At 54.3% G+C, this 136,803-nt stretch overlaps 4 protein-coding genes across 15 annotated transcripts in view; 3 read left to right on the top strand and 1 right to left on the bottom strand.

Moving 5' to 3' along the window:
* The window catches only part of ADGRB2 (adhesion G protein-coupled receptor B2), a 37,281-nt gene extending 7,724 nt beyond the window's left edge, over positions 1–29,557 (top strand). Inside the window, exons 4-33 of one of the 4 annotated variants that reach the window (XM_030913667.1) lie at positions 1–596; positions 11,892–11,975; positions 12,266–12,430; positions 13,617–13,781; positions 14,374–14,538; positions 14,622–14,789; positions 14,864–14,965; positions 15,111–15,217; positions 16,066–16,260; positions 16,429–16,497; positions 16,573–16,681; positions 16,973–17,300; positions 17,670–17,775; positions 17,977–18,020; positions 18,281–18,407; positions 18,887–18,990; positions 19,110–19,212; positions 19,899–20,049; positions 20,232–20,301; positions 20,729–20,795; positions 20,957–21,042; positions 21,341–21,439; positions 23,482–23,653; positions 24,013–24,108; positions 24,469–24,508; positions 25,205–25,824; positions 28,035–28,070; positions 28,391–28,486; positions 28,587–28,643; positions 29,069–29,557. The exon at positions 1–596 is cut by the window's left edge and continues 221 nt beyond it. In XM_030913667.1, the coding sequence (XP_030769527.1) occupies positions 1–596; positions 11,892–11,975; positions 12,266–12,430; positions 13,617–13,781; positions 14,374–14,538; positions 14,622–14,789; positions 14,864–14,965; positions 15,111–15,217; positions 16,066–16,260; positions 16,429–16,497; positions 16,573–16,681; positions 16,973–17,300; positions 17,670–17,775; positions 17,977–18,020; positions 18,281–18,407; positions 18,887–18,990; positions 19,110–19,212; positions 19,899–20,049; positions 20,232–20,301; positions 20,729–20,795; positions 20,957–21,042; positions 21,341–21,439; positions 23,482–23,653; positions 24,013–24,108; positions 24,469–24,508; positions 25,205–25,824; positions 28,035–28,070; positions 28,391–28,486; positions 28,587–28,643; positions 29,069–29,254 (4,513 nt within the window). In that variant the 3' untranslated portion in view covers positions 29,255–29,557. Of the gene's footprint in view, positions 597–11,891; positions 11,976–12,265; positions 12,431–13,616; positions 13,782–14,373; positions 14,539–14,621; positions 14,790–14,863; positions 14,966–15,110; positions 15,218–16,065; positions 16,261–16,428; positions 16,498–16,572; positions 16,682–16,972; positions 17,301–17,669; positions 17,776–17,976; positions 18,021–18,280; positions 18,408–18,886; positions 18,991–19,109; positions 19,213–19,898; positions 20,050–20,231; positions 20,302–20,728; positions 20,796–20,956; positions 21,043–21,340; positions 21,440–23,481; positions 23,654–24,012; positions 24,109–24,468; positions 24,509–25,204; positions 25,825–28,034; positions 28,071–28,387; positions 28,487–28,586; positions 28,644–29,068 lie in introns of all 4 variants that reach the window. The other 3 variants (XM_030913666.1, XM_030913670.1, XM_030913669.1) reach the window with 3 other exon arrangements.
* Positions 29,558–52,060: 22,503 nt separating this feature from the next.
* COL16A1 (collagen type XVI alpha 1 chain) lies at positions 52,061–103,584 on the top strand. Of its 6 annotated transcripts, none has more exons than XM_030913409.1 (72): positions 52,093–52,287; positions 53,907–54,013; positions 56,005–56,079; positions 56,190–56,307; positions 57,525–57,648; positions 57,958–58,224; positions 58,827–58,907; positions 59,039–59,164; positions 59,987–60,046; positions 60,339–60,365; positions 60,905–60,940; positions 61,980–62,006; positions 62,990–63,052; positions 63,335–63,376; positions 63,503–63,547; positions 63,649–63,684; positions 64,069–64,131; positions 64,593–64,637; positions 64,723–64,818; positions 65,011–65,049; positions 65,670–65,714; positions 65,849–65,875; positions 66,390–66,500; positions 66,882–66,917; positions 67,160–67,195; positions 67,274–67,384; positions 67,743–67,778; positions 69,915–69,950; positions 70,059–70,103; positions 70,423–70,554; positions 71,337–71,372; positions 71,561–71,668; positions 71,974–72,096; positions 72,202–72,255; positions 72,458–72,499; positions 72,837–72,872; positions 72,959–73,012; positions 73,204–73,272; positions 75,132–75,176; positions 75,268–75,294; positions 76,050–76,109; positions 76,301–76,348; positions 76,467–76,520; positions 80,814–80,867; positions 81,086–81,118; positions 83,283–83,399; positions 83,485–83,526; positions 83,620–83,706; positions 84,436–84,480; positions 85,447–85,491; positions 87,229–87,282; positions 87,842–87,895; positions 88,432–88,485; positions 89,984–90,028; positions 90,130–90,183; positions 90,447–90,482; positions 90,831–90,893; positions 93,329–93,400; positions 93,610–93,663; positions 94,294–94,338; positions 94,539–94,583; positions 94,879–94,932; positions 95,356–95,409; positions 97,032–97,082; positions 97,419–97,508; positions 98,974–99,009; positions 99,630–99,674; positions 100,612–100,800; positions 101,248–101,314; positions 102,062–102,238; positions 102,418–102,495; positions 103,235–103,584. In XM_030913409.1, the coding sequence occupies exons 2-72, from the start codon at positions 53,941–53,943 to the stop codon at positions 103,435–103,437; spliced, it is 4,857 nt and encodes a 1,618-aa protein (XP_030769269.1). In that variant the 5' UTR covers positions 52,093–52,287; positions 53,907–53,940; the 3' UTR covers positions 103,438–103,584. The 6 variants fall into 6 exon arrangements, with proteins under 6 accessions (XP_030769273.1, XP_030769269.1, XP_030769275.1 ...); XM_030913411.1 differs by having other exon boundaries at positions 52,128–52,287; positions 59,987–60,040; XM_030913413.1 differs by lacking the exon at positions 53,907–54,013 and having other exon boundaries at positions 52,061–52,287.
* A 7,507-nt stretch (positions 103,585–111,091) lies between these two features.
* PEF1 (penta-EF-hand domain containing 1) lies at positions 111,092–126,469 on the top strand. Of its 3 annotated transcripts, XR_004051990.1 has the most exons (6): positions 111,092–111,218; positions 120,838–121,135; positions 123,023–123,178; positions 123,692–123,835; positions 125,489–125,782; positions 126,109–126,469. XR_004051990.1 is itself a non-coding variant. In XM_010353778.2 (5 exons), the coding sequence occupies exons 1-5, from the start codon at positions 111,195–111,197 to the stop codon at positions 125,716–125,718; spliced, it is 852 nt and encodes a 283-aa protein (XP_010352080.1). In that variant the 5' UTR covers positions 111,092–111,194; the 3' UTR covers positions 125,719–126,469. The 3 variants fall into 3 exon arrangements, 2 of the variants coding, with proteins under 2 accessions (XP_010352080.1, XP_030768596.1); XM_010353778.2 differs by having other exon boundaries at positions 125,489–126,469; XM_030912736.1 differs by lacking the exon at positions 111,092–111,218 and adding an exon at positions 111,510–111,862 and having other exon boundaries at positions 125,489–126,469.
* Positions 126,470–129,144: 2,675 nt separating this feature from the next.
* HCRTR1 (hypocretin receptor 1) overlaps positions 129,145–136,803 on the bottom strand; it is a 9,428-nt gene continuing 1,769 nt past the window's right edge. For both annotated transcript variants that reach the window (XM_030912734.1, XM_030912735.1), the window contains 6 exons: positions 136,580–136,758; positions 135,211–135,454; positions 134,705–134,820; positions 132,571–132,797; positions 131,218–131,339; positions 129,145–129,546 (listed from right to left, as the gene is read on the bottom strand). In XM_030912734.1, the coding sequence (XP_030768594.1) occupies positions 129,356–129,546; positions 131,218–131,339; positions 132,571–132,797; positions 134,705–134,820; positions 135,211–135,454; positions 136,580–136,758 (1,079 nt within the window). In that variant the 3' untranslated portion in view covers positions 129,145–129,355. The remainder of the gene's footprint in view (positions 129,547–131,217; positions 131,340–132,570; positions 132,798–134,704; positions 134,821–135,210; positions 135,455–136,579; positions 136,759–136,803) is intronic.

The following is a 136,803-nucleotide window of genomic DNA, read 5'->3' as shown; positions in this document are numbered from 1 at the left end:
GCGCTTCAACCGCCAGGAGCAGGTGTGCGCACACTTTGCCCCCCGCCTGCTGCCCCTGGACCACTACCTGGTCAACTTTACCTGCCTGCGGCCTAGCCCCGAGGAAGCAGTGGCCCAGGCGGAGTCAGAGGTGGGGCGGCCAGAGGAGGAGGAGGCGGAGGCGGCAGCCGGGTTGGAGCTGTGCAGCGGCTCGGGCCCTTTTACGTTCCTGCACTTCGACAAGAACTTTGTGCAGCTGTGCCTGTCGGCTGAGCCCTCCGAGGCCCCGCGCCTGCTGGCGCCTGCTGCCCTAGCCTTCCGCTTTGTCGAGGTCTTGCTCATCAACAACAACAACTCCAGCCAGTTCACCTGTGGTGTGCTCTGCCGCTGGAGTGAGGAGTGTGGCCACGCTGCCGGCAGGGCCTGCGGCTTTGCTCAGCCAGGCTGCAGCTGCCCTGGAGAGGCGGGGGCCGGCTCCGCCACCACCACATCTCCAGGCCCTCCTGCTGCCCACACCCTGTCCAATGCCCTGGTGCCCGGGGGCCCAGCCCCACCTGCTGAGGCCGATTTGCACTCGGGGAGCAGCAATGATCTATTCACAACCGAGATGAGATATGGTGAGTCTGAGCAGGGCGTGGGTGGGACGGGGTCTGCAGGGGCTGACAGTGTCCTTGGTGTCCATCCTGGCAGATCCTCAGCCATGTATGTAGCTGTTCACTGATGTCACCCCTCTGCTGAGCCTTGACCAAATGTTGCAGTCACCAAAATGCATGGCAGTGAGACCTCACTCTTGAAGAGTTTGCAGACTGGCTAGAAGAATGGGGGCACAGATCAGATAATGCAGGGTGATATATAAACCCAGGGAGGGACCTCCTAACTGGGCAGGCAGGAGAGGCTCCCTGAAGGAAGTAATGCAGGAACAGAGACCTGAAGGACAAACAGAAGTGAGATGAGGGCATTCTAAGCAGAGGAAGAAGCGTGCACAAAGGCCCAAGGCTGGGAGTGATCGTGGCAGGCCCTGGTGCTGCAAGTTGACAAGTTTGCCTGGAGGCTGGAGTAGGCAGGGAACAAGGATGCATTCCTGTCCACACAGGTCAGTGAGTTTTGGCAGTTGCCCCAGGGTCAGGGCAGAGAGAGGCAAGGAAGAGTGTGCCTAGGTGAAGAGGCCTGAGCTTCCAGGCTGCCTTGGAGGGTTGGGCTGGCTCAGCTCCCGGTATCCCCTGTCTCCCCGCTCAGGGCCCATGTCTTCTGGGACTGAGGCCGCCAGCTGCTAGAGCTTCCTGCTGACTGGGCAAAAGCTCTGCAAGCCCTTGAGTCCTGCCTGCTCCCACTCCCACCCCAAGTCCCTCAGCCATGGCTGCCTTCTGCAGACCCTGCTTCCTGCAGCTTCAAGGCTCCTAAGGATCCTCGGCTGGATCCTGTGTGCCCGCTGAACAGTGCTGGGCCGGGGACTGACCAGGAGACCTGAAGGGAACAGGGACCGATGACATGGGGATGGGAAGGAGGCAGGTCTGGGGTCTGTTCTGTAGCTCTGGTACCGACAGGGAAGCCTCTCCTCTTTCTGGGCCTCAGTTTCCCCATTTGGTATAACAGGTGCTGGCCTATCCTCATGAGGATCAAGGATGCAGGGATAGAGGATGGAAAGGGCATCTGGATTTCACTGGGAGAGTGTTTACAAGGAGACGGAGTATTGTGTGAGGGCTGCTAGGAGTACTGGAGGAGTGCAGCCTGTCCCCAGCCCTGCTTTGCTGGCTAGAGCCCTGGAGTTGGCCTCTACCTTTGACTGTTACCTTCAGTTGATCCCTTTATTTATGGTGGGCAATGATTTCTTTGTAGAATGGGGAGGTATCCCTGAATTAATTAGAGGGGGTAGTTATCTTGAAAGTAGCCTGACCCAGTGCTTTGGATGGGGGCCTTCTTGGCCTCTCCAATGAGACATCTGGCATCGTGCCCATCCACGGCAAGTGCCCAGTGGCCTTGCTGTGGCCCCTCTCCCAGGCTAGCTTGGCCTCTAACGGCGGTCAATGAAGCTGTCCGAGTGACAGCCAGACCGCGGGCAGGTTACAGGCCCTGGAGGCTGGCCTGGGATTTAGTGCCTGTAGGAAGAAATTGAATTTCGCTTCTTTGTTGAACATCGGCGGAGAACACCAGGCGTATATCAGGAGGTTTATGGCTCTTCCTGCATGGCCACCAATGCCTGTCACTCTGTGGGGGTCTCCCCCATCGTGCTCAGCTGCAGGCGGGTTCTTTTGTCTGGCTTTCCCTGCGGTCCATCGGCCCAGTGATCTGCAGTGGACGGAGCAAGGCTCTGCCCTCATGGGCGGGCACCATCTGGGCAGGCTGCCATGTGGAGCACAGAGCCAGGAGCAGCCAGCTGGGCTTGGTTGAAGCCGGAAGCAGGAGTTGGTTGGTAGCTGGGGTGTCTTTGGGGATCAGAGAGGGCCGGCGATGGGAAAGGCACCATCATCAGAACCTCTGCAGAGGCCTCTGGGGCTAGAGATGGGTGGAGATTGGATGCCTGATTATTCCTGGGCATGAGGCCAGGTGTCTCTTTGAGCAGGGAGCCCTGAGCTAGGGCTCCCAGCTGTTCCCAAGCCTGACCTCTGCTCTTGCCCCTTGTCCTACTTGGCATGTTTCCTTGGGGTTGCTTTTCAGGGAGGGCCCCTGTAGGGAGCTGGCATGGGATGGTGTGGCATCAGCTGTCATAAGGGGGCTCACATGGCACACTGGTGCCCAGAGCTGGGCTGGCACAGCCCCTTCCCCTCCCTTGGCAGGCAGGAAGTTCTTCTATTCTGCCATCTCCTCCCTCCTGCCCAACCTTTCTGGTGCGAGACACAGCAGGCACATGACTGTTTATTCCACGTGTCAGGGCATGTCTGAGAGTCCGTGGCACCGTCTGTGCCTTGTGGCAGCACCACCTTTGCCAAGTCTTTGGTCGCCTCCATTCCTTCCCTTGTCTCCTCTCCACTGGGCTGCAGGAGAATGGACTGGCACCTGCAGCTGCCAGACTGAGAGCAAGATTCGTGGGGATGGTAGTGAACAGGTAGGGTGAGACCCTTGTCCTGGCCCCTCTCCCGGGCACCAGGGCAGGGAAGCTGTGTTCATCTACTCTGGGACACCGCTGAGGAGGATCCACAGCAAGGCCTTAGCAGGGTGGGCTTGGGCTGGTACCGGAAGAGCACTGGGCTGGGGGCTGGTGGGCAGTGACTGGGCGGAGTGCCTGGGACGCTTCAGAGCTGAGTGAGTTTGACAAGAGGGTACAGGCGCCTGTTAATTTCACGCAAACTGCCTTTGATAGATTTCTTGTTATTTTTGGTGAGTTGAGCCATAAATTTGTGCCATCTTGCTGCCGCAATCTGTTAAGTGGGGGGAAAGGAAGAAAAGAAAGGCAGTCAGGAAGGAGCTTGGTGGAGGACTGACACGGAGGCTGGCTGAGGCCAGGGCTGGAAGGTGGGCTGCAGAGGTAGTGCCAGCTGCAGGGCTCAGCTCCTGAGGGCTGGTGCCAGCCTGCAGTTCCTGCCCACTGACCCGCTAATCCTGAGGAGGCATTGGGCAGTGGAAATGGCTGTGCCCAGTGACACTTGGGAGAAAGAACCCCGCCTCATGCACGCCTCTCTCCTTGGCCACAATCCCTACCTCCCCTGTGGGCATTGGCCTGCCCCTGGCTGCTTGCTGCAGGCTCACCCTCCCCATCACCAGGCTCCATCCTTGGGGTGTGGCCACCAGGTGAACCTGGGGTCTCCTGGGAGGCAGGAGTGGGCTCAAACCCTCACCCTGCCACTGCTGCTCTGTGACTTGGTCAAGGTGCTGCCCATCTTGGGGCCTCAGAACCCCCAGTTATCTGTGTGTCACTCCCTGATCCAGCCCCCAGAAAATCCCCAGTGTTACCCAAACTCCTCAGCCTGGTGTTCAAGGCCCACCAGGGACCTAGCTACCACCTGCTTTTCAGCCTTCTTTCGAATTTTCCCCGACGCTTTCAACCGAGACTTCTCCCCTGGAATGGTCTTTGCCCTTGGTTATCCAGAACTCCTGCCTCCTTCTAAGCACTGCTCAAGCCCTGTCCCCTCTAGGAAGCTGATTCGCCCAGCCCTGTCCTGAGATTGGCATTTCCTTCCCAGCGCTCAGACTCTGCTGCTCTCTTTTGGCCATCCTGGTCTGGCAGCAGGAAGTGGGGACCTTCCCTGCCTGTTGGAGGCTCAGGCAGTGAGGAGGCAGAGTAGGGGCGGGGAGACCCAGCACACATGGTGGTGGTGTTTCCTGGAAGGTCCTTCCAGCCCAGATCTGTGCTGGGGGAGCTCTGTGTTCTCTATCATAGGGTGGGGAGTGGGGCCCAGATGTCCCCAGATATCTCAGCAGAGACTGAGTTCCAGCCAATGCCTCACACACATCTTCCTGTCTTTATCAGAGTGGAGTTTGTGCCAGGCCTAGGGCTGGCTCTGAATGAGATAGGAGGTGAGCTGGGCACACTCTCTGCCCACTGGTGGGGGAGAGAGAGCACTAACTAGGACAGTGGTGGTCAAGGCCACAGACTGAAGTTGCCCAGTCCGGGTTCAGTTCCGGACCATACCACTGACTAGCTGAGTGACTGTTGATAAGTTCCTTCACCCCTGTGTCATCACCTGTAAAGCAAGGGTAGTGACAGGTATTCCACAGAGCTGTGGGGTGGGTTCAGTGAGAGGATGAGAGTCAGTGCTCAGTGCCTGGCCCATGGTAGATGCCTAACAAAGTAGTAGCTGGGTCATCATAATTTAGTGTAATAGGTATGATGGTGACCCTGCCAGATGTCAAAGGAAGAGGAAGAGGAAGAGATTAAACCACAGAGGGGAGGACGGTAGTGTAAAGGTGATTTGGAGTTGGGTTTTAAGGAATGAATAGGAATTCACTAGCCTGTGAAATTTCTCTTTCAATCGTATCATTTTAAAAATTTAATATATTAAAAATAAGTTTCATATCTTAAATGGAAAGAGTATCATTTATCTGAAATAGAAGATAGCCAAAGAAACAACCACAGTGAAAACAAAGTGCCATTATTAACTTCTAGCTAGATGCTTTTCCTACCTCTCCGTTTGTTAGACAGAGGAATTAGCACACATTGGGGATGTGTTAAAGTCTGGGACTGCACAGGCTTTATTTCTCATGCAGTTGGAAGGATTAAAGTGACCGTGTAATTTATCATCTAAACTATGGCACATCTGAGCTTATGAAGGGGAAGAGGTGGGTACCATTAATTACATCAGGACAACAGGCACAAACCAGACTATCCCATACAAACTGATGAAGAGACCTGGGAGAGCCTGATATCCTCAGTCTAGGATCCAGTGTTATTTAATGGCACATTTGTGAGCCACCCCAAGTCATCTTCCACCCCATGCTTTGGGGAAGCTCTCAGGAGGAAGGGCTTTTGAGGTAGAGGAAACAGCCTGTGCAAGGGCGTGGAGGTGTGAACCACGCTGGGGGTAGGAGCTATAAAGAGACTGGATCTGCTGGATGGTAGCCCTAATGGAGGGAGACGGGGCCAGGACTTTGACTGCCATCCCAGGACACTGGGGCCTTATCCTCTTGGCCAAGGGCTTTATGGCAGCAAGAAACTGGGCGTCGTGGGGGAAGCAGGCTGAGTCAGACAGGATCCCTGCTCTCGAGGAGCTTCTGGCCACATGGGGGAGGTGGCAGGGACGCAGCTATCTCTGGTGGGAGGCTGAGTAGATAGGTCAGCAGCCTGGGGAGGAAGAATTATTGGAAGGGGGAGTCTGGCATTCTGGCTAGGTACATGATCTCATAGGGGTGCCCAGTTTCATTGGACTGCAGGGGTGGAGCCTGTGCCTTTCAAAAGCCACCTCTTTCCCCCACTGCGCCCTGTGATTCTGATACACTGTGGGGTGCAAGAAGCACTGCTGGGGATGGGGTGCCATGGAGGGACATGACAGAGCATATGTCAGGGGGATCAGTCAGCTCCTGCTTAGGGCTCTGGGGCCAGCCTCAGGGAGGAAGCAGGGAGCCCTGGGAAGGGACGATTGCTTTGTAAATCACAGCGCTCTCTCCCCGTGGAAGTGATGATTATTGTGGTTATTTTTAACACATTCATACCATAGTAGGCTGAGGGCACAGGACTGTGTGGAGTTGGGGGGGCGGGGTCTGTGAAGCACAGCATAGCAGTTATCTGCAGTCTTGTGCAAGTGGCAAAGAGCCTGTGCTCACCCCGCCTGCTGGCACTAGGGGTGAGGCAAGAGGGTCCTCTGTATGGTTGGGGTGGAGGAACTCCCAGCAATATCTGGCCCATGTTCGCTGAATGCCTGTCTTCCCGGAAGCTAGGCCCTCTGGGCAAGAGAGTGGCATGGGAGACTGAGACCCCTCCTCAGGGACCACAGAAGGGATGAGCCCAGGATCCTCACAGCTATAGAAGAAGGTGACCTGGGGACTAGGCCATAGAAAAGGGGACCAGCATATCCAAACCCCTGTATTGTCAGTCTAGGAAGGCTTCCTGGAGGAGGTGGCAACTGAATGTAGATGATTTTGGCAGATTGCAATAGGGGGAAGGGTATTTCAAGGGCAAGGAATAGTGTTAGCAGATGTGTGGAGGGAGGAAAACATTTGTACATTCTAGGGATAATGAAAAGGGGTGACATCTCCTTTTCTTTTTCTTTTTTTTTTTGTTCTTTTTCTTTCTTTCTTTCTTTTTCTGAGACAGTGCCTCCTCTGTCTTCCAGACTGGAGTGCAGTGACACAATCATGGCTTATTGCAGCCTCAAACTCATGGCCTCAAACAATCCTCCCACCTCAGCTTCCCAAGTAGCTGGGACTACAGGCACATGCCACCAAGCCCAGCTAATTTTTTTGTATTTCTTTGTAAAGATGAGGTTTCACCATGTTTTCAAGGGTGATTTTGAATTCCTGGGTTCAAACAATCCACTCTCCTTGGCCTCCCAAAGCGCTGAGACTGCAGGGGTGAGCCACCGCATTCAGCTGACATCTCCTTTTCATTGAGAGTGGATTGTGCTCCAGGCAGTCCATATCTCTGGTTTCACTGAATTCTCACAATGAACCTATGTGGTAGAAAGTGTCCTCCTTACCTTCAGTTGAAGAATCTGAAGTTCAGAGAGGTGAGGTGCCTTGCCCAAGGGTACACAGCAAGACAGTGGCAGAGCTGTCAGTCAAACCCACATGTGTCTGGCTCCAGAATCTGTGCCCTTCCCACAGGTCCATATGGGTTTGCAGTGTGTTTGGCTGCCCAGTGGGGTGAGGGAAACAGGATTGGACAGGTCAGCAGGGGCCGGGGCATGCCAGGCTCAGAGTTTCACATTGGCTGTAGCAGTGGAGGAGCCACTGAAGATTTCGTCAGCTGGGAGTGGTGTGGTTGAGGCTGGGATCCCCAAGGCTCACTTTGGAGGTTACACAGAGGAGAATCAGGCTCACGTCAGGGGAAAGGGGAGCAGGTGTGCAAAGGAGCAATTAGACAGTAGCACGAAAACAGGATAAGAGGGGCGAGGACTAGGGGCTTAGATGGAGGTGGGGAGTGACTTGGGGTCCCATGCAAATTAGGGAAGGTATCTCCAAGGAGGTCCAAGTTGAGTGGCATTTTGTTAGAGCCAGTGCAGTACAGTGGAAAAAGCACGGCCTCCGGAGTCAGGCAGGCCTGGGTTTGAATCCCGCCTCAGCCTCTCTCCAATGTGAGACCTTGGAGCCTTCTTTCTCTTTAGTAAAATGGGGGAAACTAGCGCTGATGAGGATGAAATGAGGTGATGCCGAGTGCATAGTGACTGGCATGTAGGAGTTGTGTAGTAAATGTTGCCTTGTTCAGAACAGAACAGGTATGAGGTCATCAGGTGGTCGAGTGAGGAAGTGTGTCCCAGGCAGCACATCTGTGCCCACGACTGGCAATCCGATGGGAAAGCTGATAGATTGCAGGACTGCAGGCCTTGGGGCGCCTGGCCCATAAGCCGCTGAGCTCACTGGGTGGAACACTCAGGAGTTCTCGGGGTACTCACGTCCCTTCTGGGGGCCCCTCCTGTCCTCTTGGACCCTGCTTGGCTCAGCTTCCTCGTGGCTTGCCCTGTTCTGACCTCAGGGCTGGCTGGGGCCTGCACACAGTGTGTGCTGCCTAAGTGTGTGTTTCAGTAAATGATACCTCTGCTCTCACCTGTCTTCTTCCCCCTCCAGGGAGAACCAGCCTTTCCCTGTGTGGGAATAAATTGCTGGCCTCTCCTCTCCTCTGAGTGGGATGGGTGGGATTGGAGGGGCAGGCAGGCAGTGTAGGGCCTGGTTATGTGGCCCTGAGCTTATACCTTCCCCTCTCTGGCCCAGCTCAGGAGGCCAGAAAAGGGATCCAAAAGCTGAACCTCGGACATGTTCTGATTTTCAAATAGGGTGGATTCTGGAAACCACTGACCCCCACCTGCTCCCTGCTCGCCCTGCCCCTCCTGTTACATTGTGGGGCTGGCCAGCAGATGGTCCGTGAGCGGTTAGAAGAGGAGCAGGGACCACGGGAAGCGGTGTGAGTCCCCGACAAGCAGGTCAGGCCGGTCTCTCACGTGTCCACATTTGGTGGGCACTGGATGCCAGACTGGTAGATACCCCAGATGTGATGATGGGCAGGAAGCCCACACAGGAGCTGGATGGGAGGACTCTCAGCTGGATTTGCACCTCCAAAGTGTTTGTGAATAAATAGAGGCCAGAAGCCCTGTCTTTGAGCCTGTCTTAGTGGTCCCTGTGATGCAGGCTGGCATATCAAATCTGAATGCTGTTGCTGTGGGAAGGAGCTCATACTTTGCATGGGGAGTCAGGATCACAAATGACCATTCCCCGTGAGCCCCATTGTGGGGAAACTGGGAACAATGTATTCATTGGTGCTTATTTCTTGGTATTTCGCTGGGCTGAGTTTTGTGCTGGCATTCCCTAGGGGTCGAGGAGAGGACTCAGCCTTCCCTCTACGGGCTTATGGTAGAGATTGGGGAGTATTTCTGAGAGTCAGAAGATGGACCCATCTGTGATGAAAGGGCACATAGCAGAGCGGATGGCCAACTCTGCCTCGGGAGTTGACAATATGGAAGTCTCCATAGATGAGAGGTCATTTGAGGTGGGTTTTGAAGGTCAAGTAGGAGTTTTCTAGGCAAAGAGGGTGGGGGAACAAGCAGGTAGAAGTTTGAGAGGAGACGGTGGGGGAACAAGCAGGTAGAAGTTTAAGAGGAGATGGTGGGCCTCTTGGACATGCTGAATTTGATGGTCAGGAGAACTGCTCAGGAGGCAGGAGGATATCCAGGAGTGGAGAGGCAGGGCTGGGGGATGATGATTTGGGAGCATTGGTTCAGAGGGGGTTAATTAAGCCTGCGGGGAGTGCATGCAGTGAAAACAGGACAAAGCATGGACTCCTGATATGGGAAACAGCAGGAAAATAGACCACTCAAGGAGATGGGGACAGGGTAGCTAGAGAGGTGGGAAACCAGAAGAGTGCTTCAAGGCAGGACGAGTCAACAGGACCAAATGCTGCTGAGGGGTGAAGCAAGACCAGGTCTGCAAAGTGTCCACAGGATTTAGCAACACGAAGGGCGCTGATGACTTTATCAAGAGCACGTTCAGCAGAGAGATGTGGGCAGAAGCCAGACTGCAGTGGATTAACAGGGGAGGTGACATTTGAGCCAGGAAGTGGTGTGTCAGGTGAAAAACCAGAGTGCCAGCTGCGGACCAGTCACTGATGGTGGAGGGAAGCAGAGGGTCAGAGGAGGGCCTGTCCAAGCAAGGAGGGAGGAGGCCTGGATCCGTTCCTGGGCTGCCGCAAGGGGAGAACGCTGACGGGTGCTGACGAGAGGGGATAATGGGTGGAGCCCTCCTGAAGGCAGGAGGAGGGGGATGCAGGCCCAGGCCACAGAGCTGGCCTTTGTGGGGAGAAGGGCTGCAGGGAAGTTGGTAGTTGGAGAGGCTGGGCAAGAAGTTGGGGGCTCCTGATGTCGAGGTCATCGCTGAGAGAGTGGGCAGAGATGGACTTGAGGAGAGAGGACAAGGTGCAGTATGGCCACAGTGGGGAATGAGGAGGGAATGGAGCCAAGAAGGGCCACTGAGAAGCCCCGGGTGCCCAGCGGATGTGGAGCCCCTGAAGCTGTCACGGTGCCAGTTGGCACAGCCATAGATTTCTTCAGCAGCCTGGGGGTGGGCGTGGAGAGGGTAGCTTGTCACAAGGCTCCAGGGCTGGGGACGGCTGAGCGGGCATGACGGAAGGGCTGGGGGAGGGGATCGAGGAGCTGGCACGCCTGGCCCTGCCACCTCCTCTGTGGTCCCAAGAGAGGCAGAGGCCAAGTGGAACTGCAGATGCTATTCAGAGGGAGTAGGCTCAGGTAGCACATGAGGGGCTGGAAGGGGTGGAGGCTGTGAAGAGAAGGGAGATGATAAAAATAAACGAGAGCAACTGTCTTCTGAGTACTTGCCGTGTGCCAAGCAGGGTGCTGAGGGTTTCAGGGCCCTCCTGGCAGGGGGTCCTCACTTGAGTCCTGGGGGCGGAGTATAATGAATGTTGTTCTCCAGAGGATAAAGCAGGGTCAGAGAGGTGAAGAGACCTGCCTGAGGCCATGCAGCTGGTCAGTGTCAACACCCCATTTGGGATCCAGGGTTAACTCACTCCAAAGCTCTTCTGGGAGTCCAGGTTTCAGAGATGGAGAAATTTCAGGGACAGTGTGGATCAGGCCCTGGGGCTGGTGACTGATGTGGAGGGAAAGGCCCCAGAGTGGATGAGACCAGAGGCTGAGCTGGATGGCAGTTCCGAGCCCCCAGGCAGCAGGTTTGCTCAGGCTGGCAGCTCCTCATGCTTGGTGAGAAAGAGCTTCCTCTCAGCTGCAGTGCCTGGGCTGGGCAGCAGGGGGCAGGAAGAGGCAGCCCTGGTGGCTCTCTTCACACTCAGAGCGCCTGTCACGTGCTGCCGGCTTTTAGAATTAGGAAGGAGCCTGGAGGTGGGGGAGAGGAGCACCTAATAGTCTGGGGACAGCATGGGGTGAGCCCATCCTCAAAGGCTCTTCTAGTCCCACCTGCTCATGCAGAGGCTGCTGGGCCTTTCCCTTCTGTGCCCATGTCTGCCCCTCCCTGACACCCCATTGTGAGAGAGGGCCCTGATGAGCTCATGTCTGTGCAGGAGGGCCAGGCTTTGGAGAATGGAAGCTACCAGGGCTAGTAGTGCTTCCAAGGCCTAGACCAGACACATAAATCAGGGCAGCTGAGAGCCTGGTGAGGCCAGGGTGAAGGTAGCCTAGCCTCCTCAAGCACCTGCTGCTCTCCTGGCCTCAGGGCCAGCAGGAGAAAGGTCTGTTAAATGTGGGCACCTGCCCTAGGCCCCTTGGGTCTCATGGGGTGGCATTCTGACCTGTGCCTCCAGGTCATAGTCCAGTGCTGCTTGAGGAGCATGAACTATATCTCAGAGATAGGCTCGGGGCCAGGGTTGCAGCAGCTCAGCTTGGATGTTTCTTCAGTCCCTAGAAGTCGGTCCAGTGGAGAAGCAAATGCAGCTGTGTGCTCTTGGACAAGGCACTTCCCCTTTCTAGCCCTCAGTTTCCTCATCTGTAAACAGAGATGATGGTTCTTCTTTCCAGTGAGAGGACTAAAGGAGAGGGGTATGGGCTGCACTTGGCACAGAAGCGTTCCCAGAGCTCTTTCATGTGGACGCCGTGCCCCTTAAATCTCCCCCACATCTGGCTGAGGCAAGAGGTGGAAAAGATGACTGTGAGGCCAGGGGCTAGTCCTGTGTAGCCTTCTGAACCTAAGTTTCCTTGTCTGAAGCAGTAGTGGTGGGGCAGAGGGCAGGATGTGATCCTGAGAGAGCATCATGCAGTTGGTTCCAGGCCCTCAGGCGGAGGGCAAGCAAGGCTGCCTTCACTGTGCCACTGTGGCAGGACCTAGCTGGCCTTTGCTGAGCCCCTGGCACCACCTCCGTGTTCCAGGTGAGGAGCCGGAAGAGGAACCGAAAGTGAAAACCCAGTGGCCGAGGTCTGCAGATGAGCCTGGGCTATACATGGCGCAGACAGGTAACTCGGGCCCGCCTCCCTTCCTCTGTGGCGGGGGCCCGACTGTGTGCGTCTGGTGGCATGTGTGCTTGGTGTGTGCCTGTCTGTCTCTGTCCTGGAGTTCAGTCGCATCTGTGCCACATGAAGCTTGTGGGAAGGGCTGGGTGGCCTCCTGAAGAGCCTGTTACTTGGGGTCAGCGTAGAAGGATCCCTCTGATGCCTGCCCCCACCTTACTGCCGCTCCCCCTATCCCTATGAGACTGAGTGCTTGGGAGGTGCCCCCTGCCGCCGACGCTGTCCCTCTCTCGTAGGCGACCCGGCGGCTGAGGAGTGGTCCCCGTGGAGCGTGTGTTCCCTGACGTGTGGGCAGGGTCTGCAGGTGCGGACCCGCTCCTGCGTGTCCTCCCCCTATGGGACCCTGTGCAGCGGGCCCCTGCGGGAGACCCGGCCCTGCAACAATTCAGCCACCTGCCCAGGTAGGCCCATCCTCCTCCCCACCCCATCTGCCTGCAGGGTTAGGTCCTGCCTGGGACTCGGGCAGATTAATTTCCAAAATGGTTGGTTGCCTCCTCCTTTCATTCAACAAATGTGGCTGCTCCCCACACCATGCCCAACTGTGCACCATGCCAGCCTGGCGCAGGGCACTGGGGACACAGATGGATCAGACCAGGGCCCATGCTACTGGGTCCGGTTCTGGGCACATCATTCCCCTAATGCCTGCATCCTGGTAACCAAGGCTCGTGTTTTTACCGACTCCGCTCTTGGCCATATCAGTAGCTTGTGCACTTTCCCACCTCCCTGCATTTGCTGATTCTTGTCCTATCTTTCCTCCCCCACCTTGGCTATTCAAATTCAGCCTGTCCTTCAAGATCTAAGACAAATGCCACTTCCCTGACCTTCCCCTCCTTCCTTTGGGCTCCCCCTCTCCAGGGAGCCTCCCCCAAGCCTCCCTCAGTTGAGTGTGTAGTTGTTAAGGAAATGCATGTGCTTGCTTGAGACAGTAAGGGCAGGGCAGCCTCAGCCAGTCCTGTTCCTTGCTCCCTGAGGGGGTGAAGTGGGGCCTAGGCCATGCCAGTGGTATTGTGGATTTAGAGCAGGGCCTACCTGGTAAGGGCTCTTGGTACCTGGGGGTGTGGCAGGAGTTTGCAAAAGCCTGGGGCAAAGCTGTGTTCCAGAGTGTGAGCTCGGTGTGTCGGTGTCTGTGTAGAGGTTCATGTTTATTTGTGTGTCTATGCGCTTGGGGCTGGGAAGGGCACTTCTCTTGCCCCCGGACTGCTGTGTTGTATTCAGGCTCTGGGTCTAGGGGTGGGGTGGGGAGGGGTGGAATGGCGTGGATCCTGGGTCCTTTCCTGAATTTTCCTGTGCCCTCAGGAGAGGAGGACCCCTGGTTCTCCTCCTCTGTTGGTCCTGGCCTCCTTGCCCAGGTGTCCACAGGGGCTGTCCTATGTGAATTAGGACCAGAAGCCTGGGTTTTGCACATCCCTTCGAAGGGTCGCGCCTTGGTGGGGCCCTGGGAGATCCCCCGTCATCAGAACCTGGGGCAGAGCCAATGAGGAGCAGCCGCAGAGCTGCGGAGCTCCTGATTGGTGGGCGGATGGGCAGGCTGTGGTGGTGGGCGGGGCCATGGTGCCGCCCAGCCACCGGCCACGTGCTTCCTTGCAGTGCACGGCGTGTGGGAGGAGTGGGGGTCCTGGAGCCTGTGCTCCCGCAGCTGCGGGCGGGGGTCCCGGAGCCGGATGCGGACCTGCGTGCCCCCCCAGCACGGCGGCAAGGCCTGCGAGGGTCCCGAGCTGCAGACTAAGCTCTGCAGTATGGCTGCCTGCCCGGGTCAGTAGCGCCCGTGGGCTTCCATGAGGGCGCTGCCCAGCCCGGTGGGGGGTTGGGAGACCTGGGGAGGCAATCAGGTCCAGTGACCTGCCCCTGGGAGCCCCATAAACTTTGACCAAGCATGGGGAGACTGGAGAAGTATGCCTGCCTGTGTGCGAGGTGACCCCCTAGCCCTGACTTGAGTTAGTACCCTGTGACTCCATCAAAAGGGGACCACTCTTTCTCCAAGTCCTGGGCTGCCCTTGCATTTTGGTGCATGACTGTGAGAGGACACAAAGTTCGGCTGAAGTGCTGGCAAAGATCAGAAGACACCCCTGCAGCCCCTTCCCTTAGCCAGAAGTGAGTTGTGCCTGGTGCTAAGAGGAGAGGTGCCCTGTATTTCTGGAACTGGTGGCAGACAGGCAGCATGAGGCCCAGGCACTACCTGCTCACTCCAGCCTCCCTCATAATCCCCTCCCCTCCCCACTCCAGTGGGTCTGGCCTGGCTCAAATCTGAATGCCTAGCAGGCTCTGGGTCTCCCTCTGGTGCTCCACACCACCAGCCCTCACATATCCTGCTCAACAGCCACCCTGCTTGTGTCTCCCCATGCAGTGGAAGGCCAGTGGCTAGAATGGGGTCCCTGGGGCCCATGCTCCACGTCCTGTGCCAATGGGACCCAGCAGCGCAGCCGGAAATGCAGTGTGGCGGGCCCAGCCTGGGCCACATGCACGGGTGCCCTCACTGACACCCGGGAGTGCAGCAACCTCGAGTGCCCGGGTGAGTGCTTGGCACAGGGGTGGCAGGTGGCAGCTCTGGCCATGGGGGCACCTGGGCCCACTCATGCCTCCCCTCTCCCACAGCCACTGATAGCAAGTGGGGGCCATGGAATGCATGGAGCCTGTGCTCTAAGACGTGTGACACAGGCTGGCAGCGCCGCTTCCGCATGTGCCAGGCCACGGGCACGCAGGGCTACCCCTGCGAGGGCACCGGAGAGGAGGTGAAGCCTTGTAGTGAGAAGAGGTGTCCAGGTACTGCCCTAATGACCCTGGGGGCTGGGGGCCCCATGTACGGGCCCAGCTGAGCCTTACTCTTGTACCCACAGCCTTCCACGAGATGTGCAGGGATGAGTACGTGATGCTGATGACGTGGAAGAAGGCAGCTGCTGGTGAGATCATCTACAACAAGTGCCCCCCGAACGCCTCAGGTAAGGGGCAGGTGGCTTTCCCCGCCACCACCACCCCTGCCATTCTCATTGCCCCCCTTCTGCACCCCCAGCCTCTCTGAGGTGTGGAGGAGTGTGGGTGAGAGTTCAGTCCCCATGCCCAGACCTCTGTCCTATTGCCCTGCAGGGTCTGCCAGCCGCCGCTGTCTCCTCAGTGCCCAAGGCGTGGCGTACTGGGGGCTGCCCAGCTTTGCTCGCTGCATCTCCCATGAGTACCGCTACCTGTATCTGTCAGTGAGTGCGCCCTGCTGGGCTGGGGCACCGCAGAATCTGTCTCAGACTCTGCTAAGGGGTGGAGGGAGCGTGATTCTCACTCATTCCCACATGCCTTGGCATATGCTGTGCCCACTTCTGCCTGGCTGTGCCTCTCCTTGTCTGGCAAACTCCTACTCATACCTCAAGGCCTGACTCTCAAGTGTCTTCTTTTATCCCTGGTGCCTACCTCTGCACTCCTGCAGAATGAGCTCCTCAGTCATTAGGTGCTCATCCAAGTATCTGTGTGTGCTGCTAGACTGGGGCCTCCTGGAAGGCAGGGGAAACGTTGAATTTAGTTTTGTGTCCCCAGTGCCCAGCCCAGGGCCAGTCATGGGGTAAGAGCAGTGTCAGCAAATATGTGTACACGTTTGACTGTAACTGGGTATTAATTGTGTGAATGCATTTAGAGCTTGTGTTGAGAGAGAGTGAGAGAGAGAAAGAGAGAAAGAGAGACTGTGTGTGTGTGTGTGTGCGTGTGTGTGCGCGCGCGCACGCGCCCGCACACTCATTACACATGACCCCTTTGGGATGGGGAGGTACCCTGTTCCCATACTGTGCTTGTATCTTTCATATGTACATCTGAACACCTTTTTTTCTCTAGGTGTTTCTATTTCAGTCTTTTTTAAAGTACCCTTTGGGATTCTCGCTGTCTTTATGAGTCTCTTTCTCGGATTCTGTCTCCCCTGGGCGCCCCTTTGAGCCTCTTTGACCCTTTCCCCGTTTCTCTCCCTGTGGATGCAAGCAGTGGGTGGACTGGTGTGGGATGGGCCAGGGTCTGGTTCCAGCTCCTGACACTTCAGTGACTGTGGCCCCCTCATCACCTACAGCTTAGGGAGCACCTGGCCAAGGGGCAGCGCATGCTGGCGGGCGAGGGCATGTCACAGGTGGTGCGCAGCCTGCAGGAGCTACTGGCCCGGCGCACCTACTATAGTGGGGACCTGCTCTTCTCTGTGGACATTCTGAGGAATGTCACTGACACCTTTAAGAGGGCCACCTACGTGCCCTCAGCTGATGATGTGCAGGTACCGCCTAGGAGGAAGGAGGGTGGAGGGTGGAGAAGGCCCAGACTGAAGGGGGAGGCCAGGTACCTAGGCAGAGTCTGCTGCAGAGGCGGCAAGTTTGGCTGTAGTGGGGGAAGCCCCCTGTTCCCTGGGGCTAGGACCCCCTGCCACTCATTGCTCTCTCCCCAGCGCTTCTTCCAGGTGGTGAGCTTCATGGTGGATGCGGAAAACAAGGAGAAGTGGGACGATGCTCAGCAGGTGCGGGGCACAGCTGCCAGCTTCTCCTCCTGTGACCCACCCTGCCTTGGACCCTTACACACTCTCTGTCCCCAGGTGTCCCCTGGCTCTGTGCACCTGCTCCGTGTCGTGGAGGACTTCATTCACCTGGTGGGCGATGCTCTCAAGGCCTTCCAGAGCTCTCTGATTGTCACGGACAATCTAGGTAGAAGGAGGCAGGCAGGGGAGGGGGTCCTGAATGTGCCAGAACTCAGGAGGTTCCGTCTTTCCTCTACCTAACCCCGTATTTGTGTCTTTCTCTCCACTTTCCACCCTCTCCTTCTCTGTGTGGTCTGTTTCTCTGTATACGTCTCTCTGTCTCTGTGTTTGTACCAACTTCCGTGTCCTCATCTACCTTTCCTGGTACGTATTTCCCTTACATCTATCTCTTCCCCTGGTCTGCCACCCTTTGCCTCTGCCCCTCTGTCTGTCTCTGCCCACCCTTCTCCCACTGCAGTGATCAGCATTCAGCGAGAGCCCGTCTCAGCTGTGTCCAGCGACATCACGTTCCCCATGCGGGGCCGCCGGGGCATGAAGGACTGGGTGCGGCACTCAGAGGACCGCCTCTTCCTGCCCAAGGAGGTGCTCAGCCTCTCCTCCCCAGGGAAGCCAGCCACATCTGGGGCAGCAGGCAGCCCTGGCAGGGGGAGGGGCCCAGGAACGGTGCCCCCTGGCCCGGGCCACTCCCACCAGCGCCTCCTCCCAGCAGACCCCGATGAGTCCTCCTACTTTGTGATTGGTGCTGTGCTCTACCGCACCCTTGGCCTCATCTTGCCGCCCCCCAGGTGAGTCCTGGGGATGGGTGGATGGGGCTGCTGAGGGTCCAGGAAGGCCCAGGTAAGGGAAGGAGGACTGAGCCAGTGCTGGCTGCAGAGATCCACGGCAGCCTCCTCCACCTTCAGGAACCCCTTGCCTGGCTCTGGATACATGCTTCTCAAATATATCCATGCTGCTCCCAGAGGCTGGGCTGCCACCCATGGGGTGATGGACAGAGCTGTAGACCTCACCCGAGGTCCTGGACCCCACTGAGCTAGGCCTTCCCCTAGGTCTTGGCTCCCTGGAAACCTCTGCTCCCCCCATCCAAAGCAGCTTCAGGTTTTCTGACGGGGGCTGGCACCCGCTGGCAGGAGCTGACTTCAGTACCTGTCCCCCAGGCCCCCACTGGCCGTCACATCGCGGGTGATGACAGTGACTGTGCGCCCCCCTACCCAGCCTCCAGCTGAGCCCCTCATCACTGTGGAGCTCTCCTACATCATCAATGTGAGTGGAGATCCATGCAGAAACCCTGGGTGCACCCCAACCTGGGTGGCCAGAGGACTGTCTGGTGGGAAGCACTCTGTCCCTGATGGTGGGCTGAACGTTGGACCTGTGTGGGAGGTGCTGTGGCCCCCATGGCATGGGCAGTGGTGGGGTGTGGTGAACTTCCCTCTTCAGACTGCACTCATGTCTTCTGCTCCCTAGGGCACCACGGATCCCCATTGCGCCAGCTGGGACTACTCCAGAGCGTGAGTTGGGTGGCTCCTCTGGGTGAGGAAGGGAGCAGCCCTAGGGCCCCTTGTCAGAAAGGGGTCTCCTGCCTGAAAGGCAAGAGGGATTTTTGGTGCCATCCTAGCCTAAGGTGTCAAGAACATATCCTGGGACTCCCTGCTGTTGCCTCGTGGATGTGGCCTTACTGTGGATTTAGCCTGTCCTTGGGCAGTGGCCAGGACTGGGGGCGGGGCCATGTAGCTGGCCTGGGGCTCACTGAATCTCTCCCCTACCCAAGAGATGCCAGCTCAGGAGACTGGGACACTGAAAATTGCCAGACCCTGGAGACCCAGGCAGCTCTCACCCGCTGCCAGTGCCAGCACCTGTCCACCTTTGCTGTGCTGGCCCAGCCGCCCAAGGACCTGGTGAGTGGAACAGAGGTGCCTGGGCTGGACAAGGGAAGAGGCCCTGGGCTTTCAGCAGCCATCAGTGATGGTGTTGGCAGGCACCTGGGTGATCCTGAATGTGCATCTGCAGGTGCACTTGTGGGATTGCACTTGGATGTCTGTACCCCTGGGATTGTGCTGACAGCAATATTTGCCTGGGGGTATGCAGCAGAGGCCAGTTGTGTGTGTGTGTGTGTGTGTGTGCACGTGTGTGTCCGGTTGTGTGTGGAAGAGTGCAGGTGACTGAGCGTAAGTATGTGTCCACGTGGATACCTGGGTCTGTTCTGTGCATGCATGAGTACAACATCTAGAAGGTGTTGCCCTTCTGCCTATGGGTATGCCAGTCTGTGGTAGATGAAGGAACGGGGCACCCCTGCAGCTCCCCTCTCCCAGCAACCCATCTGACCGTCTACCCATCTGACCGTCTGCCCATCTGACCGTCTGCCCATCTTCTCCAGACCCTGGAGCTGGCGGGCTCCCCCTCGGTCCCCCTGGTGATCGGCTGTGCGGTGTCGTGCATGGCACTGCTCACCCTGCTCGCCATCTATGCCGCCTTTTGGAGGTAGGTTTGACACCTGGCTCTGGTGGCTGGCGAGGGGGGAGGGGCGCGGGAGGTGGCCAGCCACACCAGGTCGGGTAGGGCGGCCAGCGCCTCTGTCTCTGCCTGCTGTGCCCTGGCAGGTTCATAAAATCTGAGCGCTCCATCATCTTGCTGAACTTCTGCCTCTCCATCTTGGCATCCAACATCCTGATCCTCGTGGGCCAGTCCCGGGTGCTGAGCAAGGCAGGTGCAGGCTTCCAGGGCTACCAGGGTGTGAGCGGGGTGGAGGGGTGAGGGTGGAGAGCTCAGTGTGTGTGTTTGCTTGTATGTCCATCAGTGGTGGTGTGTGCGTGCCCCATGCTGAGATTAGAGTGTGTATGAAATAGTGTGTGAGACCGTATGTGAAGACGTTGGAGACGGGGTGTGTACTCAAGTGAGGAACGTCTGTGAACATCAGCAAACGTGTGTATGAGCTGAGCGCTGGGTGTGTTTTGGGCAGGTGGCATTGGGCCTCCTTGTGTCTGTGAGCATGTGGGAGCCTGAGTGAGGCCTCCTTTGCCACCTACCTGTGGATGACCTGTGCAGACCGTTCCCTATGCCCCCTTGGCCTTCTCTGCACAGCACCAGGCATGGGGCCTGCCTGGCTGTGATGTGGCAGGTGCTTATGTCTGTCCCCCTCCCTGCCAGCCCCGTCTGTGCGTGGGCGGCCTGCCCACCCGCCTCCCTAGATGCCGAGTGCTGTGTGTGTCACCAGGCCCGTGTCGTGCTGTGTGTGGGTGCAGGAAGGCGGGGGAGCCAGGCAGGGCTCTGTGGGGGGCGGGGCTCAGGTGGGCGGCTGTGGCAGCGCCCAGCAGCGGGCGTGGGAAGCCCGGCGCCTCCTGCCCTGGCGGCTGCTCAGGGCCACTCCCTCCCATTCCCTCTCCCTGCAGGGCGTGTGCACCATGACGGCTGCCTTCCTGCACTTCTTCTTTCTCTCCTCCTTTTGCTGGGTGCTTACCGAGGCCTGGCAGTCCTACCTGGCTGTCATTGGGCGGATGCGCACCCGCCTCGTTCGCAAGCGCTTCCTCTGCCTGGGCTGGGGTGAGCAGGGCCAGTGCTGGACTCTGCTGCTGGGCCTTGGTGGGCAGGGGCAGCAGGAGAGGTTCAGCTTTGGCCCTGGCCCAGCTCTCTGGGCACAGGGGTCAGCTGGGCTGGGAGTCTGGGAGAACAAGGGGTCCCTGAAGACCAGCAGCCATCTCACTCTGGCGCCCCCACTCCCCCAGGTCTGCCTGCCCTGGTGGTGGCCGTGTCTGTTGGCTTTACCCGAACCAAAGGATACGGTACATCCAGCTAGTACGTGGGCCTCCCGTGGTGGGTGGTAGGGGTTAGTGGATCTGTTAGGGAACTGGACTGGGCGGCCAGCTGAAATCCTGGCCCATGCCTGTTGTGGGTCTTTGGGCAAGTTCCTCCCCATTTCTGAGCCTCAGTTTCCCTGACTGAGGGAATGTGCTGGGACTGGGTAATCCCTAAGGGACTGTTTAGCTCAGGAGTCTGCCTTGTGTCATCCCCATGGGAGCACTGGGGGATGAGCCTAATGTTCTGGACCTTTGTTGGAGGGGAAACCAAGGCTCAGCAGGAGCCAGTGGATCACTCTCACTGTCTGGGGCTCAGACTGCACTGGTGATGCGGGCGTGGCAGCCTGGGAGGACTGAGGGATGGTGTTTGAGGGTGGGGAGGGAGGCTGCCGGGTGTCTGACACCCTTCTTCTCCCCCACCCCAGCTGCTGGCTCTCCCTGGAGGGCGGCCTGCTCTACGCCTTTGTGGGCCCTGCAGCCGTCATTGTCCTGGTACGTGCCCGTTCAGCATCCTGGAAGGGGCGTGGCCCCAGAGGGTCATCCTGTTTCTCCCTCTACCTCCTCCCTGCACTCCAGCTCCCACGTGGGAATTTCCCTGCCAGGAGGGCACCTGGTGATCCTGTCTCCCCCACTCCACTCCACTGGGCCCCCAGGTGAACATGCTCATCGGAATCATCGTCTTCAACAAGCTCATGGCACGTGATGGCATCTCCGACAAATCCAAGAAGCAGAGGGCCGGGTAAGGGGAGGGCCTCTGAGACTTGGCCTTTCTGGAAATGGTGCAGGGAGGGAGGGACATGGGTGCTCTTGGAGACTCAGGGCTCAATGATGCGACCGGGGCTCCCCAACCTTGGTGCATCAAGGTTGCAGGCAAGGTGGGCACCCGGAGTGCTCAGCCGCAGCCCCTCACCCACCCTAACCCAGCTCTCTCTCTCTCGTCTGCCCTCCCCTCCCACCCCACTCGGGGCTCACTCTGCCCCATCTCCCGGCTTCCCATGTGTTTCCCCTCCTTCTCCCATGTCTGTGCCGCCCCCGAGGTCGGAGCGGTGCCCCTGGGCCAGCCTGCTCCTCCCCTGCTCAGCGTGTGGAGCGGTCCCCAGCCCCCTGCTCAGCTCAGCCTCGGCCAGGAACGCCATGTTAGTCGTGCCCCCTGGGGGGCGGTGGGGGTGGGTGGGGCAAAGGAATTGGGGGGGGCAGTGCCCATGGTGGGGGGAGGAGGAGGGATATCAGCCCAGTGCCCTGGAAAGCTTGCCCTTTCCTGCCAGCCGCCACACACTCTCAAGGGCTCGGCAAGAGGTGGCCAAGGCGATGAGGAGTGGATGTCTGTGCTTCCCACAGGTGCCCGGGTCCTTCGCCCACCCTTGGATCCCGCCCCTGCCCTCACTCCCAGCTAATGTTCTATCCTGCACAGCCCCACACTCCCAACCTACAGAGACTCAGACAATCTTAAGCCTTAGAATTTTTGAGCTATAGAACCTTAGAATTAGAATGATAGAATCTTAGAATAAGACAATCAGAAGCTAAGAATGTTAGAATGAGTGAATCATTGAGTCTTATCATCTGTCATAGAATCTGAGACTTAGGATTTCAGAGGCATTGAATCTCACCCTCAATTGGAGACAGAGAATCATGGAGGTAGAGAATTATTTCACTGAGACCCCCGCCCTAGCATCTGAGAATCTTAAAATCCCAGCTATGCGAGGGTAAAACGAATCCACAAAGACCGTAGGCCCAGCCTCCCACCCAGGGCCTGAAATCCATCCGAGCCTCCCTGCTTAGTGAGGTCCAGCTTTATCTTGCACACCTGCAGGGTCAGGGAGCTCAGAGCCTCTGGAGGCGGCTGGCACCGTCACTGCGAAGCTCCCTCTGTCTTGGGCTGCCGTCTGCCTCCCTCACCCTGTCTGCACTAGCTGTTTCAATGCTTGGGCTTTGGAGTCGGTCAAGCTGTGTTTGTATCCCAACTGTGCTTCTCCCTGCCCAGCTGGGCACACTCCAGTTTCCTCATCTATAAATTGGGATAATAATCCCATGCCTGTTAATTGGAGTTATTTTGATCACGATTTGAAGTAATATATGTAAAGTGTTCAGTGTAGGGCCTGGTAGAGAATTGGTAGTTAATCAGCGTAGCTCTTATTACTGTGATTAGACCCTCTCTTGGTCTTGGTTCCACCTCCAGGGGCTTCAGAGCCCATTGTGCCCGCCCCCTGCCAGGCTGAACAGCCCTGAACTGCTCTTCCTAGGGCAGGTCTTGGCCCCCTGCCCATCTCTCTGCCTTGGCCTCCTCCGGCTGTCTCTGTGGAATGGTGCCACCCTCTGCCTTGCCCAGAGCTGTGCCTGACTCTCCCACTGGGGGTGTTTGCAAAGGAGAGTGGGCTGAGTGTGGCACCTGGCCCGGGAGGGTATGGTGGCCCCGCTGTCCCTCGTGTGCTGTAGCAGGTTGGGGAGGGGTGGGAATGGCTCGGATGCCAGGCCCCATCTGCTTTTTTCTGCCCTCCCCTGGCAGGGAGGCCCCAACCCCAGCTTTCAGCCCCAGCTCTGATCCTTCTGCCCAAGGCTCTGAGCAGTCCCTGGGAGCCTGGCACCTTCTCTGTGTGTTGGGGGAGTTCTGCTTCACTGGTCCTGGCCCCCGGTCTTCTCCCTGAGGATTCGTGCTCTGGATGTCCCCGGCGTGCTCTGCCTCTTTAATCTTTCTGTCTGGGTGTCTCTGTCGCATACGTTCTCTCACTGGTTATTGTCTCTTTGTCCCTCTTCCAGTCCTCCTCCCTAGCCTACCCAGTTAGGCTCTGGGGATGCCATCCAGGCCCTTTGCATTTTAAAAAAGCTTCTCGGGTGATTCTGTGCAAGTTGGGGCTGAAACAGCATCTGCCTCTGTCTACCTCCTCTTCTCTCTCCCCATCCCTTTCTACTGTCTGTGGCTCAGTCCCACTGTGTCTGTGTGTCCCTCCCCACCTTCCTGGTCCCTGCTCTGACCCTGTAGTTCGCTGCTTTCAGTCTCTGTTCTGTTTCTCTGGCTCCGGCTCCTCAGCCCCTCTCTGCCTGGGGACATTACTGAGGCCCTGGGGTTTGGGGCCCTCCCAGTCTTGGGCAGCTGAAGGGCTCCAGATGAGTGGAGGCCTAGGCTCAAGCCATCCTGTCCCGTGGAGTATCACTCTGATCGGCTCTGCCACTGTCCCCTCAGGGCCTCACTCTGGAGCTCCTGCGTGGTGCTGCCCCTGCTGGCGCTCACCTGGATGTCTGCCGTCCTGGCTATGACAGACCGCCGTTCCGTCCTCTTCCAGGCCCTCTTTGCTGTCTTCAACTCTGCGCAGGGCTTTGTCATCACTGCTGTGCACTGCTTCCTGCGCCGAGAGGTGGGGCTGGGCCTCTTCCACCCCTGTGTACCCACCACACCTGCCAGGCCCCTGGCTTCTCCCCACTGTGCAGACCGGGAGGGTCAAGGCCCTGACCAGGGTGCTTCAGGCCCCATCTGGGCAGCCCTTAGTGTGGAAGCTGATAGCCCAGGGTACCCACAACTGTCCCCTATGCTTATCCTTGGCCTCCTGGGTCTCCTCCTCCCCTTGCACCCCACCCAGGTGTCGTCACCTTCCCCAAGGCTGGATGTGTTGCCTGCCTTCCACACTTGCCTGGGCATCTGGGGTGGGAAGCACAGCCAGCTGTGGTCGGGGGCCCTGCAGTGGCCTCAGGCCCAGCAGGCGCCCTCTGTCCCCAGGTCCAGGATGTGGTGAAGTGCCAGATGGGGGTGTGCCGGGCTGATGAGAGCGAAGACTCCCCTGACTCATGTAAGAATGGGCAGCTGCAGATCCTGGTGAGTTAGGGGCCTGGGCAGGGCCTGGGCAGATTCTGGGCACCCCCCACCCCAGTCTTCCTGCCCTAGACCATTTACCTTCCCCATCCATGGCAGAGTTGGGATAGGGATTGGGTTTGATTCAGGCTCATCCACTAACACGTGGGTGGCATTGGGAAATCCTTCCCCCATTCAGTTTTCCCAGCCATCAGGTGGGGCTGGGGTAGACCATGCCTGGGCTCTGCTGGGCTGTGGGCTGGGCCATGGGCAACCCTCAGGCAGGCAGACTGGGCAAAGCTGGCTGGGGAGAGCCTGAGCCTCCTCCCACCCTGTTACATTAATCCTCCCTCTGCCCACCTGCCCCTCCCTTTCCGCCTATAGTCAGACTTTGAAAAGGATGTGGATCTGGCTTGTCAAACAGGTGAGTGTGCCGTGACAGAGCTGAGAATGGCCCTGGGGTTGGAGAAGAAGGGGAGGCCCCGAGCCCCATCATGGGAGGCCCTGATGGAGTTCTGGCTACTGGAGTCCAGCTTCAAAGTTAGACAACCCTGAGTTGGATGCAAGGCTGTGAATGTCCCTTTCTGTATGACCCTGGGCAAACAACCTGCCTCTCTAAGCCTCAGTTAACACACCTGTAAAGGAGAGAATACTGTCCTCCCAGGGCAGGTTGGAGGCTCAGGGGCATGCATGAATCACGGAACATCGAGTCCTTAGCAGGACCCCGGTACAGAGTGTTACGTTATTAAACGATTTCCAGATTCTTACCAGAATCTCTTTCCATTTCTGTCTCCTGGGGAACTGCTGCACAGGGAGGTGGGAAGACAAAGCCCTTTGACAGCCCTGGGGCTATGGGGTCAAAGTTGGGACCTGCACCAGGACATTGGGAGCTGGGCCTTGCCTTTGTGTCTTGCCCTGTCTCACTGTGGGGACTTTGGGGCCATTGTCTTCTTAACCCCTCTTGTATGTGAGACATTACCAACCACCCAGCCATCTCTCCAGGACCCAGTTTCCTTTCCTGTCCAAGCGCAGAGGCTTGGTACCTCCCCAGCCTGGGCAAGGACATCTGGAGGTTCCTTCTCCTCAGGACTCACCCCCTCCCTCCCACTCCTGCCCCCAGTTCTATTCAAGGAGGTCAACACTTGCAACCCGTCCACCATCACGGGCACACTATCCCGCCTGTCCCTGGATGAGGATGAGGAGCCCAAGTCCTGCCTCGTGGGCCCTGAGGGGAGCCTCAGCTTCTCACCACTGCCTGGGAATATCCTGGTGCCCATGGCAGCCTCACCAGGGCTGGGGGAGCCGCCGCCCCCGCAGGAGGCCAACCCTGTGTACATGTGTGGGGAGGGCGGCCTGCGGCAGCTGGACCTCACATGGCTGCGGCCCACTGAGCCGGGCTCTGAGGGGGACTACATGGTGCTGCCTCGGCGGACTTTGAGCCTGCAGCCTGGCGGTGGGGGTGGAGGCGGTGAGGATGCCCCCAGGGCTCGGCCAGAGGGGACCCCCCGGCGGGCTGCCAAGACAGTGGCCCACACTGAAGGCTACCCTAGCTTCCTGTCCGTGGACCACTCGGGCCTGGGGCTGGGCCCTGCCTATGGGTCTCTCCAGAATCCCTATGGAATGACCTTCCAACCGCCACCACCGACACCCAGCGCCCGCCAAGTGCCCGAGCCAGGGGAGCGCAGCCGGACCATGCCTCGCACCGTGCCTGGCTCTACCATGAAGATGGGCTCCCTGGAGGTGAGGGGCTGTAGGGAATGGGGTGTGTGTCTGAGACTCTGTGTCAGAGACTGTGTGTTAATCACAAGCTGCAGCCAGGAAAGGACAGCCTCAACCTCCCCAGAGCAGCCTCTTGTAAAAGTCACTGGGGGTGGGTCCACTGAGCATTTCTCCCTCTGTTTCTGCTCATGGCAGCTCTGTGGGGCCTGTGAATCCCTCAGACACGCTGGGACTTCATGCACTGGAAGTGCGCTTCTCGACTCGCTCATACTTGCTTTAGAGCCTACTTTAGGGTGACTGATTGGGATGAGTCCTCATTTCAGGAGACTGTGGCTCAGGCAACGTGCTATGCTGTTGGGGAAGCCACGCCATAGGGTGTGAGCCTGGGCTTCTGCGTCACGCAGGTCTGAGTTCCAGTCTGGACTCTGTGATTGGCAGTGAGATCAGTGAGCCTTAGTTTTCTTGTGTGCAAAGTGGGGATAATGTAGCAGTCTCTTCGTAGAGTAGTTTTGAGGATTGAGTGATGCAAAGCATTTATCTTCATGTGGAGCAAGTAGAAAGTGCTAGATAATTGGGGATTGCTGCTGTTAGCACCCCTGAAATCAGCTGTAGGCGCCGCCCACAGGCCTGTGATAACTGACCATCTCTTCCTGGGAAAAGCAAACCCCTCTGGGTCCCTGCCTGTGTGTGTTCTGTGAATGCTCCACCTTCCCGCTGGCCTCCTCAGGTCTGCTCCCTGCAGAGGATCCCTGGGAACAAACAGACAGTAGTGGCCTGCTGTGGAACTCTAGAACATTCTACAACTTTATTGGAGTCATGAAGTGGGTGTGGTTAAGGAAAGAGGCAGGAGTCATGGCTTAGCCACAACTGACTGTTCCTGCTCGGCCTCAGAAACCCACTCCCCATCCTCCACACAATGAAAATTAAGTTAGTAGCTAGGGGGCTCGCAAGTTTAGTTTTTCTCCCCAAATGTTTCTGGAACATTTGGTGCCTGCTCCTGCCACAGATGGCAAAAACAGGAAGGCGTAACAAAGACAAAACGCAACACCAGCGTCGGAGAAGGGCGCGCTTGGCGTCATGGCGGGTTTTGTTCTGTGGACACCTGCCTGCTGGCCACTGATGAGGGCGGACGTCAGGCTCCTTGTGTGGGAGGCAGCAGTAAATGCAGCAGCACTTTGAGGGGTCAAGGATGACATCCAGAATTCTGGCGTGGGCAGCTGTGATGCGCGGAGGAGCAGGTTTGGGCAGGGAATTACAAGTGTATTCCATTGGTGTGAACTGCACGTGCAGTGCATGTGGGGCATCAGACAGGGAGAGGTGCCCTGTTGCCCCCAGAAAGAGAGATGTGGCCAGGATGAGGAGGATACACGTGTGTGTGGTAAAGGCAAGATAAGGTGCCAGGGCAGAGCGTGAGTGCCTAGTATTAGAGAAGCCAGGGTGGGCAGCGGGGAGAAAGCAGGTAGGGAGAGGAGAGGAAAACCAGGAGAGTGGGTGCCATGGGCCCATGGTGGTCAGCATGCCCACAGGCCTGGGAGATCCAGATGGTGGTCCTAGTACCACCTTCGAAGGCCTGGGAGCAATTCCCTTCGCCTCCCTGGGTCTCAGTTTCCCTATCTGTAACCTGGGAAAGTTGGCCTTGGCTTCATGGGTCTTCCTGTGCCAACATTTTAAGACTCTCAGGACTCTTTCTTGAGTAGCACTGGGTGCGGTACAGCTTACTGGGGTCTTGAAAGTGGTCTGGGGCAAGGAGAGCCAGGAGAGGCATGAGGGAGCAGAGAGGCCAGGGAGGCAGTGCCTGGTTTGGCGGGAAAAGGGGCAGTGTGAGGTCAAAGGAGGGTTTCTGAAAGCCTGAATCCCTGTGTTTGCAGGACAAGTGGAAGATTCCAAGGGGAGGGGTAGCTATGGCTGGCAGAGAGAATGGGGCAAGATGGGGAAGGATACAGGGTGGGCTCTAGGGCACAGAGAATGAGCATCGGCTCTGATTCCATGTGGGCATCGCGGCCTGCCATGTTGGAAGTTCGCACCATGCCATTTGACCCGTGTATGTGTGTCTGTGTATGTTCAGTGAGGCCTGAAAAGCTGCCCCATGAGGGTCCCCAACTTCTGGGCCTGGGCTGGGGGAAAGTTGCAGCGGGCAGACCCCTGGGGTGCCAGGCCTCCTGTCTCTAAAGCCCCTGCACGTGGTAAAAAGCTTTCTTCTCCTCCACTGCCTCCTTGTTGCCCCTTCCCAGCGAAAGAAATTACGGTATTCAGACCTGGACTTCGAGGTAAGGGCCGTGTGTGTGCTGGGTGGTGGGACATCTGGCTGCGGTGTCTGTCCCTGGAGGGCCCACTCCTAAAAGTAGTCCAAGCTCTGTTGCAGAGCCTGACCCCAGGAGCCCAAGCCTGTGGGTTCTGTGGGATCTTCCCATGATTCCCTCCCTGCCCAAGCCCATAGCACCGATGTGAAAAGAGAACCAAGGCTTGTCCCAGAGGGGCTGGCAGCAGGGAGGGATGTGGGGGACCCGGGGTGCTGAGTGCCCTGGGTAGGGGGGATCATGGTTCTGCCTCAGGGAGCAACCCTCTGATGCCCTGTGGCCCCTAGAAGGTGATGCACACCCGGAAACGGCATTCAGAACTCTACCACGAGCTCAACCAGAAGTTCCACACTTTTGACCGCTACCGCAGCCAGTCCACGGCTAAGGTGAGGGCTCCTCCCGTGGCTGCCCCTGCCCCGAAGCTCAGGGCCTGACCTGGTGCAGCAGCCCCTGGGGTTGGAGCCTGACCGGTGGCCCCCGTTGCAGAGGGAGAAGCGGTGGAGTGTGTCCTCGGGTGGGGCGGCCGAGCGGAGCGTGTGCACCGTGAGTCCTCCCTGGGCTGGGTGGGGTGAGGTGGGCCTGAGGGACCCGTGCCCTCCCTGCCCTCCTGCCCCTCTCAGGCAACCCCAGCCTGTCTCACCAAGGGCCTCCCCCATGGCATGGGCAACAGTCTGGGGCCGTCTGGGGGTGGGGAAGGTGCCGCAGATGGCGAACAAGGGTGGAGGTCCTCCAGGATTGGGAGGGAGAGCGGTCAGCAGGAGACATGTCCCGGGGGCCACTGAGAACAGGCAGGGGTCAGGAGCCCCACCCTGGAACCAGGCAGGTCTGTATTTGAACTCTGCTTTGACACCTGATTGCTCCATAATTTTGGGCATTACCGGCCCTCTCTGGGCCTCCTGAATTTGTTCTTCTGTACAATGGGTGAGGATATTGGACCATCTCCACGGCCCCTCCCGCTCCCTCCACAGGATAAGCCCAGCCCCGGGGAGCGCCCCAGCTTGTCCCAACATCGGCGCCATCAGAGCTGGAGCACCTTCAAATCTATGACACTGGGCTCGCTGCCACCCAAGCCCCGAGAACGGCTGACTCTGCACCGGACAGCAGCCTGGGAGCCCACAGAACCACCGGATGGTGACTTCCAGACAGAGGTGTGAGTGCCACGCTGGACTGCCCACTGCATATAAATATATATATCTCTCTATTTTCACACTCCACTTTGGAACTACCCAGGAGCCAGCGCCCTCTCCCCTCTCCCGAGGGCTGGGCAGGGAGGCGCCGTGGACTCAGCCAGGCTTGGGGAGCCAGACACGGCTTGGCCTGAGGGCCCAGGGCCCTTCCTTGTTTCTCAGAGGCCCCTCAGCCACTGGAACCCCATCTTCAGCCCAGCCTGTCCGTCCCTGTCCCGGGCTGGGGAGGGGGGAGGGGAACTTTGTTGGGAATAAACTTCACTCTGTGGATTTTGCTGCTGAGCTGTTTGCTTCCCTCAGGTAAAGGCCCAGCTCTGGGACCCTGACTTTGTTCCTGTCTCCTGGGTTGAACTCACTTGATCTGATCAGATTATGTGATGGGGTTGGGCCAGCCCTGCCTGGGAGGGGGCGGGCTAGGCTCTGACCCCATCTTTGTCCCTGACTCTCTGGGTGACTCATCCTTTCCCCGATCTGAGTTGGGGAAAGCAGATTGGGAGTGTGGGAGGGGACCTCTTATGGCTGGCCTTCCCTGGTGGCTGTGATGGTCATGGCTGCCATTCACTGGGGCACAGAGGCCAGACTGCCTGGGCTAGAGCCAAGACAGAGCTTAGTGACCTCGGTTCCACATCTGTGAAGTGGGGATGGTGACAATGCCCACCTCACAGGGTTGTTACGGCGATGAAACAAATTCCTGTGTATAACGTGCTCAGCAAATACCTGGGACAGGATAAGCTCTTGAGGGATTAGCTGTTAGCACACGGCACCAGTCTCATGCAGTGCTCTAAGCTAGGAGCTTCACACACGTCCCCTGGCCCCTCACAACAACCCTGTTGTTGGCCCATTTTGTGGATAGGAAAATGAGGCCAGAGATGGGAAGTGCCCTGCTCAAGGCCACAGTCAGAGGCAGAGCTGGGACTTCAAACCCATGCTTGGTGGAGGTGTGGCTTCAGCTCAGCTTCCTGGAACTTGACCATGGCTGCAGGGGGGCCGCAGGCGCTGGGTTGTGGTGGAGCTGCAGGTGTTGGGCCAGGCCAGGGCTAGGGTGGGGTGGGGTGCGGGAGCCAGGCTGGCTTGGTGCCGGGGGCAGGAGGCTTGTGCCGAGTTGCATTCGTTACATGCCTGAGTGAGCAGATCCTTGCTCAGTTCTCAGGCCCCCAGAAAGAGGATGACATGGGGAAACATCTTCTCGAGTCAGGCAGCAGCTGGAGCAGAGGCACAGTTAACAGGGTCAAAGGTCCTTGCTCGCCTGGTCATTTAGCAACGTGGGCGCCTCTGGGCCCCTTCCCACGGACTCAGAGACACAGACACAGGTCCCTGGAGAGCTGAGGGAGGGCTAGGTGCTGCGGCAGCCTGGGTGGGAGTGACAGAAGTGACTGGCTGCTGGGGTAGGGGGTATTCCAGATAATGGCCTGCCCAGGGGGGCTGGAGGAGGGGTGGAGGCCTCTTCAGAGTTTTGCAGGCCTTGATGGCACAGGCTTGCTCTCGGTTTCATTCCAATCCTGCCTGCTGTGAGACCCGGTCAGAGGAGCTGTGCAGGCAGAGTCCACTCAGGACTGTGCTCCTAGACCCTCGGAGCTCCTGCGAGTCACTCCTCTGCCTCCCTCCCTTCGGGCAGCCCCAGCACTTAAGTGTACACAGAGCTCACTCAAGCACTACCTCATTTGATTCTTCAAGGTAGGTATTGTGACTGCCCCATTTTGGAGATGAGTAAATCGAGGCTCAGAGAGGGGACATGACTTTCCCAAGCTCCACAGCTTGTGACTGGGACTTGTGGCTGGGAGTGGCAGAATCTGATACCAGCCAGCTTAGGCACCTGGGGGCTTTGTTCACGCAGGAGCATGCTGTGGCAAGGACAGCAGTGGGCAAGTGCGGCTGGCCTTGGTGATAGGACCTGGGATCAGGAGTGCCACCGCATGTTTCATCCTCTCCTGGCATTCTCTCGAATGTGTGTCAGCTTCATTCCTTAAAGCCTCTTCCCCCAGGGCCCGCCAGACTTCCTCCTCCCAGCTCCATCACTCAGCATTGCCCCTAGAGGGGAAGGAACTTACTCTCTTGAATCCCAATTAGAAAACCCTCAAGGAAGGAAGAGCTCTGGCTGGCCCTAGGCAGGAGGCTGGGGCACTGTGATTGGCAGTCTCATCAGGAACCATGGGGGAGAGGGAGACGGGGGAGAAAGGGGAGTCCTGTTCGTAGAAGGGGGTTTGCACAAACAAAGCCCCCATCCCGGACCGTGTACCAGCAGACCCTGCTCCACATCCTGGGCCATTCCTTCCTCTGACCATCACCTAAAGGCCCTCTTACTGCCTTGTCCTGTGCTCTCACCTCCCTCCTTCCTGGTCTTGGGCTCCGCTGGTCACCACCTCTGGGGCCCTCTGGGGCTGAGGTGCGATGTGCACGTCCCTGCCCTCCTGTCCATTCTTGCTTTGCATCTAGTTGAAGAGGAAGTTTAGTATTTGCCTTGTTGATTCTGCTCAAACACAAACTACAGCTGCCAGCAGAGGCCCCTGCTGGTTTTGGGACCAGCCACTTAGCATTCCTGGGTTGGGGGCTTTGTCCCTTCCTAGCCCTCAGTCCCTGCTCCCCCAGGCACTGACTTGCTGTGTGACCTTAGGCCACTGGATCCTGTCTGACTTGGGTTTCCCTATCTGCAAAATGAGTTGGTCTGATATCCCTTCCATTTGAGCTAATATCTAACAACCTGTCATTTCTTTTCTGGACTCAAATTTCTCACATCATTGCCCTCATTTTCTCTGCCTCCAGTCTCCAGCCCTTCATCCACATGGCCCAGGTGATCTTTCCAAAATGCATATCTGGCCAGGCCACTGCTCAGACGCCTTCTGTGGATCCTGGAATTAGCCTAGAGTTCAAGGCCCTTGGCAATGTGGCCCTTGCCTCCCTCCTCTGGCCCATCTCTCTGACCTCCACGCCTATGCATGTACCATTCCTTCTGCCTGAAACTCCCCCCTCCTCACAGAGGGAAAACTCTCCTTCAGCCTTCCAGACCCAGCCCAAGTAGCCCGCTGTGTGATGCTGTCCCTGAACTGCCTGGCCCAGCAATCAGCACCCTCTGGGCCCCCACAGGCCTTGGCAGCACTGTCACTGCTGCACTGATCACACAGAACTGCTGTCATCTGTGTTGACCTTACTGCAGTTTATGCACTCAGAGGCCCACATGAAGCAGGCATCAGTGGATCTTTAGTGGGTGAAGGGTGGAATACACAAATCTTCCTGAGCATTGATTTCCTCATCTGCAAAATTGGGATAATGACAATCCCTACCCAGTCTTCCTCACTGGATATCCGGAGCATGACTTAAGATGATTCATGGGAAGCATTTTGTAGGTGTTAATCTACTCCTCCCACAGTTATTCCTTTCTCAACCCCAAGTGGGAAGCCAGCCCTGGATGCTGTCCAGGGTGCTGAAAGGGACGTGTCTTCTCCCAAAGGATGAGGAGACAATTGTGACTGAGAGGCTCACACAAGCTCAGCTGCAGCCTTTCCTTGCTTTCCTGACTGGCAGGGTCAAGGGTGAGCAGACCATCCCTACCTTCATGAGAACAGACCCTGCGAGATGTCCAATAAAAATACAATGTAAACGACATATGTAATTTAGAATTTTCTAGTAACCATTTAAAAGTTTAGAAAGGTGAAATTCATTTTAATATATTTCATTCTGTATATTAAAACAATGATCATTTCAACAAATAATCAATATAAAAAATGACTGAGATATAATATTTAACATTCTTTTTTATACAAAGTCTTGGAAATCTCATGTGTTTTATACATACAGTGTACCTCAAGTCAGTCTCACCACCTTCTGACTGCTTAGTACTCCCATGAGGCTACCATGTTGGACAGCACAGCTCTAGGCAGAACAAAGGCAGTGGCCTTGAGCAAGTGAACTCAGTGCCCTCTGTGAAAAGGAGGTACTTCCCCACAGCCTGCCTTATAGGGCCATGGAGAGGGCTTGAGGAGGCGAAGGAGGGAAAGTTGCCAGCACAGTGCCTGCACAAGGGAGGTCCAAAGCCAGGGTTCCTGGACTCCACATATCCTGGGGATACCGGTGGGCAGGGAGGAGGTGTTGGGGAAGTAGGGGAAGGTCCTGAGGAGACCTGTGGACTGGTATCAGGCCTCCCTCAGCAGCTCTGGGGGAAGGGTGCACCCTCACCCTCGCCCTTACCTTTACCCCTGCAGCCGCAGACTCTGGGAGAAGGGAAGCAAGTTGAGGCTAGACTGGAACAGGCACATTAAAACTCAATTGGGCTTAAATCACTTCCATTAGGTGCCAATTAAAAGGAAATTAGGTGGCCTGAGGGAGGACCTGGGTGTGGGATGCTGCTGACTTCTGCTTCTCAGGACTCATTTCCCTTCAGGCTTCCTCATGCCCACCCTGGAACCTCATGGGGTCACCCAGTTGGGGCTTTTCTAATCCAGTCCCCAGTACCCACCATATTCCTCCCTCCACTCCTCCAAGGCCACCTACTCCAGGAAGACTTCCACACTCTCAGGCCCTGAAAATACATGCTAAGTGTCCAAGGCAGAGGAGACTCCATTGAGGGTTTTGGCCCTTAAGGAGAGTGGGAAGCTAAGGAAGAGTGTTGAGCAGGGGACTGGCATGATCAGATTTCTATATCAACACGATTTCTCTTGAGTAGATGGAAAATGGATTGGTGGGGGCAGGGACACTGAAGAGTGAGGGTGGATAGAGAGAGACCAGCAAGGAGATGACCTGCATTAAGGAGACTTTAGAGGATGTTGTGGAGGAGGAATGGAATTTCTATATATGTAGTGGGTAGAATTGTCAGCACTCAGCACCTGGTGTGGATTGGGTATCAGAGGATGACACCTGGGCTTCTGTCTTACACACCTGGATGGATAACCGGGTCATTGGCATAGGGGTACAGGAAGAGGACAAGCTTTGGGGGAGACAGTCATGAATTTGTCCTTGGGCATTGTCTTAGTCCATTTTGTGCTGCTATAACAATACCTGAGACTGGGTCATTTATAAAGAACAGAGATTTATTTCTTGCAGTTCTGGAGGCTGGGAAGTCCAAGGTTGTGGAGCCATCATCTGGCAAGGTCTTTTTTTGCTGCATCATCTTATGGCAGAAGGCGGAAGGGTGAGAGAGAGAGCAAGAGATTGAATTCAAGGACCTGAGCTCTTTTATAATCAGTGTTAATCCATTCATGAGGGCAGTGCCCTCGTGACCTAAACACACCCCTCCATTGACCCTATCTCCCAGCACTGTTGCATTGGGGATTAAGTTTCCAACACATGGTTTTTGGGGGACACATTCAAACCACAGCAGGCATGTTAACTTTGAGATGGTCAAGGGGAGATGTCAAGTAGAAAGTAGGTAGTTGAACACACAGGGCTGGAACTCAGAATGAGGGGCTGGGCTGGAGTCATTACTATGGGAGGAACCAGCATTGAGGTGGGTTGTAGAGTGGGGTGGGAGGTGAATAAATCAAGGGACTAGAGACAGTTCTCAAAGTGGAGTTTGAAAAGAGGGAGACTCCCTTTGTTCAGGACAGGTGAAAAAAGGATTAAAGAGGGAGAGAAAGCTCAGGGCCTATTGTAGTCTCTAAAGGTAAGTTAGCGGGAGAGGATGATGGGAGATTTCCATGAATAGAGAGGCTGTCCCTACCTCCTCCCCAAGATCCTACATAATGATCAGAAATAACCAGCCCTACCACCTTGGGAGACCGGGTCCTGAGACCCAGTAATGGGTATCATCACAGAGATTGATTCTGCTCATTTGTTGCACTTCAGGTTAGCCACAGTTCCTGGAGATGGGAATGGGGTGGGGGGACACTCAACAAAGCCTGGACTCCAAGACCTTCTGGAAGGATGGGACTCTGGACTCCATGGGGAAGGTGGAGATGCAGGCATTGTGCTCCAGGCTCCCTGAAGCCCTCACCCCTACTCCTCCTGAGCAGGCAGAAGCAAAGGTGAGCCCCTCCTCTCCAGGCCTCAGCTTCCCTATGGACCTGCTCCAGGCTGTTATGTCCCCATCCCCTGTGGTGGCATGACAAAGCCTCAACCATCAATCCAAGTGTCCCTAGAGTCAACCAAGAAAGTCAATATTTAATTTGGGCACCATGTTAATGCCATCGATCGCCAGCTCCCCCCTCCTTCCTCAGGCTCATTTGTCACTTCCCACTCACTGGGGGTGGGGTGGGGTGCAACCTAGTAGAGGCAGAGCTCAGCCTGGACTTGGCCTAGGAAAACTGGCCTGGATGTGGAGGTGCTCCCCTGAACCACCCAGCTTCCAATCCCCCAAGAATCACTGAGCTGCTTTGTCTGAGTTTCCTAAGTGCCATCCCTGGGGAGGTCAGTGAAGTGGGGAGGGGAGGTCAACTTTTCTCCCAGGCCCCCACATTGAGTCTAATTCCCTTCTGAGGCCATACATAGAGCAGGTGTAGTTGGGGGTTGACTGAGTGAAGGAGGGCTAGCACCTATGACATATGCCACTGGGAAAGAAGTGAAAGCAAATCTTGAGACACGGCTTCTGGATCCTTCTTAGGTGCCCGGTTCTGTAAGTGTGATGCTGTGGAAGCCGCATGGGAGCCCTGAGATGAGGTCATCTCTAGGACCCAGAGAGGAGGCTGAGGGAGCATTGACCTTAGAGGTTTAGAGCTCAGCTGGGTAGCAAAAGAGGGGCTGGGGGAAGGGTGGTCCCCATTCAAATACTTGGCTGGGTCCAACTTCCAGTTTGTTCTCATCAGTTCTGTGGATCCAGATAGGGGCCCCTCAGCATTCTTCCCCAGCCCGGTTCACCCAGGGAGAGAATGCCTCCAGTCTGCTTCCGGGTCCAGGCTTTGGTCCCAACTACAACTCCATCTCCAACTTGCTGAGTGACCTTGGACAAGTAAAGTAACCTCTCTGAGCCTTAGGTACCTTCGCTGAGAGATCTCTTGGACTTTGGTCACTTTGTACTGTTTTTAGAGGGTCAGGGATGGGCAGGAGCAAGGCTTGATGGTCCAAGGAGGGAATTTCCCAGAGTTCTCACAATGAGCAGCTCCCAAACCTGCTGACAGTGCTACTGCCTTCTTCCTACCTGTAGGGCTGCTTGCTGTCAATTAGGCCTGGGCCACAATGGCACCCTTGGTTCTCCTCATTATCCAGAGTGCACAAGCCAAGACCATGTCACTGAGGGGATGGTTGGGCAAGCCCTGCCATCTAGCACTGGGTGACCAATGGGCAGACTGAGTTCAGTTTGGAATGCCAGCAAGACAGTAACAACATATGCACACACACATAAGCAGAAAGAAATTCTGAGGCCAGGCGCGGTAGCTCACACCTGTAATCCCAGCACGTTGGGAGGCCGAGGTGGGTGGATCACCTGAGGTCAGGAGTTTGAGACCAGCCTGGCCAACATGGTGAAACCCTGTCTCTACTAAAAATACAAAAATTAGCTGGGTGTGGTGGTGGTGGGTGCCTGTAATCCCAGCTACTTGGAAGGCTGAGGCAGGAGAATTGCTTGAACCTGGGAGGCAGAGGTTACAGTGAGCCGAGATTGTGGCATTGCACTCTAGCCTGGGCAACAAGAGTGAAACTCCGTCTTGGAAAAAAAAAAACAAAAAAAACAAAACAAAAAAAAAAAAAAAAAGGAAAAAAAAGAAGTTTTGCTTTCATGAACTAATCCAGAATTTTGCAATTGAAAATCCAAAAGGAAGTGGTTTTCATTCCAGCATGTGCGTAAAGAAGTATGCTTCATGGATTAATATTATTTCTGTTATGAATGATGTATGGGAGTGCCAGACTCTTCCCAATGGATGGCATGTAAATGTCTTAATCTGGCCCTGTTGACCTACTCTGAGCCACTGAGTCAAGCCTGGAGCCAGGAGAACTTGATTTGGTCATTTATTTATCAGTAAACGGTGTCTGATGTCAACCCCATGCTGGGCCTTGGGGTGGGCACCAACAATGTAAAGATGAGGAAGGCATAGTCTCTAAGAAGACTCCTAAGATGGGGAAGCTGGGGGAAGGGATGGATATTGTTTCCAGGGACCTCCCATTGCTCTTTGACTAAAACAAAGTCTCTCACTGTGGCCCAGGAGGCTCGGCACACTCTGGTTGGGGCCCATTACCCTGTCCGAATGTCCTGCCACTTGCTGTCACTGACTGAGCAGTTCCATGGTCTCTTCTCTGCTCCTCAAATACATTTCATGGCTTCTCCCTTCCCAGGGCCTTTGTGTTTGCTGTGCCCTCAATTTGAAAGTCTCTTCCCTGGCTGTCTGCTTTGCTGGCTCTCATCTTTTGATAACTCCTCCAATGCCACCTCCTCAGAAACGCCTTCCTTGACTACCCCTTTCTCCCACCAAGTCATGTTTTAAAAATCACATCACCTAATCCTTTCCACAGTATCATTTCTCCTGATCTGAGTTTATATCACTTGTTTCCTATTTATTGTCTGTCTCCCCCACCGGACTGTGAACCCCTGAGGGCAGAACAGGGTCATACCTTCATACTGTTACTGGGACAGGATAGGAACTGCATAGATATTGCTGAATGAATGAATGAGGAGACATTGGGAGGGGGCTGTCCAGGAAGCAATTAGAGCCGAAGGTCTAGTTCTCAGTACCCTGCCACAGGCAGACTGTCTGTGTCTGTGCCTGTGGTGGGGTGGGGAGGGCTTTGCCTGTGCAGGCCTGGGAAGGGGAGAGCCCCATAGGACACCAGCCTCAGGGCATGCATATTGCAGAAGGCTCATTCCTTGAATATTAACTCACTGCCAGACTGGCATCCCTGACTGCTGCTGAATTTTTCACTGTCAGAGCCAGTGGTTCATGGGGGATGAGGATTGGGAGGACAGCACATCCATGTTCAGAGGGTCAGAGGGTCACATGCACTTTTGTGTGGCAGTGTCACGTGCAGCTGTTTAGCTAAGGGCTTGCTCCCAGGTGGCCATGCATGGATGCTATGGGCAGCTCTGTGTCTGAGCATGTTCTGCCCTTAGCTGGTCTGCCGTGCACACAGGTGAGTTGTGTTTTACATGCTCTCATTTCCAAGTTCAATTGAGGGAAGAAAGGGCCCTTAGGGAACATTCTGTTCCACTCCTGCCATTGTGCAGAAAGGAAATCTGAGGCTCAGAAGGGAGAGGTTGCTCAAGGTCACACCATGAGTCCTTGGAGGATCAAGGCTAAAGCCCAGTGAATAGTGAGCATTTATTGAGAGCCTGTCGTGTACCTGACACCATGCTGGGCACGGGGGACTCACTCTACTAGAGAAGCCCACAGTCCAGGAAACCAGGCTTGGGGAAGAGAGAGACAGACATGCGCCTGAGCATTAGGCTGCAGAGCAGGAGGGGTTTCCTCTGCCTTCAGAAGAGGGTATCAGGGAAGACAAGGAAACACTTGCACTGAGCTCTGAAGACTAATTGAAAGCTCAGCAGGCAGAGAAAGGGGAAAGGGCACTCCAGGCGGAGGGTGCCTCATAAGCAAAGGCACGAGGCATGAAACAACTTGGCAAGTTTGGGGAATTGCAAATAGTGCAGTTCAGCTGGAGAGGATGGGCTGCGGATACGGGGCGGTGAGATCACAGTGGCTTTGTGGGCCATCATCAGGGTTTGGATTTTATTCTGAGGGCCAGAGAGGAACCACTGAAGCAGACTTGGGTTTTAGAAGGATTTCTGTAGGTACAGAGGAAAAGTGAATTCAACCGATATATTTTGAGCTCTCAATATATGCCAGGTACCACGCTGGGTGCTGAGGATACAATTCTGAATGAGGCACATACAGTCTCAGCTCTGCAGTGTATTAAGAGACACACAGGTGTAGTAGGGAGGAAGCTTGGCACACAAATAAGAAATACCCCATTTCTGTATTCACTTTAAACCAACTCCAGTCTGACTCACTCTAAACGTTTTCCTATGAGTTGGCAAAAAATTTAATCTCAACCATCACTGAGGCTCCCTACCACCTCTCCCACTGACGTGTGCAAGGAGCTGCTGGCCCCCCGAACATGGGCACAGAGGAGGTGCCTCCTATATTCAGTCTACACTGATTACACAGAGATGTCCATTGTCCTAGTAGTCCATATGGTCTCTTGAGGCTTAATGACTAAGGTGTTCCCCCGCTACTTTGAGGCACTGAGGCTGGTTCCCCTGAGGCTGGTTCCCCAGTGTTTGCACTCCAGCCACCCCAGGTGCGTTACCACACATCCCCACAGCTCCTGTCACCTGTCAAGGGAGCTACCACCTGTCAGGGGAGCTAGACACAGGTCCCTACCACCCAAAGGACCCCCAGCTTCTGCACCCTCTGCAGCTAGCTTTCGTCCCTCATTTCTCTGTCCTCTTCTCCCCATCCCTTGGGAACACCTGGCGCACCTGCTTCCAGAAGTTTAGCTCTTTCCAAACTCAGGATGAGCCATCAGACTTCAAGCAGCTTTTTGCATTCAGGCCTGCACAGTTCCCCGAGGCTAGAAAAATCAAAGGACTTCGCTACCAGCTTGCAAGTGGGAGGGGAAACTACAGGAGAGCAAAGCAATTAATATCTCAATCAATTGTCCTGCCATGGGAGTGAATAAGCCATTAGAGACCCAGGCAGTGACTGCTCTGAGAGAGGCAGGCACATACTGGGGGCTGTGGGAGCTCAGACAAGTGGCACCTAACTTAGACCTGGGGTTCAGGAAAGGCTTCCCAAGAAGGGGAGTCTCTGCCAGACTAAGCCCTGAAGACAGCAAAGATTAGGCCAGGGAGGGCGTTCCTGGAAAAGGGAGGAGGAGCTGACAGTTCCCCTGTATGGGTGGAAGGTAGAAAGCCCCAGAGAGGGACTGGGGCTGAGGGAGGTGGAGCTGGATGGTGAAGAGCTCAAGCTCCAAGTGTTTGGAGTCTATTTGGATCATGAGATGCCATTGAATGATTCTAATCAAGAAAGTGACACAACCAGATTCCTGTTTAGAAACGCCACATGGCAATGAAAAACGGATGGGGGAGAGGGTAAAACTGGTGGCGGGAAGAGCCGTTTTCAGGTGTTCCAGGGCCTGGAACGAATAGAGGCAGCTCCCAGGGATAACTGCAAGGGAGAAGGGAAGGGGATGGGACCTGGAGGTGGGAGGAGGAAGGGAAGACACATGTTAGAATGACTCCCCTTTCTATCTGGGGCGAATCCCGGGGATGGAGCAGACTGGGCAGGATGGTGGTGGTGGGTAGGCGCCAGTGTGACCTCCAGGGAGAAAAAGGAGCCCAGGCGCGGTGGAACTCTTCCCGCACCCCACCTCCGCACTCCGCGATTCCCAAGCTTCCCGCTAGGTGGAGGGCTGGTGCCCCGGAGACCGGGCTCCGCCTCCCACCCTCCGCCCCTCACCCAGAAGGATGGACCTTGACTTGGGCCTCCCCAAACCCTGCATCCCTGTACTCGCCACCAGAGCTCATGTGTCTTGAGCCATCAGCTGCCCCCACTCCAGGGTTCCGTGGCAGGGGCATCGTCCTAGATAGACACTTCTGCCCAGGCGCCTCCCTGGGCCTTTCTGTTCCTACGCATACAAAGTTGTTTCTGTGCTTGGGGCGGCCTCGGCCACTCCAGCCTCGCAGACTGCCGGGTCCCCGCAGCTACGTCCTGCCGCCTGGAGGCTTCCCGTTCGCGGCGCCAGGAACGTTTCCTCACCCCCTCTCCTCACCCTCGACGCCCCCCTTCTCCCTGACCCCACGCGGGAGGAGGGCTCCATGCCTCTCAGAGGCAGACTACCCCTCATCTAGGCCTCTCTGGACCTTGGGACTGGATCTAAGGCTGGCCAGGGCTGGGCGGAGCCAGATAGGAGGCAGGGCCTAGGGCGGAGTCAGGGAAGGCACCCCGGCCACGAGTGTGGCCCAAAGGCAGACGGGGGGGGGGGGTGGGCAGAGTGGGCTGGAGGCGTGGCCGTCGGCGGGGTGGGGTCGGGATCCCCAGAACCTGGCAGCTTCCTCTCCTCTCCCACCCTAGCCAGTTCTGTCGCCCAACGCCCCGCCCGCCCTGGCCCCTGGTCCAATAGGCAGACAGAGCTACCATCGGGAGGCTCCTGGTCCCACTTAACAGAGGTCGTTATTTGGGAGGCTGCGCCCTGTTCTCTGGAACTGCCAGGCCTTGTGGGGAAGGGGGGCGCATTCTCTGGGCCTGCGCCGCATCCCGTGACACCCACCCTCCATGTGCTTTTCATCCTTTTCCAGGTAGACAGCTGGAGGTCCTGGGGCTTGAACCTCGAGCTGGAGGAGCTGGTCAGGCCCTTGCGCCCCCCATGAGGCCCCGCTTCCCTCCAGTCTGCGCTCAGGCTCAGAGCCGGCTCTAAAAGTAGACCGGGGCGCAGGGACGTGCCCACCCAGGAGGGCCTGAGTCACCGTGTTGGGAGAGCCTTCTTTTTCTCCACCCCCCCCCCCCCCCCCCGCAACCTCCCACCTCGGGGGCTGAGGACTCCTGGATGGCCAGGTATCAATCTGGCTCTGCTGGCCCGACTCTGCACCCTTGGCAGGGCGGTGCCCCCCTCCCAGGCTGGGCAAGCAGTAGCAGCCACAGCCGGGAAGGATTAGGAGTTCCTGGGTCTGATTTATTTGGTTGTTTTCGTGCGTCTGGCGGCGGCGCCCCCGCCTGGCAGGACAGTCACGTCTGCATTGCCCTTCTCTCCCACCCAAGCTCATGGGGCTGTCCTAGACTTCAGGGTGGGGACCTGGGCTCACAGCAACACAAAGTCCCGACCTGCATATTAGAGGTTCTGGAGCAAACACTGCTATTCTGTCGATGAGAAAACCGAGTTCCAAAGACAGGAAGAGGCCCATGGCACAGCAGAGTATCCTGTGACAGCTCTGGATTTCACTCCACTTCCTAGGGCCTGTTTCCTACTGTAGGTGCTCCACCCGAGGATGACACCCAGGTTTATGGCCCATTCCCCTGTCAATGGGGAATGAGACATACTTGGGATTGTCCTAATGATTGAAATAATTTTTTTTTTTTTTTTTTTTTTTTTTTGAGACAGAGTCTCGCTCTGTCGCCCAGGCTGGAGTGCAATGGCGCAATCTCAGCTCACTGCAACCTCCACCTCCTGGGTTCAAGCGATTCTCCTGTCTCAGCCTCTCAAATAGCTGGATTACAGGTGCCCGCCAACACGCCTGGCTAATTTTTTTGTATTTAGTAGAGATAGGGTTTCACCATGTTGGTCAGGCTGGTCTTAAACTCCTGACTTCAGGTGATCCACCCGCCTCCCAGAAGTGTTGGTATTATAGACGTGAGCGACTGCACCTGGCCGAAATAATTTTTTAAAAAGCAGTGGTGGCATATTGGGAGTCACACACACCTGGGTTCAGTCCCGCTCAGCAAGTTACCATCTCCGACACCTATTTTTCTCCTCTTCCAGAGGAGGATTAATGGGTGTGGTGTGGTGAGCTCCTTTCCCTGGAAGGACTTAGCTAAGGTGGTATGGGGAATGGTCACAGGGTACTTGGATGGATCTGGAACACCTGGTAAACTGAAGCATGTAAGAGGCCTGAATTAGGGGTGAGGGAGAGGGTGGCACACTGGCCCTCACACAGGTCTGTCTCACTTCACCCCACTCCCGTTCCCCTTCCCCATCCCAAAGAGGGGACATGTTTGGATCATTACAGGTTTAAGACCCTCAGACTTGGGAGAAATGGAGTGGGCTCAAGAGTCTCCAAGTTCAGCCTTCCCTTGTTTCCCAAGGGCAAGAAGCCCCCTAAAGCCAAACAATGCATCAAGGTAGACCTCGGTCTTGAACCTAGGCCCCCAGGCCTTCAGTCCCAGGCTCTCTCCCATCCTCCCACCAGCTGTCCTCTTTTGTTCAAACACACCAGTGTCTAGCCTTTTCTGAATGGTCAAGCTGACAAACAAATACTCCAGTTGGTTTTCTTTCTTTACATATTATTGTTTAGACTGCTTCATGGAAAAATGTCTTTTTTTTTTTTTTTTTTTTTTTTGAGACGGCGTTTCGCTCTGCCACCCAGGCTGGAGTGCAGTGGCCGGATCTCAGCTCACTGCAAGCTCCACCTCCCGAGTTCACGCCATTCTCCTGCCTCAGCCTCCCGAGTAGCTGGGACTATAGGTGCCCGCCACGTCGCCCGGCTAGTTTTTTGTATTTTTTAGTAGAGACTGGGGTTTCACCATGTTAGCCAGGATGGTCTCGATCTCCTGACCTCGTGATCCGCCCATCTCGGCCTCCCAAAGTGCTGGGATTACAGGCTTGAGCCACCGCGCCCGGCCGGAAAAATGTCTTATGTCTGTCAGAAATGTCATTGAGCTCTTAAAGCTACATGAAACCAGCTATGCAAATAATAAAATGGGGGATCAGGGGGAAATGTCAGAGATGAACATGGGTGTAAGATGCAGGACAAGAGTCCGCTCCAATAAAAATAAGGTACATAAGAATGAGCATTGTTGAATGTTCACTATGGACTTGGCGTAGTCTCATGCATTATCTCATTGACTCCTTATAATTCCATGTGGTTAGTGTTATTACTATCACCCGCTTTTACAGATATGGAAACTATGCCTCACAGAGGTGAAGGAATCTGCCCAAGATAACAAAGCCAGGAAGTAGCAGAGCCAGGATCGCACCCTTTCTTGTTCTCTGATTTATTTTCTGCTTTGGTGAAACAGTTGGGGTTTCTCCCTGAACTTTCCCTTAGCCTGATCACTCCCTTAGCCTCCTTTCTAGCCAGGTCATCAGGCCTCTCCCACTCAACCCCAGTCCAGGCACTGCTGGGAGGAGGAGGAGCTGGGCAGCTGCCAGAGCTTCTCTCCACCCAGAGATTCCAGGATTCGAAGAATTTATGAAACCAACTGTCTGAGTTTCTTGCATGCAAAGAAAGAATCTGGGAGTCCCTGAATACTCCCCTCATCACCAAGCATCCCCCAGGAGACTCCTTGGTTTGTACTTCATGGAGGGGAGTTTGTCCTCAGAAGGAGCTCAACACCCTCTTTCATTCATGCAGCAACTATTTATAAAACACCTAGTCTCTGTCACAGGCTCTAGGGAGAAATGGCAAGAAAAGCAACTCCTTCTGTGGCTTCTGGTTTCGCAGGACACAAAGACGCTCAAGCAAATCAATGGCCAATAATTGATGGTCCTCCTCCCTCCTCCAAGCTTCTGCCCAGATCTACCCCCTCTGGGGGCCTATGCCCAATTTCCTTCTCCACCTCCAAGTGGGAAGGAAACAGAAGATAGCCTCAAAGCTAAACGTTGAGGGGAGGGAAGCCCGCCAAGGCACTGCATGTGTTGTGGTGGTGAAGATTACATACGCTCTTTGTGGTGGCAATGAGAGTTACACACTCTCATCGTACGTCTAAAAGAGCTGGCATTCACTGAGTTCCAGGAACCAAGCTCAGCACTTTAAATGTCCTGTCATAGGTAACCCTCACAGCATCCTTGTGAGGTAGGGACAATGCTGGTTCACCAACGAGAAAACTGAGGCTTACTCCAGAAAGATGGGATAGTTTGTCAAAAGCCACACAGCTAGTAAGTGGTACAGGCGGGATTTGAACGCAGTTACCCTGGAACTAGAGTTCCTTCACCCCTTCCTTTAACCACTATGCTGAGGTTTTTTTTTTTTTTTTTTAGATGGAGTCTTGCTCTGTTGCCCAGGCTGGAGTGCAATGACACAATTTTTGTATTTTTAGTAGAGACAGGGTTTCACGATCTTGGCCAGGCTGGTCTTGAACTCCTGACCTTGTGATCCACCTACCACGGCCTCCCAAAGTGGTGGGATTACCTCAGGCTTATCTCAGATGGCATCTCCTGCCGTGCTCTGCTTAGGCCTGGAGAGATATCTGATAGGCAGGAGAAGAGGATGTTTTAGTTCTCTGCTCTCTGGGAGCTTCTGTTTGGAGAGGGTGAGCATTGCCTGGGTTGGGGATCCTAATGCTGGTGAGCACTTCTGAGAGTTCACTAGGTGCCAGCATCCTGTGAAGGGCTTTCTCTTTGTCACTATCTCCCTTAATCCTTCCAGCAACCCTAAGTGATAGGCACTGCTGTTTTCTCTGCTTGCAGAGAAAGAGGTTAAATGATATCCCCAAGTCATAGACTCAGTAAGGGCTGGAGTCAGGATTTGAACCCACATGCAGATAATCAAACATCATACTCTCCTGCAGGGGTTCTCAAATGTGGTCCCTGGGTCCACAACATCAGCATCACCTGGGAACTTATTAGGAAAGCAAACTACTGAATCAGAAACTCCGAGAGTGGGATCTGCTGACCTGTGTTTAACAAGTCCTCCAAGCTTGAGTACGCCTATCCTCCTGCTTTACAGAACTTGGGGGACTGCAGGTGACCTGAGTAAACTCATGGGTCCTGGGGTTAGGTAGAGTCAAGCTCCAATCTCTGACCCACCTGACTTTCTAGCCTTAAATTTTTTTTTTTTTTTTTTTTTTTTTTTTTTTTTTTTTTTTTTTTTTTTTGAGATGGAGTTTCACTCTGTTGCCCAGGCAGAAGTGCAGTGGTGTGATCTCAGCTCACTGCAACCTCCACCTCCCGGGTTCAAGTGATTCTTCTGCCTCAGCCTCCCAAGTAGCTGGGATCACAGGTGCGTGCCGCCATGCCTGGCTAATTTTTGTACTTTTAGTAGAGATGGAGTTGCACCATTTGGCCAGGCTGGTCTTGAACTCCTGACCTCAAGTGATCCACCTATCTCCACCTCCCAGAGTGTTGGGATTACAGGCATGAGCCATCGTGCCCAGCCCAGAACAGGATTTCTCACTTTCAGCACTACTGAGATTTGGGCCAGATAATTCTGATTGTGAGGGACTGTCCTGGGTGTTGTAGGATGGTAGGCATATCATTGACCTCTGTCCTCTAGACGCCAGTGGCAACCCCTCCCCCATTATGACAATCAGAAATGGCTCCAAACATTGCCAAATGTCCCCTGGGAGCAAAGTTGCCCCCCCATGGAGAACCACTGGGGTAGAATAATTAGGCCAGTTTCTTTTTTTCTTCCCTCCCTCCCTCCCTCCCTTCCTTCCTTCCTTTCTTTTTTGAAACAGAGTTTCACTTTTGTTGCCCAGGGCTAGAGTGCAATGCCGCAATCTCAGCTCACTGCAACCTCCACCTCCCGGGTTCAAACGATTCTCCTGCCTCAGCCTCCCAAGTAGCTGGGACTACAGGGGTGCACCACCACATCCGGCTAATTTTTATATTTAGAGATGGGGTTTCACTGTGTTGACCAGGCTGGCCTCTAACTCCAGACCTCGTGATCCACCTGCCTCGGCCTCCCAAAGTGCTTGGATCATAGGTGTGAGCCACCACACCCGGCCTAGGCCTGTTTCTTTTAGATGCTGTAACACACCAGGCTAGGTAGTTTAAGCTGGGATTGTATGACGCATGGGGACCAGGACCCAGGGCCACACAGTGGCTAGAGGTAAGACTGGAATCCAGGGCTTCTGTGCCTGCCACAACTCTCTGTGAGTCATTCAGAACAGGTGGGCAGAGTCCAGGGGCAGCCAAGCTGGGGCCAGGATACCTGGAGTGTCTCCTTCCTCCCGTGTCCATCTTCCCTGGCCATTGCCACATCCACAGCAGTGCCCATCAGGCTCTGGGCTCACCTCTCTTGCAGCTCCGGGGTGGTCATACCAAGCAGATGTCTAGTAACATGAGCTGCTTGAAGTAAGATGCCCTGTCTGGGCCTGGTTGCTGGGGAAGGTTGCCAGGACCCAGGTCTCAGTGAGGAGTTTGCCATGGCCCGTAGCGGAGGTGGGGCATTATCAGAGAGGAGCGCTGGCCTTCCCACTGCGACCACAAAGCTGCCAGTCAGAGGTGAAAGATGGGTCTCCCTGCCACAGGGACGCGGACAGCCGTGAAGACGTGGTGGCCAAGCTGATTTAGGACAAGAGGAAGGAAGAAGGAAAGGCAGAGAGGCAGAGATCTAGAGCCAGTAAGATGGAGACCAGACCCAGAAACAGAGACGGGCAGATGGAGAATAAGTGAGACACACACGGAGAGACAGAGACAGGGTGAAGAGAGATACAAACGCACAGAGAGACAGTGACAGGGGAGACAGAGACAAAGAGAGACAGAAGACAGAAACGTAAAGATGCAGAAAGTGTGAGAAAAAGAGACCAGAGACACAAAGACATAGAGATGCCAAGTTAGATACACAGGATCCCAAACACAGAGGAAAACAGAGGGACCTACGAGAGAGAGCTGGAGACGGGGACAGACTCGCTGAGATGGAAGAAAGAGCCACAGAGATTTCACACAGACAGAGGACAGAGACAGTGAGAGACACACTCAGAGAAACCAAAGCAGCCAGAGAGAGTCCTGGTCCTCTGGTCTCAGTCTCTCCTCTGCGACCCTGAAGCTGCACCTATGTGTCTGCATATGAGGACGCAGGTGCATACTCATGTGTGCTTACGCCATACCTCCTGCAGTGCATAGCTGTGTCTGTGTGCTGGGACACTGCTTGCATGCATTTAGCCACTCATTCAATAGTGAGTGCCTGCAGGGTGCCAAGCTCAGCTGAAGGACGGTATTAATGGTGGACAGGGACACTCATGGAGCTTTCATGCTTATTAGTGGAGAAAGACAACAAACAAACAAATACCAGAGCTATGTAGAGATTTAAAACAGGGTCGGGCTGGGCGTAGTGACTCATGCCTGTAATCCCAGCACTTTGGGAGACGGAGGCAGAAGGATCACTTGAGGCCAGGAATTCAAGACCAGCCTAGGCAACATAGCAAGACCCTGCCTCTACAAAAACATTTTTAAAATAGCCAGGAGTGGTGGTGGCAGCCTGTAGTCCTAGCTACTCAGGAGGCTGAGGAGGGAGGATCACTTGAACCCAGGAGTTCAAGGCTGCAGTGAGCTATGATCACACCACTGCACTCCAGCCTGGGTGACAGAATGAGACCCTGTCTCAAAAAAACCAAACCAAACCAACAAAGCAAACGAACCCCAAACCGGGATCATGTGATGGGGAGCAACTAGGGGATCCTCATATCTGGTGATCAGGGAAGGCCACTCTGAGGAGTTGACTTAGGAGGTGAGACCTGGATATCAAAAAGCCAGCCTGGCAAAGACAAGGGGCAAATCCTTGCCAGCAGAGAGAAGAGTTGGTGCACAACGGCTGAGGGGAAAGTGAACTTAGTGAATTCAGGAATGAGAAAGGAAGTGAGTGGGTGGCTACGGTTTTTGGGGTGAGATGGCTGGACAGGAAGGCAGAGGCGAGATCATGAAGGACTTGGCAAGGCCAAGGGAAAGATTTGGGGCTTTATTCTAGGAAGACTGATACAACAGAGTGAAGCCAACGGATATGGGTTTGAAAAGGTCTTACTGGCCGGGTGTGGTGGTTCACGTCTGTAATCCCAGCTCTTTGGGAGGCCAAGGCGGGTGGATTACCTGAGGTCAGGAGTTCAGGACCAGCCTGGCCAACATGGTGAAACCCTGTCTCTACTAAAAATACAAAAATTAGCCAGGCGTCGTGGCGGGGACCTGTAATCCCAGCTACTTGGGAGGCTGACAGGAGAATCGCTTGAACCCGGGAGGCAGAGGTTGCAGTGAGCCGAGATCACGCCATTGCACTCCAGCCTGGGCGACAAGAGCAAAACTCTGTCTCAAAAAAAAACAAAAGAAAGAAAGAAAAGTCTTACTGGCTGCTGGGTGGGAAGTAAGTGGGTGGTGGGGCCCCATGGCAGCAGGCAGATCAGTTGGGAGCTCTTGCAACAAACAGCCCAGCAGAAGATGATCGTGGCCTGGGTGAGGGTTGCAGCTGTGGAGGTGGGGAGGAGTGGATGGATGTGGGCTGTATTTGCGGGGTAGAATTGACAGGATTAGATGGGGTTGGTAGGGAAAAGGAAGGAGCCAAGGTTTTCAGGTTTTCACCTGAGCAACAGAATGAATTATGGTGGCATTTAAAGGGATGAGGAAGTCAGGAAGGGCATATCTGCGGAAGAGTAATCAATCATGTGCGATGTGTCTGCGTGTGAGCCCATATGCACATATGCCAGGGCCCAGGTGTGCACGTGTACATGTGGAGGTTCTGGTCCACTGTTCAAGCCTCAGACCTTCACACCATCTCCGCATGAATGCATGGGGGCTCCTGGGCCTGTCCTGGGACCAGGCCCTGGGTTGGCTCTTCACCCTGTCCCAGCCCCAGGGGCTGCCCCTGCCATACGGGGATTCCCCAGTGGGGGGCAGAGAGCCCTTGGGCACTGCCGACATCTGGGCATACTACCCCAGGTCCAGAAGGCCTTGGTAGCCCCACCCAGCAGCAACACGCAGGCTCCAGGGCAGCTGGTGGTGATTAGCAGCATTGATTACCTCGTGGTGATGCCATCTGGGGTGAGGGCACTGAGCCCAGCCCCATGGGATACCCGGATTGCTGGTGTGCAGGGCTTTCTGGCGCTGAATGCATGTAAAAGTGTCAGCATAGCTGCATGTATGCATATGTGTACATGTGTCATTGTGTGCATGTTCCAGCTGGTGTTTCTCTGGGAGCCGAGTCTGTGTGGCCATCTATGTCTGTGTGCACACATGTATGTGCTGCAGGTCTGCAGGCTTCTCTGCTTGCATATTTGAGTAATTATGCCTGTGGGCACATGTATGTTTGCGTGCACACATGTCTGTGTGTACATGCATGTGTCTGTGTGTGCACATTCAAGTATATGCAATGCTGTATGCACGCATTCTGAGAATTATGCACCTGTGTTTGGATATGTCCAGGGATATATTTCTGTGGGGTAATCTGGGCTCTTACATGTGTCTCTGTGTATCTTTTATGTGGAGGCGTATCCTGTGTGTCTACACATCGGTGTGTCACTGTTTCTAGGGCCAGGGAGTGTCTGTGTGAACATGAGTGCCTATACATGCATATGGAGTCTGCGTACCCAAGTGCTGTGCTAGAACTTTACCTGACTGCGTGTTTCTGGATGTGTGCACGTATGTGTGGAAGGGAGGAAGGGGCACGGGCACATTCCTAGACTGTGTCTATGATAGTGTTTCTAGGTGTAAGGTGTGTCCCAGGCTTAGCTGTTCCTGTGAGCACCCTTGGGGTGCTGTGGGAAGACATCGGGCTCTCCCTTCTCAGGTTCCTCCATCCCCGGCCCAGTCACCTGCCCTGTCTGGGGTGCGGGTGGGAGCTGTCAGGATGACACGGTGGTTAAGAGCACGTGCTGAGTCTAGGCTGGCTGGACATGAGTCCTGCTCCACCACTGACTAGCTGTGGGATCCTGGGCAAGTTGTGTTTTTCCCGTGCTGCAGATTTGAGAATAAAAATGGAATTCTGCCTTAAGGTGTTGTTGTAAAGATTGAAGGAGTTAGCATATGTGAAGTTCTCAGCACAGAGCCTGACCTATGTGTGTTTCCCATCTCTCCCGAGTGCCCACTGCTGGGGCAGCACCCTCTGGCAGGGCAGGCGGGGCTTGTGCCCACCCACCCTCAAGCCAGAGTGCTCAGAAGGCCCCACCCCCTCCGCTTCCCGCCTGCTGAGCTCAGCACTTCCCAGGCCCCACCACTGCCACTGCCACATCTGGGCCAGCTCCTCACTGGGACCACAGTGGGGCGCCTCTGTGGCCTGGTTGGGGTTTCCGCTGACTCAGCGCCTCTGGGTCTGGAGACGGGAAATCCCAGGCCTGCCCCCCACAACCTCCCCCTGCGTTAGCGTTAGCTGGGGCCACAGGGCTGGGCGCGTTGCTTCCACAGGGCCCCCCTCAATTGGGGACGCTTAGTTTCTCCCTCTTCAGCCCAGCATCTCATGGCCTCTTGAACCTACTTTGTGGATCCTCAGCCTTGGTGCCAGTAAATTTGCTTTTGGTCTACAGGGGGAGGAGACCCTTGGTGGCGGGTTCACCTTGGTCAAGGGCCCTGCCTCTGGACAGAACTGGAAACATTACCAACTCCTTCCTCCTCAGAGCTCCAATCTTTCAGCCCAGCTCAATTCCTCTTGCGTCCTTGGACCGTGAATATAAAGCAGGTCCCTCCACAGTGCTGGTATAAAGGCTTGAAATTCAGTCCCATCCCCTGCCAGGGATCACAGTAATAACGATAATAGCAGCAAATATTTACTGAGCTCCTTTTATGTGCCAGACCGTGTGCTAAGTGCTTACAGCCTTTGGCCCATTCCCTGCTTACAGCAAAGGTCTGTGAGGCATATACTCTCACGATCCCATCTTCCAGATGAGAAAAAGGAGTATGGTTACATAGCACATTTGGAACTGCAAAGCCAGAGCAGGGGCCAGGGATTTGAGCCCTTCCAACCTCATGGAGTAAGGAGGAATAGGGGGACTCCCTCAGTCTCGCTTCTCTGGGAGTCAGGCCAGAGCAGAGGGGGTTAATTTAGCACGGGGGAGGGAGGGGATTTCCCCCCCCTCCTCCCAGTACAGACAGACTTAGGGACTGACTGACTGGGAATGTTAGGCAGAGGAACTGGAAAAAGCTAACCACCAAGACTTGGGCGGCAGCCACATCGTGGGTGCCACGCACTTGGGAGGAGGGTCTCTACCCTTCTCCCTCCACCCCTGTCCCTCCCCCGCACTCCCCGCCCCGCAGCCTTCTGGGGGCCCAGCCAGGGACATGGAAAGGGGGGTACTTCAAACTCCAGGCCTGGCTCTTAAAGGGCCCGCAGGAACCCCTTTCCAGGGCAGCTCTGGACACGCAGGGTCCCGCCTAGCTCGAGGCTCGCTCACCTGGCGGTGAGGCAGGAGGGGCGGGCCTGGGAGCTCGGCCAGACCTGGGGCGGGGCTGTGCACCCCGCAGTCCGGCCGCCTCTGCTGCTGCTGGAGCCCCCTCTCAGCCCTCCTCCTCCTCCTCCCTGGCGGGCCAGTCCAGCTGTGTTCCATTAGTGTCCCTGGCAGGTCCCCAGCCCCCTAGAACCGCCCCTCTTCCCCCACCCGGAGTGGCCGGCAGTCCCGGCAGGCGTGCGCCGGGCAGCAGACAGCCAGGAGAGCTCCATAGAGTGTCAGGAAGCTGGGGACCCGTGACTGTCAGGGAGAGATGAAGAACCCCTAGCGGGCCTGAGGAACCCAGGCTCTGCTTCCTCCGGCTGCTGCCTGCACTGCTCAGTGAGGTGGGGGGATCCCCGGCCACCGGTAAGTGGGGATACAGTGGGTGGCCTCAGGGCTCTGGGCTGAGAGACCCTTTCTGCCAGACTTGCTGTGTGACCTGGGGAAAGTGGTATTCCCTCTCTGGGCCTTGGTCATCTTCTCTAGAGCGAGATGAGCTCTAAACTCCATCCTGGTTCTGACTGTCCCTGCGCCCAAATCTACGCCTCTATGTTGGGGTGAGCCATTTCCTTGGAAGCTTCTCTGGCTCTGTCCTTGTAGCCCTCCACTCTGGCTGGAGCCTGAGGAGTGGCGACCAGAGACTAGGAGCCAGAAGGGGACAGGATCACATCCATCCTCACGCCTCCACATGCACCCACATGGCGCCACAACTGGCAGCTCTTCTATTGGCTGGCAGGAGGAAGGCCAGGATAGGGTTTGAGAGCTGGGATGTGTATATCACTAGGATGGGGGATGAATAGGTTGGGGGCACAGTTCTGTCCCAGGGAGAAGGGGGCTGGAGTCCTATCCCAAATATATTGGGGTAAGGGGCCCTTTCTGTTTTCATTTCCTATCCATGATTGAGGGAAGGAAAATTGGATTCCATTAGAGTTGGAAGGAATGCAGTCAGACTTGCATTAGAACTTCCCAACAGGAAGACCTACAGGAGGGGTGGTCATAGGCTGGCTGTGCACATGTGGGTATGTGCAAGCTGGTGTGTCTGGGTATATCAGCGAGCATATGTTTCTGTGAGCATGCCTGTGGGCGGATAGCTTTGTATGCACACTGGTACCACATATGTGTGTCCTTATGTACGTGTACCTGTGCATCTGCGTGTGCTTTGCTGACACATGCATGGCTCTGTGTTTGTGCACGTGAGCTGCCTGTCCTGGGGAAGGCTAGATGATGTATGGCTCTGCTGGCCGCTTGCTGAGCCTGTATTGATTTATCTGGGCTGATCCATCAGGGTTTAATAAAACTAAAAGATGAGCATCCATCAGCGGGTTGGGGGGAGTGGGCAGGAGGAGGTTGGCAACGAGGTCCTGAGCCCTAGAGACCTGCTCTCCTGCCCATTGTACCCATGGGGAAAGCTTCCTTGGCCCCCCCACAGCCCTGTGGAAGCCTGTGGCCCACAATCTCAGCCCAGTCACCAGCCCCTGACCCTGTGGGTGCCTGGCAGGGCTTCCCGGCCTGAGCTAGGTGCAGCTAGTAAAGTATCAGGCTGGTATAAATACCAGGACAGTGCACAAGGTGTTAGACTATTGAAATATTTCCATGTGTCTTGATAAATGGCCTCTGCTTTCAGCCCCCATCACTATTCCAACTTCTCTGGCCTTAAGACCTTCTAGACCTCTCTTCAATACAGCAAGTGTCCACTGGCGCAGCCGGATGCTGCCTGGACACTATTTCAGTGCAGTAGGCAGCTTTCTGCATTGCCTGAAAGCTGGTATCCGTGCCATACCGGTGGTTAAATATTTTGAATATCACCTCTGCTCAAATCCTAGCCCAAGGCCTGTGGTTGGGCCTCTGAGAGAGACTGTTGCCTGGCCAGACCTCCTGCCACCCCAATACCAGTGCCTGGGCCCCACGGGCGGGCCACGACTTGCCCACGTGTGTTGTGCTGTGTGAACTCAGAAATCCGCCTTCCCGGTCTCTGTGGTTTTCAGGTGCTGTGGCTGTAGCCGACCTCTTTGGACCAGGATGTGGGTATCCTGGGCTCCTGGCCTGTGGCTGCTCGGTCTTTGGGCTACCTTCAGCCATGGGGCAAATACAGGTGAGATGACACAGGAGAGTCAGAGTCTCACAGGCCTGCAACTGGTTTCCTGGGGTGCTGGGGTCCTTGCACATATGTGACCATGTATGTGTGGTCATGTGGGCAATTATAGCAGAGTGTGGGCTCAGGGTGCTCTGAGGTGTTGGCGCCCTCGAGCCTGTGTGCGGTGAGCTGGAGAGTATGTGCACGTGTGTCTTCGTATGTTTATGTCTCTGAGCATCTCTGTGTTTGTCTCTTAGACTGGCTCTGTGCATTCGTATGTATTCCTGTGTCTCTGTGTGTAGCAGAACAATCCCCCACCCCAATACGTAAGCCAATCCTGTGGACACATTGCTGGTAGGACCAGTGGAGTGGGGAGGAACAGGCGGTGAGCTCTCCCTGCACAAGGACGCCGCCTCCCCAGAGAACCCCAAGTCCCGCTGATCCTTTTCATGGTGGAGACTCCATCCCTCTAGCTCACGTGCTTCTCCTCCTCCACAGCTGGCCCTGAATTTCTAATAAAAGGCCCGCCCCGAGGCCCAGACTCTGGATGAGACAGAGGGTGCAGCTTTCCAGGGCCCAAAGCCAGGGGAAGTTGACCGGGCAACTTGCCTGGCCTTGCTGGATGCCCTCTGGGCTCAGTAGCTCAGCTGCCTAGCCAAGCAGGAATAGAACCTAGGACCCAAATCCAGCTAGGAAAAGCAAAAAAACCAAGAAGTTGAGGTGAAAGGGATTGTGGACCCGGGTGAGTGTGGCTGCCTGCCCCTTGTATGTGCACATATGTGCTTCTGCTTGTGTGTGCGTGAGCTTTGCTCCCTCTCCCTCACTGGGTCCTCTGGGGGGATGGGGCAGAGAATTTCAACATCTGTAAGGAATCTGGGCCCATTGCCAAGGGGTGAGTCACCCATTGCTGCTGTGATGCTGAAGACAGTGATGGTCTTTCTGACCAGACCTGGGGGAGGGAGAGTCCAGTGGGGTCACTGGGACCGGGCCCCTGGGCCCCAGGATTTCTTCTTCCAGCCAGTCTAGCCAGGGAGTGCAAGGCCAGCTTCTAGGAGCTGTCTTCACTGTCTTTTCCCACCTATCCCTCTGCATTGATGAGAAGGTCTTTTTGATTCTGGCCTCTTTCCTGTTGTAGCACCTCCCCCAACACTTCTGCTCAGTCAACCCCAGGGAGAGGGAGGCCCATGGCTGCCCACCTGTTCTTTCAGGGCTTTGGAAACGTGAATTAAGCTATCTCCTTCTCTGGGAGCCCTTACCCATTAATATGCCCTTCCTGGAGCTCCAAGGCCCTGGTGGTACTCTTAAGCTTATGGTCCCCTCAGACCCTCAGTCTCTTCTCACTGTTGCACAAGGTGGTTATTCAGGTAAATATTCATTCTGTTGGCTCATACTTGTGTCTGGCCTGCTTGTCTGATTTGGACGTAGGAAGTTCCAATTGCTGAGAGCACATGTGCCAGCTGCACATGTCATCCCTTGTGGCCTGGGCACCTACAACACCCACATGTACAGACATGTACTTATAATTGTACATAACACACAGTGTGCATGATTCTGACGTTTCCTTACCCCTAAAGAGCTCCTCTGTCCCCTACCTGGGTGTACATCATGGAGGGGGCACATGTATAAACACACAGCTCCCCATTCCATCTGTGCTCGAGAGCCACGTAGAGTTTCGTGTATTCTCTCCCTTGCTGGCCTAGCTCCTGACTTGGGAGTGTTGGGAGATTTGGGTTCTTGGAGTTCTGGGCCTGCTCTGTTGTTGGCTCACTTAGTGAGCTTGGCCTGGCCCTCAGTCTCTGGGCCTCAGTCTTCCCAACCGTTTGCTGGGTTGGTGGGCCTCCAGGCTCCCTGGGGAGCCAGGGTCAGAAGGCAGGTGGTGAAGGCAGGATCTAGCTGATGGTCCAGAGTGAGGACTATAAACTTGCTCCCTCCCAGGTTCCCCAAGCGTCCAGCCATGCAGCAACCTTGGCCTGAGCGCACCTAATGTCCCCCTGCCCCTTCTCTTCCAGGTGCACATTGCCCACCTTCACAGCAGGAAGGACTCAAATTGGAACACAGTAGTAGCCTGCCAGCCAATGTGACTGGTGAGCGCCCATCCATCTCATCCCGCCGTCCCTGCGACCTTCCTCTGGGAGTGATCTGTACCCCTCTCTGCCTGCTCAGCTGAGCTCTTCACCTGATGTCTCCCCCAAAGGCTTCAACCTCATCCGCCGACTCAGCCTCATGAAGATGTCTGCCATCAAGAAGATCCGCAACCCCAAGGGGCCTCTCATCCTGCGCCTGGGGGCGGCCTCCGTGACCCAGCCTATGCGGTAAAGGCATCCATGCAACCACTGAGAATCAACACTGACCTCAGCCACACTCCTCAGCAACTCTGGATGTGGGGCTTAAGCCCAGGGGCCTCTCTGTGGGTCATTTCATTCCACCCCCTGCCAGGAGTCAACCTGGTCTCCACCCCTGGGCTTGCGGGGTGGGCTGAGAGGCAGGTACCTGGCAGACCTACCTTCTGTCTTTCCCCTGTCTCTGGCCAGCAGTGGGTGGGAACATGTCTGCATCCTATGGGCACTGTGAGAACACAGGATGTGGGCGGGAACCTGGCAAGAGTCATGTGCGTGTGTGTGTGTGTGCGCGTGTGCACATGCATGTGAGTGTGTGCACCACGTGTGTGAAGTCCAAACTCCCACACGCCCCTGGGTGGTCTGGCCCCTGCTTGCCTCTTCAACCTCAGCTCTCAAAAGGCTCTTTTTTTATCTCTTGCTGCTCTAGTCATGCTGAACCCTTTCCATCTTTGTTTCAGCATCTCTCCTTCCACCCTAGGCTCAGTTATTCACCCAGAGTATTCTGGGTTCATTGGAAGCACTTACTCAAATTGCAATGCAATAGTGAAATCGTCATTCCGGGGATTCTTTGCTCATGGCCTCCCTGCCCCCATCAGACTTGAAGGCTCCATGAAGGCAAGCACTGCCTCTGTATTTTCACCACTGTGTATGGTTTTTTTTTGTTGTTGTTGTTTTTGTTGTTTTTGTTTGTTTGTTTGTTTTTGAGACCAAGTCTTGCTCTGTTGCCCAGGCTGGAGTGCAGTGGCATGATCTTGGCTCACCATAACCTCCACCTCCTGGGTTCAAGGGATTCTCCTGCCTCAGCCTCCCAAGTAACTGGGATTACAAGAGCCTGCCACTACACCTGGCTAGTTTTTGTATTTTTAGTAGAGATGGGGTTTCACCATGTTGCCCAGGCTGGTCTCCAACTCCTGGCCTCAGGTGATCCGCCCGCCTCGGCCTCCCACAGTGCTGGGATTACAGGTGTGCGCCACCGTGCCCAGCCTTCACCACTGTTATTCCCAGCAGCCAGACCCACACCTAGCTCACGGAAGGCACTCAGTAAAGGTGTGGAGAGTGAATGAATATATATGATGGAAGGTGTGTGCCTGTGGATGTCTTGGGTAGGCTCAGCAGTCCTGAGGGTCCAGGGTGGGCAGCAGTTGGGTCCTCACTGGAGCCTCGGGGCACCCTCCCTGCTTCATCTGCAGACGAGTATTCCCTCGGGGCCTCCCGGAGGAGTTTGCCCTGGTGCTGACACTACTGCTGAAGAAACACACCCACCAGAAGACGTGGTATCTGTTTCAAGTGACCGATGCAGATGGGTATCCACAGGTGAACTTCCTCCGTGCCCTGACTGCTTCTTAGGGCATTGGGTAGTACCAGGCCAGCCCAACTTTCATCCCGACTTGTGATGTCTGGGATCTCCCTGCTTCATCCTGTGCCTACCCTCAAGCCTGCCCCCAGCCCACCAATACCTGCCTCATTCTTTCAGGATGTATAGCTCCTTGACCCTAGCCAGCTTTCTTCTCTTCCTGGGCCTCAGTTTCCCCTCCTGTGAAATGAGTTTGAGGTCCCTGGATGTGTCTGTGCTGACTCTGGAGCTCTGAATCTCTGTCCTTTCCCTTTCCAAATTCTACCCAGATTTCCCTGGAAGTCAACAGCCAAGAGCGGAGCCTGGAGCTCAGGGCCCAGGGCCAGGATGGCGACTTTGTGTCCTGCATCTTCCCAGTGCCCCAGCTCTTCGACCTGCGTTGGCACAAGCTGATGCTGAGTGTGGCTGGACGTGTGGCCTCTGTGCACGTGGACTGCAGCTCAGCCTCCTCCCAGCCTCTGGGGCCCCGGCGACCCATGAGGCCTGTGGGCCATGTATTTCTAGGCTTGGATGCTGAGCAGGGCAAGCCTGTCTCGGTAAGTGCTAGGTCAGGCCCTGACCTCTGTTCCTGCCTTCTGGGAACCTGAGTGAGCTTCCTGGAATCTGTATCGGAGCAAGTCCTTCTGCTTAGAATCTTCCCCTGCTTTCCTGTTGCCCTCCAAATGCAGCGTAAACATACTTACCCGGCATTCAAGGTCTTTCATGATCTGGTCCTTATAACTGTCTGCAGCATTGTCTTCCTTTACCTCTCTCCATGCAGCTCTGCTCTGATCAATTTCATCCTAGCCAACCAGCTTACCGAGTACTTTCACACTGCCGTGCCTTTGCCTACACTGTTACCTCCACCTGGAATGCCTTTCCTTGCATACTCATCTGCTGAGTAGCTACCAGCCCTTCAAAGCCCAGCATGAATGGAACCTCCTCCTCTTTTGTTCCTCTGGGCCTCCTCTCCCTCATTCCTGTGCGCGCAGTTTTGTTCTGCCTTTGGTGACAGCTCTATTTTTGATGTCTCCCAGGCCAGAATGGAAACACCCTGAGGTCACATCCTGGGGCGGAGACATCTCTGTGCCTCCTGGGGGGCCAGGACACAGAGCTATTTGATAAAATGAAGTGAAATTGATGTGTGTGTCCCCTGCAGTTTGACCTTCAGCAGGTGCACATCTACTGTGACCCGGAGCTCGTGCTGGAGGAGGGCTGCTGTGAGATTTTACCAGCAGGGGTGAGTGGCCCGGCCCTTGGACTGCCCAGGGACACACTGTGCTGGAGATGAGGGTCTGGAAAGTGATGCCTGGAGGTCTTAGGAGGAGTTTGCTCCTGTACTGACCCTAGCCCTGCTCTTCCACTGAACAGTGCCCCCCAGAGACCTCCAAGGCCCGCCGGGACACCCAGAGCAATGAGCTCATTGAGATCAATCCACAGTCTGAAGGCAAGGTCTACACCCGCTGCTTCTGCCTGGAGGAACCTCAAAACAGCCAGGTGGGTGGGCAGGGCAGGAAGATGCCAGCACAGGCAGGCACACGTGAGATACCCCTCCCCTGAGCTGACTGACGTCTGCCACCAGGATCAGTTGGCCATGGGCCCATGGTAGGAGGGGCGCTGGAAGCCCTCCCTATTTATACACCACCCCTAAATGATTCAAGGAGGCAGAGACAGCCCACTGGCCACCACTGGGTGGCCCTGTGCCCACCTACCTATGGGTGTTGAGAATGGTACCATCTACCTCTGGCACTGCCTAGACCCTCACGGATGCCCTCCAGACTCTTCTGATGAGGGCAGGACTAAGCTTGTCCCTCAAAGGCAGTTTCTTCAGGACAGAGGTACCTGGGATCAGAGGTCAGGTCGTACTGCTTCCCCGCAGGGATGGCTCACTCTCCTGGGCCCAGGGCCAGCCAGTGCCAGACTGGTTTTACACCCAGCACCATGGCCAGCTGCCCTGCCCACTCTCAGGTTCTTTAGAGGTGGCACGGAAGCCTGGTTCCTCCCTTAGCCCCACCCCCTGACTGGCAGTCTCCCTGCCCGCCTGGGCATCCTGCCCAGCCTTGGGCTGCAAGAACACAGGATCCCATTGATGCATGGTCTTGTTTGCTCTGACATCACATGGGTGGGTCGGGGGGGGAAGGAGGGAGACCTGTTGGGGTAGCCACAGGGGCCTGAGCGGGCCCTCGATGCCCCAGGAGGTGCCAGATGCCAGGCTGAGGGCATACCTGGGGTCAATGCCCCCTGCCTGGGTGCCCCTTTCCAGCATGAGCCCCAGAACTTCCCCCTCCTCAAGGGTTTCTCTTTGCTCTGTCTGCCCAGGTGGATGCCCCGCTGACGGGAAGAATCAGCCAGAAGGCAGAAAGGAGAGCAAAGGTAGAGGTAGGGGTGTGGAGGACCCCCTGTGCCATCAGTCTGCCCTCTGTGACCCTGTAAACCCCAGGGATAAGGTGCTCCACTCCCACTCTCCTCCCGCCTTTCCCACCTCCTGGACAGAGCTTAGGACATGTAGGTGCCAGCTCTGATCAAGAAGGACGGATGGGGGTGAGACAGACGCAGTGCCTGGCACTCTCTAGAGTGCTCACTCCTGTTGGCTTGGGGGTAGGGGTGTTGGAAACAGTGCTCAGCCCCCTGAGCTCCCTGCCCATTCCCACGCCCCCCACCCTTCCCTCAGGTCCACCGGGAGACAGCAGCCGATGAGGTAAGTCTCCCAAGGGACTGGCAGCAGGGGAGGTGCCAGCGTGAACCCTTTGGACCAGGCTTTGGGCACGGAGCCTCAGCATAGGGGTGCTGGCTGACTACACAGCTCCTGGCATTCCTTGGGGGCCTGATGCTGGGCCCTGTCTGCCCACTGCCTCTCCTTGGGTTGGGGGGTAGGTAGCCCCAGAGGACACTCCTGCTGAGTTGGCAGCAAATGGCCACAGGCATCATGGGGAGAGCCCAGCCTTCAGTCACGGTGCCCTTGGATTCTGGGCCATACTCTGCCCCAGCATGCTGTGTGACCTGGGGTGTATTGCTATTCCTCTCTGGGCTTCAGTTTCCCTTTCTGAAAAACAGCTGTGAGGGTGGGTGGGAGGGAAAGGAGGGGTAAGGCTTGTTTTATAGGATTCCTATTTTCAGGCTCCCCTCAGATTCCACTCAAGACATGTGTGATGTTCTGTGGGCCTGATGGTGATGGAGGTGGGGAGGGCTCACCCCAGGGGCTCAGAATTGACCTCTTGGCCTGCTCTTCCCTTTCAGTGTCCACCCTGTGTCCATGGTGCCCAGGACAGCAATGTGAGTGAATGGAGGGTGTGCAGGGTGGAGCGGGCAAGAGCCGGGAGTGGACGTTGCCTAGAGCTGGCTTGGCAGCCTCCTGGGTGAGGACAAGGGGGTCTTTGTACACTTTCATACTCACTCCCTGCCCATCTCCCAGAGCCGGACTTGACCCCCACTGCCATCTCCACCAAGCCAGGGCTGTGTGGAAGAGAGCCGGTGACCTGCCTTGTCATCTGCAGTGTGTTCGGGTTCAGGGCCTGGGCATGGGGTGGTGGCCGACAGGACTGGGGTGGTGGCTGGCAGGACCAGGGCCTTGGTTGCTGATTCCAGCTTTACACTCCCCACAAGGTCTCCCCCTGCTCTGGTGGAGGCTTCCTGCGGTCTCCTAGAGGCCTAGAGAAGGGGAAGAGCTGGCTCAGCACGTGGCAAGGGCCCCCACAGCATTGGTTCGGGGCCTGCTACCCCTTCCTAGCTGACCCTGGTCCAGCCTTCCTCTGGGGGTCCAGAAGGGCAAGGAGAGGGGCTCAGTGTGAGGCCACCTGGCACCCAACTGTGCCTCTTCCATAGGCAGCAAGAGTCACCATTTTTCTGTAGTCTAACGTTCTGAGTTGACCCGCCACATTGGTCCACCAAGGGCACAACCCCGGCTCCCCTCAGCTCCAAGGCCCCCTGACTTTGAGGGATATCAGGAGTACCTCCTCTGCTCCCCACCCCCTCTTTCAATCCAGTCCCCCACCAAATCTGGTAAGGCTGATGGTCCCCAGATGTGCAGGGGTTACCATGGAAATCAAGCAGCCATGTTATCCCAGCAACTGGGAGGCAGAACTAACCAAAGCCAGGCAGGTTAGAGGAGGTAGGTTAGACCCTCTGCAAATGTTACAGGCTGAGGAAATGGAGTCGGCTCGCTAGTTTGCCTGGGAAGCAGAGCAGGGGCTGGGATACAGGCTGCTGGTCCTGCTACCATGCTGTGTGACCCTGTCTAAATTGCTTGACTTCTCTGGGCCCCTGGTTTTCTCTCTCTACCGGAAGTGTGATACCCTCTCCTCTGTCCCTTCAGGTGACACTTGCTCCCTCTGGCCCCAAGGTGAGTCCTAATGGAGAACAGGACATTCCTGTCCTCTTTGGCAACCCCAGCCATTCCCACAGCATGTGACCCTGTGGCTGTGTGTTTATATCAGGGCCACCTAAGCCTGTATGTGTGTAGGGTGATTAGGTGTATGCGTGGTAGAGAAAGCAGGGGGTTGTGTGTGTACAAAGATGCTAAGAACTGCCCTTTTCTGAGGCCCTTCTGTGCACCAGGCCCTAGGCCAGAGCTGTGCGCATTTGTTACCCTTCTGAACCCTCTCAATACTCAGCCTACAGGGTGGGTGCTATCATTTTACTTCAGGGGAAATTGAGCCCCAGCTGTGCCCACATATGTCTGACTAGGTGTGTTAGAATGATTGTGTATGGGTGCAGCTACATGCATCTTTGGGACACATGTTTGCGTATGTGTGGCACACAAAGGCTAGAGTAGAACCCATGTACCTGTGGGCCTAATGAGGCCGCAGAGCTTGTGCATGACGGGGAGGGAAGCTATGCAACTGTGAATTAGGCTTGTATGTGCTGGTCAATACCGTCTTATTGATGAAGAAACTGAGGCTCAGAAAGATGACATGACCTGCTCTGAGTGACATGCTAGCAAGTACAGGGTTTGAAGTCAGGCAGCCTGACACTCAGCCAGCATGGGTTTCTGCCACCGTGCGTGTGTGTGTCCACATGCCTCCAGCTGTGCTGTGTGTGAGCTGATGTGCTTGGGTACGGGTGTGGGGGATGGGATACCCCCCTTGAGACTGTAGATTTGCCATATATAGTCTCTTGGGGTAGGAGGGCATGTGGCTGAATGGGTGTGGAATCCATATGCTTGTGTGTGGTGGGGGGAGGGGCGGGGCAGGACACTGCTCACATGTGTGCGTATTTTCCTACCCATGTGTGGGGGATGGGTGGAGGGGGACGGGGTGGGGAGAGCTTCCTCAAGGCTCCCATGTGCCCCTCTGGTCCTAGCTTCCATTCTGGTTTCACTCTCAGGGAGGGAAAGGTGAGCGGGGCCTGCCTGGTCCACCAGGCTCCAAGGGAGAGAAGGGAGCACGGGTAAGTGTCTCAGCCCTGCCCGTGGCAGGACCTTTGCCAGCTGTGCCCTGGGGTGAGGTGGGATGTGAGCCATCATCTCATCATCCCAGCAGAAAGCCTGCAGCCTGGCCCAGATCAGGGGAGTGGGATGAGGGCCAGGGTCTTTCTAGGGGTTCAGGTGTGGAAGCCCCTCTTTTCTAGGGATACTTAGGACTATGGGGTTCCCAGGCCGATCCTCCTCACAACACGTCTAGGGGACTTCCCCAGAGTTCCCACCCCTGATCCCTTGTTCCCTACCCTCAGGGCAATGACTGTGTTCGAATCTCCCCGGAGGCCCCACTTCAGGTAAGACTTGGAGGTGATGCTTGCTTCAGGGCCAATATGGGGCCAGCCCCTGGGGAGGGGCTGTGTGCTTGGCAGCCCATCATGGTAACCCTCTGCCCCCGCTCAACACCATGTTCCCCTGTTCAGTGTGCAGAAGGCCCAAAGGGAGAGAAGGGGGAGTCAGGAGCTCTGGTGAGTGTGGGACCAGGGATAGGGCAGGGGTGGTGGGTCCAGGGTCCAGCCTTACCCTCCCTTCCTCCCCTCCTTTCCTTTGTCTCCCCTCCTCATCTCAGGGACCCTCAGGACTCCCAGGCTCAACAGGCGAGAAGGTAACAAGCCTGGATTTGGAGGGGCGGGTTCCAGGGAGGTCTGCAGGCTCTACCGCCATAAGCAAGGAGGAATCGGGGTTCTCTTAGGAGAGGATGTCAGTGGGCACAGAGCTGGCAGGACCCTCCTCCCCCGCCTTAGTCATCCTGCCTTGTCCAAATACCCAACCGACCTGGAGGGAAATGCCACAGATTCCCCCAGTGAGTGGCCTGGCTGGTCTGGAAGTTCTTCCTGTTGTCTACCCTCCCGTGGTGATTGAAGCCATTCACTCTCAGGCGAGACAGAGACCGGGGGTCTAGAAGGCAGTTGTCCCTCCCCCAGATGGAGCTGCCCAGCTGTCCCAGGCCTTTCCCTCATCCTGGTCACTGTGCTTCTTCCTTCCCCAGGGCCAGAAAGGCGAGAAGGGCGACGGAGGCCTCAAGGGTGTGCCGGGAAAGCCAGGCCGGGACGTAGGTGCCTGGGACCCCCTTCCCCACCACAACCCCCAGCACGAGGTCTGAGAATGCTGGGATTTAACCTTTGGAATCCAGCCGCCTCCCCTTGCTCACACAGGGTGGGGAGGGGCTGTGCCCCAGGAGGCACAAGCGGGGACAGAAAAGGACCTGAGCCCAGGCCTCCTTACTCCCAGCCTCAGAGCCCCCAGCCTCTAACACCCTAAGGTTGACAATGTGCTGACCTCGGGGCACCAGGGTGGGCTCTGGTTTGGGGGAGGGGGCGGGGAGGGTGGGACAGGTGGGCATTCACCTCTCCCAGTGGGTGCACTGAAACATAATACTCACTAAACACAGTACTACTAACACTCACAGCCCAAAAACTAACGACAACCTGATCCCGTAATCTCACATGATTAGCGTGCATGATAGCCAGGCCTCAGGGCTGTTTGTACACCCTCCCCCTTATCCCCCGACAGGGCCGGCCAGGAGAGATCTGTGTCATTGGGCCCAAAGGGCAGAAGGTGAGTTGTGGATGTTTGTGGGGTGGAGATGGGGTGACAGGGCTGGGGTACCAGGTCTTTGATGCCCACCTTATGTCTGTGCCAGGGAGACCCTGGCTTTGTTGGGCCTGAGGGGCTGGCAGGAGAGCCTGGACCCCCCGGCCTCCCTGGACCCCCTGGGATAGGACTGCCTGGGACCCCGGTGAGTACCTCCTTGCTTCTCCTGCTGCTGTGTTTTTCTCAGAGACCCCTCTCCCACTCTGGCCAGGGAATGAAGCGGGGAAGATAAGGCTCTGTCCCAGGAGTCCTGGCTGGAGGAGAGGGTGAGGGTAGAAGATCTCGCTGTGGTGAGAGGTCCCTGGAAACTTCCACTTGACTCTGTTTCTGCCCTCAGGGGGATCCAGGTGGCCCACCAGGCCCTAAGGGAGACAAGGTAAGCATAGATGGGAGTGCGGTCACGTGGGGAGCTCCATGCTTGACAGAAGGAGACAGGAGAAGGGGCTGGGGCAGCTTCCCACAGGGGAAACAAGTCCCAGGGAGGAGGCCGGGCCTTTGGAGGAGGAGGCTGGGCTCGGCTTGGCCAGGCCCCTTGGCGGGGAGTGTCCTGTCCCCATCCCGGTGCTCACTGAGGTCGAAACCTTAGCTTGTGTTCCGGGTATAGGGATGGGCAGGTCTAAGTGTTGTAAAGACCAAAGTGGACTTTGCTGGAGGGCCCAAGCTCATTTTAGGGCCTTGTGCCTGGATGTGCAGAAAGCTCTGGAAATTTCTGTGTGTGGTGCTGTGGTTTCCCTGGGGTGGCGTGGATCACCTCCTAACCTGTGCCCAGTGAAGGGGCACACAGAGGCCTCATTTTCTCTCTTCCTTTGAAACCCAGAATGACTTGGGTTAGACATGGAGGGCGGGCAACAGGAACCGAGGAAATGGGACAAATGGCGATGGGGAGATTTGGCAAAGAATGTTCTGCCATCACAGAGGGGCACGGGTGGGGAAAGGGGAATGCAGCGAGGTCGCGTTGGCCAGGAGGCAGCCCCTTATCCTTTCTTCTGACCACAGGGCAGCTCTGGGATCCCAGGAAAGGAAGGCCCTGGTGGGAAACCTGTGAGTGACTTCAATCCAGTCGGGGAGGGTCGCTCTTCCAAGACCTCTGGAGGGAGGGGCTAGGTCCTCCAGCCCTCAGTTGGCACACCAGCCCTCTGCCCTGGCACTGATGCCCATTGCCTCTTTTCTAACAGGGGAAACCAGGTGTGAAGGGAGAGAAGGTGAGTCCCAGGCCTGGCTGCCCAGATCGGGGTGGGAATGGGACCGCCTCTCTGCAAATGACAGTGACCATCAAGGCCCTAGGCATAGGGGTGCTGGACATTCCTCAGGGGACCCCCACCCTTTCTTCCTCTGATGTCCATGTGCAACAAGAACATAAAGAACCTGGCTTGGGGGTGAGCTGGGTTCAAACCCTGCCTCCACCACACACATGGTTATGAAAGGGCCGAGTCAATTAGCTTGTCTCTGAGCCCAAGTTTCCATGTCTGTCAGTGGGACGCAGTCATGTTTCAAGGCTTACAGCGAGGATGTAGTTCTGTGCCGCCCTGGAATCTTGTGGTGAATGAATGAGTCAGTTGAACAGGAAGCCCCAGCGGCATTCCTGCTGTCCACTTTGATGTTGGGGGTGGGGTTCTGGCGGACCCAGTGTCTAGGGCTGGTATGTGCAAGAGGCTCCTTGCCTTCCCCAGGGTCTCAGCCCCACCCTGTCCACTTATTGCCTTTCCGTTCTGCTAGGGTGACCCCTGTGAAGTGTGCCCAACACTGCCTGAAGGGTTCCAGAGCTTTGTCGGACTCCCTGGAAAGCCAGGGCCCAAAGGGGAGCCTGGTGATCCTGTATCAGCCAGGGTGAGTGCCCAGGGTGACCACAGAGGGACCTCCCCCAACACACAAAGAAACCTGGGGGCACGATCATAGAGAGGAGTTGGCCAGAGGGACTGTGTATTTCTCGTGGCTACAGAGAGATTATGGGCAGAGAGTCTAGGCTCTTATGGTGTTAAGGGGTCTGAACCACAGAGCTCAGGGCTGGGCTAGAGTGCCACCTCAGGTCTCCATGGCAACCTCCCAGGGCTTTCCAGGAGACTCTAGGATGCCTTTTGGGCAAGCTGGGAGGGATCCCACCTTTATTGTGAGTGAGGCTGTGTCCTAGGATTGGGTGTGTTTTGGGGGTGCAGGAAAGGATTGAGCAGGACTGGGTGAGCCCCCTCTCTCACAGACCCCTTCTTTCAGGACCACCCGAAAGCTGTCGGACAAAAAGGCGATAGGGTATGTGTGGGAACTTTCCACTGGGGTAACTTAACCTGGCCTCATTCCCTCCCCCGCCACGCTCCTGCTTGTTATGTGGGTTGATGAACCCTGCCTCTGGGGTGCTGGCCTTGAACCCTGTGGGACCCCTAGGTGTTTGGACGGTTTGCATGTGTGACGTTGCTGTCCTCGCATATTGCCAGGGAGTTTGGGGGTGCCCCATCATGCCCTGTCTCAGCCCACAAACCTTTCTTTCCCTGCAGGGAGACCCTGGCATCCAAGGCATCAAAGGAGAGAAGGTGAGGGAACTCCGCTCTCCTGGTTGCCCTCCTCTGCCTACCTGGGAGTATTTCTGATCCTTCCTCTTCTTTACCCAGGGGGAGTCCTGCTTGTCCTGCAGCTCGGTTGTAGGGGCCCAGCATCTTGCATCCTCCACAGGGGCCAGTGGAGATGTGGGCTCCCCTGGCTTTGGTCTGCCTGGCCTTCCGGTGAGTGACTACTTTCTCCCAGTCCAGCCCAGTTCAGCCCATCCTTGCCATACTGGTGATCTCCTTGGCTTTTCAGATCCCAAGTCTCAGGGCAGGGATCAGGAGGGAGGGGAAGAGGCAGGTGTCCCAGGCCTGTCTCCTCGTCCCTCCCTCCGTCCCTGTGCTGCCCCATGCTCCTTGCCCTGGAACTACCTCTTAGCACCTCTGGCTTCAGTTGTCTAACTGAAGAAACTGTCCAGCTACCTGAAGGACACAATTCCTATCTTACTTTTCTCTTTCTGGTTGGACACTGGGACCCGGGGAGCTTGGAGAGGTGGGAGTGGGGAGATGCTGAGACTCTGTCTTGGTTGTTTTTCAGGGGAGAGCTGGGTTGCCAGGCCTGAAAGGAGAGAAGGTGAGACCTGGGTTAGATGTCAGGGACACTGGGTTTCTAGGCAGGGAGGCAGGGGAGGAGCAGCACGGGCAGGGAATAAGGGTAATATAAACAAGAGATTCAGAAGGTAAATTCACAGTAAAATTAATTTACTAGTGTTTTGCAGACTGGAGTCAAAGAATTTATTTCTGAGAGCCCTCATGTTCTGTAAGAGAATTCCTTAGTGTAGGTGTGATGATATTCTAAAACTATTAAGCACATTCAAGATTACCTTATAATACTGACAATATGTAACACTTCTTTATTGCTTATTATGTGCCGGGCACTATTCCGAATCTTGTAAGTGTGTTCACTTGTTTTGTCCTCCCAGATTTTATGGGGTAGGTGCTCCCTTATTCCCATTTCACAGATGAGGAAACAGAGGCACAGAAAGGCCAAGTAAATTGTCCAAAGTTACACAGGTGATCGGATGCAGAGCTGGGATTGAACCCAGGAAGCCTGGCTCCAGAGACTGTAATCTTCATTACGCTGCTGGGTCAATTTCAGTGCCTGTGTTAGCGTATCTATTTATGATTGCATTGGAGACAAACGGCAGGCTTGAACTTCTAATGCAGTGTTACCCAAATGAGGGGTTCTGTGGGTGTACGAATGTTCAAGTGTGAGAAACACTGAAGTATGTGTGCAGACTCAACCCTAACAGGGGAAGCCCACGTGTCACATCGCATGTGGGGCCTCTGCACCCCCACCCCGCCTGCCGCCTCTTCCCAGCTTCCCCATCTCAGTCATCAGCTCACAGCCAGTCCCTCAAAGCCCACCCTTATGGTCGTCCTCAGGTCCTCCACTCCTGACACTGTCCCCTCCTCCCTCTAGCCCCCCAGGGAGCCCTGACAGTTCTGCCCATGAGGGTTCTCTCACTCCTCCACTTCTCTCCACGCCCACCACTGCCATGGTAATCTGCGTTCCCATGGCCTCTCTCCTGCATGGTGGAACCTCCTCTGGCCTGCCCATGGCCACTGCAGCCCTGCAGCAGTCCAGTTTTCATCTGGTAGTTTTTTTTTGAGACTGAGTCTCACTCTGTTGCCCAGGCTGGAGTGCAGTGGCATGATCTCTGCTCACTGCAACCTCCACCTCCCAGGTTCAAGGGATTCTCCTGCCTCAGCCTCCCGATTTGCTGGGATTACAGCTGTGCACCACCACACTCAGCTAATTTTTGTAGTTTTCGTAGAGACGGGGTTTTGCCATGTTGGCCAGGCTGGTCTCAAACTCCTGACCTCAAGTGATCTACCCTCCTTGGCCTCCCAAAGTGCTGGGATTACAGGTGTGAGCCATCGTGCCCGGCCTTCATCCGGTAGTTTAATGTGGCTTTGTAGAAGAATCAGTATTTCCCTCCTTACAGTCCCTCTGTGACTTACTTTCTACCATAGCTCTGCTGTGCCTCACAGGACCCCAGATGCCCCAGCCCCCATCCTTCCCACGTTCATCCACTTCTTCCCCTTCTCTTCTGGTTTACCGTGCTTCGGCCATGTGGACCTTCTTTCCATCATGGAATATGTCTGGACTACTCCCACTTGTCAGATTTTGTACTTGTGGTTCCCACTGGAAACATCTAGAATGTTTTTCCTTTCTACCCTCCCCTATTCTTTCATTGGATGACCTTATTCTCATTCTTCTGGTAATAATCAGGGTTAACACCTCTCTGACCACCTCCACTTACTCTGTCTCATCACCTTGTTGATATCCTTCATAGTACTCACCACTGTTTAAAATGATTTAGAAAGTTCTGCATGTGCAAGCTCAACAGGCATTACTGTTTGTGCTGCTCACTGCTGTCTACCCACTGCCTCAGCCCAGTGCTCCGTGTGTAAAGGTGTCCAATGAAAGGCTGTTGGAAAAATGCATTCATGATTTTTGTGCTCTGAGCCAGGGCTGAGGGTGGACTGGATTCCATGAGGTGAGGCTGGGGCCAGAAATAGGGCTTCTAGCCACTGGCTGGTCACAGACTCCCTTGGGGACCTTGGAGAAAGCCCTCTTCCTCTCTGGACATGAGAGGGTAGTCTGGACATCCAAAGGGGCTGCTTTTATAGTTTTGGGTTTGCGATTGCTCTGGCACCTAGACCGCATCCCCTCTTTAATCATGGCTTTTGTGCTTTCTCTCAGGGTAACTTCGGGGAGGCAGGGCCAGCTGGCAGTCCAGTAAGTATGTTTGGGATGGCAACAGCTTGGGAGAGGACAAGGTGGGAGGGGCTGACAGGCATGGCCCTGGCAGCTGCTGGGCATTACCTGGAGCGTCTTAACATGCAGGGGCCACCAGGACCAGTGGGACCAGTAGGCATCAAAGGGGCGAAGGTGAGTCTGGGGACATTCTCCATGCTGCAGCCTGGGTGAGCTTCCTAGACAGACACTCGTCTTGCTTGACTTCAAACCCTCCGGGGCTCCTTGCTGTCTGTTAGGCAGAGTCTGACTCCTTGGCAAGGCACGAGACCCCTGATCACTCAGCTCCACCTTTGTTTTTTTCTTGTTCTCCCTTCATCTTTCCCGAGATAACCCCTCACCCAGCAGAGGTGCAGTGTCAGACCCAGTGACATTCCCCAGCCCTAGATTCCAAACCTGGCTCAAGTGCACTAGGGCCTGGAGGACCCCCTAACCCAATGTCCTTGCCTGGCAGGGGGAGCCCTGTGAGCCGTGCCCAGCCCTGTCCAACCTTCAGGATGGGGATGTCCGTGTGGTGGCCTCGCCTGGCCCATCCGGAGAGAAGGGGGAACCTGGGCCTCCAGGCTTTGGCTTGCCAGGAAAACAGGTGAGGTGGGATATAGTCAGGGGCCTCTGGAGGGGGGATGCAGGCGGGGCTTAGGACAGGGGAGGGGTCCTGCCTGGGTCTCTTGACTCCCTGGGCATTTGGGGGTAGTAGGGAGGGTGTGGCGGGGTCAGAGCCTCTGTCTCCAGAAGGAGCTGCCCTCACAGGTCTCTGCCCTTATCCTGGGACAGAGTATGGCAGAGTGGGCAGAAAGAGCGCCATCCTAGGACCAGAGAGACCTGGGTTCCAATCTTAGCTTTGCCTCTTACTAAGTCTTTGACTTGAGCAAGTCACCTTCTCTCCACCTCTGTTTCTTGCACAGAGTAAAGCCTAGTAATGACGTGTGTGAAGTGCTTAGCAGCACACCATGGGCACTGGGGAAATGGCAGTTACCACTGTGGTTATAATCACTGTTACTGCTTTCATAGGAGCGGCCAGCACTGCCACAGTGGACACTATGTGCCAGGCACTGCTGCACACAACATATTAGCTTGTCTAACCTCACAGGATCCCTATAGGGCAGAAGCCTATACTATTTTTATCATCCCCATTTGACAGCTGAAGAAACTAAGGTACAGAGACAGATGAGCTAATTTGCCCATGTCACCCAGACAAGGAGTCTGGCACAAATCTCTCCTCTGACCCTGGGCAAGATGGCTTCACTAGCACAAAAGCAGAGATTTCGTTTTGTTTATTTACTGTTGTATGCCCCGGACTGATGTGGTCCCAGGCACTTCAGGGTGGCTGGTATGAGTGAGCAGGTGCTGGAAATTCTTTATCTTCAGGGCAAGGCTGGAGAACGTGGACTGAAGGGGCAGAAGGTGAGAGGGCCTCTGTGGGCATGGGGGTGGGCACAGCATCCTCTCAGATCCCCTCCTTGCCTCCTTTTCCTCCTTCCCTAGCCCCCAACCCTCAGCCCCAGCAAAGGACCGTGAGTACCTGCTGGTCCCGGGCGCAACTTGCCCCCGGCTGGGCCGGCCTTGCCTTCCTTGAACTCCGCTCCTAACAGGGTGATGCTGGGAATCCCGGAGACCCTGGAACGCCAGGAATCACAGGGCGGCCAGGACTGTCAGGAGAGCCTGGAGTTCGGGGCCCTGCAGGGCCAAAAGGAGAAAAGGTTAGTCAAGTGGGGTGGTTGGGGTCAGGGGAGTTTGCTGCATAAAAAAATCAGGTGGCACACTAGAGAGGGAAGGACTGCAGGGCCAGCTGTCAGAGTCACTGAGTCACCTTAATGGCTGTCAGAGTCACTGAGTGGAGGCTCCTCGGGGCTTCTCCTCTGCTAGGAGTGTCAGGGGCCTGTTTTGATTTCTCAGGCTGAGGTGGGAGCATTCACGGAGCAGAGTGTTCAGAGGGGTGCAGGGCGTCCTGGCCTGGGTGCCAGCGCTGGCTCCTGGGCTCCAGGCTGTACCCATCTCTGACCAGGGTGATGGCTGCACTGCCTGCCCCAGCCTGCAGGGGACAGTGACTGACGTGGCAGGACGGCCTGGGCAGCCCGGCCCCAAAGGAGAACCGGGTCCTGAAGGCGTGGGCCGACCTGGTAAACCCGTGAGTTGCCTGCCCTCTGGCCCTTCCCTGCCTGGGCTTTGCCTCCTTTCCCTCCTGTCCCCCTTTCCCCTGCAGGGACTCCATGGGCCACCTTGTGCCTTTTAGGGCCAACCCGGTCTACCAGGAGTTCAAGGGCCCCCAGGTCTGAAGGGCATGCAGGTATGTGTGAGTCTTGGGGCCCTGGGCTGCAGCTACATGAGGGCAGGGGGTGGGATAGACAGATCCATGGGGCCAGTGGGCCTGGAGGGGGAAATGGAGGCAGGGTGCAGGGCAGGGAGAAGCTGGGGGAGAAGGGACTGGGGAGAAGGGTGAAGGGTTACTGGGGAATCTCGAGCCAGGGACTGTCCTTCTGCCTCTTCAGGGAGAGCCAGGGCCTCTAGGAAGGGGAGTCCAGGGACCCCAGGTGAGTCTCTAGCCTTGCCTTTGCCTGTCCCTTCAACACTTCTATTAACCAACTACCTAATTCCATCCACTCCCAAACTGCAGGGCTCTGCCTGCCCCCAGATGCACAGGACTTAGTTCTGGGGCCAGGAGTCAGGCCATAACCCTGGCCTGCTGTTGCTTCTGTCAGGGACTTGCCTTTGACCCCAGCCTCTCTGACCCTCAGGGTCTCCTTGGGGAGCTCTTCTGAATTTGGGCTGGTAGATGCCCCACCCAGACCAGGTCTGCCGGTGTGGCAGGGCCAGAGGAACAGGTTGGCTGTGGCTGCTGTGTGCTAGTCTGCCCTTTCTGACTTGCAGGGGGAGCCTGGAGCCCCGGGTTTGCCTGGCATTCAGGTACGTCTGCCTGAGTCCTAGAGGAGGATAGCAGGCGAGGGGGCCATTCTAGGATATGGGTTAACTAACTGTGCTTCCATCTGCAGGGAATTCCGGGACCTCGGGGACCACCTGGCCCCACTGGAGAGAAGGGTGCCCAGGTGAGCCTCTGCCTCCATGGTCATTGGGCCTGCAGTATTCCAGAGTGTCCCAGCAGCAGGCACAGGGGACACGGGGGCCAAGTGATGCCTATCAGAGGGCTGCCCAAGACCTGTCGGGATGTGTCTTACCTGTTGGGTTGTAGCTGGCTTCCAATTCTGCCCCTGCAACCTTTGTACCCTCTCTTACACAGGGATCTCCAGGGGTAAAAGGAGCCACCGGACCCGTGGGACCTCCTGGGGCCAGTGTCTCTGGGCCTCCGGTAAGTCTTCTCTGTGCTCCATTCTGGTGGTGTTGCTGGAACCAAGGATGTTTCTGCTGGGAAGAGGGCATGGAGCTGACCCTGCCCATCCCAGCAGCACAGGGGATGGGAGGAGAGAGGCCGCAGCCCAGCCTCAGACAAGGAAGACCTCACTCCTTTAAGGGAATGCTTGAATAATACAATAATGTTCACCACCATTTTTTGAGCAGTGATCATGCTGAGGTCCTGTGCTAAGCTCTAAACACAGAAATTCATGTCATCCTCACATTAGCCCTGTAAGGGAACTCACTTCATAGATCAGGAAGCTGAAGGTCAGAGGGTGAGGAGGCAGAGCCACGGACTTCAACCTAGGCCTGTCTGACTCAAAGCCCATCCCTAGTCATTAGGGACATGTGAACCGGTGCTGCCCGGTACAACTGTCTATGAAGATGGAAACGCTGTGTTCGGCACAACCACAGGTGGCTGTTGAGCGCACCTGAAATGCGGCTAGTGTGACTGAGGATCTCAATTTTAAGTGACATTTAATTTTAATTAATTTAAATTTAAATAGCCCCATGTGGCTATGGACTACGGTATCAGACAGCACAGATCCAGACCAGCAACTACTTCCAGTGTAATTGGAAAGACCTTCCCTTTGTACTATTCCCCCAGTGGCTCCCATGTTTTAAAAGACATGTCTATTGAACAAATTGCACGGATTAAGTAATCATAAGTGCATTTTCTCATTTTTAGTCATCAAAGACCTGTATAGTCGTCAGCTTCTACTCCACATGAACCCGCTAGAATTTTACCAGATAATCTAATTGCAGCCTAAATCAAAGGCATGCTACCTTTCAGCCAGTCTGTTCCATGCCAGGTGGTGGGCAAATGCGTAATTTGTCTTGGGCTTTCGGTAGTGTTAAAAATAGCCCAGTGAACTGTATCCTCTTCTATCTTTGCGGATCCCTGGAGAAATTCTAGTTCCAGTTTGGGATTCACTGATAGGAGAGTGCACCAATGTCCAAAGCGGGCGGGGACTCGCCCAAGTCCACACAGCCAGTCTCTATTGCCTAGCAGAGCTGGACAGCCAGTATTCCTGCCTGTCCCAGGGAGCCCCGGGGCAGAAGGACAGACGTAGGCCAGGTCCTCAGGGAGCTTCAAGTCCCAAGTGTGAAGGTGGAGGAGCCCACATGAAGGAGCTATGGGAACGCCCTGTGTGGCCAGGCTGGCCTCTCCTGGCCTGAGCAGACTCCATGCTGTTGTCCAAGCTGCTTTCCTTTCCGGGAGAATGTTCCAGACCTCTCCTCATGCTGAATTCCATCCAGCAGGCTTACGTCCTCAGTCGCACACTTTCTAGGGGTGTGACCTTAGGCAAGTGACAGCTTCTCAAAGTCTCCAGTTTTTTGTGGATAAAAAAGGGGCTGAAATCCCTTTCTCCCAGTTAGGTCAACAGACACAACTTTTGTGATAGGGAGAAAGTGTATCAAGCACTAAAGAGAGAGAGGAGAGAGCAGAGACTTCAGGCTACACACTCCTGGCTGCAGCTGGCTGCTGGGTCTATCATGAAGTTTCTTTAAGGCTCAGTTTCCTCACCTGAAAACCAGAACAATACCGTCCTGCTGGACTGGGAGAGGGGATTCCATTCAATGTTCCCTGATGGGTACTTGACCCGGTGGCTGGCACCCAGATGTGCTCAGGAAATGCCAGTCTTCTTCCTTGTCCGGCACCTCAGTCTCCTCATCTGGAACATGGGCCCTGGGCCCTGGGTGCCAGAGGAGCCTGGCACTGCTTCTGTTTGTCCTACAGCCCTTTTCTGCAGCAGGCCAGATGGCTGGCCGCTGCCCAGTCTCACCCTCTGACTCTGGGCTCTCTCCCTTCAGGGCCGTGATGGGCAGCAAGGACAGACGGGACCCAAAGGGACACCAGTGAGTACAGTGTCTCGGGACAGCAGGAAGCCATGGCTGGCCCTGCCTCAGCACCCCTATCTGGTCACCTTTCTGTGTTTCTTCCCTGCAGGGTGAAAAGGGACCACGAGGAGAGAAGGTGAGTTCCAAGGGCCTGTGACCCATACTCTGGGGGGTTAGCAGCCCCTCCAGCCTTCCCACCATGAATCAGAGGAGCCTGTGCACACGAAGCTGCCTTGGACTGGAGGAAGGGGGTGGAGGAGGCATCCTGGGCTCCTTGCTACCCCCAGCTCCCTGGTTTCAGGCGCTCCACATATCCCTAACTTCACCTGGTTGCTGGCCTGGGACTCAACCAGGATTATGGGAGACTGGAAAACTCCAAGGCCCCCTTAGGAGGGCAGTTGCATTTTCAAATGGGGGCTGAGTCAGAGGATGGGGCAGGAAGTGAGCTGGGTAGGACTAGTGGTGAGAAGGCAGAGAGGTGAGGGGCCCCTGAGAGAAGGGCATGGAAGCCAGGCTGGGCCCAGAGGAGTGGGGCTGCAGTTGTACTGAAGGCGAGATTACCTGCGCAGCAGCAGACAAGGTTATAACTGATGACTGTAACAGCAGGACCATCGTTTGCTGAATAATCTCCATGCGATAGGACCCCTGTATACACGAATCCGTTTTGTCTTCCTGAGACTCCATGCGCCTGAAATTACTGTTCCCATTTTACAGGCGAGGAGGCTGAGGTGCAGAGAGGTCGAACAGGTTGCCCAAGGGCAACCTTATAAGAGGCAGATCCTGGATTGAAACCCTGGCCTCTCCGTGTCTAGAGCCCCGTGCCTCTCGGATGTCCGTTTCAAGAGGCCCTTTGTCTTCGTCCATGTCTCACAAAGGCTCTTGTCTTTTCAGGGTGAGCCAGGGGAGTGCTCCTGCCCGTCTCGAGGAGACCTCGTCTTCTCTGGCATGCCGGTAAGTGGCACTGGGAGAGCCTTCCCCCAGCCCGGGGGAGAGGAGCAGCTTCAGCCTCGTCTGGTGCCCAGTGTGCAAGGGCTCCGCAGGGCCGCACACCCCAGCCATCCGCCTCCCCACGCAGCCCCGCGCTTGGTGTAGACGTTGCCTATAACCTCTCCCCTTCTTTTGCGACCCCCACTCCCACCCAGGGTGCTCCGGGACTTTGGATGGGCAACTCCTGGCAGCCGGGCCCGCAGGTGTGTCGCTTGTCTCCTCTTGTCCGCCAGCACCCCACGGCTTGTCCACCCTAAACAGCTGCTCTCAGCCATGCGGCAGAGCTCTTTGCTGGCTCTGACTCTTTCCTCTCTCCCTCAGGGTCCACCGGGTATTCCTGGACCACCAGGCCCCCCTGGAGTGCCCGGGCTGCAGGTAAAGGGGGAGAAGAGAAGGAGGAGTTTGGGTGGCAGAGCTCACGCGGTCAGGGTGGCTGCTCCAGGCTGGACCCCAAGGACGCTTCTCCCCCACCCCAAAAACACAGACATGCCATTTCTCACTCCTCTGTTCACCTGCCTACCCAGGTGGCAAGGAGGGCCCACTGAGCCTCTCGGCCAGGCTCTGCACTCCCAGCACAGTTTCAAGGAATGCCCTGTTGCATCAGCTGTGAGGAACCCACAATCTGGGTCAGATAAAAATCCCTTACCCTGGTACAGAGCCCGGCCCACTGTTCTGGAGCAGCATTCAACACTCATTCATGCAACACGTGTTTTTGCACATTTGCCATTTTTCCAGCACTGTTTTAAGTGCTGTGAATACAGTAGTGGCTAAAAATAAAAGCCCCTGCCCTCTTGGAGCTTATATTCAGTAGGAAAGACAGACAATAAGCAAGATAAATAAATAAAATATAGTGCGTCAGAAAGTGATATGTACGAAGGAGAAAGGTACGAAGCAGGGAGTGAGAATAGAAAATGGGACGAGGGCAGAAGTATTTGCAAAATGTACTGAAAAGAAGGTGATGTTTGAATCAAAACTTAAAGGAGATGAGGAGAGAAGCTGTGAGGGAGAGGCTTTGTGGCAGAGAAAGCAGCCAGTGCAAAGGCCCAGAGGTGGGAATGTGCCTAATGTGTTTGGGGAATTGCAAGGAAGCCAGAGATAGTGAGGGGAGAGCATTAGGAGCCAAGATCTGTGTGACACTGTGAATAAAGGGTACATTCCAGAGCCAGGCAGCCTGAACTTGAATCCCGGCTCTGCCTTGTGCTAGCTGTGTGATGGTAGGCAAGTTCCTTAACCTCTCTGTGTCTCACTGCCCTCTTCTGCTAAGTGCACCTAACTCATAGGGGTTTTGTGAGTATTAAACAAGTTAATGCATGTGAAGTGTGTAGAATTGTGCCCATGACTATTATATTTTATTTATATGACAAATGCTTAGAAGGCATTAGCTATCATTATTATGAAGACAAGTACTATTATTATTTTACATCCATTCTTTCATTCATTTCAGCCTCATATAAAAAGCCCCACAAGGAAGGCAGTGTTATTATTCCTAAGTCACCGCTGGGCAAGCTGAGGCTCTGAGAGGCGGAGTGTCTTGTCTAAGGCCACCCAGTTAGGAATTGACATTGCTGGACTGGGGTTTCCCCATGCAAAGCCCTTTTTGCCTTCTTCTGATGCCTTTCAGGACAGTTCCCAGTGGTTTGCATACAAGCCATGTTTTCCAGAGGCTCTAGGTGGCATAGACACCACTGTCTGTGTGTCTGGCTCCCAGCTCCTAAGAGAGTGATTCTTACCTGAAGAAGCAGGGCAGCATCACAGGGAAGCTTTTTACAAGCTACTTCTCCTTGCCCCAATGATTTGATACATTTCGTATCTTCCCTCCCCACTCCCGCTACCTTGGCACACCCTCCCTGCCACCGTGGGCTGGGAGTCTGCTCTAGTGAGCCACTGTTGCTGATGGGAGTCTCTGCCAGGATCCCAATTCTCTCTACCCCATTGGAAGTACTGAACTAGAGCCCACGCCACATATTTGCAGCCACACATTTGCCGAGTGTCTAGGGCTTCCTGCCACACCGCCAGGAAACAGGAATCTGTCTGCAGAGGGCTTGCAGTTTCCTTGGGGAAGCATAAGACTCATTTCAAAGTGACCCATTAATAAGTGAGAGCTGATGTAGTGTGAACCCTGCCAAGACATGCTGGGGAATGAGGCAGAAAAGAGTGACTGCTGAGTCTGGTCCCAGGCACCAGAGTCCTCGCCTAGTGCCAGCGCTTGAGACCAAGCCGAGGCTGCTGCTGACAGGTACCTGCCCCATGCCAGGTGGGATCCAGAAGGGCCGAGCAGCTCGTTTATTCAAGTATAGAAACAGGCTCAGGGATGTACAGCACTTACTCATCCAAGGCCATATAGTCCCAGTGCTTAGTTATCTCATTTCATCTCAATCCATTTCACAGAGGAGGAAGCTGAGGCACTGAGGTCAAGAAAGTTGCCTGAGGCAACTAGTAGGTCATTGAGCCTAGATTTCAATTCTGGCTGCACTTCGCTTCCACAGTAGGACAGCAGGTAGAACATTTAGTTCTGGGAGGTTGGGTAAACACTTACAAAACATCAGGCTTGAACTAACACACTGGCCATGGAGAGGGGAGCAGAGGATGAATAATGATTTAGGGCATAATAATTAACATGTTTGGGCTGTCATAGTGGCTCATGCCTGTAATCCCAGCACTTTGGGAGGCCGAGGTCGGCGGATCACTTGAGGTCAGGAGTTCGAGACCAGCCTGGCCAACATGGCAAAACCCCATCTCTACTAAAAATACAATAAGAATTAACCAGGTTTCATGGCACATGCCTGTAATCCCAGCTACTCGGGAGGCTAAGGCAGGAGAATTGCTTGAACCCAGGAAGCGGAGGTTTCGATGAGCTGAGATTGCACCACTGCACTCCAGCCTGGGAGACAGAGTGATACATCTCTAAATAAATAAATAAATAAATAAATAAATAAATAAATAAAATAGTTGACATGTTCAAGGCATTTTCCCTGTGCCAGGCACTGCTCTAAGCCCTGATGGTGCACAGAGATGCCAGCGGGGCTGGATGGTGGCTGGCTCCAGGTCTGACCCAGGCCTGGAAATTGCTCGGGGGCTGGTGATATGTTCCATTGCTGGGAGCTGGGACTTGAAGGGAGGCCATATCTCAGAGTACACCAACGAAATCCTGTGCAGGGAGGAGCAGGCTGAGCAGCGGTGCATTCACTCAACCCGTACTTAATGCGCACCTCCTCCATGTCGGACACTGGGGATTCAAAATGGAACGTACTCCCTGCCTCCATGGAGTGTTTAATATGCAAATGTGCCTCAGGAGTCTGCAAAGGGAACAGTGTCCGGATGACATGCATCTAACGTAACCATCCTTGCAGCCATTGTCTCCTTGAAGCCTCACCATAAACTATCCCTGTTTTACAGATAAGGAAACTGAGGCATAGAATTTTTTTCCCCCAAATGAATTGCCAAAAGTTATGCAGGTAGTCAGAATTTTGTATCTAGATGAATCTGACTGGCAAGCACCCACCCTTGCTGTGGCCATGAGTGTTCTGGGGATGTCTGTTGAGGAATGATGCTGGAATCGTGGTTAAGAGAGGGGTTAGAAGCCAGTGATCCTCGCTCTGGACCTCAGCTCTGTGCCTTGCTCAACTTGTGACCTTTGGCAAGTACTTACTCTGGGTTCTCTTTTTTTTTTTTTGAGATTGCCCAGACTAAAGTTCAGTGGTATGATCTTGGTTCACTGCAACCTCCATCTCCCAGGTTCAAGTGATTCTCCTGCTTCAGTCTCCCGTGTATCTGGGACCACAGGTACACACCACCAAGCCCTGCTAATTTTTGTATTTTTAGTAGAGACAGAGTTTCACCATGTTGGCCAGGCTAGTCTCGAACTCCTGGCCTCAGGTGATCTGCCCGCCTCAGCCTCCCAAAGTGCTAGGATTGCAGGTGTGAGCCACCGCACCCAGCCTCCTCTGGATTCTTTGTGCTATTTTTAAGATGGAGATAACAGCACCTAGTTTAACAAGATAACTGTGATGATTAAATGAGAAAGTAGGCTGGGTGTCATGGCTCATGCCTATAATTCCAACATTTTGAGAGGCTGAGGTGGGAGGATCACTTAAGCCCAGAAGTTTGAGACCAGCCTACCAGTGAGACCTGGTCTCTACAATAAATACAAAAGAATTAGCCGGGCATGGTGGTGAGCACCTCTAGTCCCAGCTACTCAGGAGGCTGAGGTGGGAGAATCGCTTGAGCTGAGTTTGAGGCTAAGTGAGCTATAATTATGCCATTGCACTCCAGCCTGGGTGACAGAGTGAGACCCCGTCTCTAAAAGGAAAAAAAAGAAAAGAAAAAAGAAAGGAAAAAGAAAGATAAAATATAGAAAAATGACTTAGCACAGAAATAAACAGTCGTTCCATGGAAAACCCTCTACTCAATTTCTGACCTTCCTCTGGTGTGTGGGGAAAACACTCGCTGTTGGACTGGTTTGGGGGGTCACTCTTCTGGGCCTCCTTGGCTTTCCCTAGAAAGGGTCGAGAGGCTTTTGAGCTAAGAATAGATGTCAGCCTTGTGCCAACCAGGGCTCTCAGCTCTGCAGGACAAGGCGAAGAGGAGGCGGGGTGATGAGAAGGAAACAGGCTGACCAGCAGGCTAGAGAGATGGAGCCCACTCACTCGTGTCTCTTCTTGGCTACAGGGAGTGCCTGGAAACAACGGTTTGCCAGGACAGCCTGGGCTCACTGCGGAAATGGTGGGTACCAGCCAGGACTCCCTGTCCATGCCCCTTCCCTGCCCTTCCCAGGGCTGCTCAAGCTATGAAGCTGGCCCGGTAGCTGCAGTGGGGGTCCCTCTTCTCTCCCCCTTCTGAGGCTGGAAGGCGCATGGCATGTCCCAAGGTTCTACCTGATCCCATAAGTCTCCATGTCCCTTCCCCTCGCCTGCTTGAGCCCACACATCTGTCTCTTGCAGGGATCCTTACCAATTGAACAGCACCTCCTTAAGGTAAGAGGGTACCCAGGAGAGAAGCGTGAGCTGGCGGGGGTGCTCCTAAGGGGATTCTCTTAGTAAGTGCTCAGCTGTGTGGCACCTCGCAGAGAGAGCAGCAGTTTGCAGGGAATACGCGTTCCAAGCATCTGTCTAAGAGGGCCTAGCTGATGCCTGGCTTGTAACAGGCCCCCAGGCAACATTTGCTGAATGAGTGCTTAAAGGAATCCTGTGAAGGTGCCCACATGGCAGATGCTGTCGGCAGAACCCAGCCCTGAAGCCTGCCCGCAGCAGCTGGCAATGAGACCCCGTAGCACCCTGGTCACACCGCAGCAGAGCCCAGCAGCTTCCAAAGCAAAGCAGAGGGGGTGAAAGTGCAGTGGTAGGGGGCTTGAGATTGGGTGTGGCCTGGAAGAAAGCTTCAGCCGTTCTCTCGTCAATCCAGAAGGAATCCAGGGAGGAGATGGATTTGAGAAGCCCTTCTGGTAGTCCAAGAAAGGGGACTTCGGACCTGGTCAGAGGGTCGGCCTGTGCCAGGGCCTGTACACAGCCTTAATACCCTACCAGAGGGCTGGGGCCTGGTCCGGCTTCCCAAACTGAGCAGAAGTTCCTATTGGAATCAAGGGTTGCATAGCCCATCTTTGCTTAGTCACCTCTAGAAACGAGAGCACAGTAATTCCCCAGGTTGCCTTCAGGTTTTTGAAGGAGGCCCTTATGTTCCTGGACTTTCTCTCCTCTAGCTCAGCATCCTCAGGAGTCCTTCCCATGTGTTGACCTCCAGAGCCTCCCTCATCCTGGCCACCCTCTTCTGACACTGGCTAGTCAGTGCCCTGGACATCCTGTGACCCTGATGGGTCTTGGTCAGGGCAGAGCATGGGGACTCTCTATCCCTCCCCTGCTCTGAAAGGCAGATTTCTCCAGAAGCAGCCAGAGGAGGTCCGGGTAACCTCTAGGGAACAGTTACATGTTGGATTACAGCGGGGTTGTGGCAACAAAACCCCAAGCTCTTCTCCCCTCTGCTTCTGTCAATGACTGGGCGGTGATCGTGTGACTCTAAATCCAGGATTTGACATTTCTCCTGTAACATTTCATCGGCTGGCATCCTCATCAGGTGCTCTTCAGAGGATCCCAAATAGAAACTGTGCATAGGGTGGAGAAGGGGTCAGATGGCACCCCGGGGCATGCTGACCCAGAGCCCCAGCACCACCTGCACCCACAGTCCAGGACACCTGGGGAGAGAGCGCTGGCTGTGGCCTAGGACAGGCCCACGCCAATCCAGACTCCCACTTTCCTTAGACAAGTCACGCCGCCTGTCTTGAGTGCTGGCTTTCCCATCTCCACAATGCTTATAGATTCCCTGCCCCACTGCACCGTCACGATGGGATGTGATCATGTGCAGGGCTTATTATGTACAGTGCCCAGTGTCATGGGTGCTGAGTAAATGCCAGCCGTTATCATTGGGCTTGGTGGTGAGCAGTGAAAGTGAGCAGGGGTTCCTGCCTGGGAGTCTGTGGACACCACACTGGCCACAAACAGGCTCCAGGCTCCTGAGTCCTCAGAAACTGCAGGCTGGTTTTCACTAGTGGGTTTGATTTTTCTGGGAAAAGGACCCACAGCTTCCATCAAACTCTCAGAGGGGTCTGTGACCCAAAGAAGGTTAAACCCCTTCCTGTGGGGAAGACAATTTCTGGTGGCGCAATCTGAGCCAGGAGCCTGTGAGCAATCCGAGATCTATCCCAGGGGCTCCTGGGAAGGGCCTGGCTCCTCCTGCAGCTGTTCCTTTGCTCCCTTGGGCAGAGAAGCTGGCATTCGGAGCCAGCCTTTCCAGCCTCGCTTCTTGTGGCTTGTCCTCGCAGTGGGTGCAGGTTGCAGGAACAGCCGGGACAGATGGTCCCTCTGCGGGCCCCTCGCCTCCGCCCACACGCCTGTCTGGAAAGTGGCTTTGGCTTAGCTCTACCAGAGCTGCTTCCTGGAGGAAACTCAAAGCCAATTGATGGGAGTGGGTCCCCCGAGGATGGAGCAAACCTACCGTAGGGATGTGGCTGGGGAGAGAGGGAGTGTGGGAAGAGGGAAGACTGAGGGGCAGGGAGCCCCGGCTCTGGGTTCTCAGGTGGGCTCCCCAGTTGGCCCATCCTGGCCGTCTCTGACCCAGACGGCACTCCTCTCCCTACTCCCTGATCAGAGTATCTGCGGGGACTGTGTCCAGGGGCAGAGGGCCCACCCAGCGTACCTCGTGGAGAAGGGAGAGAAGGGAGACCAGGGCATCCCTGGTGTGCCAGGCCTCGACAACTGCGCCCAGGTAGGGACTGGGCTTGAGGCCGCCCCTTGTGGGAGGGCTCCCTGGCTGCCTCATCAGACAGAGTGCTTCTCATTGTCCCTTGCAGTGCTTTTTGTCGCTGGAGCGCCCAAGAGCCGAGGAGGCCCGGGTGAGTGCCTCGCCTTATCTCCCCTGACCATGCCCCATGCCCCACAGGGAGAGGCCCTGATTGCCCACTGTCACCATCTCCATCCTTTTCCAGGGCGATAACAGCGAGGGAGATCCCGGCTGCGTTGGGAGCCCAGGCCTGCCTGGTCCTCCGGGATTGCCAGGCCAGAGAGGAGAAGAGGTAAGACCAGGGATGAGGCTTCATCCTTAAGGGGGCTGGGGCCCTATCTGCCTTTGAGACCTTTTGGGGGCCTCCGAGGCCTCACGTGACTGATGCCCTTTACCACTCTGGACTCATCTGCTCTCCTGGCACATGGCTCCTCTGGAATACACAGGACCCAGGGTAGGACACACTCTTCCTTCCCAGTGCCCAGCTGTGTCCTCTGCCTGCAACACCCTTCGGGGCTCCTTCCTGCACTCCTTCAGCTCTGCTCAAGTGTCTCCTTCTCAGACTTCCCCTGACCGCCCTCTTTAAAATTGAACACCACACCAACCCCAGAGCCTCCAATCCCCTTGGCCTGAATCATACTAATCACCCTCCAGCATCCTGCCTATTTACTTCATTCAGGAACATTCCACAGGTATCAACTCAACACCAACTATGTACCAGCTCCTGTTCTATTTGTTAGTGTCCATGTCTCCCCTAGAATGTAACTGCTTTGAGGCAGAGGTTTTTATTTATTTTGTTTATGCTGTGATCCTAGCCCCTGGATTAATGCCTGGTACATAATAGTTGCTCAATAAATGTTTGTAGGATGACCGAATGAGCCAAATGAAAGATTGTTCTGCTTGGACAATAGCTGCCCTCTGTTGACCTTGGCCCTGGCAAGCTGGGAGGAAAGCTGCTGGAACCCCAGGGGCTCTATGGGGCCTGGGCCTTTTCATCCATTTCCCTTGGCTTCCTTTGCAGGGTCCACCTGGCATGAGGGGCTCCCCAGGTCCTCCAGGCCCTATTGTAAGTATCTGTGGTGCCCTGGCTTGCTTGAGAGGCTCTCAACGGGGTCGTTACGCTCAGACACCATCCCGCGGCCTTGTCCCCAAAAGGCTGGGCAAGGCAGGAGGAGGGAACTTCCACTGCCCTCCCCGTCCCTCCGCAGAGCATCTGCAGGAACTGTGCTCTCCTACCACCAAATGCCCTGGAACCACCCTGCTCTGCCCACTGCATATGGTCCTGCTTAGGGGAGGTCCTCAGAAGCACATCTTTGCTTCCCTGTCCCCACCCCCTGCTGCGCTTTCCACAGTGGCCCCAGGCTGCCTTCAACAGGGGGCCTAGGCTTCACGCTCACAGCCTCCCAGCCAGGGAAGCATGCGGCCTGCTGGCCAGACCTCTCCATGCCCCTGTGATGCCAGTCCCCACAAGGGCTCGGGGCTAAGATGGAGCTGTCCTCCATTGCTCTGTAGGGCCATCTCTAGGGTAAATCTATAAAAACCAGACCAGGGCATCTATTCTGGAGTCCTCTGTGATGTTGACATGGCAGGAAAATAGAAGTGACTAGGAAAGATTGAAAGAACTGAAAATGCTTTCTTTGGAGAAGAAAATGGCTGGTGGGAGTTGTCTTAGAGCCAGGGAGTCCCCACTTGGGGGACAATTGGAGGTCGAGTGGCAGGCATGGTGGGCAAGGCTGAAAGAAACGGGCTTCTGCTGCAACCGGGTCTTCAGTTAGACTCCGGAAGACTCAGGAAGCACTCTGACTCTGGAGCCGTTCCGCATCTCTGTCAACGGAGAAGCCATTCTTCCCAGAGCCAAGGGAGGAACAGTTGTCTTTTGAGCTAAGACTTTCAAGGAGTCTCTTTTCCAGCTGCCTTGAAAATACTCCCATGACCTCCTCTCCCCATGACCCCCAAGCCCCAGACTGTGCCCTCCAGGCTGTCCCAGGGTTACTGTGCCTACGAGATGTGACCTGCCTGTTTCTCCCACCAGGGCCCCCCAGGTTTTCCTGGTGCTGTTGGCTCCCCCGGATTGCCTGTAAGAACCTAGCGCTGCTCGACCTCCCCTCCCCCCGTCAGCCAGGTCTCTGTGGCTTTTGCTTGTCTCCCTCCTGTGGTGCCTTCACCTCCGTCCTCCGTGTTTGTTGTCCCCCTTCAGGCACGGTAGCTAACGACACGGGTTCTCTGAGGTCCCAGCAGCTTGGACATCCTCCCAGTCTCTGACTCCTTTCCGTTTTCTCCTCTCCCTCCTCTCCTGCGTTCTTTGTCTCCTCTTCTCTCTCTTACCACGTTCTCCATTTCTCCCACCATCCTGCAGCACTCCCGCAAGTCCTCCTGAGCTTGTGAACCTCCCTCTTAAGCTGGTGCCTCTAGGGGGCCCCTCCACTCCTGCCTTCTCACTCTGCCTCCTGCTTCTCACCACCTTCGGTGTTGCCTGAAGATTTGCTGAAAGTAGTTCTTGGGACCCTGCCAGGCACCTGGCTCAGAGCCCAGCAGAGATGCCAAAGCTTTAGGGCTTCACATTGCAGGCTGGCACAGGTTTGCTGCCCTGCTGCTTGGCAGGGCTGTCCAGAGGCACCCAGGGATTTAAAGGCAGCCCTTCCTGCACCTTTTCCATCGTCCTAGAGGAAACTCTCAGCTGCCTCCTCTTCCCTTCCTCTTCCTTGGCTCCAGTCCCAGTCTGCTCCAAGGCGGGGCATGTGATACCAGCCAGTTGGGTTTCTGGGTGTCGTGCAGCCCTGCCCCTCTGTGCCCAGCACCTTGGCCGGCTCCTTCTGCCAGGTGTCGTTAATTGCTCTGCCTTCGTCATCGTCACAGGTGTGTTTACATCACCCCCAGCCTCACTGTTGCTCCCTCCTGGGTCACGGAAACTAACCTCCTGTTTGTCAGGTTGCGTGTTCCTGGGGCCTGGCTCCTCTCCTCCCAGGCCTGGTGATGGAGGCTCAGGGAGCAGGGCCCCTCCTCGTCACAGTTCCATCTGTCCCCACCTCCTCATCTGTGGCCGGGCCTTGTCTGTTTCTGCTTGCTTGGGTGAAGGGGCCATCTGTCCGTCTAGCCATCTGTCTTGTGTCGTGGAAAGGTTTGGGCGCCGTCTCTTGAGGGGATGAGGGAGAAGGGGGCACAAAAGATGCCCCTAATGGCGTGGCACCCGCAAAGGCCGGGGTAAGGAATTAGGGGTGGGGGCTGTAGCTCTCGTGGAAAGTGACATGCCCTCTCACCCTACAAAGTGACAGGGACTGCTCTGGAGGCAGCCTTCCTGTGTCTCTCCCCTGCCTCCCTCCAAGAAAATGATTTTTGGCTTGGGGTGGGGGACTTGGACAGGTAAGTGTTGGGTGTCTGATGATGTGATACACTTTGGTGGCAGCATCCATCTGGGGTACCTCTCCTGATGGTTGCCCCTCAGAATGAGCACACATCTGATCTGTCAGCTTCCTAAAGGTGTACCCCAGTCAGTTACCATGGCAGGGCATACCAGTGATGGGCAGCTGAGAGGTACCCTCCCAGAGTCACCCCCACTGGAGGGCATATCTCTATAGTTACCTGTCTTGCAGAGTATCCTCCTGAAAGGCACTCATATGTGGGGGTTCACACCCCTACCACTCATCCTGCTGGAGCACACCCCTTATGGGTCACCTTGCTAGGGACACTAGGAGAGCCACTTTGGCCTCCACATTTGCCTGGAGTGGGAACAGAAGGCAGTGGGGCAGGGGGAAGGAGTCAGGGGCTGGGTGGGGACAGCCCGCTCCTGCAGTTTCTCATGATTTTTCTCTCCAAGGGCCTTCAAGGAGAGCGAGGCCTCACAGGCCTGACTGGAGACAAGGGGGAGCCGGTAAGGGGAAGCTGGAAAGGGAGGAAGAGCTGGGGAGGCAGAGCTTGGGCTCCGAGGGGTGGCTGCTGAGTGGAAGCTGGGAGGTGGACTCCTTATGACTCTCTGCCCTTCTGCCAGGATTCCCTCAGTGTGAGGTTTGCACACTCCCCAAGGAGCAAAGGAGGCCGATCTCCACGTGCCCTGACTCCCTGCCAGAAGCATGCATAGCCCCTGTCCTCCAGCAGCGTCCCTGAGGGCTCCCCTCCCTCGGCCTTCATCACTCAGCATCCCTGCCCACCCCCTCTTCCCTGGTCCTCACGCCTGCTCTGGGATCCCTGTTCCGGCTCAGCTCTCAGGGTCTGGGCCAGGCTGGGGTTCGCATCCCCAGCCCAGGTCTGTGGTGGAGGTCACGACCAAGGGGACCTGGGGCTTGGGGAGATGGCCCGGTGTGCAGTGCTGGGGCAGGCTGGCACCTGCTAAATGGCAGCCCCAGAGGTTTTAGCTTTGGCTACCCTCTTACCCAGCGAGGGGAGAAGAGAAATGTTGAGGGGCTATCCATCATGTCTGCCTTTCTTTGTAGGGTCCTCCAGGGCAACCAGGTTATCCAGGTGCCATGGGCCCCCCAGGACTACCTGTGAGTAAGGGGACCCTTGCTGGGGAGTGGGTGCTGGGTACCGGAGGCTTGGGCTGGTGTTCAGGACAGAGCCAGGCTGGGCAACCCTTGGTGGGCTCCCCATTCACGGGCATTTCAGCCTCTTCCTTTGCCTAAAGTCCATGCAGCCCCCTCTCCCCATTGTAGGCCCCCTTGGCAGCGTGACTTGGTCCCACCACTCTGCTCAGGCCTGACTCTCAGAACACTCTGCCAGGCCCAGACACGGCAAGAACTGAGATCTGCCTCCTGGGGGTGGGGGGTTGGGAGATTGGAGAGACAGCTTAGAGGTGCCACCCCCACAGAAGCTGCTGGGTGGGTGTGTCCTCCTTTTCCAATGGGGACCTGGGGGACACGGTGGCTGGTGGGAGGCACGGCAGCTTTGGAGCACCCAGCAGTCCTCCCAGTGCCATCCCCCAAGAGCTGGTCTGGGTGCCAGCTGCAGTCTCCACTCCTCGCATTAGCGCCGTGACGGGCTAATTCTGCGGGGCTAATTCCACTGTCTCTTTACCACTTGTCAGGGCATCAAGGGGGAACGTGGCTACACCGGGTCAGCGGGAGAGAAAGGAGAGCCGGTGAGTCCCAGCAGCGCGGGGGCGGGTGCAGGGCTGCATGTGGAGCCGCACAGCCTCCGGCTAGAGACTTGGCAGCAGCCTGTGAAGGGGAGGACTGTGACCCTTGCTGCCCCCCCCACCCCGCCCCCAAGCCTGCAGCACAGGCTGGGCCCTGCGGAGGTGGAGGCTGTGAGGAGAATCCCCGCAGGGCTGCCAAGGGGAGGGGGCCAGGAGGCAGCTGCAGAAGCATTCCTCTGCCTCATGCAAAGGAGGACCTGGGACTATAGACCCCCAGTGGCCCCCAGGCTCCCCAGAACCACTCTCCAGAGCCAAGGCCTGCCAGGCCCCATGTTGAGCACAGGAGTTGGGCTGTGACCAGATGAGGACACTGGGGCCCCCAGAGTGACAAAGCTGAGACTCACCCAGGGTCCTGAAGCTAGTGAGTGAGTCAGTGGTGGAACCTGGACTTGAACCCATGTCTATCTGGTGAGAAACCTCACAAACCTCAGATCTAGGATCAGTCAAACTGGGACTGCAGCCTTACAGAGTCACCAATTTCAGTGAGGCCCCGGTAGAATTCAGCAAACCCCATCAGGCATTTACTCAGTAACAGATATTTCTCAGGGGCCTGCGGGGTGCCGGGCTCCCCTCTGAGGATGTCTCCGTGAACAGAGCAGGCAGTTGCCCTCTTGCCCTGCCATGGGGGAGGCAGCTGCCAGATGAATAAACAAGTGCCTAGGAACCATGAGGGCTGGGACTCCTGGAGGAAGTGGGACGGGGGGAGGGGCTGGAGAGGTGTTTGGGCACCATCGAAGCGGAGGGGCAGGAAGGCCTCTCTGAGCAGGTGGCATTTGAGCTTAGAGCTGACTAGCAGGAGGGAGGGATCCCTGTGGCTGTCTGTACTGGGGAATTCCAGAGGGAGAGGCTGGGCGGGGCACTGCAGGAACAGCTTCCAGCCATCAAATGATTTGGCAAGAGTTCAGGGGACCTAGAACGGGGAGAAGGGGGCATTCTAGGTAGGAGGGAAAGCTGTGCCGAGGGTGCAAAGGCCTGGGGGTGGGAGGATATAGAGTGTGTCAGAGAACAGCAGTCTGACTGAGCAAGGCGGAAGATGAGGAGAGAGGGAGGAGAAGTGGGAAAGGGTGGCTGGTGCCAGATCACAGGCTGCCTCAAAGACCAGCGTTGTTGGAAAGTGTGCGCCCCACTCAGAGGCAGAGGGAGCCACACAAGGTGTTTGAGCAAGAGAGTGACATAATCAGAGCTGTGCTGGAGGAGAAGAGGGCAGCCATTTGCTGGCTGACTTGGAGTGAACCAGGAGGTGGCAGGACAAGTTAGGAGGCTGGTTCAGCAGCTCAGGCAAGAGCAGGAAAGCCTGAGCAGACCAGGCAGAGGGGGCCTGCCAGCTCAGGGGCCTCCCAGCATGTGCTGCCTCTGTTCTGGGCAGTCCCCTGTCACATCCCCCACCTCATCCTTCACCTCCCCAGGAGGAGTGACTGATTCTGTTCCTTTGTGTCCTTAGGGCCCCCCAGGATCTGAAGGCCTCCCAGGCCCTCCAGGCCCAGCGGTGAGTGAAGGAGGGCACGGGGAGACGTGGTCCTGGTCTTGTCCTGGGATCTGAGGGCAGGAAGATTAGGTTTCGGCTGCATTGTTCTCTGTGGGTGACAGGGTCCCAGAGGAGAGCGAGGACCCCAAGGGAACTCGGGTGAGAAGGGCGACCAGGTGAGTGACGATTGGGACCCGGCTGCAGGGAGGCAGAGAAGGGGCTGGGTCCCTGATGATCACCAGCTCTAGTCTCCCCACCCTACCTGTCCTTGGCTTGTGACCTACCTCATGCCCAGAGCCTTACCTGCCAGCCATGGTGGGCAGAGGGGAGAGCAACGCCCGTGGGTTTGAGGGTGCCCCACCTGTCACTCTTTCCTCCTGGGCAGCCAGGCAGGAGAGAGGGGGTGGCACAGTACACTGTAGCTTGCTTCTCACCCTAGGGATTTCAAGGCCAGCCAGGCTTTCCGGGCCCACCGGTGAGTGAAGAAGACACAAAGCCGGCTCTGTCTGATGTGGTCTCATCGGGAGGGGCAGGCCTGACCAGGCCAGGCTAGGGGAGGATGGTCCTGGGGAGAAGAGGGAAGAGGCAGGGGAGAACGGCCTGGGTGGCCAGGCCTGATTCCAGGAACCAGGACCTGGAGAGCCCAGCCTCTTGGGTGGGCCCCAGCCCGGCAGTCCAGGCAGATGTAATGCTCCCGGGGGGTGCTTCTAGGAAGTCAAAATGAATTGCATTAACAACAGTGCATCACACACAGGAAGAAGAAAGAAGGGGAGCTCCCCCTCCAGCCCCACTTTCATTCCTGCCTGCCCCTTTGTTGATACAGGGTCCCCCTGGATTCCCAGGCAAAGTTGGAGCACCTGGCCCACCTGGCCCTCAAGCAGAGAAGGTGAGCAGGACCCCGGGTTGGCCAAAGTCGCAGATCTGAGCCATGCAGCTCCCATGCCCTTGTCCCACCCCTAGCATCAGGCTTTCAGGAAATTCCAAGACTGACCCAGTTGCATCAAGGCTGTGAAGAGAGGCCTCCAGGATGGGCCAAGTGACTACTGGAGGCTGACGGGGCCTGCAGCGGACCAGTGGGCTCCTCAGGATGTCTGCTTGGCCCAGAATGCCTGCGGCCTCCGTTCAGCCCAGGCCCTTGTCTGCTGGGATTGGGGGGAAGGCAGGGAGGTAGGTGGGGAGGAGGCAGGGGTCTGATGGAGGACTAGAATGCGACAGGCAGCCCAGGCCACCTTCGTCTCCTGGGCGGGAGGACGAGCAAGGAGCTGAGAGAAGGGGAAGCACGTCCTGAAGGAGGACACCAACGTGGAAGGGGAATGGGCTCCTCCTGGGTAGCCATGCTTCAGTTGTCCCCAAGGGCCCAGAGAGGGCAGGGGTGGCCTGTGTCCTGCCTGGTGGCAAGGATTGGGGGAGCAGCAGTTGGGGGAGCTCCTATGCCGGCTGCTCTTGACTTTGGCTTGATAAATGCTGGAGACATGGCTCTGCCTTGGTTGGGGGCTGACATCCCTGTCTCGGCCCAACCTCTGGGCTCCCTAGATGTGCTGAGTGGGTGGTATAAGAAGCCCCAAGATTGACTTCTGAGCTGGGGGTCGGGGGGATCTGGGTCCAGAGGGACAGGTAGGAGCCTACAGCCTTGTGGAGATCCTCTTTCCCCTGAGAGCACACGCATGAACGTCTCACTGTGCAGGTGAGGAAACTGACGCCCGTAAGGCTTGGGGCAGCTCAGAGGCACACAGTGGTGTTAGCAGCAGAGCTGAGACTTCCTTCCCAGCTCCAGGAGGACCTGGGACCCTCACTACCTCCCCAGAGCCCATGCTGATCAGCCATGGTTGGGACAGTGGTGGTTGCTAGCTCTCTTCACTTCCCTTCCCTGCAGAGGACCTGGGTGGCAGCCCCTGCTCTCCTTAGGCTGGTCATTGCAGAGAATCCCAAACCTCTGGCCAGTGGTTCTTCACTCCAACTCCCAGTGGGGGCTAACATTGGTTGGGGCTGTGCTGACCCCTCCTGGTGGCTGGTGGCATTGCAATGCCCCCCAAGTTCTTTTTCCCCTTTGCTGAGTGTCTCTAGCGGGATCCCTTCCCTTGACCACCCTACAGCCACTGATCCAGGGCAGCCACCCTCTCCACAATGGGAGAATGCAGCAGCCTTCCCTGCTATGCTGCTTGCCTCCCCCCGCCCTTTCTGGTAAACTCCAATCCATGCATCAGTTCTCGTCACTCTTCTGCTTTGAACCTTCAATGGCTCCCCAGTGCCTGTAGCAGGGGTTTTTAGACTTTATTTTGTAGTCCCAGAGCCTTTTTATCACATAAAAGCAAATGTAAAAACCTCAATCTACAAAACAAACACAAGTGGAGTTCCCTGGCTGAGACAAGGGTGGGGGTCCTGGAGTCCCCCTCTTCAGTCCCCACTTCACGACCCCAGCTTCGAGACTCCCCCAGGAGCCCCAGCACTCTAAGAAGTACAGCTTAAAAACCACTGACTGTTTGATACAGTTTAGCACAGCGTTCAGGGCCCCCACTCATTAAGGTGACTCTTCCAGCCTCTTCTGCCTGCTGGCCCATCCCACAGGCTCCCCCAGACACCCTGGCCAGGCCAGGCATGTGACCACTTGCAAATCTTCATCTATCTCTTAGGTTCCCTTTGGCATGTGCTTTTCTCCTCCACCTGCCCAATCCCAGAGTCTAGCATCTGGTGACACTTCTGTGACACTTTCCCTGATCCCCAGCCAGAGGGAACTGCTCCCCGTTCTGGGCTCCCTCAGCTCCTTTCCACACAGAACACATGGACTGTTGTATTGCCCCTGGTTGAGTTGGGCCCATGACCCTCACTGGAATGTGAGCTCCTCGAGGACAGGGGCACCCACTTTTTCATCTTGGGGGATCAGAGCCCACATGGCACTGGGTGCACTGTTGACGTCTTTGTGCAGCCCTGGCCCATGTCTACTGGGATGCGGGGGAAAGGCAGGGAGGTAGGTGGGGAGGAGGCAGGGGGTCTGATGGAGGAGTAGAATGCAACAGGCAGCATTCGCAGTGGATTGAAGCTGTGCTACTGAGCCCCTGCCATGCCAGCCCCTCGGTCAGCACTGGAGAAGATGCCCTGTCCCTTCCTCATGGGGCAGCAAGGCAAGGGGATGCTTTGCAGATGAAGACAGATCCTCCTGGTGAGGCGATGAGTGGCACATATGCAGTTAGACAGGGACAGACTGGGCCCAGAAGCCAGCTATCCTGATTCTAGCAGTCACCAGGACCCTTGACCCAGGGCCTGGTCTCCACATGGGGGGCAAAGCCCTGATGACTTTATTGGTTGTGGGGGGCTGGTTTCCAGGGCAGCGAAGGGATTCGAGGCCCATCAGGCATGCCTGGTTCCCCTGGGCCACCGGGACCTCCTGGGATTCAGGTGAGTGTGTGCCCTTTTAGCGTGGCAGGTGTGTGGGGTGTGTGCGCATGTGTGTGGTGCATGTGTGTGGTGCATGTGTGTCGTGCACGTGTGTGTGTGCTGGGATGGGAGTCAGGGGAGGGGTGCAGAGAACTGAGGGGCTGGGCCAGGTCTCCCACCTTCTAGGACTCCTGCACCAGCATGCAGAAATGCCTCTTTCCTGTTTCCAGGGCCCCGCCGGTCTGGATGGTCTGGATGGGAAGGACGGCAAGCCTGGCTTGAGGGTGAGATGATGGGCCGGGAGCACAGGCATCCCTTCCCCTCCTTTTTGTCAGGGGAGCCAAAGTCAAGGTAACCTTGATGGAAAGAACCAAAGTATCCCCGTCTTTGTCAGGAGGCACCCATGCCCTCCCTTGGTCTGTCTTTCTCTGCACTCCAGCTCCTTGATGGCATCACAGCCCCTTGGCTTCCCAGTTCTCCTAGTGGCCTTAAGCAGGTTAGGCGAGCTAGGTCTCACCAAAGGCAGGATGGTGAAGGCACTATGTATGCAGAAACTCAGACAGCTGAGGAAACCAGGCTGGGCTTCAGGAAGAATCAGGGTGTGGACATGGAAGGACTTGAGCAAGCCCTGGCTCCTTGGGTTTTGCTGGGGAATCTGAAAGGGCTGGGGCCATGGGACAGGGTAGAACATCAAAGTCAGCCCCCTTATATATCCCAAAGAAGGAAAGCGAAGGCCTGGAGAGGGGCTGGAAGTCACTGAGGATCCATAGCCAGTCAGAGGCTGAGCCAGGTTTGGATTCTTCCCTCCATCCTGGGATAGCTGAGGAGGGCTTGAGAGAGGAGAGGACAGTGGTATGAGCTGGATACAAGCTGAGCAAAACTCTTGCCTCAATCCTCCTTGTCTCTTTCCCTAGGGGGACCCTGGTCCTGCTGGCCCCCCTGGACTCATGGGACCACCGGTAAGTTGAGCTGGAGGAAGGAGTGGGAGCTGCGAAGTTGCAGCTTCTGCCTGGGTGGCTGCAACAGCTCAAATCCAGATCTTCCGTGGATCGTGTTATGACTTTGGATTGGTTTGAATGGTTTGAACTGAGGAAGGAGGAGTGGGAAGAGGCCCCCAGCTGACATGAGGGACATGAGAACTCCCTGCCTTTTCTTTCAGGGCTTTAAGGGGAAAACAGGACATCCTGGCCTCCCAGGACCTAAGGTAAGGGCTGGTGACCTCTGCCAAGCAGGTTGTGTCTGCTTTCCTGAAGGCCTGCCCCCAGGCGGACATGGCAGCCTATCCTGGACAGAGAGGCCATCCCAGCATCAGCCTCCTGGGGCCACCGGTGCCTGGCAGCAGACTGGGTCAGGGTTTCTCTGTCTACCAGCTGGAGGGCATCAGAGGGCCTCTGGCCAAAGCTGGGGCAGGTGGCAGGGCCCCTCTGATGTGAGGTTGACTTGGGGTAGGGATGTCAAGTGAAGGTCTGGTGAGCTCCAGCTGCTCCTCTCTCTTCTAGGGTGACTGTGGCAAACCAGGTCCTCCTGGCAGCACTGGCCGGCCTGGCGCAGAGGTAAGGACCAGGGATCCACACAGCTGCCTTCAGTTTGCCTTTGGACCCTGAGGAGTCTGGGATGCAGCTGCTTCTTCCTGCCCACTGGCAAATTGGCTGCTTTCTGTCCTCAGCCTTCTGGGAGGGGTGTCACCCAACACTGCATGTCTTGAACTTTCTCCCTCCTCTTAAGGGTTGTAACTCGTTCTGCTCCCTGGAGGTTGCTGGGTCACCAACCTAAAAAGGCAGGGCCTGGCCTGCTCAGGCTGAGGGTCTGCCTTCTCTACCTCTCTGGGAGACTTGGGTCTGGAGGCTGGGAATTGGCCTGGCTCCTTTGGCCACTGGCGTTACCACCTATTCTGCCCAGCCCCCTCCCACCCAACAGCCACATGGTGCAAGCCAGTCAGTTTCAGTGTCATTTTTTCCTTTTTCTGGCTCCTGCAGGGTGAACCTGGTGCCATGGGACCCCAGGGAAGACCTGGTCCCCCCGGCCACGTTGTGAGTTGAACCACTTTTGTCTCTGTCTCCATAAGAATTAGCATTTTGGCGGGGTGGGTAGTGGCGCGTAGGCTGTCATGACCTGAGAGAACTTGCCATAGGGGCTGCCCCAGCCATGGGAGCTAGACGGGGCCACTGGGGCCACTCCTTCTGTGGTTTCCAGGCTTTTTGTTATTTTCTTATTTTCTGGGCACATTCAAGTTCACTTATCAGATGAAGGTCATTCAGTCAACAAATAATCGTGGAGCCCCTGCACCATGCCAGGCTCGGGGGACTTGCTGATGAGCTGGATTGGGGCCGGGGAGACAGAGTGACAGAAAGAGAGGAACCAGGGGTGACTTCTGCATTTGGCTTGGGCAACTGGGTAAATAGGTGGTGTGTTTCCCAAGATGAGGTGACTTGGAGAGGACATTTATCAAGCAATAATGAATTTCCTGTCTACTTTACTCATCACTAACATAGACGACTGCCAGGCAGTGCCTTTGATCATTGTGACGGCACTGAGCTGATGGGACTCCAGAGAAAAGCGAAGATACTGGCATTTTGTTGCAGCCCTGTTGTGGCTGGCTGCATAATCATTTCCAGGAGGCTCTTGGAAATGTTAAAAATAGTTCACGACCAAAAAAAAAAAGAACTCTCAGGCCCCCATCACTATTTTTATGCATCTCAAGGGGTCCAGAGGCCCTGGATTGGGAACGCCATATTGAGCCTGGTTCCCCCTCACATTGCAGATGACAGGGGGAGGAGCACTCAGAAGCGTGGCCCCGTTGGAGACTCAGTGGGGCTGGGGCCAAGGGGGTGCAGGGTTCCGCCTCTCACTTCTGTCCGTCTGGCCCCGTCATCTTGCGATGTGGCAGTCTCTGTGCTGGACACTTCCACCCCAGGAGACTGGAGATGAATAGAACACAGGCTATGGCCTCTGGAACGTTCCCCCTGGGGGTGTGGAGGGAAGCGCTCTGAGAGAGACCCAAGTGCCCGGGGGGTTCAGAGAAGTTGTCACTCTGACCAGGGAGGTGACCTTTTGCACCGCAGAGGCATGGATGTAGGCATCAGAGCTAGAGGAGGGCATTTTAGACGCCACCCTAGTGCAGCAGCCAGGTCTATCTGGGTGTTGGAGTCCTGTGCACCCCAGTGTTGGCCAGCGAGTGTTGGCTCCTTGTCACTGTGGATGGTGGGGTCAGTGCCAAGCCCCTGCCCCTCACCCCCTGCTACACAGACCCCCAGCTCCTGGTCTTCCCTTCTCCATAGACCACCAGGAAGTGGGCTGCCTTTAGGGAAGCAGGGGTCTCAGTAGCCACCTAGGCCAGGGAGTAACTCCCCCAGGCCTTTCTCCACTGCACTTGGCCTCTGGCCATGGCTTTCAGATCATCTCCCTCAGCACAGCCCCAGATGCTCCACTCAGCCTGCGTTGGAGGGAGGGTCCTGTGTGCCCAGGATCCCCAGGCCTCAGCTCTGGGCGCAAATCTTGTCAGAAGCTCAAGTGCAAGACCAGAGCGAAGGAAGGTTTCCAGAGGAAATGGAGCTGCTGAAGTTTACAGCTTGCTCCTGCTGTCAGGCCCTGTGCCTCCCAGGGGTCTTACTGTTAGAACCTGTTTCTATCCCACTGACTCATCTCTCTTTAGGGGCCACCAGGGCCTCCAGGCCAGCCAGGACCAGCTGGGATCTCTGCAGTGGTGAGTAACACACTCCGCTCCTTCCTCCCTCCCAGGAGTTTTGCCCTGCTTGGCTGTGGGCGCCATTCAGAGCAAGCTGTGGGGATGCAGAACAGTTTGTCTCATCCCCTACTTCCCTGGCGTCAGCCTCTCCTGCCTCCAAAGATCTTGCCTTCCAGGATGTGGTAGAGGGCTTTGGAGAGGGCTGGAGGTCATCTCAGAGTCTTGTTGCAAGTTCAGGCAGTGCCACCTCTCCCTGTAGTCCCTGGCACAGGATGGGGTGTCTGTCTCTGTCTACATGGGGGTCCATTTTGCCTGCTTCCCTCCCCTCTCACTGTCCCCCTTCCTACTCTCTAGGGTCTGAAAGGAGACCGAGGAGCCACCGGAGAAAGGGGCCTTGCAGGCCTCCCAGGCCAGCCCGGCCCCCCTGGACACCCTGGTCCCCCGGTAAGATCCCACATCCTACAGCACAGCCCAGGGGGAAGGAGTCAGCTGGCTTAAGTCCCGTTGAGCACAGCAGAATATATCTGGGGTCTCCAAGGAAGGAGGGGCTGTCAGCATGGCAGAACGGCAGCATGGTGCTCAGGCCTGAGGATCATGCTGAGTTTGGAAGGACAGGCCCTGCAAGGCAGTGCTGTGCCAGGCTGCACATGAGGTCACTGCCTGTGACGGTGCCACAGCATCAACCTTCTGCAGACCCCTCGGCTATGCATCCCTGTTCTGCCCCTGCCCCTTCCCCGGGGGAGCTTGTCGGTAACCACAGAAAATCTTGCTAAATGTCAGGAAGCAGAAATGCAGTGCTGTTACTGTAACTTCCCGAGGTCCTCGGAAACCAGGACTTGGTCTCCGCTCACGTTTAACACTAAGAGCGCTGATATATCTGTCATCAATGTGTGCCAAATGGTGGACTAAGTGCTTGCTGTGCATTTTGTCTTAATCTGTGCTGCAGCCCCATTTAGTGGATCTGATTGTCCCCGTTTTACAGATGAGGAAACGGGGGCTCTGCAAGGTTAGGCAGGTTGCTCGGAGTCACGTAGCTAGTGAGTGGAAGAGCTCTGACTTGACCCCAGCCTGCCTGATTCCAGAACTTGGTCCTTAGCCACTCTGAAAATCTACCTCTCTTAAAAGTTCCAGACAGGTGAACCCCGTCAGGTGCAACTGATTGCCAGGGTCAGGGATGAAAAGTCTCCTGGGAGAGCAGAGGCAGGGACCCAGGTCTCCTGGGACCCATCAGGATGCTTTCCATCAACACAGACTTTTTCTGGGGGGCAGCAGCAGTGACCGTGGGGCTGGTGGCCTGGGCTGGGGTGTTGGACTCCAGTTAGCCCATCTGCCAGGAGGGCCCAGTCTCACCATGCCTATTCGCCCTGATTCCTGCCAAGGACCCTGCTTCCCTTTTCGCAGGCTCAGGAGCCTCCATGGCCCCCGGATGAATCTCCCACTTACCTAGCAATCAGAGTCCTCTTCCCCAGCAGCCATCAGAAGGGGGCTGGCCAAAGGAGGCAGCCTTGCTGGTCTCGGGGAGGGGGCCGGCTCAGGCTGCTCATGTGTTCATTCAGCGGAGCCGGCTCAGGCTGCTCATGTGTTCATTCAGCAAACGTTTAACATAGATTCAGAGCCAGGGAGTGTGTAAGGTGCCAGGATCCAAGCACACAGCAAGGCAGGCACGGTCTGTTCTTCCCTTGTAAAGCTCTTGTAGATGGGGGCTGGGAGCTGTTGGGGCTCTGGGATCAGGCTGGAGTAAGGGGTGGGGGTCTGAGTTTCCATGGCCCAGAGTGTCGGAGGGTGAGGGTTGGAGGATCATGGCCTTTGGGTGGAACAGGGGGCTGGGCATGTCCTGTGTACATGGCGAGGCATCTGACACCAAACTGGGATGGAGCTCATCACGTCTCCATTGCTCTCTACTCCCCAGGGCGAACCTGGTACGGATGGTGCAGCTGGCAAAGAGGTACGGTTGTACCGGTCTTCTCTGTTTCCTTGGGGATGCTTCTCCCTCCTCACCTTGCCCTGACCCCTCTTCATTTATTCAGTAAACATTCCCTCTATGTAGGGACTAGCTCTGGACAGATATACAGGAAATTGTTAACCCTTGTTGTCCTGGGGAGAGGAATTAGAGACTTGAGGCCAAGGATGGAAGTGAGATTTGTTTTACCATTTTCTTTTTAACTCTGTACCTGGTCAAAAAGAAACAACAACAACAACAACAACAATAATAATAATGATAATAATGAATTTCAAACGAACATCTCCTGGGCACCAGGTCTTTCCAGGCCCCCCAGTATGCCACAGACTGGCCCTCTCATTCTGACTTCTTCTCGACTCTCTTCATCTGTGATGGGGGCCCAACCAACATGCTTAAACAAGGCCATCCTCCAGAAGACATTTTTTTCCCTTCCAGTTGTCAGCCCCTCTGCGGACAGGGAGGCTGCAGTCCTTTCTCACACAGAGCCTGGTTGGACACACTTGGGGGCCTCGGGCTGTGGAAAGGGCCTCTTCACTGCTCCTCCCTCCCCAGGGAGCCTCAGAGATGCTGCCCAAACTTCAGCTCTGACTTTTGCTTTCCTCTAGGGACCCCCTGGAAAGCAGGGATTCTATGGACCTCCTGGTCCCAAGGTGAGTGGGCACTGGTTGGGTTTGAGAGGAGAAGCTCATGAGTGGATGAAGCCCAGCTCCAAGTTATGACTTTAGCCACAGAGAGGAGACACAGGAAGGCCAGTGGGCAGGGTAAAAAATTGCAGAACTTGGAGCAGCATAGTGTCTGAAAATTTCTCCTATGGGGTCATTACCCGGCCCCCCAGGTAGGTTTTTATTGGTTGTGAGGAAGGAAATCTCCAATTCATTTACACACTGATTGACTGATTCATTCATTGTTTCCATTTCCCGAGTACCCCCTTGTTCCTACTCACATTCCAGGCCCTTGTCCTGGCCTCAGGTAAACAGAGGTCCCTGAACAATAGGTGCTCACAATAGACCAGTCACACTTACACTAGGGATTGGCAAGTTTTCCAGAAGATGATGAGACATAGTGCTGTGGGATGAGAGGGAGGAGCACCTAACCCAGCCTGGGGAGTCAGAGAGAGCTGTGGAGAGAACAGGAACGGGAGCTTCAGCTCTGGAGGGGTGCACTGGGTAGAGGGAGATGAGGAGAAAGGGATTTCAGGCCAGGAGGACCACAACAACACGGCAGAAGCAGAGAATTATCACCAGTGAGGTCTGGCGGGAGGTGGAGGGTGGGGAGAGGAGGCTGAGGAAGGAAAGATCAGGACCACATCATGAATGGCCTTGCATGCCCAGCCAACGAATGAGTGCTTTATCCTGAGGACATTTGGGAGCCATCAGAATTTCTAAGCAGGGAGTAAAGGGAATAACACCAGGAGAACTCTTCTATAAGGACCACTCTGGGGCAGTGAGGCGGTGTGACCTGTCAGGATGCTGTGGCCACAGTCTAGAGGGAGACACTGGGGGCCTGGTGGGAGGATGGAGAGAAAAGGGCAGATTGGTGAGACATCATGATGTAAATAGATACAGCACTAAGTATCTATCTTTGTAGGGTGATCCAGGAGCCGCAGGACAGAAGGGCCAGGCAGGAGAGAAGGGGAGAGCCGGCATGCCTGGTGGTCCTGGCAAGAGTGGTTCCATGGGGCCCGTTGGGCCACCAGGCCCTGCAGGAGAGAGAGGTCACCCTGGAGCTCCAGGGCCTTCAGGGAGCCCTGGCTTGCCTGGTGTGCCTGGCTCCATGGTAAGGGGGAAGGCTGGCAGCTGTGGGCACTGTCCCATAGAGCAGGCATGTGGGGTGGAGCACAGATCGTCTTCCAAGCTCCTGCTGACATTCTGTGGGAAACAGCCTGCCTCCCACGGAGGGTGGCTCTTAACTGTGTGCGGAAGGGTGGGGAAGACAGGACCCTCACCCCAGAAAGATGCACTTAAGCACAAAATGTTTTGCACCATTTCTGGGTGGTTAGGACTTTGGATTAAGGACTTACAGAGGTTGCCGTGAGCCGAGATCACGCCACTGCACTCCAGTCTGGGTGACAAAGTGAGACTCTGTCTCAAAAAAAAAAAAAAAAAAGAGAGAATCTGTGGGAGGCTCCTGGGACCTTTGCCTTCCTCCCCATCCTTTATTTCCATAGGGGAAAGTGCCAGGCTTGGAAGTATAATTGAGGCAGGTTTTCTTCTCTTTCTTCAGGGAGACATGGTGAATTATGATGAAATCAAGAGGTTCATCAGACAAGAGATCATTAAAATGTTTGATGGTAACTGGCAGCCAGCTGGGTGGCAGTGGGTGCTGCCTGCCCTTCCTGCGACTTCTCTGCCCTGCTTTGGCCTCCTTTTCCTTAAAGCTCAATGTCCTCCTGCTCTCACCCTCCATACACTCACAGGCCTGGGGTTGACAGGCAGATGTTCAATTATCCTTCAGACCTTCCTTGTCACCTGCTCTGTTCAGAGATAAAATGATTCCTTCCCGCGTTCCCCGAGCCCCCACTTGAGCAAAGGAGACAGACAAGAAAATTGGTATCAAACGAGTCTGCCTGAAGTGAGCTCTAAATACAGGGGCGAGTGGCACTGGAATATGGCTGGGGTGGTTTATTTGAAGTGTTTTTTTCTGTTCATTTGTTCATCCAACATTGATGTGCCAGGGACTGGGGGAAACATAGGCCCTGTCCTGAAGGGGCTGAACGTCTTGCTTGGGAAGCAGACCTTGAATGCCAAGCAAGGGATCCAGGCTTTATTCTGAAGCCAGCAGTGAACTAATGAGGGCTGTTGGAGCAGAGATGCCATAGTCAGATCTGTGCTTTGGAAGGATCTCCATGGGGAGTGATGTGGAGGCCAGGACGTGGGACCCCCCTTGGGAGACCGACTGCCATACTACTTGCCCTGACATCCCTGTGAAGGAAGGCTGCTGTGGACTCCATGCTGGTGACCTATATGCGGCATCTGCAGTCATTCTGAGTCCCTGGGGGACCTTCTGACCTGTCCCTGCCCTTGTCCTTTTTTTACAGAGAGAATGGCTTACTACACCTCCAGGATGCAGTTCCCCATGGAGATGGCGGCGGCTCCGGGACGACCAGGGCCCCCAGGGAAGGATGGTGCTCCCGGCAGGCCAGGCGCTCCAGGGTCACCTGGGCTCCCTGGTCAGATTGGCAGAGAAGGACGGCAGGGCTTGCCAGGAATGAGAGGTAGCTCTGCCCTACAGTTTCCAAGGGACACATGTAGTTCTTTGGGGCAGGCCTAAGTATTCCATGAGGTCTGTTGTGAATATGGGATATATGTGTGTGTGTGTTTGTTTCAAGTAATCTGACTGGCTGCGTCATTTTTCTGCTCAGGGATAGGACTTGCTTTCTTTCTTTTGTTCCAGGACTGCCTGGTACCAAAGGTGAAAAGGGGGACATGGGTGTTGGCATTGCAGGAGAAAATGGTCTTCCTGGCCCCCCAGGTAGGAAATACCACCATTTGAGACCATGAATCCAGAGCAGCAGAGACCCCTTTTCTTTCTGTTTCTTCTATGACACAGCTGTGTCAAACTCCAAATAACGACAGGCCAGTCAACCACATTTATAGTAATCCCACTGTGTGCAAGACACTCTGCCAGGGCCTGTGGGGCGGAAGACTCAGTGCCTGTTCTTAAGTCTTAAACTGGGCTAGCAGTGATGCAGTAGGAGAGACCTGCATGGAGTTGGGGCCGAGGAACTTGAGTGCAAGTTCTACTCAGCACCTCACTGGCTGTACACCTTGAAGAGGCCATTGAAACCCTTTGGAAGTGCTCTCTTAGATGCAAGTTTAGCTGTTATAGCCTGAAGGAAAATGGCCAAAGCCTGATGACCTGGCTCTGAGACCCAGCATCACAACTTAGCAGAGGTGCAACCTCTCTGAGCCTGTATCCTCATCTACAAAATTAGAAAATAGCTTCTTTCTCAGGGAATCGTGCAGATTCAATGAATAATGCATCAAAAGCACTCAGCCCTGTGCCTGGCACATGGAAGTTCTAAATAAAACTTGCCAGCAGTATTGTTATTGTTGAATCAATGTGAGGATCAGACTAGGTCTTCATGAAAACATGTGGTAACTTGAGAAACAATCATCAAATGTAAGTTGTTATTTGATGCCATTATGGCTTTTTTTCCCCTTATGATCTGGGTCTTCTGATTTTCCCTCTGTGGGCTTTCCCTCCCTAGGTCCTCAAGGTCCTCCAGGCTATGGCAAGATGGGTGCAACAGGACCAATGGGCCAGCAGGGCATCCCTGGCATCCCTGGGCCCCCGGGTCCCATGGGCCAGCCAGGCAAGGCTGGCCACTGTAGCCCCTCTGACTGCTTTGGGGCCATGCCGATGGAGCAGCAGTACCCACCCATGAAAACCATGAAGGGGCCTTTTGGCTGAAATCCCCACCTGCCTTTGGATGAAGGACTCCGTTGGGAATAAACGGCCAAAGCTTACAGGACTCTGTGACAGGTTGTGAATGTTTTTGTTGTTGGTGTTATTTTTAATTGCTGTTAATATTTTTTAAATAATAAAGAAACAAAACTATCTGTCCTTTCCCTTCCAGTGGATTCCTCTGGTGCTGCAGCCAGAGCTCCCTGTTGCCCTGCTTTTCTCATTTAGTTCCAGGATCAAAAAAGAGCATTTTGGGTACAGGGACACACACCTGTAATCCCAGCTATTCAAGGGGCTGAGATGGGAGGATCGCCTGAGCCCAGGAGTTTGAGACCAGTCTAGGCAACATAATGAGACTCAGTCTTAGAAAAATAAAAATTAAAAAATAAAGGGTATTTCCCTCCTTGCCTGTGGTCAGCCAGTGGCGCTGTGGGATATTGCTGGATGGGGGCAGCTGATGATTCTTTGCTCCTCGGGATCTTGTGCCCTGTCCTTCATGCCTACGTCTCTTGAGTTAGAGAAGGACCATCATTCAGCCCCTCCTCTCAAGTGAACCAAAGCACGCTGGAAGGCCCCACTTCCGGCTTTAAAGGTCCCTCCCTATTTGATTCCCTAAAGAAACCAGTGTTCGGTACCCCACCCACTCTTTGCCCATCCACTTCACCTTGTCAGTGTGACCCAGGGCCGGTCCGGTTTGCACCCTGGGAAAATGCTACCCGGTGCTGAGGTGTGTTCATCTGCCTGGAAGCCCTTCCAAGCATGCAGGCGCTTCTTGATGCTCCAGTAATTCTGTGATTAGAAAACCTGTGCAAACAGGAGAGAAGACAGGCTCCAGCTATGTCCTAGGCGGCCAGGGAATGCTTCTCTGGGAAATGAGATGGAACCTTCTGCCTGTACCAACGGATGGCCCTGTCACTAGCTCTCTATAAGTGCTTCCAGCAATGACTTTCTGGAGGGCAAATAACATCCCCTGTTATTCTTCATTATTCTAACATGTGGTACTTTTCCTGTACATTTTAGCCTAGACCTTTAGAAACAGCCAGGTTGTATCAGTACAAAGGGGTCATGGGCAAGCCACGAGCAGATCTAAGCTCATGCTCCTCAAGGTCCACTGGGAGTTTGGTGATCTATCTGTTGTCTCCTTCTCCCTGTGTAAAAAAGGCTAGGAAGGGGAAAAAAGACAGTGAACTGAACATTATAGAAACAGTCTCTCTTGAGCTTCTTCATTCTCTACTTTTTAGATCGCTTGTCCTGATGGGCTGGATGCCCTGCGAGAAAGCAACAAGGACACTTCCAGGGGGATTTCCAAAGAAAGCTTTTCACTGGCCCCAGTGATCTGGAAGGTTTATTCAAGTTGGATACACTTCAAAGGACTCACAGAGCAGGCTCAGAAATGTACCCAAAGTCTAGATGCTTATCCAAACTGCCTGAAGCCTTCAAACCGGCTGTCAAATCTCTGCAGAGCTGGTATTTCTAGCACATTTCTGAAAATTCCCTTCTCTAGTTGGGTCCCAAATAACAGGATACCAGCCTATTGATGGCTTTGCAGAACCTTTGCCCTGTGTTTTTTTCCTGCCAGGAGCAAAGGTGTGCTGGTGGCCAGGAGAATGAAATCAGACTCCTGAGCACGCCCGAGTGTCTCATGTGATGTTTTTAGATAAAGGAGGAGCTGATTCTTTTTTCATTCCTCCCCAGCTATTCTCAGTTAACCCTGGTTCTAACATAAAACATTAAAAAGCAAAGGCATCATTTTTGCATTGAAGTAGTGGCCAGGTTTTGGACAGTGGAAGAGGACAGATGTTAAAGCACTCCCATTGGAAGGCCAGCTTCCTCTTTCAGCCTAGTCTGCCGAGTACTAACTGATGATAGGCCTTATGATGAGGAGCATGTTGGCGCCGGCAGAAAGAAAGAGAAGCAAGGACCAGCTGTGGAATTGAGCAGGTTGGCTTTGAAGGCCAGAGGGGAAAAACTGCTATGAGGAAATATCAAACTCATCCCCTTTAAGGGTCACCAGGGAATCGATCCTTATAGAGCAAATGATGCCTTCTTCCCTTTTCTTCCTGAGTCAAATTCATGCTACTCTTAAGGGATTCTACGACAGGCTAGGTTTAAGCTTTCATGATCTGAATGCATGTCTCCCTGGAGTTAGAAATTGCTGTATTTTCTTGGACCATGAAGAACCAGATGGAAAGCTGAATTTTATAGTCTCTTCTGTTACTGTGGTCAGCAAAAAATCCATGGATCTTGCTCATCAGTTCGGGAGCTGAGTAAGCTGAAGAGAAAGCAAGGAGGGGCATGTGTCGTCCATTCCTCTTAGGCAGCTTTTGCACATTCCAACCCCATTATCCTTCTGTCTTCACTTCTTAATCTACTCCAGACTTTCGAGGCAGCACACAGATCATTCCGATTGGAAAAGTCTAACTTGATGAGTCCATTCCTTTTCCCACTTTGTCCCAGGGACTGTACTAAGGCTCTGGGGATCCCAAGGCAAACTACACAGATATGGTCCCTGCCCCCACAGTGTCCACAGGGAGCGCAGACAGTTAAACAAGCACTTACAATAAAGTGGGATGACAGGGCGGTGCCAGGTACCAGAGGAGTGCACAGCTGGGGAACCTAAACGTGTCTAGACAAAGAGATGGATTCAGGCAGAGGGAACAGCACATGCCAAGGCCCAGAAATGACTGGGTGCAGCAGGCTGAGTGATGGGAGACAGGATAGTGTGGTTGGATTTTGGAGCATGAGCAGGGGAGACACAGTGTGAAGCCACTGGTGGGTTTCTCACAAAGGTGTGTCAAGTCAGGTTTGCCGAGTGGGGAGTTCGCTGATTGCAGCGTGAAGGATAGGACTGGAGGGTCCTTAGTTAGAAACTCTCTGCTCAATAAGATGGAGAAAAGGCTGCTGTGTATTTATTCTGCAGAGAAAAATCTAAACTTTGATGCTTCTGGAATTTAAATCTTCCTTTTTGTCATAATATTTTCCTCTGTCACTCAAATTCAACAGAATCTAATTAGACTCTTTCTTCATTTGGGGTCTGTTAACCCCTTTACAAGAATAGTTTTTTTTTTTTTTTTTTTTGGAGGTGGGGGGACGGAGTCTCACTCTGTCACTCAGGCTGGAATGCAGTGGTGCCATCTCAGCTCACACAACCTCCGCCTCCTGGGTTTAAGTGATTCTCCTGCCTCAGCCTCCGGACTAGCTGGGACTACAGGCGTAAGCCACCATGCCCAGCTAATTTTTGTATTTGTAGTAGAGACAGAGTTTCACCATGTTGGCTAGGCTGGTCTTGAACTCCTGACTTCAGGTGATCCGCCTGCCTCAGCCTCCCAAAGTGCTGGGATTATAGATAGACGTGAGCCACCATGCCCAGCACCGGATTTTTTTTTTTTTTTTTTTTTGGTGCTAGAGATCCCAAAGGACTAGATCTTTTCTGTGGCTGTCCTGAATAGTTTATGGGAATAGATGATGTCAATGTACTCTCCTTATGATCCCATAATGGAAGGGAAGTGTGGCCAAATTGCCACGTCTGCTGTTCTCATTCCTCGGTTGCTTCTGTGGAAAGTTGCAAATCATCCTCTGATCCACAGCATCCAACTGGAATTTAAATTTCAGAACTGGATCTAGTTGGAATCAAAGAGAATTAATTCCATAATAATTAGGTGGGTGTTGGTATTCCTTCTGAGTAAGCCGTACAGAAGCTTGGTGCAGAGCCAAGTGGCTCCTGGGAGGCTGTGTCTCTAGGGGAGGCAATATTTTCCAGCGGATGGACCTTTCATTACCAAGCTCTGCCTCACCTCTAAAGGGTCAACCGCAGCGCTTCCACCAACTCAGGAAAGTGCTCTGTGCTCTAAAAAAAGGCTGGAATCCATGCTTTCCCCTTGGGCTACAAGTGAAACAATAACAGGAACTTCTCCACCCACCTCTGTCTGCCTCAGGTAGTTGAGGTTTTGGAAGGGAGTTGATTGTTTTTCAGTCTTAGGAAGATCCTGATCTCTCTTTTATCCAGCCCCCTCCAAAACAAACATACCTGGGCCTGTGTGGGTCCTCAGAGGCACAGCCCCGGCTGTTGGCTTTGGCCGGTCCCTGACTCCCTAAGAGAAGACGTGGATGCCCCGTCCACAAAATAGCACAGACCTCCCACAGATAGTCCTCCTAAGCCCTTTGCTAGGCATAGGGGAATGGGGGCAAATGATTCTCAAAGGAGCTGGATTCTCATCATCTAGAACAGAGCCTGGCAAGAGGTGGGAACTCAATGGGATAATATGTCTATGGAATAAGTGAGTGTGTGTCACATGATTCCAGTTTGCAGGCCAGCTTGTCACTGTTCTCTCCCAGGCAAATATACCCCCTTGACCTTCAACCTTCTTCCCTTCTGAAGTTTTGCAGTTCAATTCCACCAATATTTTTTGAACTGGGGGGTTAGAAAGGTAAAGAAGACACTACTTACTAACTATTAAATACTGAGTAGTTAAAAAAAAAATGCAGACCTGGGATCAAGTCCTACTTCTCCATTTATCTTTTTTTTTTCCCCCAGACAGAGTCTCTCTGTTGCTCAGGCTGGAGTGCAGTGGTGCAAACACAGCTCATTGCAGCCTTGACCTCCTGGGCTCAAGCAATCCTCCCACCTTGGCCTCTGCAGTGGCTGGGACTCCAGACACATGCCACCACACCTGGCTAATTTTTTAAAACTATTTTTTGTAGAGAAAGCATCTCACTATGTTGTCCAGGCTGGTTTTGAACTCCTAGGCTCAAGCGGTCCTTCTTCCTGCTCCCAAAGTGTTGGGATTATAGATGTGAGTCACTGCATCTGGGTTCCATTTATCTTTTTGATAACAGGAAGGTCACTTAACCTCTCTGAGCCTCAGCTCTTCATTATAAATGGGTAATAGTAACTATCTCAAAAGACTGTGGTGAAAATTAAACAACACATAGTACTTAGCACAATGTCTGGCACCTAATAAGCACTCAATACATGATGATAATAACACTAACACTGAATTCATGCTAGGCACTATGCTAGGTGCTGAGGTTAGAGGAATACGTAAGAAAATGACAGTTCTACAATATACATGTAAACAGATTGGAGAATTCAACTAGTGACACGCATTATGAAAAAATAAAATAGATGATGGGAATGTGTGGGGTACAGTGTCAAGAAATGCCCCCCACCCCAGGTGATATCTTAACTGAGACCTGAAGGATAAGGAAAAGCCAACCGGTGAAAAGTCAAGGGAAGAATATCCCAGACAGAGGGAAGAGCTAGTCCAAAGACCTGGAGCAGGAATGAGCAGGCAGTCAGAGATAAGCCAAAGCCAACATCCAGGAATGAGCTCTGTACACTCCAGGAGTGGCGCAACCAGGCCAGCATGGCTGGAATGAGGCAAGGGGGACAGCAACAGCAAGAAATGAGGCTGGAGATGCTGGTATGTGTGGCCATGAATGTCATTAGGATGAGTTTAGCTTTTGTTGTACGAGTGATGGGAAGTCCCCAGGGAGTCGAAGTCAAGGAATAAGATAACCACTCTGGCTGCCTGTGGAGAAAATGAAGTGTGCGGAGAAGAGCGAGAGCAGGAACATTAGTCAATTGGCTATTGTAGTGATCCAGGCACGGATGATAGTGTCTTGGACTGTAGTGATAGTGCGAACAGGGAGAAAAGAGCAGATGTGTACATGTTTGAATTAGAGCAAATGGAGATGAGGGAGGTGGGGGATTGTATGGAGAAAAAAAGGACACACAGGAATGCTCTTAGGTTTTTGGCCTGACAGACTGGGTGGATTTTCTGAGACGGAGAGGAATGGGTTTTGGGGAAAACATCAAAAGAAAACCCTTATACAAGGTAGGCTGGAATATGGCCCAGTGACAGTACCAAGTGCAAAGGGGGAGTGGCGAGAGAGAGTAGCTAACTCTGGAGCTAAGGGGAATGTGGGAGGGTTAGGTGGAGAATGGAATTGGAACTGAGACTTGCAGGACTGGAGATGGGAGGGCTGCTGGTCCAGGTGAAAGGAGTGGTTTGAACCTAAGTTTGGGGCATGAGCAGGTACAATAAGCTCATTTTCAAATTTACACATGTGTTCCTGTCAGCTAAGAAAGCTGAAATTTACAGAGGTTAAATAACTTGCCTAAATAAAATGTGGTAGATATACACCAAGGAATACTATGCAGCCACAAAAAGGAACGACATCCTGTCCTTTGCAGGGACATGGATGGAATTGGAAGCCATTATCCTCAGCAAACTAACACAGAACAGAAAACCAAACACTGCATGTTATCACTTATAAGTGGGAGCTGAATGAAGAGAGCACATATACACACGGGAGTCTGTCGGAGGGTAGGGGGAGGTGGGAGGAGGGAGAGCATCAGGAAGAATAGCTAATGGATGCTGGGCTTAAGACCTACGTGATAGGATGATCTGTGCGACAAACCACCACGGCACACATTTACCTATGTAACAAACCACATCCTGCACATATACCCCGATCTTAAAATAAAAGTTGGAAATTAAAAAAAAAAAAACTTGTCAAAGGTGATACAGTTAGAAAGTGATAAAACAAAGATCCTCCCTCCAAAGCAGAAGTGCTGAATGGTGGAACTGAGCACAGAAATACACAGTAGCAGAAGGGGCGGTAAGATTGGCAAGGTGAGGTTGGGCCAGATTCTGAAGGGGCCTGGAGTGCCAGAATGAAGAGATTGGGCCTTATTTTGTAGGCGTGGATGAACAGCATCCGTTGTAGGCTGTGCAATGGGCAAGTGGCATGATCAGCACTGTGATTTTGGAAAGTGCACTTGGTTAGATAGATGGGCTAGACTGGATAACACTTCATAATAATCGTGTCAGTCGCTGTACTAGATACTGGAGTTATACTGACAAACAAAAACAGACAAAACCCTAGCCCACATGGAAGAACTTGACAAAGTAATCAAATAAGCACACAAATAACTGTACAACCGGAACCACTGAGTGGCAAGTACATGGTGCTGAGATTACTCAGTCACCAGGATTTGACCTGCGATGGGGACCGACCTAGACTTCCCTGCTGAGAACTGGACATCCATTGACCCCGGTACTAGGCCACCCACTGTGAGCTAGGGCAAGTCAATTGCCTCTCTGGACCTCAGTTTCCCCATTTACGAAGAAAGAGGCACTAGATAATTCAATTTTCCTTCAACTCTAACGGTCTGGGATTTTTTTCTCCAAAGACCACAGATCTGTATCCCACTACAAGGCTACTAACTGGTACCCAGTGGTTTGACATTAGAAAAGTAATTCCGCCATCGCTTCTCTCTACCGGCAAGAGTCGGTCGGTTCCCCGTTGTCAGGGGAACCGCCTGCCCACCGCCCCTCCTCTCCTTTCCCGCGGCTCCTCTACGGAAACTCAGTAGCTACGCTAGCAACTACGTCACTATCATGCGTCCCACTTGCCAGGTTATAACATGGCTACCGCAGCGACACCCCACCCAGGCTTCTCACTAAATATCCCAACCTGACCACCGCTTGGGCCCACTCCAGCTCAGGAAAGGGAGGAACATTAGCGCCGGCACAGCTGCCAAGACTTCTGGAAGCTCCATCAGTCACTTAGCTCTCGTGGTCTCTCGGGTAGGCATCCTCCCACCGCCCCATCGTCACTTCCGTCGGCCGATAGTGCCCAAGATTGACAGGCGCAGACGTCCAGTCAGATGCGAGTCCAGCCCCAAAGCCGAGGCGAGGGGCGGGTTTGAGAGCGGAAAGCCCCGCCCCTTGCCTGCGTGTGACGTCAGAATCGCCATGGCCAGCTATCCGTACCGGCAGGTGAGTGTGTGAGGGACCCGCTAATCCAGGTAGCGGCCGTGCCAAGCGCAGGCCCAGCGCCCTCCTGCTCCTTTTCCCCGCTTTCTCCGCGCCCTTCCCACGACGGGTTCGCTTCAGCGAGGCCTTGCGCTGTAGAGAACCGAAAAGGGACCGTCGGTCGCGCCCGGCTCACGTCATGAAGGACCGCACATTCGCGAGGTCGTGTCGCGCCCCCTTTGACGTCGCTCACGCGAGGATTTGGGGACCTTGGACCCCCCAGGTCCAGGCTGGCGCTGGCCTGGGCTCCACAGCCTCCCAAGGCCTGGGGGCCTTGGGCGGGGGCATCAGCCATGACCGGACGTTTAGAGTTCTGGTTCCGTCGATCTCGTTTGGGGCGTCGGATAAAAATCCAGGCTTCCGGACCCACCCTACACTGCGTCAGAGTCATCAGGAAACTTTGGTTGTAGCAGGCGCCACAAGTGAGCTGGTTTGACCACTGACTTAGTTCAGCACCGCCATTTCGCACGTAGAAAAGTGAACCCCGAGAAGACACAGAATTTACCTGAAGTCACCAGGCAGTTAGGCAGCAGGGCCGAGGTCAGAACCCGGGCTGTCTTCAGATTCCTCTTCCCCAGCGTATATTCAGTGAGGAATATCACAGCAAGGTGATTCTGTGGCTAGAATTCTTTGTTGGGTGATAGTAGGGTGTTGAAGTGCACTTTGGAGTCAGAGGTAGGTTCATACCTTAGCTCTACCACCTAAATAGTTGTGAGCCCTTGAGCAAAATGTTTTGCCTTTCTGAGTCCAAGTTTCCTCCTGTAAAATAGGGCCGAATAATAGGATCTGCCTCATAAAGCTATTGTGGAGAGTCAGGAGGTGATGCTTACGAAGGGTTTGGTACGTAGTGAGGTGTAACAAGTGTTGCCCTTTAGCATTTTGATTTTTACTAGACTTCTAAAAGGCCAGTGCCCGAAGGGTCCTCAAAATAGACCCCTCATTTTACAGAGGAGGAAATGAAGCCCACAGAGGCCTGCGATCGCACAGTTATTTAGGAGATGAAACCCATGCAGGAAATGTGGGAAAACGAAGTCAACTGGTATATTACACAGTGCTCAGCTGAGTATAGTCACATGCCAAAAGATGTAACAGCCCTGCCAAGGAGTGCGGTCTTGTACGGGTTACACAGTGTTCGGACCTCCATTATCCTAATCACGAAGGCTCTATCGGCAAGCAGGTATTATTACCCCTAATTAACTGCTAAGAAACAAACCCAAAGAGGTTAAGTGGCTTCCCAAAAGTCACATGTAGTAAGTGAGGGTGAGGCCATGACCAGAGCTTAGGACTTCTCTTATTGCATCCTTAGAGAGAGGTAGGAAAGAGGCCACTGCAGGCTGGAGTTAGGAGGAAGTGTAACATAGCAGTTGTTTCCTAAAGTCCGTTCCGTTTGCTGAGTCTTGTGAGGTGTTAATAGATATTGTAAATATAGGAGGATTCTGTAGTTAACTAAAGTTTTGGAAATACTCTTGTTAAGTGTAGCTGAATAAGTTTGTTGACCACAAACAATTTCAAAATTCTTAATTTGCTAATGTACATTGTAAATCTTCCAGAAAGGAATATAATATTCAGTATTTCTTAAACATATTTAACCATAGAAACTCCCCCTCCCCTCTTTCTTTTCATATGTCTAGTCACTTTTTGTGACTCTGGTATTTCTGAGCAACATAGGCTGAGAAAACATTCATAGTGCCTTGTTTCCCAGTGGCTGGTCTTCTGCCTCAGAATCACCTGAGAGCTTGTTTAAGAAAGCACACTTTCGGGTCCCACTTCAGACCTGTTCTGTAGCCAGGAATCTACATGCTAATAAGCATTAGGGACAATTTGTGTGCATCCTAAAAGCAGTGACAGGTTAGACAGAACTGTGCTAGAATCTAGCTGTGTTAATATTATTGTTATATACCCTTGGACAAACTAAGGGCTCCAAGCCTCAGCTTCCTCACCTGTTATATAAAGGGAGAAATAATACCTGTGAAAAGGGCTAAAATGAGGTTGAAATGTGGGGAGCCTGGCACGTTGCTAGTGCCTAGTACACGCCAGTGTCTGGTGGCAGCTCTTGCTGCTGTGACTGCTCTCATGATGCCATGCTGCCTGGGCTATTCTTGGAGTGAAATACTGAAAAGGAGCACAGAGAGAGGAGTCTGGAATAGAAAAAGAAATGTTGCTTTTTTTCCTACCATACCCTTGTCCTGCCTCCTGGTCTCAGGTGTTCTAAGAAAGGAAACGGGTTGTTTTAGAGCATCTCAGTCAGTGCTGCCTCCCCTCCACCCACTACATAGCTTTGGAGGATTCCAGCCTATTGTTAGGAGTCAGAATTCCTGTAATTTTCCACTGCTTCCAGTTCAGGGTACCCAAGCAGGGACTGGGTATTGGAGTAGTAAAATTCAGGCACCCTTTGGTCTTATGGGGGAACCACCTTGGTGGATTTCAGTGCTGAAGAGCTTAGTTTCTGAAGCCAGAGAGAGTTGGTGTCAAATCCCTGCTTTGCCACTCCTTTGCAGAAGTTTGTTGCAAAAGTCTGGGACTCAGTTTTCCCTTTTTTTAAAAAAACATTTTAATGTATTTATTTATTTTTGAGACAGAGTCTCGCTCTGTTGCCCAGGCTGGAGTGCAGTGGCACAATCTTGGCTCACTGCAACCTCTGCCTCCCGGGTTCAAGCAGTTCTCCTGCTTTAGCCTCCCAAGTAGCTGGAATTATAGGCGCATGCCACCACACCTGGCTGATTTTTTTGTATTTTTAGTAGAGATGGGGTTTCGCCATGTTGACCAGGCTGGTCTCAAACTCCTGACCTCAAGTGATCCACCTGCCTCAGCCTCCCAAAGTGCTGGGCTTACAGGCATGAGCCACCACGCCTGGTCTAGTTTTCCCTTCTTTAAAATGGAGTCATAATAGTATCTACCTCAGAATTACTCTAAAGATTAAATACGATAATCCACGTAAAGTGCCAGGTATGGTGTTGGGCATGTAGAATACTCCCAAGTGGAGGAGTAATGCAGTTATGCAGATTGAAGAGACAATGTGATAAGTATTAAATGGGAGTAAGTGTAAGGTACAGCACCGGAGAGTGAGATACCTAACTCAGTCTAGGGGTGCATCAAGCCTTTTTAAAAAGAGGTGATATTTAAGCCAAAAACTGAATCACTGGTAGAAATTAACTGAGTGAAGAAAGGAATGATATTCCAGCGGAGGAAATAGCTGCACAAAGCCCGGGAAGCAAGCAAGACAGCCTAGGATTTTGGAGGAACTTTAAGAAGTTCAGTGTAGTTGTAGTGATGTGGGGGAAAGGGGTAGGAAATTAGACTAGAAAGGTAAGCAAGGGCCAGATCCCAAAGGGACTTGTGAGCGTTTTGGGGGAGTGTGGCTTCATCCTAAGAATAGGGAGGGAGCCAGTGAAGTGTTTTGTCCCGTTTGTACTTTAGAGCGCTTACCGTGGGGTGCTGTGAGAATGGATTGAAGCCGGAGAGACAGGAGGCAGGGATACCGGTTTTGACACTATTGAGGTAATCTAGGCTAAAGAGAACTGTGACCTGGTAGAGGAGATTTGAGAAGCACCTAGGAGGTAGAGTTGAGAAAACTTGGTGCCTGAGTAAGGTGACAGAGAGGAAGAAAGAGGAGGTTCCCAGGAGGGCACTAAGGCTTTGGGTTTGTATGATTAGGAGGAATGGGACTCCATTCACTGAGATGAGAACACAGGGAGGCATGTGTTTGGAGGGAAGGTCCAGGAGGCTGCTGGATATGTGGGTCTGTAGCTCCGGAGTGATGAAGCTGGAAAGATTGGAAAGTGTGAGCACAGAGGTAATTGAAGTCTGGGGATGGTTCTTGGCTCATTGTTTATTGGTTGCATACTTCTCTCCTATTTCAAGTGGCTCTGCTGGTGAATGCTTGAACCATTCCTTTTGTCTTGTGATTGTTTAACCCCTTAGTTTGGGCTTCCCACCTCCTCCCATGCACTTGAAGAGTAGCTCTGGGTTGCAGACCTATCTTTGCAATGCTCCCTCCTCCATTCGTCGTCAGGGCTCAACTTGGAACAGCCTTTGATACCTTTGAGCTTTACAGGGTCTTGAGGTTAGAAGAGTGAGTCCTCAGAACTGGAAAGAAAAAAAAAAAAAACCAGGACTTTCTGAGATGGTTATTTGGGAGGAGGTAAGCTCCCTACTGCTTGCACGAGTGCAAGTAGAGATTCCAGTATTAACTGAGAGGTTGGACTGAAGAATCTTTAGGGTGTCTTACAGAATGTGGCGCTCGAACTGGGTCTAGGTGCTGGGATGAAAGTAAGATTTTTCTGAGACTCCCTGATTTCTGGGCTTGAAGGCTCTGAGAGATCACCTAATCCAGCCTTCCCTCTACCTCTGTCCGCGGTAGAAATTCATTGTATTTGACAGAGACATTTAGCACAATCCCTCGCGCAGACACATGCTAGGCTCTCACTCATTTATTGAGTGAACAAACAGGAGGGGGTAGTGTAGAGTCATGCAGACCCTGACTTGAATCCCAGCTCGCTCATTCTAGCTACCTGATCTCAGGTATGGTATTAAACTCTCTGCCCCTTAATTTTCTCATCTGCAAAATGGAGATGATAGTGTTTACCTCACAGGACTGAGGATCAGTGAGAGCTGATTGAACTGGAAGCACCTAGCAGAACCTCAGTAAATGTTCATTGCCCCCATTCCCCCAGGGCGTCAGATGTAGCTTATTTGCAATCAGCCAGAGCCCTAGAGATAGTTTTTCTGTGTTGCTGCAGAAGCTGCAGTTACTGAACTCTTCCTTTTTCTTCCACTTCACAATCTTCTGTTTATCGGTATGAAATAACTCTTGGAAAAATTCTAAAAAGGGCTGGGAGCATGGAGTAGTATAAAAGAACATGGAGTCAGGGACGCTGTTTTTCATTTCTGGTTCAGACCTTTGCTGACAACTCAGTGACACTGGGTGACCCTCTGTGAGGCAGGGACCACCTCATCTTCTTCCCCAAACTTCCTGTGTAGCCTGGATTCTGTCTCAGTTGGCTCCACCTCCTTCATCTTGTGCAAGCTAGAAAAACCCGAGTCATTCTAAACACTTTCCTCACTCCTCCATCTCTTTCCTAATCTAATTAGTCACCAAGTCATGTCTGGTCTATCTCTGAAATAGCTTCAGAATCCATTCCGTTCTCTTCATCCCCCAGTGTGCTGTCTGGTTCATGCCCTGCCTGCCCAACACCTGGGCTACTGCCTCCGTCGCTGGCTCATCCTCCACACCGCTGCTGGTTACTTCCCTAAACAAGGTTCTGATCACGTTCCTCTCCTGTTGGAAACCCTTCTGTAGTGCTCTGTTTTCTCCGGCATAAAGCCCCAGCCAAACTCTTTAGAGTGGTGTTCATTTGTTCAAATATTTGTGGAGACTTGCAGGTGCCAGGCACTGTGCTGGGCCCTGGGGTACTATGATGAGTGAGGCCCAGTGTCTGTCCCTGGGGAGCTTACTGTTGGATGGGGGAGATGCTAGACAGACAGAAACTACTCTTAGACACTGATACCTCACAGCTAACTGAAATGCAGTGGGAGAGGTGCTCAGTCAAGGAGTGTATAAAGGGCCTGCCTTTCTGGGTTCACACTGCATTCTTGGCTCTGCAGTTTAACTCATTCTCTGAATGCACTGTGCTCACTCTGAAGTCTGTGCCTTTGTCTTTCTTCTCCCTTCTGTCTGGAGTGTCCTTCCCTGCCTGCCTTTTGGAGAATGCCTATGCATCCTTCAAGGACCAATTCCAATATCACTGCCACTTCCTCCAGGAAACTTTCCTTGATCCACCTCATGCGTTGTTCATTTATTCATTCTTCAAACAGCACAAATCCCTCCATCTAAGCTTCCTTGATAGCACATAAGTAGATTTTTCTGAATGGCACTGATCAGATTGTATCACAATTTTCTGTGGGCTCCTTAAGGGCAGGACTTCATTTAGTTGTGTCCTCAGATCTACCACAGAGCCTAGTACAATATCGTCACTCTGAAAACGTGTGCCAAATGAAGTCCTTTAACAGCTCTGTGGCTTAGTTTCTTCATCTGTAAAAGAGGCCAACTAACATCTTCCTTTTTTCTGTTAGGAGGCCATTGGCAAGATTCTGCCAGTAGTGTTTGTGTTTGTGAAAGTACTTTGTAAACTACAGAGGAGGTCTTTAATGCAGGACAGAAAGGAAAGGGTTTAACTGCTGCCAGACTGCAATAGCCGGGAGGGCAGGAGACCTGCCTGGCAGCACCTGCCTTGTTGGCCTGGGGGTGTTTCTTGGGTGGTTTATAGGTGGTTTCCTAGGTGGGTTTTCCTAGGTGCCAGGTGCAGTTTATAGCTTTGTTCACAGGGCTTATAGTGGGGCAGCTACTTCTGGCTTTGTGTCTGGCCTGTTCTTTGGGTGTGCCCAGATTCTGCAGAGTCCCCACTCCCTTTCTATCCTATGCTAGAATCCTGACCCCTATTGGATAAGGAAGGAGCATTGTAGCAGGAGGCAGGAGGAGTCCTTGGGTGCAAAGGAGTGGTCCAGCCTTGTCTCTGCCTGCAGCTCACAGCATGACTTGGGCAAGTCCCTCCCTCCCTCCCTGTCTGTAAAATGAGGGGATTAGGTTAAGTGACTTGTCTTCTGGGTATTTCTCTCATCACACCTCTCCAGCCCCTTGGGAATCTTGTTCATTCTCTAAGTCCTAGCTCAAATGCCACTCTCATGGAAACACTCCCTGATTTTGCCCTCCTTCCTTTGCAGCCCTGTGGCACATAACTTATGTCTCCATTTCAGAGACCTGTTTTCCTTATGCTATTTTGTTAGACATTACACAGTGTCTACATATTAAGTCCTGTCAACTGTGAGCTCCTTCAGAGTGCTTCACTCTCCTTTATACCCCACCCCCCACAGTTCACCTGGCCCAGGATTTTGCTGATAATAGTAATTAATAGAACAATAGCAGCTATGACTTATTGATCATTTGCTTTATGCCAGGCACTGTTGTAAAAACTATTTTTCTTATGTGAGTGGTTTTCAGACTGTCTTTTCAGTCACGGTGAGGGTTCTTCAGAGCCCCTCAGAATCTAGCAAGGGAGGGGGGTTCCATATGGTAGGGCTCTGGAGCCCCCACTTTACTTCAGCCAGAGCAACTTTTTTTTTTTTTTTTTGAGACGGAGTCTCGTGCTGTCACCCAGGCTGGAGTGCTGTGGCCGGATCTCAGCTCACTGCAAGCTCCGCCTCCCGGGTTCACGCCATTCTCCTGCCTCAGCCTCCCGAGTAGCTGGGACTACAGGCGCCGCCACCTCGCCCAGCTAGTTTTTTGTAGTTTTTTTTTTTAGTAGAGACGGAGTTTCACCGTGTTAGCCAGGATGGTCTCGATCTCCTGACCTTGCGATCCGCCCGTCTCGGCCTCCCAAAGTGCTAGGATTACAGGCTTGAGCCACCGCGCCCGGCCGCAACTTTCTTGTATTAGTTTTATTTATTTTATCAAAGGATTCTTTGTTTCTCTTCTTTCTTTTTTCTTTTTTGGAGACAGGGTCTCTCTCTGTTACTCAGGTTGGAGTGTTGTGGCACAATCACAGCTCACTGCAGCCTCCAACTCAGGCTCAAGTGATCCTCCCGCTTTAGCCTCCCGAGTAACAGGGACTACCGGTGTACCACCATGCCTGGCTGATTTTAAAAATTTTTTTGTAGAGGTGGGATCTTACTATGTTGCCCAGGTTGGTTATCAAAGGATTCTTTAGTTAAAAATTAAACAGAATTTTGCTGCATTTATTTCTTATAATCTGCAGAACAGTCCAATGAGGAAGGAATTGTTCTATTTGTGAGGAAGCAGGCTCAGAGAGATGAAGCCACAGGCCCACAGTCATGAACTCAGCTGATGGGAGCAGAGTTTTAAATTGAGATCTGTCTGACCCATTCTTGTCTGTGAAGGAGTCTTGCTAGTATAGTAGCTCTGACAGCTTCTAGGGAGGAAAAGCTCCCAAGGATTGCTGAGTTGGGGAGGTGACAGGGCCTGTTTCCTGCTCTCCCCACAAAAAACCTCATGAATTTGGCCTTAGCCTTAAGAGTAATTATCTCAAGCTATCAAACACAACAAAAAGAGAAAGCCCAGGCTCTGGGTGGCTTGGCCACTGGTGCACTCACAGCTTGATCTAGAACATATCTAGATGGTGCCGTCCTCGGAGCTGGGCCTAGCTGCTGTCTGTGCCCTTGAGTTCAGCTTGTCTGCAGATGTGTTGGGGCTGTGCTCTGCTGCGTCCTGTGCTAGCCATTTAGGGAGATGGAGCAGAACACTCTGAGCCTCAGGGATCCCTGGCTATTGGTGTGGGAAGGTGGATGAGAGAGGGAATGCCCCCAAGTATGCTCTAATGCACAGATGCCCTGGACATAGAGCCAAGAAACCCAGGTTCTGGTCCCAGCCCCTCCACACAGCCTGTGTGTGACTTTCCTGGACTTGAGTCTTATCCTCTGTAGGAGGCTATTATTAATAGTGTTTGTTGAGTGCTTAATCTGTGCCAGGCCCTGTGTCATGACTGGCCTCATTTCATTCACAAACTAACCTGAGAGGTAGCTTTATTATTCCCATTTTACAGCAGAAGATATTGAGGCTTAGAGAGGATAAGTCAGTCCAGTTAGTAAGTGGCAGAACCTGAACTTGAACTCTTGAACTGGTTGTTTCTTGTTTGTTTGTCTGTTTTGAGACTGGATCTTACTCTGTCACCCAGGCTGGAGTACAGTGGTGTGATCATGGCTCACTGTAGCCTCGATCTCCCCAGGCTCAGGTGAGCCTCCCACCTTAGCCTCCTGAGTCACTGGGACTATAGGTGTACACCACCACACCTGGCTAATTTTTGTATTTTTTTAGTAGAGATGTAGTTTTTCTATGTTGCCCAGGTTTTTAGTAGAGATGTTGTTTTTCTATGTTGCCCAGGCTGGTCTCTAACTCCTGGGCTCAAGCAGTCTGCCTGCCTCAGACTTCCAAAGTGCTGTGATTACACAGGTGTGAACCACCACGCCTGGCTGTTGAACTGGCTGTTGAAACCATTGTATCATATTGCCTTAGGAATAGGGTCTCCCCTGCCTGCCTCACAGAGTTGTGAGTGAGGATAGGGATATGTTTTTACATTAGGGTAAGGAAGACATGCTGTGGATGAATCCATGCTACAGCTCTGTCATTTGTCACTGATGAGGGTCAGGGGTGTATGTTAGAGCCTGCATTTTCCCCATGAGTTCTGCAGATAGAGATGGGAGTACCACAGGATGGACATTGAGAATTCTGTTTGATTCACTTGCCTATTCATTCATACAGGAAATATTTACTGAGCATCCATTCTACACTGGGAGCTGGGGATAAAGTCACAAACCAGACAGGATCCCACCCCTTGGCGTGCAGGAAAGGAGAGTTAGGAAAGGAGGATTTCAGCCCTGACTCTGCAGGTCTTTGGCGGTGTGACTTTGGGTAACTCAGTTTACCCATCTGAGCAGTGAGATCGTAATTCCAACCCTACCTATAGGATCAGTTGAAAGGATGGTGGTGGAAGTGCTTTATGGCTGTAAAGTGCCATACTCTGCCTAGTTTCTGGCCTCATCATTCTGACTGATAATCTTGCTCTTCCTACAGGGCTGCCCAGGAGCTGCAGGACAAGCACCAGGAGCCCCTCCGGGTAGCTACTACCCTGGACCCCCCAATACTGGAGGGCAGTATGGCAGTGGGCTGCCCCCTGGTGGTTATGGGGGTCCTGCCCCTGGCGGGCCTTATGGACCACCAGCTGGTGGAGGGCCTTATGGACACCCCAATCCTGGGATGTTCCCCTCTGGAACTCCAGGAGGACCATATGGCGGTGCAGCTCCAGGGGGCCCCTATGGTCAGCCACCTCCAAGTTCCTATGGTGCCCAGCAGCCTGGGCCTTACGGACAGGGTAAGTAGTGATCTTGGACTCTGGGTACCTCTTGACGTGGTTCTGGGTTATCCATGGCCAGCCCTTGTCCTTCCTGTGGGTGTGCAGGCAGCCTGGTCTCTGGCACCTTAGCATCTTGCTTCCAGCTTCAGTGTGTGTCCTCAAAATGAGAAGTCTGTCAGCTAGTTGTGTTGCAAGCATTTGTTTGTATTACTTGCTCATGCTTACTTTCTTTTGCTTATATGTCAGCAGCTGTTAGTTGGCTGTTGAGTTTCTGTTCTGTGTGTCTTTTCATTCAGGGATCCATGCTGAAGGAGCAGCTCCCGTTTGGGATATGTTATCTTTGTGGCAGAGAGAAAGAGCAGGAGAGCTAGCAGGAATGCACAATGCCTCTTAAAGCTTCTCTGAAGTACTGTATGTCTTGCCCACTAGCATTCTTTTGGCCAGAGCACCCCCTGATCAAGACTGACATCAGTAGGATGGGAATGGATGTCCCTCTGCAAGCCACCAGGCAGTGGGAGAGGATGTACAATGCTCTTATAGGGAAGGGGAGATTAGCAAATAATCTAATAATAGATTATTGAACTGGCCTTTTCAACCATTGTACCATATTAGTACAATGTCTGTGGGTGTGCAGACTGTGTCTTCTGGCTAGAGATTATTAGCCAGGAGACATAATGTAGCCTACCATGGGGAGAAACTCAGTTTAAATATCCGTTTTTCTGTGAAAATATCTCAGAATACACACATTCCAGGCTCTTTGCTGAGGATTTTATTTTTCTGTTATCTCATTTAATCATCACAACGATTCTGGGGAAATGGGTTCGTTTTAGAAACATGGAAGTCATTACTCAGAAAATTAAACATTTTGCCTAATGTCACACAAGCTAGTAAGGATCAGATCCAGGGTTTGAATCCAGGTCTGCTTTGATTCCAAAGCCTGAGCTCTTCTATATAAACTACACAGATCAAACATGTTACAGAGTCTCTCCTGCCCCAGGGCTGTGGCCCTTGCTCCCCTATGACACTGATGTTTTAGGATGATGGGTAGAACCTGCCTGGATTTTTCCAAGGAGGTCAGACTAATCCCTAAGTCAAGCAGACCTTTTTCCCTCTGTCCTTACTGAACTTTGGTACTAGGCAGTGGTTTCTGTCTTCCACAACTGCCCATGGCTGTCTTTGTGTGAAGGGACCCTTATTGTGGCCAGTTAACTCAGTGTCCTGAAATAGACAGACTTACCAGCTTCTACACCTTTTTTTTTTTTTTGAGATGGAGTTTCGCTCTTGTTGTTCGGGCTGGAGTGCAATGGCATGATCTTGGCTCACCACAACCTCCACCTCCCGGGTTCAAGCGATTCTCCTGCCTCCATCTCCCCAGTAGCTGGGATTACAGGCATGTGCCACCACGCCTGGCTAATTTTGTATTTTTAGTAGAGACGGGGTTTCTCCATGTTGGTCAGGCTGGTCTCGAACTCCCGACCTCAGGTGATATGCCTGCCTCGGCTTCCCAAAGTGGTGGGATTACAGGCATGAGCCACCGCGCCCGGCTGCTTCTACACTTTTATCTACCACCCATGCCCCCCCATCTCGCAGTTCACCTTTTCCAGAGAATTCTTGAAATGCTTCAGGGGTATGGGTCCCTGTTCCTTAAAAACATAAAATCAACTAAGAGTAGTGTCTGGAACACTATACAAGAACTCCAGAGGACTCATGGAATTGAAATCAACTGCATATACTCATGAATCTTCACTGAAGGTCCTCTTCCGTCAGAGTAAGAATGTCAGCTGCGTGGAAGACGGAAGGTGAATTTGTGAGGCTTTGTGTGTAGGAAAAACCTGTAGCGAGGAAGTTACTGAGGCTGGTCCTTCCTGGCATTTCTGTTGATGGCCTTCACACCCCTTCCTCCAGGTGGCGCCCCTCCCAATGTGGATCCTGAGGCCTACTCCTGGTTCCAGTCGGTGGACTCAGATCACAGTGGCTATATCTCCATGAAGGAGCTAAAGCAGGCCCTGGTCAACTGCAATTGGTCCTCATTCAATGATGAGACCTGCCTCATGATGATAAGTGAGTCTCCGCCTTGCCCTTGGGCCCGAGCTGGGGCAGAGCCACCTGATAGTGTACAGTAGGTGGGTAGGTAGACATTCTGAAGAGAAATTCATTGACCAGGGAGGACTGCGGGGAGGAAGCTAGGTTCAGGGTGAGATCCCCTAGACTGAGAGCTCTTTTCCTGAGATCTTTCTTAAGTTCTAGACCCTGCCTAGTTACAGGCTAACTCAGTTTCCTCTTCTATAGAATGGTACTCCCTCTCCTGGTAGGAAACAGCAGGGAGGGGTCAGGTGCCAAGGCTGCAGAGAAAATGCAGTTCTGGATGGGCTGGGGCTAAAGGTGTCCAGAGTAGGAGGACGGTGCAACGCTTGATGTGGGTGTCTCAGGTGCAAGCATCTAGGCCTTAGGCCTTGGTTCTGTGAAGTCACCTACTCCAGCCTGGGGAGAAGGGCTACCTCAGTGGGGCCTGAGGGGGACCCTTGGCCTTCAGTCTTGAAGCCTTCCTTCCCTCCTTTCCCTCCTCACCTTCAGACATGTTTGACAAGACCAAGTCAGGCCGCATCGATGTCTACGGCTTCTCAGCCCTGTGGAAATTCATCCAGCAGTGGAAGAACCTCTTCCAGCAGTATGACCGGGACCGCTCGGGCTCCATTAGCTACACAGAGCTGCAGCAAGGTGCGGGTCATGGCTGGGGCATGATGGGCAGGACAGAGCTAGACTCTTCTCTTTACACCCTAAGATACACAAAGGGATTTCCTCTTGCTACCGAATGTCCACCTGCACTACAGAATGCTGTTCTCAGTGCAGGCCTGTGTCCCTCATCCCTCCTGTGACCCAGTTGGGGCACTGAGCCTAGATCCAGGGCAAGGAAACACCTGGGTCCAGAATCAGGGCTGGACCCCGGAGTGCTGGGTGAGATGGCCCCAGCTACAGGGAGCCTTAAGGATGGAAAATTGGCACCTTAAGGGCTGTGAAACCAGTGTGTGTGGCTGGGGTGACTCCTTCCTCTCCAGTTTCTAGCATGTAGAATGGAAAGAGCCCTGAACAGGGCTCAGAAAGATGGGTCTGTTGCTACCCCTGCTAGTGGGCAGTTTCTCTCCCAACTTTGGGACCCCGAGCACTCTAAAAGTTGCAGTTGGGGAAGATGACCTGAGGCCACAGCCCCAGGTCTGGTTCCAAACTGACTCTGTAAGGCAGGAGGCCACAGTTTGGGCTCAGGCAGGTTAGTAAGAGGTTGAGTGGAGGACCCAAGAGGGAGCTTTGCCACCCAGGAGGGAGAAAGGGCTCCCCAGAGAGTCTAGTCCTTTGCCCAGGCTGTGGATTTCATTCAGACTAAGGAGGTCTATGGGCAGGAGTGAGTGCACCACATCTGCCCCCAGCAGAAGGGAGGGGAGATGGCCTATGGTAATGACCTACTCTTGCCAGCTTTTGCCATGGATATTAGTAAGGGTGATAGTAACCACAGCAAAACAGATATTTACTGAATGCTTGCTATTTTTAATAGGCTTATGTAATTCATTCTTCCCATGTGCTAGGTACTATTTATAATTCCACACCCTTCAATGAAGAATCCCTTATTATCTCCCTTTTACAGGTGAGAAAACTGAGGTTTAGTGTGGGTAACCTGCCTAAGGGCCTGCATAACAAATGGAGAGTTGAGGTTTTAGCCTGGCCTGGTAAGTTATGAACAGAGGAAGGAAGGAAGCAAGCATCCCAGTGAAGAGACAGGATGCTCCAGGAGACCTTGGAGTGGCGATGACTTTATTAAAATAGCACTTACCGAGTGCTTTTTATGTGCCAGTCACTGTGCTAAGTGCTTTACATGATCACCCGTTTTAATCCTTGCTAGAACCTACAAGTTAAGTATTATCCCCATTTTAGAGATGAGAAGATAGGGATAGTGAGGCTAAGCAACTTGCCCAGGGGCTGACCCCAGAGCAGGTCCTCATACCTCTTCTGTGCTGCCTCTGATGTCTGCCCCAAGCAGGGTGGTCGTGGGAGCTCAGGCTTCCTTTTGGAATGCAAATGAGTCAGAAATGATTGCAGATAGTCCGTTGTCATCTCTGGAATCCCATGAGCCTCAGCTGAAGAGATAATAATGGAGACTGGGAGAAAGAGGGATAAGGGCCTTCCACCTAAGGGTAGCATCCAGACAGGGCCCCTGTTGTGCTCCTGACATCTTAGACCCTTGGGATTTCTCTACCCTCTTTATGCTTCTGTGCCCATCCTCTCGAAGTTCCTTGAACTGCTGTGATCCAGTATTGCTGATTGATGGAGGTGCTCATGGCAGGTTTTTGTGTGTCTGGTCTGTGTGCCCCTCTTCTCCAGCTCTGTCCCAAATGGGCTACAACCTGAGCCCCCAGTTCACCCAGCTTCTGGTCTCCCGCTACTGCCCACGCTCTGCCAATCCTGCCATGCAGCTGGACCGCTTCATCCAGGTGTGCACCCAGCTGCAGGTACTGACAGAGGCCTTCCGGGAGAAGGACACAGCTGTACAAGGCAACATTCGGCTCAGCTTCGAGGACTTCGTCACCATGACAGCTTCTCGGATGCTATGACCCAACCCATCTGTGGAGAGTGGAGTGCACCAGGGACCTTTCCTGCCTTCTTAGAGTGAGAGAAGTATGTGGACATCTCTTCTTTTCCTGTCCCTTTAGAAGAACATTCTCCCTTGCTTGATGCAACACTGTTCCAAAAGAGGGTTGAGAGTCCTGCATCATAGCCACCAAATAGTGAGGACCGGGGCTGAGGCCACACAGGTAGGGGCCTCATGGAGGAGAGGATGGAAGTTGAATGTCCTGATGGCCATGAGCAGTTGAGTGGCACAGCCTGGCACCAGGAGCAGGTTCTTGTAATGGAGTTAGTGTCCAGTCAGCTGAGCTCCACCCTGATGCCAGTGGTGAGTGTTCATTGGCCCATTACCGTTACTACCTGTGTTCCCTCACCAGGCCATCCTGTCACACGAGCCCATTTTCTCCAAAGTGGAATGTGACCAAGCATGAGAGATATGCCCATGGGACCAGTGGCTTGGATTCCGCCACACCCATAAATCCTTGTGTGTTAACTTCTAACTGCCTGGGGCTGGCCCTGCTCAGACAAATCTGCTCCCTGGGCATCTTTGGCCAGGCTCTGCCTCCGCAGCTGGGACCCCTCACTTGCCTGCCATGCTCTGCTCGGCTTCAGTCTCCAGGGGACAGTGGGCACCTCTCCCTGCCAATACTTTTTTTAATTTGCGTTTTTTTTTTTCATTTGGGGCCAAAAGTCCAGTGAAATTGTAAGCTTCAATAAAAGGATGAAACTCTGGGGTTCCATGTTTTCCACCGTGATTTCTCAGCTACAGGTCCATCCACTCCTTTCACTGACTATTTAAATACATCCTATACACCAAGCCATGCAGAAAGCAGCAGCTTGTGGGGACATGGCCTATGTGGGGCTCCTCTCCACTGCCAGAGGGAAGTGAAGTGTAGGGTAGCCAGCTGGGGGCCCTGCCGGGTTCAGTTCAGTATGGCCTGAAGGTCTATTCAGGAAGCTATTTCATAGCAGTTTTAGGGCAGGCATTCTGGGTTGAAAGCAGCTACCTCAAACTTCATAGCCTGGCCTTTCTATTTTCTCAGGCCCTAGTTTTATCTTCCAGACAAACTCCATTTATTAAGTCATAACTTTCCCCCCATTTTTATTAAGCACAGACATCTGTACTTGCAAGTCAGATCTTTAGATCAGCATAATACCCAGTCTACACCGACTGTCTGTAATGAGCTGACCACATTTCAATCAAAAGCCAAAGACACCAGACATTCTAGTTTGCCAGGGGGCTTTATTCTGGGTAATGGTGATTATCTTTTGGCTTTTTGAGATAAAGAGCTCTGAGGCCCTGTGCAGGGCTCTCCTCCCTGCAGTGGGTAGTTGGAAGTAACTATGACTGTTTTGCAGGTCAGTGAGGCCCAGCAGTGTGTCGGGCTTAGCCAGGTCAGCTGCATTCTCCTCTGGGCTGCTGTAGTGCTAGAATCCCAGCATTAGGTGGAATCCGGTTCCCAGAGGCCAGCCGCCATCCAGAGCTATAATTCCCTTCATAGCCCCCATGTGAGTCTGGCCTCTGCTTCACCAAAGGCAAAGAACCCAGTGCCTTTCTGGGCAGCCCATTTCCTCCATGACTGGCAGAACATCTTTCTGATGTGGATTCTAAATCCTGCCATCTTGAAGACACCACCATTGGCTGTGGTTTTCTCTGTGGGCCGCTCAGGACATACATCACCCTTTCTGCATGCCAACCCTCTACATAGTGGAGCCTGCCCTTTATACCACATTTTCCCCAAGTCCTCCCTTCCCTAGGCCAGATAGCCCCGGGCTCTTGAGCAGTCCCTCGCTGAGCATCTCTCCCCTCGGCATCCTGGTCACCTCCCCTGAAATTTCTTCAGTTTATCCGAGTCCCCCAGAGTGGAGGGCTGAGGCCCCCCATGGTGCTGGGTTCAGCCAGCAGAGCGTGGAGTAGAACTGCAGCCATTAGGAGCAGCGCCTGTTGTTTCTTTGTTCCCACTGAACCAAGTGTCTGCTGAAACCCGATGGTGCCAATTGTAGTCTCTCACCTTTGTGCTCAGCTGAGGCTGAGGAGCCCAAGACCTGGATTGATCTTGTGAGCATGGTTGGTTCTGAGCTTGGGGGCCAGCTGTCACACCTCATCCTGCACACTCACCTCCAAGCCTGCCTACACACTGTGCCAACCGCTTTGGATCCTAAGGCCAGTGGGAGTGTGGAATGGGCAGGAGAACCCATCCTGGCAGCAGCTGGAGCTCTGCGCCGTCCACAGAGAGCTGGGCTGGTAAGTCGTGTGGAGAGCAGGTGGCATACTTAGGCCACACATTCCACCTGCTCCGGGTGAAGCGGGGTGCCTAGGATGAGCAGTGCTTCAATACTCCTGGGTTGGGCCCCTGGCAGCACCAAGGCTCTGCCCACCTTCTTGACGGGTGAGGTCAGAGGGAGCCCACAGCTCCATTAATCAAGTTAAGCAGACCTGGTGGTGTGCATAGCAGAGCTGGCCCCTGCCAGATGTCCTTGTTCCTCTCAGCAGAGTAGCACTTCAGACTGCGCTCCACGTCCTGCTCTGGCAAAAAGGCTCGGAGCCTTTGGCAGCCTTAAAATCATCTCGGTGGCAGACGGAGCATGTCTGGCCAAGTCTGTGGCTTTCTCTTTCTATCCTGTGAGTTCATAGAAAATAGACGCAAGCCTTGGTTTCCAAGAAGATGAAGATAACAGCAAATCAGCCCATTAACCCGCTCTCTGCCCACTCGGCCCCCCTTACCTTCCCCAGGCCATTGGGCCTGTGAGCAGACAGTTGTGTCGAGGGGCGAGGTTCTGGCGTCACAGGATTGGCACCGCATGAGGAGGCAGCACCACGTGTGCTGAGGCCTGGCTGAGTCCATCTTGGATCCCATGTGGTGGGAGTGGGAGGTCAGCAGATAAGAGCATTCTAGTGCCTTCTTGTCTTCCCTCCCCCTAGCTTCCCTACCTTCTTCTGCTCCTAACCTCAGCGGCACAGATTTTGTGCAATGACAAGGAAAGGGAACATTCAGTGCCAGGCTTTTAATTACAGTTGCTTCGGGCTGCTGGCCTCTGTGCCAAGTGGCCATGGAGAGTGTTTTATCACACCACAAAGCCAACAAGGTCAGGTCTGTGGTGTGTGCCCTTGGCACCTGGTTAGGGTGGGGCTGCGCTCATGGCCCACTGGAGAAAGGCTGGGCCCAGATTAGTTCACACAGGCATCAGAACAGCTGGCCAAGTGCAGCCCTGGGCTTCAGGGAGCCACAGAACCAGATGGAAATGCCTGTTGGGACCTTTAGAGCAGACTCTAGGGAAGGCCGGTAATTGGGTAGGAAAGGGGTCTTTAGGAGGATGGCCAAGCTCTGGAAGGATGATGGGGACAGATTGTACTGTGGGGTATGGCCAAATGAGAGAAGTACAACAATAATCGTGTCCACAACACTTCACAGTTTACAAGGAGCTTTCCACTTGCTTCAGCATGCTTAATCCTCACATCACCCCTGCTTAGGGGACACAAGCTCAGAGAGGGCAAGTGACTTATCCAGAATCACACAGGCAGAAACCCAGAACTGAAGCCCCAGCCTTTCACCACGTCCAGCTGTCTTTCCATGACGGGTAGGGGCAGATCCCCTGAGCTGGAGCCTCCAGGGCAGCCCTCACTCAGGGCAGCACTGTGGTGACGCTGGTGAGCACCACATGCTCAGAGAGTTTGGAGACGGAGCATCGGCTCTGCAAGGACAAGGACTTGTGGCTGGCAGAGGAGCGGGGACTAGGGGCCTTCAGAGAGCCGCAGGGACCCGGGCCAGGCAGGCAGCAGGAGAAGGCAGCCTTAAACTGCTCCCGGAATTTGCCTTGGTTGGGAGACAAAAGACACAGCCATAAGGAGACAGATGCAGCAGGAAGGGGCCTTGAGCCCAGGGACACCCACGCAGCTCCAGCCAAGCTGCCTGTGAGGAGGCGGGGAGGGAGGGAGGGATAGAGCTGGGAGGCAGAGCCCTGAGGCAACCTCGGCGGCACCGCCAGGGAAAGAGGACAGAGGCCCTGGAGTGGGTTCCCAAGGAGAGACGCAGTTGCCATCTGATTCCTTGACTGCGCTCTGGCTCAGAGACTGGCTCAAAACGTGGTGTCTGGCTCAGGGGCCTCAGGTCACCTCTGCCCTCCTTGGTGTGTACGTGGGGGTCACTATCTGTTGCTAGGCTTGTGCCCTCTTTGCCCTTTGATGATGAAAATGACGGCGGCAGCAGCCCTTTTGCATTTGGCAGTCACGCTGTGACGGGCGCCTCAGCCTCTGTCCCCCAGAGCATCCCAGCACCCTGAAAGACTGGAGTCCTTTATCCTCACTTCACAGATGAGATGCACATAGGTACAGTGGCTTGCCCAAGGCCACCCAGCCAGGAGCTGAACCCAATTCTAATTCCAAAGCCCTTCTCAAGGGGGAGGAGGGAAGGAGGGACCGCCACACCACCTTGTTCAGCCCAGGTGTACCACGGAAACAGATTTTGTCAGGCTGAAGCCTCTTTGATCATGTGTCATTAGCCTGCCACCCTCTCTGGTGCCCAGCACAGGGCCAGGCACCCAGTAGGTGCTCAGTAAACATAGGCCAAACAAAGGCATATGTGTCAGTAAGTCTGTCTGCCCTCCCCTCCCCACAGAGCTCATCTTCCGTTCTCTTTTCTGAGCTGGAAACCTGCAGCCAGCCTTGTTGAGTAATTCTTGAGTCTCAATGAGGGTTATACTATTGACTCCGGATCCCTTCTTTAACCTTTTAGTAGTTCCTCAAAGATTATTTCTGTCCAGGCTTGAACAGTCATCTGGACCTGTTCTTTAGAAGTCTAGTTCCAAAGTCAGAGGGCTGGTGAGTCACACTTCTGCTGAGCTCAGCCTCAGGGCCATTAACACCCTGAGACAGGGAGGTAGAGGGAGGGAGTGGGCACTGGGACAGCAGAGAGGAGAGGCCTGGAGTGGGAGTGGGAGCGGCCAGGGAGGAAGACTTCCAGAGGGGACAACCCCTGAGATTCTGGTCGCTCTGCCAGTGTGTCTAGCTGAGCCAGGGAAGCCCTTTCCTGAGCCTGGCCTATCTCTGCCAGTGACCCTCCTTTAGCCCTGACACCTGGACTGTGCAATCCTTCCTCAGGCAGGGGCTCCAGGGCCCTCCTCCCACAGGTCTGACTCCCTCCGGGGAGGGTGGACTCCTCTGCCTGTGCTGATTGGAGGTCTTGCTGTGCCTGCACCCGTGATGGGAGTTGGGGGTGAACTGACCTAGCCCCTGCCCTTCCACTCACTCACTGGTCTGCAGAATCTGCACAACTGGATCCTGGGTGCCAGCCACCGTGGTGAGTGTGGCCCGTCTCCCACTCAGGACAGGGCCCCTCAGGGTGGGTCCTCCCAGAGCAGGATCACTGTGCCCACAGCAGGTACATCCTCACCCACCATCCTTTATTTGGGCCTGGCTTGGGGATGGGGAGACTTGTCATGTGGACTGTTGGCCACCCTCAGTGACTTTGCATCCCCAGCCTGCTCACCACTGAGGAAGTTGTAGATGATGGGGTTGGCAGCACTGTTGGCGTACACCAGCCAGTGGGAGAAGGTGAAGCAGGCGTAGACAGCTTCGCGGTCACTGACTTGGCGGAACATCCCGAACACCCTAGGCCCAGGGTAGAGGAGCGTCAGAAATGGAGTAGTTGTGTGTGTGTGTATTGGGGGAGTGCTGCTCACAGAACCTGAGCTGTAAAGTGCAAGAGTTCCTGCTGCCCACTTCCGTCCACATTTCCTGCCTTCTGTATCTGAGGTCTTGGCCAGGGTTTGGGGTTCTCAAGCATGGAAGGTATCAAGCACTGTGACGGGCATCTCTAGTCTCCTGGCCATCGGATCCCCTAGGGCTTCCCATCCACTTTCTCATCCATCCTCACAGCAACATGATGAGTCATAGACATCATCCATTTTTCTATTAGGGAAACTGAGGCTCAGAGAAGTAAAGTGACATGCCGAAGATCACACAACCAGGATGTGGCCAAGCACAGTCTCAAAGTGAGACTGTCTTCTGTCCAATAGCCTGCATTCTCTCCCCGGTGCCCTGTGACCCTCTTTTGCTGTCCCTCCAGACACATGCATGGTTAGCTCTCTCACTTCCTTCAAGTCTCTGCTCAAATGTCATTTCCTTGGAAAGGCTTTTTTTTTTTTTTTTTTGAGACAGCTCTGGCACCTAGGCTGGAGTGCAATGGTGCAATCATGGCTCGCTGCAGCCTCAACCTCCTGGACTCAGGCTATTCTTCCACCTCAGTCTGTGTAGCTAGAACTACAGGCACATGCCACCATGCCCAGCTAATTTTTTGAATTTTAGTAGAGATGAAGTCTCATTAGATTGCTCGGGCTGATCTTGAACTCATGGCCTCAAGTGATCCTCCCTCTTTGGCCTCCCAACGTGTTGGGATTACAGACGTGAGCCACTGCACCTGGCCCCTTGCTTTTTTTAAACCATTATATCTAAAGCAAAAGCAAAAACCCACCAACCCTTGTCATTGTCACTCTGTCCTATTTTATTTTTCTTCCCAGCAGTTACCATTTCCTGATATTATAATATACATAGATTTTTCTATTTACTTCCCTTCTCTCCCGCTAGAATGCATCCTCCATGAAGGCAGGGACTTTGTCTGTCTTGTGCACTTGTTCACTGTATTTCCAACCCCCTAAAATGTGATGATTAAGTGAATGAATTTTCACAATAGCCCTAGGAGACAGAGGCTCAGAGAAGAGAAATGGCCTGCCCAAGGTCACATAGTGGAGAAGGGGTGGAGCCAGGTCTTTCTCCCAAGCAAGGAGAGCTCCTTCCCCAGCCTCAAACTTCTCCCCACCCCAACCATACCCCGGGCTCTCACCTCTTAAGGACATTGAGGACACTGATGGGCAGGTAGCAGAGGGCAAAGACCAGCAGCACCACCATCAGCATCTTGGCTGTCTTCCTCCGCGCACGCATCTGCTTCACTTCAGCCAGGAAGGCGCGGGCCCGGGGCTGGGGCTGTCCACTCAGGCCCTGCTCTAGGTCCCCCAGCTGGTCTGAGGGGCGCTTCCAGTTTCGCACCAGTGCTGAGGTGGTACCGGGAATCTGTCCAGCACACATAGAGACAGCAGCGGTGGGTATAGCACCTTGGGAGGGTGGTTGCCTTTTGTGGGGCCCACTCCAGGCTGGACCCTGGACAGGGTGGAGACGGGCAAAGGGATAAAACCTTTGCGAGAGGAAGGAATCTGATGTTTACGATAAAGACTAACGCTCAGGACTTGAGAGTGAATGATAGATTTTCATTTTCTTTCTTTTTTTTTTTTGTGATGGCGTTTCACTCTTGTCACTCAGGCTAAAGTGCAATGGTGCGATCTTGGCTCTCTTCAACCTCAGCCTCCCGAGTAGCTGGGATTACAGGTGTGTGCCACCACACCGGGCTAATTTTTGTATTTTTGGTAGAAACGGGGTTTCACCACGTTGGCCAGGCTGGTCTTGAACTCCTGACCTCAGGTGATCCGCCCGCCTCAGCCTCCCAAAGTGCTGGGATTACAGGTGTGAACCACTGTGCCCAGCCTAGACTTCCATTTTCCATTAGCTCTTTGTGAAACCCCCTACAACATGCCTTGTGGAAAGGTATCATTGGTCCTTATGGATAGATGAGGCAACTAAGACTCAAAGAGGTGGGGACCCTTGACAAGGCCCCAGGCCACATCCTCTCAACTGCCCATCCATCCTCCCTAAATCTCTAACACTATCTTTGAGAGTAGGGGTGGGGGTGAGTTGTGCCTCCTCTGGGTCATACCAGACTGTGAGGAGCCCTGGGCAAGGGGTGGGCAGGTGGGCAGCATGGAATCGCCTGGACCAGTGCCTATAAGCCTGGAGTGCTTCTGGGCTCCTGGAGAAGCCTCTCCTGCCACCGGACACTCAAATCACCCACCACAGAGGGGCATGGGGCTAGAGTTCTGGAAACGTGGGTCTAGAGCCAGCTCAGACATTTGTGAGCTATGTGACCTTGGCCACCTCATTTTCCTTTCTAAGCCTTGCTTTCATGTCTGTCAAATGAGGAGGATCGTGCCTGTGTCCTGCTTGGCTGGGGGTTCTGTGGGGAGCAGGTGATGAGTGTTGTGGACTGCAGGGCTGGCCAGCCAGGAAGGGCCCTACTGGATTGGGTGCTCCTCCAAGGCAGGACTTGGGTGACAACCAGTCCGTGTCCCCACCCACTGCCCGGCATGGCCTGGGCGCAAGCCAGTACTTCCTATGAAATGTAGATGACGTCCCTAAGTGTGAGAGTCCCTTCCTGAGCCTGGTCATGTTCTGCTGGCCTGCCTTTTCTCACCACCCAGACACCAGTCCAGGACTCCCACTCACTAGGCCAAGGGCCTGTGAGCACCCCTGCCCCAAAAAAACCTAGGAAACCCACTGAGGGTCAGTCTGTAATGCAGGAAAGAAGACAGGCCCTGGAACCAGAAGGCTCTGCTGCTGTTGAATCTGGCAAGTTGGTTGCCCTTATTTGGCATTTGTGACATGGGTAACGTTGCTTCTTTTGTTAGAAGTTGTTAAGACACTGGATGCAAAGTGCCTAATTTGGCAAGCAACACGGGGTTGCTATTATTATTGTTGCAGTGGTACTAAACTCAGCAGTGGAAGCTCACAGATCTGGGCTTTAGTTCCTGATCTACTTACTAGCTGAGTGGTTTGGGGGAAGTTATGTTGATCTTCTGGGTCTCGGTTTTCTCATATATTTAATGTGGGTAATATATGGTGGCTAAGGATGCAAGACTATCTGGGAGTAGATACTTCAATAAACGGCAGCCACTAATATTAGAAGGACATGTTACTATTCCATTCCAGGGTAGCCACTGGTGCTTTTGGCATTGAGTTTGACGTGTCTCTGGGCTTCCCCTCTCTTTGGTTGCAGCCAAGATGACACGTGCTGATGGCAGAGGACTGTTTACTCAGACCAGTAGCACCCCCACCCCCAGCCCACACAGTGACACCAGAGTGGGCCTCACCTGGCGGCCCCAGAGCTTGCGGAATATCTGGAAATAGGCCATGGCCATGAGGCCCAGTGGGGCCAGGTAGGTGACAATGAAGAAGCAACTGTGGTAGATCTTGGGATATAGGTCATCTGCAGGGGTCAAGAGATGCAGAGTCAAGCCCAATCCACAAGCCCCACCCTTCCCTGGTTAGCAATGCCACCCTGTCCTGACTAGGGTCAAAGCAAGGCCTAGGAGCAGCTGGACCCCCTACAGCCACCATGACAGACAGAGAACCTGGAGTTGTCCAACTTGGGGTGTCCCTCCTGGAAGGATGTCTACACTAGAGCAGATATCTACATGAGGGGAGTCATCCACCCTGGGAGTATCCCTGGTAGGAGCCACTCTAGGGTGTCCCCTGGGGAAATACCTGCCCTGGGATTTCCCACTTTGGAAGGGACCCTGCTAGATGCTTGCCCTTGGGGTACGTGCTCCCGAAGTGCCCACCTGAGGGGATGCCTGCTTCAGGCTTCCACCATTACCTGCCCAGCGTTCATCACAGACCGAGAAGAGCCGTGTGCGGTTGGCTAGCTCGGGCAGCACACTGCTGCATTCCATGACTGCAGCCTGGGGCACCATGACGGTCAGCGATACAGCCCAGATGCCCAGGATGGAGCCACGGGCCCGCCGGGCTGTGCTCTTGAACAATAGTGGGTGACAGATGGCATACCAGCGGTCCAGGGCGATGAAGCTGAGAGTCAGCACTGCCACTGACACGGACACGGCCTGCCCCACGGGGACACAATGTCAGTCATTTTGGGGGCCACCCAGAGATGTGAGAGTAGGTGAGTGAGGAGGCTGACGGCAGGTGCAGGGCAGTGCAAATCCTGACTCCACCACTTACTGGCTGTGTAAATGTGGGCAAGTCATTCACCCTCTCTGAGCCTTGTCTACAGAATGGGTTTATACCATCTACCTGGCAGGATTCTTGTGAGAATAAGTGAAATCATGTGTAAACAATGTCCAGCTTCAGAGCTGGCACATGGTAGGTGCACCCCTCCGGTGAATAATAACTTGTACCTATGTAACTTACTATGCGCTGGGCACTGTTCTCTTCATCCTCATGGCAATCCCACAGAGTAAGTGCTCTTGCCCCTCCTGTTACAGATGAGGAAACAGGCACAGAATTCCCTCATCCATCTGTCTTTATGCTCAGGGTCACCAGAGTTAACTGGCTGAGTGGGAAGCCTCAAAACTGGGAAATCCAAGAGGCATTCATCTCTGCCATGGAATGCAATCCCTACCCCAGGCTGTTAGGAAAAAACCCTCATTCTGGGAGACAGAGTTGAGTCTGGGCCAGAGGTGTGTAGGCATTGCCTCTCGGGGTACCCCCTGCCCTCTGGGGTGCAGGAAGTGGATCACAGGATACAAACTGAGAGAAGCCTTCTTCCATCCCACTAATCCCATCTGGACATCCTGGTTTCCACCACTGGGGTCTTTCCTGGCCAGTGCAAGAGGGCGAGGAGAAGGCTGTTTCCATCAGACTCCTCATGTCTGCCCCTTTGGGATTGGGGAGCAGGCCCAGGGTGTTGTGTATGTGTCACTGTGGGCTGATGCCTCTTTCCTTGACTGTGTGCTTGTGTACCTGGAGGTGACTATATGTGTCAACACGTGTCTATGTATATGTCTGTGGCTGTGACTAGGAGGGGATCTCTGTGATTGTGTGGGGTTGTATCTGTGTCCTGGAGTGTCTGATCTGGTGGCTTGCCCTTGCTAGCAGCCGAGGATGACACTTCAGGGGTCACGAGCCACTGACCTGTCTGAAAGGCAAGTCTGAGGGTCACCGAGACCTACGCAAGGTTTTGTACAGGTGTGACAAGGAGTGGTGAGGGGTGCCTGGGCAGAGCTCACCTGTAGATAGGGGATGACCTTGCAGAGGGCATGGCCGAACAGCCAGGACTCAGTGATGTCCACCAGCAGGCTGGCCGGCAGGCAGATGGCAGTCACCAGAACGTCAGCCAGGGACAGGTTGACGATGAAGTAGTTGGTGACCGTCCTCATGTGGTGGTTCCGCCACACAGCCAGGCAGACTGCAGGGTGCAGCGGGGTGAGGTGAAGCTGATGGCAGCCCACAC

The sequence above is a fragment of the Rhinopithecus roxellana genome, chromosome 12, assembly GCF_007565055.1.
Source record: "Rhinopithecus roxellana isolate Shanxi Qingling chromosome 12, ASM756505v1, whole genome shotgun sequence".
Lineage (NCBI taxonomy): Eukaryota > Metazoa > Chordata > Mammalia > Primates > Cercopithecidae > Rhinopithecus > Rhinopithecus roxellana.
Note: the sequence above shows the minus strand (reverse complement) of the source record. Positions and strands in the feature narration are given on the sequence as shown.

Excerpts from the sequence above, each read along its gene's own strand:
- COL16A1 (XM_030913409.1), top strand. The coding sequence starts at position 53,941 with ATGTGGGTATCCTGGGCTCCTGGCCTGTGGCTGCTCGGTCTTTGGGCT. Across the intron at positions 63,685-64,068 it reads CAGGCTCAACAGGCGAGAAG|GGCCAGAAAGGCGAGAAGGG; the intron begins GTAACAAGCCTG and ends TTCCTTCCCCAG. Across the intron at positions 66,918-67,159 it reads TCGGACAAAAAGGCGATAGG|GGAGACCCTGGCATCCAAGG; the intron begins GTATGTGTGGGA and ends CTTTCCCTGCAG.
- PEF1 (XM_010353778.2), top strand. The coding sequence starts at position 111,195 with ATGGCCAGCTATCCGTACCGGCAG. Across the intron at positions 123,179-123,691 it reads GACCTGCCTCATGATGATAA|ACATGTTTGACAAGACCAAG; the intron begins GTGAGTCTCCGC and ends CCTCACCTTCAG. Across the intron at positions 123,836-125,488 it reads CTACACAGAGCTGCAGCAAG|CTCTGTCCCAAATGGGCTAC; the intron begins GTGCGGGTCATG and ends CCTCTTCTCCAG.